The 144,179-nt window shown below is 42.9% G+C and overlaps 3 protein-coding genes and 1 pseudogene across 15 annotated transcripts; 3 read left to right on the top strand and 1 right to left on the bottom strand.

Moving 5' to 3' along the window:
* The first annotated feature begins 17,288 nt into the window (after positions 1-17,288).
* Positions 17,289-23,944, top strand: SRD5A3 (steroid 5 alpha-reductase 3). Its single transcript, XM_084856746.1, has 5 exons — positions 17,289-17,517; positions 20,261-20,433; positions 21,444-21,638; positions 22,263-22,385; positions 23,091-23,944. The coding sequence occupies exons 1-5, from the start codon at positions 17,324-17,326 to the stop codon at positions 23,348-23,350; spliced, it is 945 nt and encodes a 314-aa protein (XP_084712872.1). The 5' UTR covers positions 17,289-17,323; the 3' UTR covers positions 23,351-23,944.
* An 8,935-nt stretch (positions 23,945-32,879) lies between these two features.
* TMEM165 (transmembrane protein 165) lies at positions 32,880-50,149 on the top strand. Of its 2 annotated transcripts, none has more exons than XM_084856744.1 (6): positions 32,880-33,200; positions 40,530-40,755; positions 43,774-43,949; positions 44,559-44,741; positions 48,211-48,316; positions 49,654-50,149. In XM_084856744.1, exons 1-6 carry the CDS (start codon positions 33,018-33,020, stop codon positions 49,728-49,730), a joined length of 951 nt encoding a protein of 316 aa, XP_084712870.1. In that variant the 5' UTR covers positions 32,880-33,017; the 3' UTR covers positions 49,731-50,149. The 2 variants fall into 2 exon arrangements, with proteins under 2 accessions (XP_084712870.1, XP_084712871.1); XM_084856745.1 differs by lacking the exon at positions 32,880-33,200 and adding an exon at positions 33,207-34,248.
* On the bottom strand, positions 49,738-126,466 carry CLOCK (clock circadian regulator). Of its 12 annotated transcripts, none has more exons than XM_084856736.1 (23): positions 99,721-99,880; positions 98,051-98,142; positions 97,349-97,494; positions 96,843-96,934; positions 95,805-95,864; positions 89,621-89,769; positions 86,511-86,602; positions 85,454-85,543; positions 81,895-82,015; positions 80,851-80,964; positions 76,004-76,122; positions 75,120-75,202; positions 74,807-74,913; positions 73,098-73,245; positions 72,505-72,580; positions 69,181-69,349; positions 68,844-68,944; positions 67,891-67,980; positions 65,651-65,809; positions 64,553-64,759; positions 61,470-61,675; positions 60,252-60,516; positions 49,738-59,140 (listed from the first exon to the last, which is right to left on the bottom strand). In XM_084856736.1, the coding sequence occupies exons 4-23, from the start codon at positions 96,887-96,889 to the stop codon at positions 58,961-58,963; spliced, it is 2,583 nt and encodes an 860-aa protein (XP_084712862.1). In that variant the 5' UTR covers positions 96,890-96,934; positions 97,349-97,494; positions 98,051-98,142; positions 99,721-99,880; the 3' UTR covers positions 49,738-58,960. The 12 variants fall into 12 exon arrangements, with proteins under 12 accessions (XP_084712862.1, XP_084712864.1, XP_084712857.1 ...); XM_084856738.1 differs by having other exon boundaries at positions 98,051-98,139; XM_084856731.1 differs by lacking the exons at positions 98,051-98,142; positions 99,721-99,880 and adding an exon at positions 125,733-126,466.
* LOC146344142 (uncharacterized) lies at positions 100,752-103,435 on the top strand (annotated as a pseudogene).
* Positions 126,467-144,179: the final 17,713 nt, after the last annotated feature.

Genomic DNA, 144,179 nt, shown 5'->3' with positions numbered 1-144,179 from the left:
GTGATTTTTTTTTCTAATTGAGGCATGATCTTCAAAGATTCGAAGTTGTGAAGCTTCACAACGCACATCCAGCCCTTTGCTTGTTGCCGAGGAAATGGGGGCTGCTGAGGAAGCTATGCAATCAGTAGCTGGAAGAAGACATGGGGCCGTCGAGAGCTGTGATTGGACAGGAGGGAAATACAAACACTGCTGTATATGGACAGGCGGGGGAGGGGACTACGACCAGATATGGTAGCGAAGACAGAAAATCAGAGCACATTAAGTGAAATACCAGGATATCAGGGTATTGAAAGTGGGAGCACGGAAGTGGGAAATTCCGGTTCCAGTTCGAGGCGGCTACTGCGTAGTGTGAAAGGCGGGTGGTGAAACCTCATTGGAAGCGAAAAAAGGCGGTAAGTGTAGATCCAGCCTTGTTGTTCACTGCTCCCAAATCTTTGATGTGGAGCAGTATATAAATATTGTAAATTAAATAAATACAATACAATAAAAATTGCTATATAGGAGAGGTGGGCAATTTGTGACCCTCCAGATGTTTTGGCCTACAACTCCCATCAGCCCTAGCCATCATAGCCAATGATGAGGGATGAGGGGAGCTGTAGGCCAAAACATCTGGGGAGCCAGAACTTGCCCACCCCTGCTCTAAAGTCTGTCCTGAGTTTTCCATGATCTTAAAGTTCTTTCCATGCTGTCACTGCACTAGTGTGATATTGCTGACTAAACATAAGATACTGACAAGTTTACATTATTGAAAACAGAGATATTGGTATGTATCTTAGCTGGAGCATAAGCTTGAAGTATGAGATGGTGATTTGTCCAATACCACCTACTATATCCAAGGCAAATTGAATTCCTGACCTCCGATCTGAAACATTCACCACGGAATCACATCATTTTCACAATATATTAAACCCTAAAGTAATGTACATGGTGGATAAAATACTCCACAACGTTTGCTGCACCTTTCTTTCTTCCAGGTTAAATGGAATTGAAAATGAAAAAAAAGAAATACTAGAAGAAACAGAGATACTGTTTACATAAATACAAAAAGTTTTTTAAAAAATCCAGAATGGATATATGTGATATTGCAAAAGTCAGAATCATTTGTAGCCAAATGTTTTGTTTGAGCATTTTAGTGGTGCTCATTTTAATAAGAAAATGGTTTTCTGTCACTGTTCACAAAATCTTTCTTGAGTTTTGCTCGTTCTTCAATCTATCTACGTGCCTGTGAGCAGGTACTTTCATCAAAGACTTAAGCCAGATACGTGGAATCAGTCTAGAAAGAAAACAGAAAGAGGTTTGGCAGGATTATTCTCTATCAGCCTGAACATGCATGTCTCTGCTGTACATAAAAACTCCAGGTTTAACTGGTTAAATCACCCTTCCTTCAAAAACGTCTCTTGCATAACTGATGGGACCTTTCCAGAGAAGCAGATTATACCACAATAAATTCAGAGCTGTGATTTGTTTGCTGTGGGTGATCTTGATGTCTTTCCTCCTTGCAGGATTCTTGCATTTTCTCAACAGTCTATCTCCATGCTTGCTAGTGCTGTAGAAAATGTGGCTGCATGCGTGACATAAGCCCCTACTGAATAACGCCTGTGACATCACCAGAGATGAAGGAAACAACTTCTCCAACTTCCCATATCTATGCTATTGTATGGTATGTATTTTAAAGTTGCAGATATTTGGTATATTTCACAGACGTGGACTGGGAAAGTTCATACCATTTATTATACCAACCGCTTATTATACCTTTAAAAGCATCCCCCGTGCTTTCATATGTCATATTGTTATATATGGGATATTGTAGGGTAGAAGCAGGGAACTGGTTGCTGTCAGCCTTATTTCAAAAAAACTCTGCAAGCAATCATTTCAGATCTCTGGCAAGAGCGATCTGTCCAGCAGCCTGCTGGGTGAGTAAAAAGGAAGGGGAGCAGGGAGAGAAAGAGAGGAGAAGAGGGTGTCAGAAAGAGAGAGAGTTAAAAGAGGGGGTGGGGGAGAGAGAGAGAGAGAAAGGGGTGGGCCTGCCTGATTTGGATTTGGCCCCACCCACCGCCAGGAGGTGGCATCCAACAGATTGCTCGGAACCTTGACAGGAAAGAGGTTCCACACCTATCCTATAGGCAAAGAAAAATGAAACCAGGTCCTTAAGTTAAAGCTTAGTGATGTTTATCACTTTTCTTTGAGAATTTTGAGAGAGAGAGAGAGAGAGATGCATTTGTGTGTTTCTGGTTCTCTGTCAAAATATTGTGAAGACAGAGTGGGATGATGGATAGAGCGTCGAACTTGAAGTAGGTGGATCTGTGTTGGGGAGATCTACCAGTACAGTTGCTTTGTGGGCTTCAGCTTAACCTACCTCCCAGGATTTTTGTGAAGATAAAATAGGATACCCACCTGTCAATGGTAGCTGGTGGCCACTGTGGTGGGTGGGGCTGTGGGTGAGGACAGAGCCAAGGGGTCACAAGAGGTGGAACCAAGGAGTCATTAGAGGATTTCCCACTCCCACCCACAGGCAGAGATGCAATATGTTAAATTCATTCCTATATATATATTTTCAGTGGTGCCCCCCTGACCCCGAGGCAGAGATGCAATATAATGTTAAACTTACCAAGAGGCTATGCTGCTTAAATAAAACAGGATGGGCCAGAGAGAGGCTTTTTCCCATGTGTCCATGTAGTCTGCTGCTGCCTTTGCCTCCCCTCCCAACTTTGGCTGAGAGAGTAGAAATTGTGACAAGGTGATGGGAGGAGGGGAGAACTGAGTTGTGGCAGCTGGGAACCCTTCTGGGCAGGATCAGGGTAAGTTGCTTGTTGCCTGGCCCACAAAAGCTGTGTCTTTGAAGATTTTTTTTTAAATAATCCACAGTTTGGGAGGGGCAAGCCCTCCAGGAAGGAAGCTATTATACTGGTGAGGTGTGTGCTCAAGCACATTTAGCAGAATGATGCTAATGCTACCAGAACAGGAGTTCCCTCCTGGATAGAAGAAGTTGATGTGGCATGGACTCACATCTTCTATTTTAAGATGTTTTCAGTGGGGGGGATGACAGGGGCAGGGTGCTAACTGCCCTCTGATTCCCACCGACACTGCCACCTTATGCTTCCTTGACCTCCCTGAAAAAAGGGTGGAATAGAAGGTGATCAATAAATTAGGAAACACACAGAGGAATTTTGCCACAGGAGGTTGTGTCTGCAGAGTTCAAATTGCACCGAAAGGGGGCAAACATGTGTGAAAACTGATGTTTGAATGAATCCATCACTGTGTATGCCAAATTGATCTGATTTAGCATTTTCCCTTTCCATCTGCTTCTGCTTTATATTCTGCCTGGCACAAGAGATAGACATGCCTCTTTTTAACCTGCTCACCAGGTTTGTTTTTGACTGTAGCACTACAGTTGCCATCTTGCAATGTGGACATGGCACTTTGAATGTCTGAAGGCAGCTACTCCCATCTGTTTCCTCCCCAGTCCTGTTGTCCATCCCCGCTTCCTCACCAGAATAGGTGACAGAAGGGTACAGGTGAGACAAGCCACGGCTACACTTTTTCTTCTGCTGCCCTGGGAGATTTACAGCACAATCCTATACATGTCTATTTAGCAGTAAGCACTATTGAGTTCCGTGGGGCTTACTCTCAGGTAAAGGGGTACAGGCTTGTAGCCTAAATGGTCCACATCTAAGTTGCAAGGTGTCAACTATAGATGGCCCACTTCTATGTAAGTTTTGCATACTATGCAAGTTTTGCACATCAAGAGTTCTGACCTCTCTTGAAACAATTTTTATAAACAATAACTAATTTAGTAGCTTGCTAAGAGAAAACAAAACTACCTCCAATATGAAACTAAAAACCATATCGACAAAGCCAGCATGGGAGTTTTTTGTTTGTTTGTTTTGCAAAGGTATCTATTCAAGTGTACACAGAAGAGTTGTGTATAATTTGGCAGGAATTATAAAAGTTGGAGTCAGGTGCAGAAATCATACAAGCCCTTAAAACTAACTCAAACAGTGGAGATCAGTTCTCCCTCTGTTTATACCAGCTGAACGTTTGCCTCATAATCCCTATTTATTTATTGTTTATCTATTCCCTTGTCCCACTAATTGTTTTCTTTATGGTACCACCAAAGCAGACAACCACTATGCTGGGAGAAGCATGGGGAAGTATATTTATTGATGAGATGGTATCCTGGAAAACCTCCAGTGCAACCTATGTTGCTGCGGCATTATGTCAAAAATCATTACAAGACTCCCAGAAAATAACCCATTCTATACTGTTCTAGGCATATCTAGACATATGAAATTCCCTGCAGCACTTCACAGACACTGTTAGAACAATACATAATACTTGTCTTGGCTCGGAGTTGCAGCCACGAGTAGTTGCTGAGGGGAAGTAACAAAGGCTGTGATCCGATGTACACTACTTAGGAGCAAGTTCCATTGAATGCTGTGGGGCGTCCTTCAGACTAAAGGTGCATAGGATTGTGTTGTAAATTCTTTGGTAGGTGTACCAAAAGCACAAATTCCTTTGCTTAATAAAAACATGGAGACTGGAGATAGACTGCCCCCTTCATTTTTCCTGTATGATGCCCCTTGTCCCTGCTTGCAGTGGAACAAGCTACTCATTATTCTGTCCTCACATCAAACAATATGCATGTTTGCAAGTACTCTGACCAAGCCAGTGAGTATATGCTTAATTCAGCAAAGCGTTTATCGAATGGATCTGTCTCTTCAGAGGAAGAAACATGACTACTGAGTGAGATCAAAAGGCGTCTCAGCATGCACAATTGACCCCGATGGTAGCGGAGGATAAATCAAGACCGCTATTAAGTCTTCAGGCTCACCTCACTTCATATAGCTGTCAACTCTAATTGTACATACTGCCGAACAAATTGACATGTTATGGGGCAGTATGGTTTCATCTGCACACTGCGAGTGAACCTCACGAAGCAATTACATGGCCGGGAAATCAAATGTTATGCCACGTCTTGTTATAGACTCATATTTCCCTCTCAACACAAGAAGGAGAAAGAGAGGGCAGGAAAGCCAAGGGTGGTTCTAACCAGCTGGCTATCACTCTGGTCCATCGTGTCATATTTTGTTTTACCATGTATTGATGGAATCTGTTCCACTGTGGCAGTAAGTTGGCCAAAAGGGTGGGCATAAAAGTTGGAGAGGGGGCTAGGAGCAGGGAAGAAGCCGTTGTGGCTTTGAGTTTATTGTATAAAGAAAACTGGGCTCTGCATGTTGAAATATATAAAGATGTTGTACTGCAACTCTCTGGCTCTCTACAAAACCTGCAGCACTCCTACTATATGCAATTAAGAGGATGGGGGGGGTAGTTATGAAAGAAGCGAGGCAGGAGGTACTAAGGAGAGGGCCATTTAAGTTGCGGCACATTGATTGTGGTCTGCCCTCCCCAGAAAGGCTCACTGACACGTACCTTGTGGTCTTTTCAGCACCAGGTAAAGACCTTTTTATTCTCCTGGGCATTTTAGGCCTTCAGTTTTTTATTGTTTTGAACCTGTTATTGAATTTTTAGATCTTTACGCCATTGCTGGTTTTTACTTTGGTTTTATACTGTAGTTTTAAACTTTTAAAATTTTATATTGTGTTTTGTCATGTTGCTGTATTCTATGGTTTTAACTGTTGTGAACTGCCCAGAAACCTTCAGCTATTGGGTGGTAGAAATGTAATACATACATACATACATACATAAAATTACCAGCCCAACAAGTGGTTCCGTATTGGAGCCTATCCATGATTCTGCCCCCACCCTGCGCCAAAAATATCATTTTGAATGTAGATATCAGATTATCACACCTTTGCTTACTCCAAATAACACACTAATTAAATACAGTATTGTCTGGATTTGTGTGCAATGCCACCAACCGTAAATAAATATAACCTTTGTTTTGAATTTGAGCAGAATCCAGACTGATGAAATAATACTGTCCTAGAGGACACTTTAATATCCCAGCTGCGCACAGCAGAATTGGCTGTGATACTAGTTGGAGTTGTTTGCAGCATCTAACAAAATGGCCTAGAGGTAATTTATTGCCAGGGATTCTGTCCAGCCACAAGCCAACCCTGCCTTTCAGAATGTTTTCTTTTTCTAATTTTGAAATTCGTAAAGCTAAACCGTGGTTTACATTAAGCACCGTCCTCGAGGGAAGTTCCCACCAATATTAAAATTGGCCAGAACTTGGATCTGCATAATTGCTAAATCAACTTTTTGCTGTGAATATACAACATGGACAACATTCCACTCTGAGCATATCTATCACTACAAAGTATGAAACAGATCATTCCCAAATGTCTCTTGCACACAGTGATTTTTGTTTTCCAGAAGCATTTTGACTTTTTCTTTGTAAGAATGTGCTCAAAAGGACACACTGGAAATTGTAGCAACCCATTTCCTTAGCTCACATGACTGTAATGGTTATTAATAGCATAAAAGCATAAAACTTTGCCTTTCTTGATCAGACCAAGTTACTCCTGGTCCAGGATTCTGTTTCAATCTATGCCAGACACACATCTCCAAAACCTCATAAGCATGACACTCATGTCATAGTTATCCTTCATTGTTTTCCCCTCTGCTTCTTTGAGGGTCCGTACTAAACAGTCACTTTCCCATCATTTTGCTGCATGACTTTGGGAGTGGGGGGAGAGAAATGTGTTTCCCAAAGTGTACTGATCAAGAACATCACCTTGATATTTCAGCTCTGCACACCAAAACACTCTAAGCTAGTGACCGCCCTATGGATGGTTTATTTCCTGTTGCCTGGAATTAATACAATCAGGGTTAGCGAAGGAGGGCAAATGTTAGCAAATATTTATTGGTCATAGTATTGCCCCCAAACACATTTGTAATAAATATTTACGAAGCAATTACATGGAGAGGAAACACATGGACATTTTTTTAAAAACGCAGAAAACCAAAGAAGAAGAAAAATCCACCCTGCTACTACAAAAATAAACTCCTAAGCAAGCACTTGGCAGAGAAAGGTTGAAAATATTAAGCACATGCCAGGAAGGGAAGTACTACTTGGAATACAAGCCTCCTATCTCCCGATCAGCAACAGAGAAAGCAGTGGAAGAACAAAAGTTCATGGGATCATGAGGCTGGAGGTGGCTGAATAGCATTTACTCCACCCATACATCCAAAGGCCTAAGAACATGAGAGAGGCCATGCTGAGTCAGTCCACCGGACCACTGAGCAGAGTGGTCAGTCCATCAAGATTGCTCAGATAGCTATCAGAGCTGATAGTGAGACATGATTCTGCTGTTTATATCCCCAGGATCTGAAGCACGCTGTCACTGCACAATGAAGGTTTCAGCCAGAACCAGCCAGAACTCTAAAGTAGCTATCCAACCTTGGATAGCTCCTTTAGTTTTCTGACTGAAATCCAGAAGAGATTCACTACCCCACTGACATCGCAGCCATCAGCCTCAACCGGCACTCATGTTCTTAAAAACCAAACACAAATTTAAAAATAAATTACCAACTTGGCATTGAATCATGTGGAAGCATCTACATGCATACAGCTATATGCACGTATCCGCTCCTTTCACACCTCCCACTGGAAGCACTGAGGTAGTGTGTGTGAGACTGACTGAGTGAACGAAGGAGGGAGAGAGAGTGATGTTGGTGAGTTTGATCACCCTCCCCAAACCTAGCGTCTAGTCAAGGGATGAGGTAAGGTGTGAACAGATTTTAAGTTAGTGTGCAAGGGGATTAAATCCTTCCCCCTGCACTCTCCCCCTGACCTGAATCACCTCTCCTTCAAAGCTGCTATACGCTGTGGAGGAGGAGAAAAAAGACAGGTATTTGTCTCCCTCGCCTCCCCGTGGCTAATATAGGGTAGCCACTTGTGAATTGCGAAAAAAGGGCCAAAAGAGAGCACCGACTTGCATATGCTGATTTATACGTCTAGCTGCAAATTTAGAAATAATGGATACAATGTAAATAGAAATACAGTCCATTTCACCATGGTGTGGAAGACTGTGGCCAGGTGACCTGTGTGCCTTGCTCAGTCTGCTGTCCAGGTGCTGTTGATCGGCTACTTCAAGGCCCAGCGCTGCCTTCTGATGGTTCTTTACCTTTATCCTAGACTTATATACTAGAATTATATACTGCACTATTTATGGACTAGACTTTATACTAGTCTACTGGACTAGACTTCAAATAGAGGACTGCTTCAAAATACAGGACACTCGTCTGGCAGCCCTTCAAATAGAGGATTGGCCTCTGTAAAAGAAGACACATTGCCACGTTAGGCTAATTGCAGCTTTGTGAGGGGGGATTTAAGTGAAGGAAATAGCATGGGGGTAACTGATAAACCTCCCACAGCCAGGATTGGCCCAAGACAGTTTGCTGCCTAAGGCAGAACAGCAAATGTCACCTCCCCTCCCCTTTCCACAAATCAAGGTGCACAGAACCAAAACTGACCAAGTTATTTTGGCGGAAAATCCAAAAACGTCCTCTCCCTGGGAGTAAACATAGAGTTAAAAATAAACCATTTGTAGCCCTTTCGTGGCACCCCAAACCAGATGCCTGAGGCAGCCACCTCACGCTGTCTAATGGTAGGGCCAGCCCTGCCTTGTGCACCGCAGCTCTAATCCAAATTGATCCTGCCCCTCACAGATGCTTTTAACCAAGGTAAAAGATGGCAGAGCAGTCAATCCTAGGTCTTCCACACTTCACATCTAACCTGGCCTTTAGTTTTAGATAACAAAAAAGTTAATTATTTCCAGAGGGGTAGACATATTAGGGTTTTTCTACACAAGGCTGTTAATCTACCATATCTACTCTTGGTTTTGCCAAAGAATTGCAAAGAACTACACAAAGAGTTTTCCTTGCCTGCTTTTCTGCTACATAACCTATTGGTGACACTGTGCTATAGCAGAATAGTGCAAATATACAGGTGGGAAAAGCATTTTCTTTCGCATTCACAAAGACTAGATTTTCCCTGCTCTAAAAAACTCACCAAAAGTGCTCTTTAAAAACAGAAGTCAAACTGGAGGGTCACAATGGCATCTAAAGAACCCGTAACAACTGTGAGTAGGGAAGGACGAGCACACAGTAATTGTCTCATGTAGAAAAACTCTCAGTCTATTGCAGCAAAACCAACAAGGAATCTTGTGACACCTTAAAAACTAACAAATTTACACTGACCGCTTCATCAGATGCAGTGAAATGAAATGAAATAGAAAATGCTGTTCATTCACACCTCTGGAAAATGCTGTTTAAGGACAGGAAAAGAAAGTATGCTTGCTTGCTTGCTTTCTTTCTTTCTTTCTTTCTTTCTTTCTTTCTTTCTTTCTTTCTTTCTTTCTTTCTTTCTGGCACAGTTATCAGACTGAAGCAGGCTGCCTCCTTAGCAATAAGTTACCTTCTCCTTCCCCTTTATATCCTGTGTAGACCAGATATTATAATTATTGGAGGACCCGTGCAGAGAAAGAAACAAAGAAAAAGGGATCCTGTTGATAAGCCCCCAGCAACAAAATGTTGCTGTTTGGTGATGAGAATATAAGATATTCCTGCAGTGGAAGATTTCCTATATGGAATCTGTCTAGATTCTATGCAACAAGTACATAATGACACAGTGTTTGTTCCAATAATAATTTTTTTTTAAGATTTGGAAAGGCCCATAATCCAAGTTTCTGTTGCTAAAATTAAGTAGAGTGAGATGCAAAAAAGAGGCTACCAGAGAAATCCTATCCATGCCTACTCAGAAGTAAGTTCCTATGAGTTCAATGGGGCTTACTCTCAGGTAAGTGGGTGTAGGATTGCAGCCTAAATGGGTTATGCAGTTAGACTAGCAACTGCAACATCTTGAGAATTAAGTGACATTTTTGGTGCCTCCTGGCATTTAACAGAAAGATTAGCAGAATCCTATTAATGCCTATGATAACTTCCAAAAGCTTTGCTCTTCTGTGTAAGAGCTGCTGCCTTTATCAGAGATTTCTCCTTTGTAGAGAGGATTTTAAAATAGGAGGGATCAAAGCATCCAATGCCTACAATGTCGCCAAATACCCTGTCAATATTGCCACATACAGGATTTTGACATCAAAATAACAGCCAAATGGAGCACCAACCTTCCAGTACGAAATTGCATGTGCTCTGCACTGGCTCTGCTAAATGCGAGTTGCACTGCTGAATCTCTCCTTCTTACGGCAGCTCCCTCCTTGACATGCAAGGTAAAAAGGTATTTTGGATAGCAAATACCTAAACTGTGGACACATAAGTGTGCACACACTCACCTTTAAACACTTGCAAATGTACCAGGGTCTTCAGAGATGTGTACATGGGTGTAGACTGGGAGATGCAGCTGGTGCAGAATGCAGCTGCAAGGCTGCTAACAGGCCTCTGTCTCGACAGCATGTTGCTGAAAGAACTGCACTGGCTGCCAGTAAGCTACTGGGCCAACTTTAAAGTTCTGTTGTTAACATTTAAAGTCCTAATAACTTGGGACCAGGTTACCTCAGGGATCACCTCATCCCTTATGTCCTTGCCCAACGTTTCCAATCCTCGGAAGGAGCCCTTTTGATGGTGCTGCATGGTCCTGAGGTTCACCTAAGGAGCGCTAGTAATAGAGCGTTTAGGATTGCAGCACCCACCTTCTAGAACGTCCCCCCCCCATTTACATCAGATAGGTGACTGCAGTTTTGACTTTTAGATGTCTCCTTAACAACCATCTCTTTACGCAGGCTTTCCCTGAGGGGCGATTCAGCCACTTACAGTTATTGCTTTATTGCTGATCAGTGATTATTTTATTGTTTTGTTTTATTGTTATATTTTAGGGTTGATGTTGACACTACATTCACTGCTTTGAAAGTTCTGTTGGGAAGCGGTAAATACATTTGTGAAATAAAATAAAACAAAAGAAAAGAAAGATATGCACACTTGCACGTATGTGGAAAGGGAGGTGTAGCACCTAGACTTTCCAGAAGGCCACTGTGAGGACTGGGATGAATTTGGCCCACTGTTCCTCATCACTCATTAAGGGCAAAATCCTATGCATGTTTAGACAGAAAAAAGTCCTATAACTCCCAGCTTTCTGCAGCCAGCATGGCTGGCTTAGGAATGCTGGTAATTACACCCTAAGACTGGGATGCATAGGATCGTGCTTGGCAGCCTGAAGTAAAAAGTAGTTGCTAACCTAGACTCTATTAAAAGAAAGAAAATCCAAGTCATGCAGATCTCACCAGCTAGGCTTTGATTTCCTCTTCCACCAAAGCAGGGGTGCGGAACAGTTTTTTTTCTGTCAGGGCCCACATGCCAGCAATGGGTAGAGCCAGGGGCGGCCGAACCATTACATAAAGTGAGTGTCATGACAGGGCAGTAAGTTGTTAGTTAATTTGTTATTATTGTATTTTTACTGTCAGATATGGGGAGAGGTGCTTGCGGGATTTTCAGCCTCGCGTGCCAAAATAACCTGGCTGGCTTTGGGTACTTGTCCCTTGAGCTAGGGCAGGGGCGCGGTCACCGGTTGCTCTGCCTCAGGAAGCAAAATGGCTTGGGAAGCTTCTGGAATCAAGTGTATGGAGCCAGCAGATACAGGCTGGGAACGATTTCTGTGTGCCCAAGAGGGCTTTGGGCTTGTATTTCTTGAACTGCAGCAGTCCCTCTCCTCCACGTGGTAAACCATATTTGACACTGAGATTTTCAAAAGCAATTTGTCAAATGTCACCAGTGCTGTCTCCTGTTTACAGGGGGGGGGAAGTAAAAAATAAACCCTACTGGCTTTGGATCCCAGCCAGGGTATTTTAGAGGATAAAATGTGCTGCTAGAAAGTTTCTAGTAAAGATTCTAAAACAATATTTCGTAAACATGGTGCTTAATACTGAACACATTGTTAAAGGACTGCATGTACAGATCATCTGATTAAATCTACAGAACATGAAACCGTGCTACTGAACAACTTCAGAATATAGATATGAGGACATTCTTTTTCTCAAATGCTGCAGAAGATTACCTGCTTTTATAAACTCAAAGGCAGGGATTTGGTGCCACCTAGTGGTCAGGTTTAAATTCTTAAAGTGATGGGAGTACCAGACCACCTTACCTGTCTCCTGAGAAACCTGTACGAGGGTCAAGAAGCAACAGTAAGAACCGGACATGGAATAACCAAGTGGTTCAAAATTGGGAAAGGAGTACGACAAGGCTGCATACTGTCACCCTGCTTATTTAACTTATATGCAGAGTACATCATGAGAAACGCCGGGTTGGATGAATCACAGGTTGGAATTAAGATTGCTGGGAGAATTATCAACAACCTCCGATATGCAGACGATACCACCCTAATGGCAGAAAGCAAAGAGGATCTCAAGAGCCTCTTGTTGAGGGTGAAAGAGGAGAGTGCAAAAGCTGGTTTGAAACTCCACATTAAAAAAACTAAGATCATGGCACCCGGCCCCATCACTTCCTGGCATATAAAAGGGGAAGAAATGGAAGCAGTGACAGATTTTACTTTCTTGGGCTCCAAGATCACCGCAGACGGTGACTGTAGCCATGAAATTAAAAGACGCTTGCTCCTTGGGAGGAAAGCTATGGCAAACCTAGACAGCATAGTAAGAAGCAGAGACATCACCTTGCCAACAAAGGTCCGTCTAATCAAAGCTATGGTTTTCCCAGTAGTAATGTATGGCTGTGAGAGCTGGACTGTAAGGAAGGCTGAGCGCTGAAGAATTGATGCTTTCGAACTGTGGTGCTGGAGAAGACTCTTACGAGTGCCCTGGACTGCAAGGAGGTCCAATCAGTCCATCCTAAAGGAAATCAACCCTGACTGCTCATTGGAAGGACAGATACTGAAGCTGAAGCTCAAATATTTTGGCCACCTAATGCGAAGAGAAAACTCGCTGGAAAAGACCCTGATGCTGGGAAAGACTGAAAGCAAAAGGAGAAGGGGACGGCAGAGGATGAGATGGCTAGATAGCATCACTGATGCAATGAATATGGACTTGAGCACACTCCGGGAGAGAGCGCAGGACAGGAAGGCCTGGCATGCTATGGTCCATGGGGTCACGAAGAGTCGGACACGACTGAACAACAACAACAACAAAGTGGTCAGGTGACATTTATATTGTCTTTAGTTATGAAACATTGGACAAAGGTATATGAAAAGCTGCAGCCTTCCTTCCCAACACGGTGCCCAATAGATGTATGGACTACAACTCCCATCTTCCCCAGCCAGCATTGTAGGCCAACACATCTGAAGCGCACCAGGTTGGGGAAAGGTTTATGTTAGCACCCCCTTCACCCAAGAACAATTCAGAACTGCAGAAGTTTGAGCACCATATGAGATAGTAACTCATTACTAGTACTTCACTGTTGGGGATAGAGGAAAACAGGCTAATTTAAAATATTGTGGGAACCATTGGATCCGCTCATTGAACATTGATGGACCAGAATATTGAATCCCGTCCCTCCTTCTTCCCAGAAGGTGGGTTAGAAAACAAAAACCTCAAGTGCAGGTTGCTAACTGGCAAAATTTGAAGTAGTCCAGATTTTGAAGATACAATTTCCCTTTCCACTCACTCTCAGCCTAATTAAGAGGTGGTTCTAAAAACTGCATATATATCAGTGAATGTTTATAAATCCAAATTAAGAGTAAGCTTTCTGCCATCCCTTCGTCTTGGAGTCTGAGGCATGTTAAAACTAAAGGCACCTAATCAATGGTGCTTCCAGACAGGGTTTTTATTGTGCTATCACCCTGCCTCATTCATGGAATTTTGAAGGAGCTCCAGATGACAGTGTCTTCAACTTGTAGCCCTCTCGTGTTTTCCCACTGCTTTTTCCACCTTTTCTCTTACTGCAGAAAATCCATTAAAGAGGGGGGGGAATGAATAGCTCCACAATGCATTTTCATTGGTAGTGCTAGGAGCCCTCCATCTGGAAACAGCACACATTTTTTTCTATTTCTCCTGTAAAAATCACACATGTGTATTGGAAAGAATAAATGGTACAAGACTTGTAATTTTACCAAAATTAAAGATGGAGTTTAAGGGGTCGTAATATTATCTTCCCTCCAATCCAGATACCAATCTTTTGCTCATATACAATTCCTGTCTACACTTCTTCTTACATAACTTAAGAACAGTGAGGAAGGCAGAGCCTGTCTTCCACACTATTTTATACGAGCTCAAGTTCCACAGCAAAAAATTGGCTTGACGATCAGAGAACATATATATGATATGGGGTAGTTCAAAGCGTATTTTGGGGTGCACTGAAATCTAAAGGACTTGACGAACCTATAGATTTCAATGGATCTCCTCTAAGTATGGCCAAGTCCGAATCCAACCTGATGTGATTAGCAAAAATAAAGAAATTAATAAATAAATAACCCCAAAGAAGCCCTAGAACATGACCACTACAGTAAACAGTACCTCTTTACTCTTCAGAGGCAATCCCCAGTCAGATGAACTGGAACAATGCGGGATATCATTCACAGATTACAAAACCAGGCAGTCTTATTTTGACTCTAAGAGCAATGGAGACATTTTTAAATGAACCAGATGGAAAGGAAGACAGAGCAATAGGGCCTTTCATAATTCTATAGAAAATGGAATTTAGGCATGTGCAGCTTGCCTAGCAGAGCTCAGAAATTCCCTCTTTCCCTCTGATTTTCTCATGGATGAACTACAGATGTTAATTAATGTACCAGTCCCCGGACGTTTGTGTTATCATCAACAAAACGGTCACTGCTATCACTGTATACATTTAAGCCTTAACATAAAGCTGCCTATACTTTTTGCACTTCATTTTCTTCTAACCTCACTGCTTACAATCCCCACCCCTGCCCCCCAATCTCCAACTCCGTATAACTCTTCATTCATCTGATGAAGTGGATCCCAGTCTATGAAAGCTTATGCCATAATAAATTTGTTACTCTTAAAGGTGCCACAAGACTCTTGTTGTTTCCCATGGATTAACATTACTTTACCCTATATACCTAACAGTCCGCAAAGTCCGAATAGGCTAGAAGGATGGATGTGAATAAGACAGCAACCTGTGTTCAAAAATTCAGGAACACCAAACCTCTATGCTAAATTGATGTCTCTCCCTAAGAGGTATATTGTTTCCTTTATACGGAGCAGCATGTTTCATATAAGCAGCTCTGCAGGAAGTAACCAGACTGGATGAGTAGGGGCATTTCTACACCAGCCTAAAATCCTGCTTTTAAAAAGGGGGCTTTCTGCTTCCGTTTTAAATGCAGGATCACCACGGACTCCCTTTACATGCGCTTCCTCCCTCCCCCCCCCCCGCCATATCTGAGTCTTCCATTATCTTTTATTGATCTCGCTCTTCTTCTTACCGCTTTTCCTCTGTTCACAGAGGAAACTGAAGCAGAACACAACGGGGTAATTTGATATTTCATTATCTGCAATCCATTTAAAAACGGAACAAAGGGCATTTAGTACAGGAGGGCCACAGCGTCATGTAAAGAGCCCGCAAACTTCTGTGAAGGAGCAATCTCAATCGCAGAATAAAAGCTCCATGTGATGAAGCCGTAGGTCCTGGTATTCCCACGCTAGCACTTCTTTCAAAAATAAATGAGACATGGCTGTAGTCCTCCTGATTTCTCCACTCCAGGACATCAACAAAAAATCTCCCCTAAACTGGAAGAAATTCTGGAGCGCTTTCAAATGATTAGATACCTCTACTACTACCAGTTGTTGTTATTGTTATTTCAACACACATCCAAACCTTCCTTTCTAAAGCTCACTGATCATCACAGTCTCGCACTTCCTGCCCTTGCCTAAGTCCAGTAGTCTAGGAGATATCCAACAAACCAGGCAGCTCAGCTGGAAGAAACTGCTCAAGAAGCAGAAGAGAACAGCCCAGTCAATTAAGAGAGAGGGAGCAGGAAGAGAGCTGGGGCAGACTTATAACTGTCAGACTCTGAGTTCTCTTTAGAAGCTTTATTATTGTCGTTGTTGTCTTCCTCGGAGTGGGAGGGCTGCCCATAGAAAACAATGGAAAAATAGAGAATGTCAGTGTGATTTTGATTAGGTAGCAGTGCGTCCCGCCCCAAGCAAACGGTAGCAGCAAAGACAAGAGTTCATCTACCTCAGATTTTGTTACACGTGACAAATGTGATTTGTTTTTAAACATCTGAGGTGCAATCCTATGCATGTTTAATGTTTAATTAAAGCCTCTATTATTCTGGCAGGCCTTCTCTTTTTAGAACTCTTGTTCCTTTTTGTTGACTCTCGTATACTGTTTTAATGCTGTGTTGTTTTTATTGATGGATTTTTTGTTAAATTGTTTTAAACTTTGTACGCCAGCTAGAGTATTTGTATATAGGTGGGTTATAAACTGATAATAATAATAGTAATAATAAACGTTTAAACTAGAAAAAAGCGCTACAGCTCCCTGGGAGTTGTAGGACTTTTTTTCTGTCTAAACATGCATAGGATTGCACCCTTAAAAGTGCAAATTAATGGAGCACAGGGCTTCTGCAGGTAATGGAGTGCTTAAGGATGCACAGAAAAAAAGTCCTACAATTCCCAGCATGCCTCAACCAACGTGGCTGGCTGGAAAGATACTGGGCATTGTAGGGCTTTTTTTCCTGACTAAACCCGCATAGGATTGCGCCCTAGTTACGTTAGTAGCGGGAATTTTTAGTCGGAAATTCAGACCGGTCGTAGCCCCATCTCTGACCTGCAATACATTAACAGCGCGGACTACACTGCAGGACCGTTGTAAGACACTTTCTCTTAGTCACAGCCTTTCTCCTAGCAATATAGGGATGATGCTCTAACGGCATCGGAGGGCAATTTTTTAAACGTGCTAAAACTTAAAAAAAAAACCCAACACTTTTCCTACACGAAAGAAGATCTAAGTCAGAGTGCGAACTCCCGTTTTGCTAATACCTCTCATTTTGGGGAGGAGGGGAAACACAGCTTGGTTCAAATATCTGAATGCCTCCGTCGCTTCCTACAGGGAGCTCTCGCTTCCGCCCAGGGGACGAAGAAGAAAAGGATCTGCAGAGAAGTCGGCTAGGGAACTCTTCGGAAGACAGTTATTGAGCCTCTACCTGACTTATCTCTATGGGCGAGGCAGCGCGCTCGCCTTTCTTCGGCGAGCATATCGAAGCCTCCCGGACCACGCAAATAGGTAACGCTTAGAGGCGGGCCCAAACGTCTTACTTTAAGGTGATTGGCCAATGGCGCCGAGACGACGCCCAGCCCGCGGCTGCTATTGTTCATTTCCATTGGCTGGCGGAGGGGCAATCGCTGATTGGTGCCCGTCCTTTCCCCTTCTTTTTAACCCGCGAGGGGAGAGGGCTTCTCGGGCGCGCCGCGTCGGCGCCCGCGGGGTCGCCGCTATGCTGGCGCTGGCGTGGCTGGCGCTGGCCGGCGGCTTCTTCGGCGCCCTGCTGGCCCTGCAGCTCAAGCCTCCCCCTGAGACGGCCTCGCTCAGCCTCGCGGGGATCTTTCAGGACCTGCTTCGCTACGGGAAGACCAAGAGCGGCCGCGGGCAGCGCCCTGCCTGGCTGCGGGTGTTCGACGTGCCCAAGAGGTGAATGGCGGCGCCCCGAGAGCCTCTCCGCGCGGATGGCTGAGTCGCGCTGCCCGCCAGGGCTCAGCCGCGGACGCTCTTTGCGGCGCTAGGGGTTCGCATCTGTCACTGCATTGCCTCTGGCCATGTGCAGAGTGCCCTCCTCTTACCATCGAGGGGCCGCATCCAGCCCTCGAACAGCTGCTTAGGGCGGGATGTAGAGCGCCGTTCCGTCCCGTATTTGCGCCCGGTGTGCGATTAAAACGGTTCTTATTGCTTGGCCGGGTAATTTATTTATTTCGTGTCCAGATCAAACTTTGCTCTGCCAAAATGTAGCCACCGCCACAGCTTTGTCATTAGCTTGCTGCAGATCGTCAACAGTGCAAGACTTGGCCGGGTGAGGATGGTAGACGTTCAAGACACAGCAGAGTGAGAGCGCGCCTTGAGCGCTCCATCGCTCTGAGGTGGTTTAACCGGCTGTATGGCCTCTTGAAAGACCGGCTTTCAAATTGGAAACTGTGTTGTCATGTTTTCCAGAAGGATTGCTGTGTCCCTTTGTTCTAGCAGAAACAGCGATGAGCCTTGCAGCATCTTAATGACTGACACATTTATTTTTGAGGACTAGAGTCCACTTCATCAGATGCATGTCGCCACAATTTCCAGCGGGACTAACTTCTTGGTAAATGTAGGATCAGGCAATTACTTTCTCTGTAGAGGAGGGGTAGGTGACTTGGGGCCAGATGGTTTTGGCCTACAACTCTCATCAGCCCAAGCCAGCATAACCAATGGTGAGGCCAAACCATCTGGAGGAGCACAAGTTGCCCACCCCTCCTCTAGATACATATAGATATGTGGCAAACTCATTATCTGAGTGCTAGTCCTTATATTGCCAAAGTGGCACCATCCATACCCAACAGGGAGGCATCAACAGGCCTGGGGAAACTATTTGCAGAAGTATGAGGACTGAGTATGTTTGGTGGCCATGGAATGCTGGCAGTGTGGGGGTGGAATGGAGTATCCTGGAACAGGGTGTGGCTGGCTAGCCAGCACCTTGAGAAGAAGCACTCCATGCTGCAACAATTTGTTGTAGGTCTTGTTTGTGTATGTGTATAAGCTGTGAAAGGTCAGGAAAGAGGCCTGCAGTATCCTCAAAGTTCTCTACAGAGCAACACACCCCTACCTATGGGGCAAATCTCTTGTTTTATGTGTCCTGCCTTTAAACTGCTCCTCCTACACCATGGTTGTACTAGGCAAACAGTAGTTTTTAAGCATAGCTATATTGGCGTAGGAATGCAATGCCAGTTTTGCTCATGGCTTCGTAATAATTGAAAGTAATGGAACTTATTTCTGGCAGCCTGATCCTATAGGAGTGTTTACTAGGAAGCAAGTTTCTTTAGTTTCAGAAGGACTTGCTCTTGAGCAAGTGTGCGTAGGATTGCAGCCTAATTATATGTTTAGGAGAGAATGAACAAATTGGATGATTATTTCATGTCTAGTCCTGCACAGAATTGCAGGCGAACTGGATAAACATCTAAACATGTTTAAGGTTACTAAACTTCTAGAAGCAGTTGCTCCATTCACTGTATGGACTTGAAACAATCTCATTCACTTTGAAATTAAGGCATGAGTTCTGTGCTAGGCATAAGAAGAATCATACTGGATCAGACCTAAGACTGATCTAGTCCTGCATTCTCTTCCCACAATGGCAAATCAGATGCCTATGAGAAGACCAGAAGCGGGATTTGAGCGCAATAGCACCATCCCTCTTATGATCACCTATATGTATCTATCATGTATCTGATAGATACATATAGCCATCAGGACTAATATCCATTGATAGCCTTGTCCTCCATGAGTTTGTCTAAGCCCCTTTTAAAGCTCTCCAAACTGGTGGCCATTACTACATCTTGTAGTAGCAAATTCCATGGTTTAGGTGCTGTGTAGAAAAGTACTTCCTTTTGTCTGTCCTGAGTCTCCCACCATATGTGCATGTGGGGCCTTCCTATTGTAGACTTCCATATTAGATGAGCAAGGCAGTGCAATAACAATGGCAAAGAAACATTTGACAGCTGCCACGTGAGATAGTAACCAGACTCTTGGCTTTTCAGTGCCTTTGAATGGTGCCAGATAGCATTGTAAAATTTCTTATTGTGTAGAGGCCATGCCAAATGAAGGAATCATAGAATAGTAGGGTTGGAAGGGGCCTATAAGACCATCGAGTCCAACCCCCTGCTCAATGCAGGAATCCAAGTCACAGCTGGCTGTCCAGCCTCATCTGACTCTTGAATGCCTCCAGCATGGGAGAGCCCACCGCCTCCCCAGGTAATGGGTTCCATTGTCATATTGCTCTAACAGTCAGGAAGTTTTTCCTGGTGTGTGTGTGTATGTTTTCTTAATCAAATCCTTAGATAATAATCAGCCAGGGCATCATATATATAGTTGCAGAGAGATTGCAGCCTCCATCTGATACCTCAACACATTAACTAGAGAGTAAATATGCCTCAGATCACACTGTACAGCACAGAACACATAGATCTGCAGGCAAGTTAGGCTTTGCCTATTTGCGTTCATCAAAAGTAACAAACCCCAAGTTAAAAACACAGGCAGGGTATTCTTAAGGCACGTCTACTCCTGCATCTATCTGCTCGGACCCTTAGGTCATCTTCAAAGCCCCTCTGGGAAAGCTAGTAGACTCTTGGGATATGGAGAATTTGGTGGTCCTTTGGCAGATAAAATAGTAAGTTGATGATGCTTCCTTCTACAGGTGGTTCTGTCACTTCTATGTTGTGTCTGTGGCCTGGAATGGCTTCCTGCTACTGCTGCTTATCCGAAGCCTGCTTGTATCGTGGGCCTTTCCCATTTGGCTTCAGGACTTGCTCGCCATTCTTGATGGAACACTGCACAACCAGGACAGACGCATGGACAGTTCTGTGAATGGTATGAGCTCCTCTTTCTAACGGGGAGGGTGCAACCTCTATATTCCCACTAGATTCTAGTGCAGCCTTCCCCAGTCTGGTACCCCCCAAATGTGTTGGATTGCAGTCCACATCATTCCCGGCTAACATGGCTATGGGAGTTGCAGTCCAACACATTTGGAGGGCACCAGGTTGGGGAAGCCTACACTAGTGGAATGGCATTCAGGTGAGGCTCTATCTGCTTCATTGATAGCATTTTTCCCACTAATAAAGCTTAAATTATTTCCCCTGAACATGAAATCAGTGGACAAGCACATTTAATTTTTGAGCAGCAGATATTCACAGTTGCATAGTAGTACCTGTCTGCATGTACTTTTTGAGATGTGTGTTCAGGGGGTGGAAATGCATGGTACAGGTAGTCCAGGGACTGTACCACTTGAGTATGCAGATTGGGGGGCGCAGGTTGCATTTGAATGTTCTTCATGTAAAGGGAAAACTCTTTGCATGTCAGGGAGATGGCTAGGGTAGAACCCTTCCCACAGCTTCTCACAAGCATCAAACTCTTGTTGTCGTAGAGCATTCAGACGTGCAATCTTGCACTTGAATCATCAATTGGTACCGTACCACAGGGGCTGTAAGACTTTCTGAATGTGTAAATTTTGTCCTAGAATAATCTCGCAGCAGGTTGATGTCTTGCAATTGGGGTGGAAGGAATTGTTTTCATACAGACTATTTACTGCCCTGATCAGATGACCCAGATCTTTCATGAAACCTAAACGTGCAGTAAAGGAACAACTTCTAAAGTGCCTAATGGCCTAATTCAAGACTTGTTCCACCAATATTCTAAGGACTTAGATTTCTGTATGCTAACATGTTGTTCAGTGCAATGCCTGTAAGTGTTCCTTGAAAGCATGAGCTTTGTCTGAATCCTGCTGTTTTATCTGCCTTCTAAAGATAATGTCTCTGTGACTGAATTTGGCATGTCTGGTTGAAGTGAGCAGTTGTTTACACAGCAATCTGTTGGATTTCTAGGTGGTGAGTCTCTTTCTGCTCTCCTGGTGTGCCTTTTTGTCTGGTTAAACAGCTGTAGACGGTTAAGAGAGTGTCTTCACATCAGCATATTCTCCGACACTGTAATCCATATTGTACAGTATTGCTTTGGACTCTGCTACTATGTTCTGGTGGGCTTAACGGTGTTATGTCAAGTGCCAGCCAATGTCAGGGAAGGTAAGCATCTACTTGAGCAGTTTTACAATACATAGGATTGTGTTCATTGCTGTGTGACGTTGCTGTAAGTGCTGACTTGCCAGCCCTCCTAGCTCAGATGCCACCTAATTCTTTGCCTCTACTCATCTTGCATCTGTTAGATTAGAGATGTTGAACCTCTGGATAACATAACAGCTGTATAGTAGACTGGGCCTCTGTTTGGTACTTTCTGTATCTTGAACCTGACATAAGATGAGATAGATGATTGGATGAAATGCTTGAGATAACTGCTTGAAGAAATGTAGGTATTAGATTCTGGTCCTTCTAGGAATGTATATATTCAGATCCTTATCAGAGGCGTGCTACGTAACTACAAAGGAGAAGGCTTTTTCAGTGGTGGTGCCCAAGATTTGGAACCCCCTCCCTAAGGAGGTGCAGCTGGCGCCTCTTTTGTAAGCCCTTAGATGCCAGGTTAAAACACCCTTAATTTTAAATGTATATAATATTTCTCTTGCTGCTTTATTGCCTCTTATTACATTATGATGTTCATGTTTTATTGTATACAACCCTAATGTTGGAAATTTATGAAGGGTGGTAGAACAGTGTTCTAAATAAATAAATATACCCTATTTCTACATAATTCAGGAGAAGATTACCAGCTCACAGTCTGCTGGTACCATGTCCTAGGACTCCTAATGTTTGTTTGGGCCTCTGTTCATCAACACAGATGCCATGAGATTCTAGCTAACCTTAGAAAAAATAAATCAGGTAAGGTATCTTTCTGCTTGTATAATCCACTCTCTCTCTATATATGTGTGTGTGTGTGTGTGCGCGCGCGCTGTGTGTGTTCGTTCATTCCCAGGTCAAAAATTACTACAGCACTTGCCACATCCAGGGTCTATCCCTCAAACGTTTAGGCCCATAGTACACACGACAACAGCAGATGTATCTGATTCATGTGTAAAGTGGGGAAGGAGGTCCTAGTTAAAAGCGTTCTTCCTTTGTGGTTGAAGAAAGCAAGGAACAGAACTGGCCATGCTGAATCAGGTGGCGATCCCTGTTGACTAGCTGTAAAACAATGAAATTGGGTCACTTTGACTTCTTGGATTGCTCCCCTTCCTTTTGGCCAAGCTGCCCCTGAGCCAGGTGCAGTTGAAAGGGAACCTACTGCTCAATCCGGGTTGTTGTGACAGGTTATAGTTAGTAGCAAGCAGTGGAGGCTGGTGCTCCGATGTCATTGGGCCAGTGCATGTGCTCTGAGTTTCAGTCAGAGTTCTGACTGAAACCCGGAGTGGATGCATTGCCCCACTGACATCAGAGCCACCAGCCTCCACTGGTAGGAAGACAGTGATCTGAACTTTTCCTAAGCTCTAACATCTGCAAATCACACAGGTGCTGGTTTAAGCTAGTGGCATTTCAGCCTTGCTGCTCAGCTAGACAAGGCTAACCACTGTGTTTCCTTCTTGTTTTCAGGAAAAGTGGTGAACTTAGACCACAGCATTCCCTTTGGCGACTGGTTTGAAATGGTGTCCTGCCCGCATTACTTGGCTGAATTCCTAATATACATCTCAATGGCCATCACGTTTGGATTGAACAATTTCACCTGGTGGCTGGTTGTGACTTATGTCTTCTTTAGCCAGGCTGTATCTGCTGTCTTGTGCCATGACTATTACCTGAGCAACTTTAAGCACTACCCAAAGTGTCGGAAAGCGTACATCCCCTTTCTTCTTTAGGTTGTTCATTTTAAATGGCTTGGGAATCTCATCAAGAAGGGAATGGAAATCGGAGGCCTGCAGGGGTCATAGTTGTTATCGGTGGTGGATTTGACTTACATTTACCTTGAACTGCCCAGAGAGCTTAAGCTATTGGGCAGTATAGAAATGTAATAAATAAAATTGAATTGGTGCAGATCATGGTTTGGGGTTTGGTGTCCAAGTCAAAGCAGACAGCCTCAAAAGCAGCAGACAGCGGCCACGTACCCCTGACATCACCCCTTTTTTTCTTTGTCCTGGAAGGAGCACTGAACTGTGCCTCCTCTCAGCATGGAGAAAGAGACCCAGGCCACCCCACATCCCTGCCGCTGTCTCCAACCTGAGATCGGAGCTAGCAGTGGGACTGCCCACCGAGGGAATTCCTCCAGGGGTTGGGGCTTGGAGCCTAAGCCTCGCCCCCTGGAAGGACCCCAAGGGGCAGCGGTGTGTGCCCTGCAGGCCAGAGGTTCTGCACCCCTGCTGTACACACTTACCTGAGAAAAAAGCCTCACTAAACCCAATGGGGCTTCCAGTAAATATGCATAGGACTGTGCTGTTAAAGTGCCATATGCTGGGTTTTCTTTCCATTATTTTTAAATATATATATATATACAGAGAGTGAGCAAGAGCAAGCAAAAGGACACAATAGCTGCACCATAACTTTGATTGGTTGTGCTAAGAGCTCTCTGTCTGGAAGTGCACTTAGGGCGCAATCCTATGCATGTTTAGACAGAAAAAGTCCTACAACTCCCAGCATTCCCCAGCCAGCATGGCAGGCCAGGAGTTGTAGGGCTTTTTCTGTCTAAACATGCATAGGATTTCACCCTTAGTCTCTAATAAGGATCTAATAATTAGGATTGCATCCTAAGGTGTTAACTCCTATTGAATTCAATAGGACATCTGAATAAATACGCTTAGGATTTTGCTGTTAGCAGCCTTGTTGAACACCTGATGGTGTTATTGGGCTTGCAAAAGAGCCTAGAGGCCTCTTGAAAGGCCCAGGTCCTTTCCAGACCCACTTCAAGGTTCTGGTGATTTCCAGTGGATATGTGAAATGGGACAAAAACCCAAAGTCTACCAAATCCAGCCCAACCATCTACCTGTATGACCAAAAGTCTTGTGTTCTACCTCCCTTGCCATCTCATTCAGAAAGGTGGTAGTGGTAATTGCCAAGACCCAAGTGTTCCTGTAGACTTTTCACCTGAGGCATGATGCTGAAATACTACAAAATATTTTGGTGATTGGCAGACTATAACTTATACCCTAGCAGGAGCAGGCAACTCATGGCCCTGCAGATGTTGTTTGACTGCAACTCCCAGCATTCCTATTAATCATGCTGGCTAGAGCTGATGGGACTTGGAGCCCAACAACATCTGGAGGGCCACAAGTTCCCCTCCCCTTCCCTGTAGGGCTCCACTGGTACACCTCATTTTCATTGTGTCTGCTCTGTACTCTTGTCTGCTCCTAACCTGGCCCTCTGGGGTTCTCCAGATAGCTCCACCCCCGTTACCCCAACCACCGATGGTTTGGGGCACAATCCTATGCATAGGGCACAATCCTATGCATAGCTGGCTGGGAAATGCTGGGAGTTGTAGGTCTTTTGTCTGTCTAAACATAGAATCATAGAATAGTAGGGTTGGAAGGGTCCTATAAGACCATCGAGTCCAACCCCCTGCTCAATGCAGGAATCTAAGGCAAAGCATCTCTGACAGATAGCTGTCCAGCCTCGTCTTGAATGCCTCCAGTGTGGGAGAGCCCACTACTTCCCTAGGCAATTGGTCCCATTGTCATATTGCTTTAACAGTCAGGAAGTTTCTCCTGATGTTCAGCCGGAATCTGGCTTCCTGTGACTTGAGCCCATTATTCCGTGTCCTGCACTCTGGGATGATCGAGGAGAGATCCTGGCCTTCCTCTCTGGGACAACCTTTCAAGGACTTAAAGAGTGCTATCATATCTCCCCTCCGTCTTCTCTTCTCAAGGCTAAACGTGCATAGGATTGTGCCCTTAAGCTACAATGTGCTGGTATTCTGGTCCCACCCCTTTTGTATTTGGCCCCACCCACCACTGGAATGCAGCCCCCAAAAGCTGTTCTGGAATGGAATTTGTCCCTCAGGCTGAAAGAGATTCCCCACCCCTGCTTTAAGGTCATTTGATGGAAGGTGCTACTTACTTTCCAGAGTGTAACTGCTTACTATAATAATAACTGAAAATTATCTAGATTGGTAACAGAAGCCAGCCATAGTGGGAGGCTTCACTTCTCTTCTACATTTGGTGCTTTTCATGACAGGAGATGGGCTTGGTTTCCAAGCAGCCACCTGGCTTTGCTTCAAGGCTTTTTAACACTGGCAGCATTCCTGGTACAATCAACAGACTTGTAAGCAGAAAAAAATGACTGATTCTGTCAAGTTGTTTGGCAAAGGTCAGCAGGCTGAGATGTATGAAAAGACCTCAGCAAATATGCTCGCTCTTATGGCTCTTCGATCCGCCCATTAGCCAGCAATACAGAATGTCATCCTGGCCCTAGATCTCCCAAATGCACTGTCAGCAGAAATTGCTGAAGTGAACAGGGGTTGTGTCAACATAGCACTTTGCGCTCTGCAGTCAGAATGTCAAGTCCTCTAAACTGCTTACTTCCTCATCATGGTAATGAACAGACAATTGTTAGTGGGGCTACTTCAGAGTAAGTAGGGTAAGATTTGCAGTTTGAATAACTGCTCAGTCCCAAAATAGTAACTGAGAAGTTTTGCACAGCTAAACTTTTGGCCCAACCCTATGTATGTTTACTTGGGAGTAAGTCCCACTGGCCACAATCCAGCTTTAGTCCTGAGTAAACAAGTTGTTAACATGTAACTAATTTTGTGAGCATATGGATGAGGATGAACATTTGAATACAAATCAGAACAGGCATCCCATACAAAGCAATGCAGTGCAGAAAAACCGCATCTTTCTGCATCCAGATGTGCATCTGAAAGCACAGCTGTTTTATGCTCATAGTTTGCAAGCCCAGTAAGTGATATATGTGCATGCTAGATGCAGATCTCCTTCGTGAGATCAGGGCAACTAAGTTAAATGGGACTTATTACTAAGAAAGCATGCATGGGATTGCAACTATATTCTACTGACACAATTGATCTAAGAACAGTTATCATCTGAGCCCTAATATTACTTTTAGGGGAAATCAACACAGCAAGTTTTCATGCCGTTTTGGAACACCCTCTGATGGGTAGATTCACACATTCATGTTCATTACTCGATGTCTCGTCACTTGATTTGATAATACACTTGGCCTTACACTTGGATTGTTTCCATGGAAAACTATTGTGTTCGGGTTGACATCAGGTGATATGAATGTTCTACTTGCGAGAACTCATCCATGATGGCTGATGCCCATGTAGAAGTCATGATATTGTGTGACAAACCAGAGAGATTCAAAACCTTTCCAGGCCATGAAACTTACCTGGGTTGAAATACCAAAAGTTCCTCTTAAATCAGAACCCACATAGTAGGTAAAGTGGAGTTGTTCCCTGAATTAAGGTCAGTGACAGAAACTGGCTTGGCTGCATGTATGTACCGAGAGTGATGAAAATAATCAGTGCATCATCTCCCATGACATCTATTTTCTTTAAAGCCTCAACTGTTCACATTGTGTTGGTTATTGCTATGAAGCCCATTTTTTTAATTGTTAAAAGCTTGAAAAAGCAGTCTGTTAAGTAGAAGGAAAACATTTATAGGACCCATTATATTTGTTTTCAATCAGATTATTTAAAAGTGACTATGATCTGGAAGTCCTAGAGTCAGGCAGAATTACTGGTCCTCAGTTGCTAATTTCTTACGGCAAAAAAAGAGGCAGGGCGGAGGCTATGACAGGAACAAAAAACAAAATCCTTTTCCATTGAAGTAGTAGATTTCCACTTCTTTTACTGCTAGAAAAAGTAATCAACAGCGCACTCCTATGCATGTCTATTCAGAAGTAAGTCCCATTGAGTTCAATAGGGCATACAAGTGCCAGCTCCTGTTTTTGAAAGCCCTTGGGGAACACCCTTTTATTCATAAGAAGAGCCATGCTGGATCAGACCAAGGGTCCATCTAGTCCAGCATTCTGTTCACACCAGGTGTCAACTGGGAACTCACAAGCAGGGCATGAGTGCAACAGCACCCTCCCTCCCATGTTCCTCAGCAACTGATGTACACAGGCATACTGCCTCTGATACTGGAGGTAGCACAGAGCCATCAGGACTAGTAGCCATTGGTAGCCTTCTCCAGGAATTTGTCTAACCCCCTTTTAAGCTATCCAAATTGGTGGCCATCATTACATCTTGTGGCAGCGAATTCCATAGTTTAACTATGCGCTGTGTGAAGTACTTCCTTTTATCTGTCCTGAATCTCCCACCAATCAGCTTCATGGGATGACCCCGGGTTCTAGTATTATGAGAGGGAGAAAAATGTCTCCAAATCCACATTCTCCGCACCATGCATAATTCTGCACACCTCTATCGTGTCTCCCCTTACTTGCCTTTTCTCCAAGCTAAACAATCCCAGCTGTTGTAACCTTCTCTCATAGCTGAGTTGCTCCAGCCCCTTGATCAATTTAGAGAGCAATCCTATGGCCACTAGTCAGCAGCTAGATGGCCATAGGATATGTTGGTTTCCGGGAACCGACCGTCCTTCCCTCCCACACTGCCTCACAGGCACCTCGGAATGGCCCTGTGCTCCACACTCGGAGAGGACTGCCGAGCGCTGAAAACGGGAAGGAGGAAATGCTGGTACAACACATCCAACATTTTGTCCGGCGGCTGCTTCCCCCACTCTGCCTTCCCACGGCTGGACAGACGAAATTGGCTGTCTAGCCACAAATGCAGGGCAGCTGACGCACAGCGGGGATGATCCCCTCCGCACTTCTCTTGCCCTGCATTGGACAGGCAGTCGCCTCCAAGTTTGGGTGCTGGCTGATGAATGCTGGAAACAGTAGGCCTTTTTTCTGTCTAAACATGCATAGGATTGCACCCTTAGTTGCCCTTTTCTGCAGTTATCATTGATACCGCTTACTGTTGACAGGAAGGGAGCCATTGAGTAAGTAGGCAGTGGCATCTACTGCTGCTTCTCAACATCATCACTGCCTGGCCAGGCAAGAGGCAGGTGAACAAGCAGGTTGCAATGACGAAGAAGAAGAGCAAGTCCAGAAGACTCTTGTCAATGGGCCCCTGCTGAGGTGCGGGTCCTTAGCAGGTGCCCAGCCATGCTTAACCTTGACCCTGGCCCTGGGGCTTACTCACAGGAAAATGAGTAAAGGATTGCACCCCAAGACGATTTTTTGTAAGAAATTTGTTAAAATTGAGACGAAGTGAATGGGGAATGCAATCGATTAGCACATCCCTCTGTAAACTTTCCCCTTCATGGATCACTGCCTTGTTGTGGCGAAGGGGCTTGCGTAACTCAGTGAAGCCATAAGCTATGCCGTGCAGGGCCACCCAAGACTGACAGGTCATGGCGGAGAGTTCTGACAAAATGTGGTCCACTGGAGAAGGAAATGGCAACCCACTCCAGTATTCTTGCCAAGAAAACCCCATGGAACGTATCACAAGGCTAATAGAGATGACGCCGGAAGATGAGCCCCTCAGGCCGGAAGGTGTCCAATATACTACTGGGGAAGAGCAGAGGGTATTTCCAAGTAGCGCCAGAAAGAGTGAAGCGGCTGGGCCAAAGCCGAAAGGACACTCAGCTGTGGATGTGTCTGGTGGTGAAAAGAAAATCCGATGCTGTAAAGAACAATATTGTTTAGGAACCTGGAATGTCAGATCAATGAATCAAGGTAAGCTGGAGGTGGTCAAACATGAGATGGCAAGACTGAACATCGACATCTTGGGAATCAGTGAACTAAAATGGACAGGCATGGGCGAATTTAATTCAGGTGACCATCATATCTACTACTGTGGGCAAGAATCCCTTAGAAGAAATGGAGTAGCACTCATAGTCAACAAAAGGGTGGGAAAAGCAGTACTGGGGTACAATCTCAAAAACGATAGAATGATCTCAGTACGAATCCAAGGCAAACCATTCAACATCACAGTCATTCAAGTCTATGCCCCAACCACTGATGCCGAAGAAGCTGAGGTTGATCGGTTCTATGAAGACCTACAACACCTTCTAGAACTATCACCAAAAAAAGACATCCTCTTCATCATAGGGGATTGGAATGCTAAAGTAGGAAGTCAAGAAATCACCGGGATAACAGGCAAGCATGGCCTTGGTGTACAAAATGAAGCAGGACAAAAGCTAATAGAGTTTTGCCAAGAGAACACGCTGATCATAGCAAACACTCTTTTCCAACAGCACAAGAGGCGACTCTACACATGGACATCACCAGATGGTCAATATCGAAATCAGATTGATTATGTCCTTTGCAGCCAAAGATGGAGAAGCTCTATATAGTCAGTCAAAACAAGACCTGGAGCTGACTGTGGCTCAGATCATGAGCTGCTTTCTTGCAAAATTTCAGCTTAAATTGAAGAACGTAGGGAAAACCACTAAACCATTCAGGTATGACCTAAATCATATCCCTTATGAATATACAGTAGAGGTGAGGAATAGATTTCAGGGATTAGACCTGATAGACAGAGTGCCTGAGGAACTATGGACGGAGGTCCGTAACATTGTTCAGGGGGCAGCAACTCAATCCATCCCAAAGAAAAAGAAATGCAAGAAAGCAAAGTGGCTGTCTGAGGAGGCTTTACAAGTAGCTGAGGAAAGAAGGGAAGTGAAAAGCAAGGGAGAAAGGGGAAGATATATCCAACTGGATGCAGAGTTCCAGAGAATAGCAAGGAGAGACAAGAAGGCCTTCTTAAATGAACAATGCAAAGAAATCGAGGAAAACAACAGAATGGGAACAACTAGAGATCTCTTCAAGAAAATCGGAGATCTCAAGGGAACGTTTTGTGAAAAGACGGGCATGATAAAAGACAAAGAAGGCAGGGACATAACAGAAGCGGATGAGATTGAGAAGAGGTGGAAAGAATACACAGAAGAACTATACAGGAAAGATCTGAATGTCCCTGATAGCCATGATAGTGCGGTCACTGAACTTGAGCCGGACATCCTCGAGAGTGAAGTGAAGTGGGCCTTAGGAAGCATTAGTAACAACAAAGCTAGCGGAGATGACAGTATTCCAGCTGAGCTATTTAAAATCCTAAAAGATGATGCTGTTAAAGTGCTGCACTCAATATGCCAACAAATTTGGAACACTCAACAGTGGCCGCAAGACTGGAAAAGGTAAGTTTACATTCCAATTCCAAAGAAGGGCAACGCCAAAGAGTGTTCAAACTACCGCACAATTGCGCTCATTTCACATGCCAGCAAGGTGATGCTCAAAATCCTACAAGCTAGGCTTCAGCAGTATGCAAACCAAGAACTACCGGAAGTACAAGCTGGGTTTCGAAGAGGCAGAGGAAGTAGAGATCAAATCGCCAACGTTAGCTGGATCATGGAAAAAAAAAAGCAAGAGAATTCCAGAAAAACGTCTATTTCTGCTTCATTGACTATTTATTTATTTATTTATTGCATTTATACCCCGCCTTTCTCCATCTCGCAAGGAACTCAAGGCGGCTTACATTATCCTCCTCCTCACCGTTGTATCCTCACAACAACAACCCTGTGAGGTAGGTTGGGCTGAGAGTGTGTGACTGGCCCAAAGTCACCCAGTGAGCTTCCATGGCCGAGTGGGGACTAGAACCCGGATCTCCCGGCTCCCAGTCCGTCACTCTCACCACTACACTACACAGCTCCAGGACTACGCTAAAGCCTTTGATTGTGTCGATCACAACAAACTGTGGCAAATTCTTAAAGTGATGGGAATACCAGACCACCTTACCTGTCTCCTGAGAAACCTGTACGAGGGTCAAGAAGCAACAGTAAGAACCAGACATGGAACAACCGAGTGGTTCAAAATTGGGAAAGGAGTACGAAAAGGCTGTATATTGTAACCCTGCTTATTTAACGTATATGCAGAGTACATCATGAGAAACGCCGGGTTGGATGAATCACAGGTTGGAATTAAGATTGCCGGGAGAATTATCAACAATCTCCGATATGCAGATGATACCACCCTAATGGCAGAAAGCGAAGAGGATCTAAAGAGCCTCTTGTTGAGGGTGAAAGAGGAGTGCAAAAGCTGGTTTGAAACTCAACATTAAAAAAACTAAGATCATGGCATCTGGCCCCATCACTTCCTGGCGTACAGAAGGGGAAGAAATGGAAGCTGTGACAGATTTTATTTTCTTGGGCTCCAAGATCACCGCAGACGGTGACTGTAGCCATGAAATTAAAAGACGCTTGCTCCTTGGGAGGAAAGCTATGGCAAACCTAGACAGCATAGTAAGAAGCAGAGACATCACCTTGCCAACAAATGTTCATATAATCAAAGCTATGGTTTTCCCAGTAGCAACGTATGGCTGTGAGACCTGGGCTATAAGGAAGGCTGAGCGCCGAAGAATTGATGCTTTCGAACTGTGGTGCTGGAGAAGACTCTTACAAGTGCCCTGGACTGCAAGGAGGTCCAATCAGTCCATCCTAAAGGAAATCAACCCGGAGTGCTCATTGGAAGGACAGATACTGAAGCTGAAGCTCAAATATTTTGGCCACCTAATGCGAAGAGAAAACTCTCTGGAAAAGACCCTGATGCTGGGAAAGACTGAAGGCAAAAGGAGAAGGGGACGGCAGAGGATGAGATGGCTAGATAGCATCACTGATGCAATGAATATGAACTTGAGCATGCTCCAGGAGAGAGCGCAGGACAGGAAGGCCTGGCGTGCTATGGTCCATGGGGTCACGAAGAGTCGGACACGACTGAACAACAACTGTAAACTTTAGTGGAAACGGTTTGAGGAGTTTTGCAGCACAAAGTGTGAGGCAAGCAAAAAGTGAACAGATTCACGGAGGATAGGTCTGTCAGTAGCTAACATATCTAAAATAATAAACCAGCCCTTGGAGCACTTCTTCAGTGCTTAGATTTTATTTATTTACTGCATGATTTTATTTATCTGCAAGGCTCGGTTATCGTGAGCTTATTTTGCCTATACATTTTCTCCCATGACGAGATGATGTGGGTGTGAGATGTTAGGCATTATAAATTGTCGGACGCGGAAGCATCAAAGCCCGCCTCTCTGATCTTGCTCCCCAAATTTCCCCTGAATTACTGCAAACAGCCCAGCTACTTCGTCCCCCGGAAAGCCACGTGGAGCTCAGCCGGATGAAGACGGTGGGGGGGGGGGAGAGAAAAAGGGAGAGGGCGTCACGTGACCCAGGCGGGTAGCTGGCTGGCGGTCCGTCCCGCTCTCCCCCGCCCCGGCCGCACGAGCCCAGCTTCCTTCTCCTTGACGAAGGGATCTTCCAAACTTGCTGGCTTCGACGCACTAGCCGAGCGAGCGACGAAGTGCCCAATCAGAGAGGCGGGCGTGGAGCAGGGGCGCGGCGTCTCCAGGGCTTCGGTGGCGTGGCGGAAAGAAGAACGCCGGACGGAAGAGCAGGGTTGGTTGAGCGGTCAGGAAGAAGGAAGCGGCTATGGCGGTGGGGAAGCGCCGCCTCCGATCGCGCCGCCGCTGCCGCCGCCTCCGTTCTTCCTGCTAGCGAGAGAGGCTGGTTCGGTTCGGGGCCGGGGATGGCGGCTCACACGCGGCTGCGGCCGCTTCCCTTGCTGCTCCTGGTCTTCTTGGCCGCGCCCTTCGCTGCTCCTGAGCAGGAGACCGGCCAGGACCGCGAGCCGCCGCCGCAACAGGAGCAGCAGAAGCCGCCGCCGCCACAGCAGCCTGCAGTGCAGGGGCCGGAGCTCGCCCGGGCTGAGGTGAGGGACACGGAGGCCGTGCGTTGTCCTTGAAACCGCCAGAATGGGCTGGGGGGGGGGGCACACTCCACTCTGGAGGCATCAGCCCCTCGCAGCCTGGCGCTTGTCCGATGTGTTGGACTGCAACTCCCATCGCGATCGGAGCCAGTGGTCAGGGACCAACAGACCTGGAGGGCACCCGGTTGGGGGAGGCATACGCAGCCTTTCCCGATCTGGTGCGCTCCTGGTCCTTTGGACTGCAGCCCCCCTCATCCCTGACCATTCGCCATGCTGTCTGGGGCTGATGGGACTTGTAGTTGAGAACATCCCGAGGGTACCAGGCTGGGAAAGGTTGCTATACTATCTTCCACAAGCTTCCCCAGTCCACATGCACCAGACATTCCCCACTCCTTCTGCAAAACAACTTCTCCAGGTATTCTAAAGTGATTGGAATAGTGCTGAAGATGCAGGAAAGGCATCTATCCAAATGTCCTCAATAATTAAAGACCCCTCTGTTCGTCGTCTGCCTTAGCAAATTCCTCTCTCAGTCTCTCTCAGCTCTAGCATAGCTTGTGTGTGCTAGACAGAATGGAAGCGTAGAAATGTGTAGCATGACTAGACAGCAACTTTCACTTACATTGTATTTTGGTGTTATTGTTAGGGCAGACACAGTAAATTGTGGGTAAGCCACTTTGGACTAGAGTCCCCTTCATGGGACGTGTGAAGTTTTATCAGGGTTATGAGCTTATGGCAGGAACCTGGTGTCACCAGTCAATTCCAGGGCTGTCAAAGTGATATCCAGTTACATAAAATCCAATAATATCAAACAGAATAAAAACAAAAGTTCTTTAAAATGGGCCAAAACACTGTGTTCATCACTTAAGGCCCTCTTCCAGGTGGCTCCTCAAAGGGAGGCTCAGAAGTTGGCAACAAGGGAGAGGGCCCTCTTGATGGTGGCCCCCCAATTATGGAATAATCTCTCAAATGAGGCCTGCCTGGTGCCAACATTATTATCTTTTCTGCACCAGGTTAAGACCTTCCTCTTCTCTCAGGCATTTGGCAGCATATGGTGAGGTTTTAATCAGATCCTGGATTTTTCTTAGTGTTGATTGTTTGCAATTGTTTAGATATATGTGTGTCTGTGTGTGTGCTGTCTGTTTATATGTTTGCATGTAAATCGTTTTTATACAACATATTTTAAGTTTTTTAATCTTTGTAAACTGCCCAGAGAGCTTCGGCCTTTAGGCAGTATAGAAATGTAATAAATTAATGAAAACTATTTTAAAAGCCAGAGGCCTGGTAAAACAGTAGTTTTCACTGTCTATCTAAGGTTCAGTATTGATGGAGCCAACTTGTCCTCCCTCAAGAATGAGTTCCATAGTCAGGATGTTGCTAAAGGGTCTCTCTCTCTCTCTCTCTCTCTCTCTCTCTGTGTCGCACATGCGCACACAGCCCCCCCCCCCAATGTATTTATGTATCTGTCAACTGTGGACTATTCATGCATTTGATAAACTGGTCTCTCTCCATGAAAATGTATGCCATAATAAATCTGTTAGTCTTTTGAGGTGCTACAGGATTCGTACTGGGGCAGGACATGGATCTGTCTCAAAACTGGCAAAATCAGGTTTCTTTCTGTTTGTTTCTTCAGAGATATGTCTTTGAGGGGAACTTCGTTTCATCTACTCTGTGTAAAGTAGCCTGAAACCATTATTGCCATCCCTGGGGTCCCTGTTAAGGGACTGCCCATAAAGTATATAATGCATGGGGGGTGGAGACCAAAGTGGTTAAAATAAGTGGTAATTAAAGCAAGTGGATATAGCTAGGTATAGAGCGCCAGCATAAAACTGAATGGTGGTATGTGGTTATTGCCATAAGTTTAAAGAAGAAATGTCCGACTGTTCTCAGAGTGTTGTTAAGGGTGATGGTAGCAATATTCAGCCTTGAAGAGAGAGGTGCCAATTTTCAGGCCTGTGTAGGGAGCCCTACATTTGCCCTGAAAAGAAAGCCTGGTTCATAATCATTAATGTGTAGAGTCAGTCTGCTGTTGCTCAGTAATACTCTGTATATATCTCTAGGGAGTTTTCTTTGTTACATAAGCTGTATGTATCTCTCTGTACACAAAAGGAGCATGGCCACAGATGGGATTGAGTGGTGTTAAACAGTCATGGTTTAAAGTTGAAAGACCAAGAGTAACTGCAAGAGCTGTTTGCTTCTGATTACATCACTGAAAACAGGGCAACCCTCTTGTTTGTCTTTCCTTTCCCCTTATCATTTGCGAATGTTTCATCTTCTAGCAATTGCTGCTCTTCTGCTTGTGGCTCTGCAATATTTTTGCTTGGTCTGGTGAAAATATGGCAGTCAAATGCTCCCAACAGCAAAATTCCGTAGGAGAATATAAACATTCCATTTTTGAACATGTTCAGTCCAGCAGAATACTAAGAGTATGGGAAACAGAGTTTCATTTATTGGAGGGGGTGTGTGTTGTAGTTTGACAGTTGCAGCAATGCTCCCTGAGATATGATAGCCAGTCCAGGAAATAAAGTCCTAGTCATCTCCAGTCTGTGCTCTTCTGACTACTGTAGCTCTGAGAATCTGAAATGGCAGAACTTATTTCATAAGCCAAGCTTATACGTGCAGAACAGCATTGTGTGATTGTTGCCTTACACAAAGGAGGATGCACAGATTGCATGTGTGAACATGCCCTATGTCTGCCATGGCCCAGCTGTACTGGTAACGTATGCCCTTAAGCTATTAATAAATTGTATCTCTCCTAGCAAGCCCCACCTAAATCAGGGATAAAGGTTGTAGCTCTCTACTTGATGGAGGTCCTGCTGAGAGAACATATGCGGCATCTTGTTCTCCAGGCAGAGGAGGGAGCCTTAGAGCAGGAGATCTGTCTGGGAAAATGGGAAGAACTGCCATCTCTTATTATTAGTAAAACTGGCTTTCAGACTGCCTTATTGGAAGAATATAACCTTTCCTATGTTAATGTTCATTTAAAATGTATAACACGTACAAAGGATTCCTAGGGCTGCTTTGAACTTTATACTTGAGTCGGGCATTCTGCAGGAAACACCAAAGTGTTGATAACAAATATACTTCTTAATTGTCCATGGTTCCCCACCCAGCATGGGAATTTAAGGGTGCATGGTTATTTAAACTTGTTCACTCTTTGTGTGCACACCAGTGTAGCCACAGCAAACAATTGCTGCCTAAAATGTGAAGCGGCCTTTAGAAATATAATTGGTAGAGGTCTGTTTGTAGGATTGAACTAGATGCATAGCATGTGTGTAGCACAAGTTGGCATTCTGTAAACCAAAGTTTTTAAATGATGGTGATGATTAGCCAGTTGAAATGCCCCAGGTCACTGTGACCTCTCAGCAGCCTTGAGGGATGGATAGATTTTTGTGATCTTGTTGACACAAAGTAAATGGCAGCAGCTCAAATTCTGTTAACATAAAACATTCCTTTGTTCTCCATGTTTCTGTTGACAACTGAATCATCAATGTTTTCCTGAACATGCATGATGCTTTCCGTTTCCAGGGCCTATAGTAACAATAAATTGCCTTGTGAAAATATCAGCTCATTGGTCAGTTGATGGATAGTCTGATAAGAAACACCTATAAAGGTTTTCCTAAATGCAGCTACAATAAAGTTATATTAATCTTAAATTCCTGACATTTAGTCTTAGTGAACTGACAACCTTGCCACAATTCCAGTAAAGTGCTATAGAGCTCTTGTTCAAGAGCTTGTTCAAGAGCTCTTGTGCAATTCAGAGTTACTTATTGTAACATCGAAAATACCATCGATTGTATTCATACATTCCATTAATCAAAGGTTTCATTAATGCTTCTAATGAAAAAGGGATAACTTCCCTCAAACAAAAAATAAACCTGTTTTATTTATGAGGTGAAGATAGTGAGATTAAGATAAATCAATAATGTAAAAGTTAAAATTGCTAAAGCAATGTAAGAATGACCAACATTAATTTCAATACTGATGATCAAATAATAGAAGATGTCATAAAAAGAAACTGAGATCCAGTGGCCTCAACCTTATTTCCACTAAAAAAAAAATGATTTAAAGCTTTTTAAACAGCTTAGACATGAAATAACTCACCTGTTTGGAAAATATAGACAATTAGTCTAATCGGCCTTGGAGAAGTTGCTGTAAGAACTATCTTTATCTACAAAAACTATATTTTAATTTGCTCTTGATTCTCCACCTTTACTGATGGTTGAGTAATTAGTGTCAAAGGGCTGACAAGGTGAAACATGTTCTACATACTATCTGAATGCAAACGTGAAGTTTTAAAATGGAAAGGTATGGCAACTTAAAATGGGAACTTATGACTTAATTATAAGTGTTAAAACGTATTACTGCATATGTCTGGAGTAAAACTCTTAACAACTGTCTTAATTTATCTATGGTCTCAGGATCTTTTCCCCTACTGTGTTAGAATATACTTTCAGAAGGTGTATTTAAGGTTAATATAATCCTTAATTAGGCAGAATCCAACAGGGTGCTTCCAGACACACACACACACACACACACACCCTTCCACCGCACTGCCTGCACAACAGCCCTTCAGTGTTTCCAGGACAAAACCAAAACAAGTGGAAATGCAGGTTTCTGGAAGGGGGTACATAGGCAGAGCTCGCATAAGGGAGTTCCGCTGGTCTGCCTCCTTCTAGAAAGAAGCATTTCCTCTTGGTTTGGGGCTTCCTCTAGGAAGCGCTAAATCTCCCTTGCCGAAGCGGTGGGTCCTGCTTGCGCAACAGAATCGGCAGGGTGGAAAAGAATTGGCGGGGACATTAGTGCCCCATTGGATACTGCCCTATGTTTGTGCAGTATGATAAGGCTCAGTCATGTGACCGTTGGATTCAAAGGGTCAGAGGAGATGATGGATGGACTTGCTCCGCTCTTAGTTTCAGTGGAATTGGACATTTCTATTTGTAGCATCTTACAAAGGATGCTGGGCTAGAATCCCAGAACTGTAAATAAATGCCTGGCTTGAGACCTAGGTATCTTACACATCAACCTGCCCATACATAGAGGTCATCTGCCATTGCTTTCCTCTGAGTGCCCCCTCTGCCAGAGGTGAAGTGGATGATGATCAGAGAGGGGAAACTTTTGGTTGTAGCACCCATTTGTGAAACTCCCTCTGTAAGGAGGCTTGCCTGGCACCTACACTGCTACCTTTTCAGCAAAGAGTTTCTTATTCTCCAGGCTTTTAAAATGTATTTAATTTAAAACTTTAATCTATTGATCCAGTTCTTTTGCCACTTTTTAAGTACTGCTATTTTCAGTATTGTTTTTATTGAATGTCACTCTTTTTGCTGTATACTGCTCTAGAATCTTATAACGAAGGGTGCTTTAGAAATTCCTAATAGAGATATAGAGTGACAAATCTGGGACTGACAAGGTGATCTAAAGGTTACATGTGAAAGGAGTATGACCTAGAGCTATGGAGAAATCTATCCAGGGTAATTGCAAACTGGCTATAAAGGGGACAGGTGGCAGCTAATGGTAAGGGATAGCCTCTCCTAGAGGAGAAGGGTATCAATGGCTGTTAGTCCTGATGGTTAGTCCTGATATCACTATCAGAGGCAGTATGCCCTGTGTACACCAGTTGCTGGGAAACATGGGTGGGAGGGTGCTCCTGCGGTCATGTTCTGCTTGCGAGTTTCCCGTGGGCAGCTGGTTGGCCGCTGTGTGAACAGAATGCTGGACTAGATGGACCCTTGGTCTGATCCAGCATGGCCTTTCTTATGTTCTTATGTAAAATGCTACCAAAATGTAATGTGAAAATCAGTAGAGTGCAGGTGACTCAGAGTCTGAAGGGCAAAATACCTTCATACTTCATATTTGCTGGGTTGTCTTCAGAGATAAATCATGATTGTGTAATTAAAACATTAAATATTAACAAGTCTGCTAGGACAGGGGGAAAGTATGCTGAAGTGGTTAGAAGTCCTGAGGCTAGACTTGAAGTAACATTGTGTATTTACTCAGGTATGTGTAGCAGAATGCAAGAGGTAGTGCTTAGCTAAACTAAACAATACATTGATAGGTGAACAGAGTTGTTCTGTAGCCCAACACAATATCCACTGAACCACCCTGTTCTTTTATTCTTATCTGTTGGTGCTTACCTGGGATTTAGATATGTTATTTCCCTTTTCCCATTTACAAGTTGGTAAATCTGGAAATTGGTCCCATTTCAATCTTTTAAATGCTATCTTTTAAAACTCTTGTTTAGCCTCCAAACAACTGGGTTGGGTCTGGGTTCAGATGTCACGTTACATAGCCTAAGAAGGAGCTGAACATGGGTTGTGGAGTAAAAGTGGAAGAGGCGGGCTTTCTGCAGACAGCACGACAACCCATTGGTTTTTTAACCCTGTTCTTGGGTTGTTTGATGCGATGTCTGAACCCAACACCCAACAAACAAATGAGAGTTTGAACCCATGGTTTGTTGTTGGTTAAAACTCTGGATTGTTTCTTCCTTAACAACGCAGACATTGCATCAAACAACCCAGGAATGAGGCGTTCCTGGTTGTTTGCGAAACAGGATGCAAAGTGGAAGAGGTGAGTGTGTAGGAGGCAGCTCACTTGTTCCAATGCAGCCCTGGCAATTCATGTTTTAAACAACCCATTAATTGCTGTTACGTGCAGACCTGGTCTCTGTTGCTGCTGCAAAAAACATGGCTGTTTTTCTGGTACATAATTGTAGTTCTGCAATACATCTCTCAGGTAGGGGCATTGACATCAGCCTCTTAACATGAAGCATTTTCTTCAAGCATTCAAGTTTCTCTTTGCTGTGTTGTCGAGGGACCTTATCCTAGGGAAGGGACAAACAATTGGCTTTTTAAAAAACTTCCTCTTCTAAAGAAGCTGGCATTTTAAATGAAGCTTCATTCTGAATCAGCAGAATGAAGGGCTAGAATGATTGAATACTGCATATGCTGTGCAACGTCTTATACCTGTATCCATATATCTCAAGCAAGCAGGCTAATGTACCTATATTTGAGTAGCAAAATTGAAAAGTTTTTCATTTGTCAGAATTCTGGGAAACATGGACAGCTGAGATCTGATATTTTTTTCTCTCTTAGTCTGTGAATCTGAAAATCATTCTTTAATATAATATGTGCAGGAAAGTTCCACAATCAAGCAGCTGGATATAAGAAGTTAATGTTTGTTCTTTGCATTCGTAGTTTGCAGTCACTACCAAGATGTAAAAAGAGATTGAAGTAAAATATGGTCTTCCATGGAAAATTGAAAAGGAAATGTATAGACTTATGGATATATTGAGTTGAAGGCGGGGGGGAAGTTAAATCTTTTTGTTCTGTTTTTCAGAAAGGGCCTACTCCAGTTGCCCCAGTCCATTCTGTCAGTGAAGACTCTCCAGATAAAGCTAACCTGGGATTTATCCATGCATTTGTAGCTGCCATATCAGTCATCATTGTCTCTGAACTTGGCGATAAGACTTTCTTTATTGCAGCCATCATGGCAATGCGTTACAACCGGTTAACAGTGCTAGCTGGCGCTATGCTTGCCTTGGGGCTGATGACTTGTTTATCAGGTTAGTGCTGTGGCTTTCCTGTCCTGAAACGTTATGTACCAAAGCTGCAATCCAAAAAGCGATACTCATGGGCAGGGAGAGCTGTACACAGCCGGAGCTTGCTTTGAGGGTTTTACCATTGCAACAGTTTGTGTTACTGAAGAGAGAAGTCACAGTAGTTCAGAGAATGACTTGTGCATCCATAGAAGGAACTGCTGCTGTAAAAACATCAGAGCTGTGTAATTGCATAGGCTGCAATCCAAAGAAGCGATAATTACTAACATAGAGCAGTATCCAGTGCTGCACCAGTGAGACCCACTGTTAGCACAGTGGGAAGTTAGTGCTACCTAAAGCAAGCAGAAACAAACTGAAATGGAACAGGTTGGTTGAGCTATCAGAAGGAAGTTCCACTGACCTGTCCCGTTCTGGAAATTAAAATTTTGGCTCATTTCTGGGGCTGCTCTAGAAAGGCTCGTTTCCTTTTGGACTAGCAGTGGTTCCCGCTGGTGCAACACAAACAGCCGAGGCTCAGCTAATGCATTTAGTTTAACTAAAACTTGACAAGCATTCCTTAGTTGCATGTATAAGGTTGGTTCTTTAAGGGCTAGTTTCAGCAGTAATGTTCAATAACCTGTTTAATAAATGGTTTGGGGCTTCTTCAGAATAAGATAAATTGTGTATACATTAATAATTGAGATAACCAACCTTTGTAATCTGACATATAAAATTGAGCTTCTTTTGGTGTTCCTATAATAAGCGTGATATACTTCTGCATTGAGCAGGGGGTTGGACTCGATGGTCTTATAGGCCCTTCCAACCCTACTATTCCATGATTCTATGAAAGATTGTGTCAGGAGGGTTTGGCTGTGTAACGTAGTGCAAGAATACAGAATATTTCATGAGGCCTTGCCTCTACTATATCTGTTGGCCAACTTAATTCTTCCCAAATATCCAGGGTAAAAATAATCAGTTGAACAACAAGAATTTGCAAAGTGCTGGTTGTGTAACAAACTCAAAGTTGCGTGGAGGGCGAATCTGAAAATGTAAAGTAGAACAAAGTAGTTTTTTGAAAACAATTGTATTAAATTTGTTACCAAGGGGGAAACTCCTCACCTGTAAAAAGCTGTGAGCCTGAGGCTCATTGCAGCTCAGGTAATGGTAAACCATGGTTTAGTTTGTGTCTGAATGAATCCACTATGTAAATTCATATCTGAACCGACTATCTTAGCCAACCACAATTTGAAGGTTTAATTTAACTATGTTGTTTCTTTGAAATAGGAAAGATAATTATTTTAAGGGTTCTACCCTTACAGGTGGCCTCAAAATAATTTTAAATAAATAAAATACATTACCTTAAACTGAAATTAAAAGTATTAGTTGGCTAAGAAACTAAGCTACAGTATGAATCGCCAAGTCCCCAGTTCAAATCTTGCCTCTGCCATTAACTTATTAGGTGGCTTTAGACCAGCAATTGTCCTAGCCTCTAATTTGCAATATGGGGATAATACTGACCTACTTTACAAGGTTGTTGTAGAATTACTACCAGATAATGTATGTGAAATGCTCTGGGCATTCTGAAGAGCCATATAAATGCCACATATTGTTGCTATGAACAAGACTCTTTCCTGGATCAGTGAACTTTAGTTTGTAAAAAATCTCTTGCATATGTGCACTAAATACCATGCTAACACAATACCCAGAGCGTGGAATGTTGTTTACATGTTCATGTATGGGTTTTTTGGGAGTGCTATACAGTCTAAGAGACGCTGTGGGTTAGCAGCTTGTATATATAAATTCTGGGTTAAGAATGTCCTAAATAAAGTTCCTGGTATAGGGCAAGGGGTCCCCCCCCCATGAACCATAATCTCCAGATTCCTCACTTTCATTTTCTTAAAAAGCAAGACTCTATCTAGCCTTTGAAGAACCTGAGATATGAGGCAAAAAGTACAGCCAATATTCTGCCCAATCTGTTTGTGAGAAACTAGCCTGCTCCCACCTTTCAGAGTTTTTAGCCAATGAATGAAGTCATAGCAATGTTTAACACACCACTGTCTGGGTGTGTTAACCCTTCTGGTTATGTTAAGCCTGATGATATTCTTTTTTTTTAATCTATTTTTATTTTATTTTTATAAATGAAATAAACACTACCAACAATATAATCAAAATCTTCAGCTTCCATCATTACAGTATTCTAAGAAAAAAGGGAGGATAGCAAAAGAAGGAAGAGAAAAAAGCAAAAAAAGCCTGATGATATTCTTAAGACAGCTATACTGTGTTTGTGCATTTGGTTTTTTTCTCTTGTTCCTAGGTGGGTATTTTTAATCCCTCACTTTAAATAAAGTTTTGTTACAGTTCATTATGCTTCTTGAATGTAATACTCTTCTGCATTAGTGCTGTTCAATTCCTAGGGTTTTTACTATTCTGTGCAGGCTTCTAAATGTCATAGAATGTGATGCTAATCAACAAAGTGCACACAGAAGGAAAGTGTACAGGTGTGTTATAGCGCTGCACGCTATGTGTGCAAATTACAACCTCAAACTGCTGTGCACTGCAGTTTTATGCCACTCCCCACCCCCAAGAACAATTCCTGCAGATGCCTATGATTCCAGGTTCATTCCCTGCCCTTTCCAGTTAAAGGGTTTGGGTGGAAAGTCTGGGAAATATCTCTGCCTGAGGCATTGAGGGTTACTGCTGCTCAGATATGATAATTAGTCTGATTCAACATGGCAACACCTTAAGTACATGGCTTGCAAAGTAAATTGTGAGCATGAAGAAAGAAAAATCAAGTTGTTGTCTTGCTACGTGGTGGGTCTGATACAAACCTGACGTATTGAATCAAATCCAGCAGAGAGAGGGCAAGCTGGAGATCTAAGAGAAGGTATGGAAGTTGCCCGCACTGGGACAAGTTGAAAGAGTTCCTGAATTAACAGCAAATCTAATTCTCTGTTATCCACCCTGCAAACTTAATTCTTTTAGGCAGAGGGAATAAGCAAAGTCTACTTCACAGGTAATCTGACGTGTTTGCATTTCCATCCTTAGTTTTATTTGGCTATGCTACCACAGTGATCCCCAGGGTCTACACCTACTATGTGTCAACGGCACTGTTCGCAATTTTTGGCATCCGGATGCTACGGGAAGGCTTGAAGATGAGTGCAGATGAGGGTCAGGAAGAGCTTGAGGAGGTTCAAGCGGAACTCAAGAAGAAAGATGAAGAAGTAAGTTAAAGTCTGTCGAGAAAGTGAATATGCTGCAGAAAACCTTAATGAAATTGGGAAGATAACGGAAAGCACCTGGGTGCTTCACTGCATTTGTTCCTAGTTAAGAATTGATCCAACAGGTACACAGTAGATAAGAACATGCTTCCACAGCTCTTGTATGGTGATTGCATTGCAAAATATATCCTCTAATGTCCCATATAGTTTTAACAACTCTCAGAATTACTTCTGTGCTTCATTAACCTGGTTCCAAATCACTAATACAAATTAGAATCGGCATTCCACTTTAGCTCCCATGTTAAAGTCAGGTTACTCATACCATATATGCTTTAGATACGTTCTGCTTCCATGTCAGGATGTGAAAAGGAGGAATCCTTGATTTAAGAACCCACAATTGCTAATATAGATAAGTCACTATGCCATTCGAAGTGATTTTGGAAGAGTGGAAAAGCTGAACTAAATTGTCAATATTTGTGATAAATGCTGCCTACTGAATTAGTGGTGTGTAAAAACTCGATTGTAAATCTGGCAATAGCTGTATATGTGGTATTTACTCCCGGGAGGTGATGTCAGAGAACAATGAAAACTAATATCTGCCTTTTTTTCTAGCTCCAGAGAACAAAACTGCTCAATGGGCCCGGAGACGTGGAAACAGGAACAGGCCCCACTGTACCTCAAAGAAAATGGCTGCATTTTATTTCTCCAATTTTTGTGCAAGCATTCACTTTAACATTCTTAGCAGAATGGGGCGACCGCTCTCAGTTAACCACAATAGTTTTGGCAGCAAGAGAGGTGAGTGAAATGCACGTTATCAAAGAACAGAGACAACAAAATTCTTAAGATCTAATTAGATACTGAGGGCAGTATCCAGTGCGACGCTACCGCTAATGTAAACTACATTGTGCTAGCGCAAGCAGCCTCAAATGCACCAGGAATGGCGTTTGTTGTGACAGGTTTGTCATGTCAGTTAGCATACGCTGTTGGTGTTCTGCTAGAGGTTGCTTGCACTAGCTCAACCTAATGTAAGTTAGCAATAGCATTGGATGCTGCTGAGACACTTCAGTGTCTTGACCTCATTGGGGCATGATTCTTAAACAGCACAGTGGTTCTCTACTCTTGAGTTCCTGCTTGCGGTGCTCATGGTTTTAGTCCATTTTTAAAGGCACAGTCACAGTACATATGGACCTGGTTTGCTCATAATGCTAACCCATGGTTTATTTAATCCATGGTTTGTTGCCCTATCCTGGGTTTGTCTGGCTGATGATCAAACAAGCCATGGTTTGTTTTCTTAATCCATGGGTTGTTTGCTTTCCCTCCTTTTTGGCTGCACCTTCCCTGTATCTCAAATGCCTTTGTGGTGCTATAGTACTGGCATGTAGAGGGGCTGGGTTTTTTTACCACCTTTGCCCATTGACTCTGTAGCCTGGTGAAACAACCCAGTAACAACCCATGATTCTGGATTCCCATGTAACAACCACCCATGGTTTAAACAACCCAGAGTTCGCAACCCAAGAACAACAAACCATTTGTTCGTTTTCTGGGTTGTTCATGATTAACAAACCATAGTTGGTTAGTGCACCTAGGTTCACACATCGTGACAGCCCGGAATTCAACAACCCATGGGTTAAATAAACCATGGACTAGCATTATGTGCAACCCAGGTCACTCTGTGGTATGTAATGTAATTCCTCTGGCAAATTCCTTTCCTTGCTCTTTTCACCTCAGTTGAGGAATATTAGGAACTACAATCAATACATTGCTTTGAGAACTCCAGGCTAAATAGGTTTCATATTGATGGATTTCATATTTTCATTATACTGTTTTGCATGTTATACTGTTGGATGCAATTCTACTGCTGCTTAAATATCTAATCTATATTATTATTATTATTATTTATTGCATTTATACCCCGCCTTTTTTCCTCTTGCAAAGAACCCAAGGCAGCCTACATTACCCTCCTCCTCTCCATTTTATCCTCACAACAACAACCCTGTGAGGTGGGTTGGGCTGAGAGGCTGTGACTGGCCCAAAGTCACCCAGTGAGCTTCCATGGCCGAGTGGGGACTAGAACCCGGATCTCCTGGCTCCCAGTCCAGCACTCTCGCCACTACACCATCTCATCCATTTATTCCGCAGCTGGTAATCCAGGTGCTGCTGCTGCTTATTTACAGTTCTAGTCTTCCAATTTGGCTTGCTTACAGAACCCTTTGTATCTTCAGATTCTTGTGCCAATGTGCTCGGCAGCAGAGCAGAAAGAAGTTATGCGATGGCAGAAGTGGCCTGGTCCTCGGAGCAGGCAGCCAGGGAATGCCGTGGTTGTTGGCCATTGTTACACATATGAGTAAAGAACAAATAAATAGCTGGGGGAACAAGAGAGAAGGGGTCTGTGTTAAGTACAGCCATTTGGAAAGTATACAGTGGCTGGGTTTGCACGATAATGGAAAGAAAATAAGTCACAGTGGCTTGTTCTAGGGTTTCAGATTGGTTTGTAAACCACTCCAGCTGCCCACCCTCGCCAGGTTCAGAAGTCACAACAACCTAAACCCAGGGTGGGTAATTATGCTAATTAGGCAACTCGCAGCTGGCATGTGTGGGGAGGGAACATACGCCACAGTGGCTTGTTTTCCCTCTGTGATCTTGTGAACCCGTCCAGTGATTTTAGTTTGTGGGTTTTTATAGCTTCTTACTTCGTTGCAAATTTATTTGAGAATTAATTTTTGTGAAAAAGCTCCTAAGCTTACTAAACAAAATAAAATTAGTAGGGCGATGAGTAGCTGAATCTGATTATGACTGAAGGCAAGAATGTCTCACTGGAGTTCTTCACATGGAGTGATGCTGCTGTGTGGATTTGTTCAAGAGGAGGCACAATAATGCATCCTTTTGAATCCTTTTAAGAAGTGCACTGACACACCTACTGCAGAGTAAATTCATTGAGGCATTGCAGCAGTCACACCCAGTTTGAATATTAGAAATTGGCTTCCCAGGGTGCAGGAGTACCTTAGTGAAGGTATTCCCCTGGGATGTGTACCGTATGCTGCCATCTCTTTATTAAACCAGAGGAATCAGTGAAATAGCAACTGTGTGGCTTCCAGACAGGTCCAGATGAAACACTGATGGGTCCAGGTCTAGTAGGCTGCTGTGAGCTCCCTCCTTCACCCCCAGCACTGAACTCTCGCCCAAATCTCATGCATTCGCACGTGCACAAAGAAAACTATGTCTAGAGATTTTCCTAAGGAAGAATTACAACTGTGTAGCGGGATGTGATCTTTCTGCTACAACGCAGCTGTGCATTTTCCTTGTGTGCGTTGCTTAGAGTTACACTGCATGACATGTGGAAACCTACGCAGAGTAGGAGTAATGGAGAAAAGAAAATATCTTCAGCCTTCGGAGAATTTTGCTCATTGCTGATCTGACTTGTCTTTTCCTGCTTCTGGTAGGTCCAGGGATGAATCCAAAGGGTAGAAAGGTTTAGCAGGCACTCCTCCAGAATATTTCCCACTACCCAAGCTTTTGGTCACAGGTCATATATAGCATGGATTACTTTTTAGAAAGTGTACAGGTACTTAAAGAAGCCTCTTTCACTTGGTCCCAGGAGCAAGAGCTGGGATGAACCTGTGTAGGAAGTGCAGTGCAAACAATATCTCCTGCAGTATTTTAAAGTGCTGCTTAACAAATCTGAGGCACAGACTACTCATTTGCCCTGTGATAACACCCATATTCATAACAGTAGAGTGCAACAGGGAATTTGCAATGATTTTCATGTTCCTCACTGCTTTCTTAGAAAAAGCCAGATGTGGGCAATGTATGGCAGTGGTGAGGAAAGTGTGGCCCTCCGGATGTTGGACTGCAACTCCCATCTGCCCTAGGCAATGGTGAGGGATGATGGGAATTGTAGCCCAACATTCCGGAAGGCCACAAGTTGTCTGCCCCTGGTTTAAACTTTATGATGCTTCTGTTCCTATGGCAGCAGTGGGTATTTAAAATGAGTTGGAAAAGCACTCATTGTTTCCAGTTATATCTCTGTCATATCATTCACCTCCCCTTAAATGATAGCGTTGTTTTGCTTCATCTCAGGAAGCAGCTGTTCCATGAGATCACCCTCGTCATTAACCCTAACTTTTGATGTGGCTGACAATATTCTGTGCATGTGTTTTGTCTGTTCATGCCCTCTAAAAGCATTAATTGCCCGTCCTTAAGAAACTGTTGCCAAGACCTGTGGGCTTCAAGCTGTACTGGATGTTGACCTTGTGTATTTGCCCAGGATCCCTATGGTGTGGCAGTGGGTGGAACAGTTGGACATAGTTTGTGTACTGGCCTAGCAGTGGTTGGAGGAAGAATGATAGCACAAAAAATCTCTGTTCGAACTGGTGAGTAAGCTTTTTTGTAAGGATAGCGGCTTGTTTAATCCTTACAAACTGAGGTGGAAGGTGGGTTCAGTCTTAGAGGCTAGGTTGCAGCTAAAAGCAATCTGTGTGTGTGTGCGCGCGCGCAGTGAGTATGTGAGGCACTATGGTTAATTTCATGTGAGCGAAGTCAAAAACTACTGTTCACCTGCATGAACACTCAAAAATGCATCAGCCATGTGCATGCTTGTACTCGGTCACCAGAAAGGAATGACATACAGCCTGCGTGCTACTAATAGTATAATTTTAATGTCTTTTCTTCTTCTCCACCCAGCCACCTCCTGCCACCATAGAATTTTATTGTGAACTGAATTATTGGAACCTGAGGAATAGTAATTTTACACTAGCAGTGTTATAGTTGCTTCAACCCTGATTCATGTGGCCACTGTCATGTTAAACACCTTTTCATCAATTTCGGTTATGAAAGTTCAAATTGACGACCACATGAAATAGAACCACATAAGTATTCTGGTGCTCATGTTGATGTCGTAAGTGGGCATTAGTTTAGTGCTAGGCTGTAAAACCAAAATGCGGCAGAGGGCCAAATTCCCCATCCACCAGATGCTGGCAGGCTGTATCTATAACTTGAGGGCTGTACCTCAGTAATGGAACACGTGCTTTTCACGCTAAAAGTCCTAGGCTTAATCCTTGACATCTCTATGTAGGACTAGGAAAGATTCCTGTTTGAAATGGCAGACAGCTGCTGCCAGTCAGAGTATGAGGCAGCTTACTATGTTTCTGAACGTTTCACCAAAAATGTCAGTTCCACTGTGATTACTGAACATTGGCTCTCTAAATGAATCATTGGTTCATAGTGTTGACTGACCACTGCAAACGGTCTACTTTCTAGAGTATATTTCAGGAGTGGGGAAAATGTGGCATGGAAAAAAGCTGCACTGTTAAATGTCTGTTTTTTCCCATCTGCCTGCCGGCCTCACCTCCACAGCAGGAGCCATGTTATCTTGTCGTAAGCATGTGAAGTCACTTCATGCAGTACTTGAAGAGAGAGCAAGCATGCCAGCCTGTCATTTGTGGCATCTTGGCTCTGTTGAGTTGTGTGTAGTGCAGTTCAAGGGTTGTGTTGGAGTTCCTTGGTTGAAGACAATTTAATGGAGAAGATCTTGTCATGACGCTACAAGAGTTGGAAGTGGCTTAATGTGCCGTTTAATGTGCCAGTCAGTGCTTGAAGAAGGCATAAGGGCATGGAAGTTGTTTACAGGGTAAAATAGAGCTCTAAGATGCATTGTGAAATTTGTCCTTTACCTAGGATCTAAGCACCCTTTCTTTTTTTTCTCTTGCAGTGACAATCATAGGAGGCATTGTTTTCTTAGCATTTGCATTCTCTGCACTATTTATAAGCCCAGATGCTGGTTTTTAATGAGATGTCTTCCCCTTTCCTTGAAGATGTTAGAAGCAACAGACCTACTCCTGTATTTCTGTATATAATGTACAGCTACTTGGTAAAACAAGCACTGAAGATGGAATGCTGTAACTTTTATAGTAACATTTGGTTTGGTATATTTTGTGGACGCAACCTGTGCTGGAGACTTATATACTCTATATATTTGGGTCATGAATAATATATGTTTTCTTACTGTTGCTAGTTCAGGTAAACTGAGATCCACCTCCTGAAACTTCACAAGGTTTGTGACTTTGATTACCATTAGCCATCGCTTAAAAATCCCCTTTCTGGATGAATTACTGCTACCTGTGGCTAGCAGTTATGCCTTATTAAGTGTCTAGTACAAAGTATTAAGGAGAAACATTTGCCTCTGATCTTGCAGCCCAAGCACACTGTTCCACAATCAAAAATGACAACTGGGGAAATGGAGAGCTGGTCTTGTGATGAACGTGCCTACTCAAGAATTTGTGAATACTTCATTTGCAACTGACTTGTGGGGAAAAATCAGGATATTTTAGAATGAAATGTGCTTATTTGGAATTTAAATTCCTTCAGATACACAATCCATCTAGAATCTACTAGATCAAATCCTTTTTTTAATTTATACCAAACATTTGCTGCATTTCCAGATTAAAGTACTTACTAAGGTGTTCATTGTTTTCCTTTTAGTAACTACAATGTAATATGGAAGAACATGAATAAACTAGGTGTGCCCTGTTATAGAAATGTAATTGCTTTGGCTGGTAGCTTAATTCAGAGGAAAATACTGTGTAGTAAACTATTACTGCTCAGTATTTTTTAGTGGATGCAAGTGTTACTTTTGACTACTGTCAGTGTGTCTCTTGGGTAAATATTCCTGTGATTTCTTAAGGTTGCTACAACACTTAAGTCATGCATTCAATACTATAGTGAGTTAAAGTTGATGGTTCAAGAATTTGAATAGTCTGTGCTTGAGACACACCTCCAAGCAATGAGTAACTGTAGTGGTTTAAATGTTATAGCTGGTGCTTATATACAGCATATGGAAACTACAGTACCATTAGAAATCAAAGCACCTTTCCAAAAGTAGTCTTCGCAGCCCTTACCTTCAGTGGAGGGTTCAGCACACACTTCACTGCTAGTTACGTAACCAGACTAAGTAGCCAAAGAGGAAGAATTACTGTAAGTACTAATTCATCAGGATGGATGGAAAGTTTACTTGAAAAATAAACTCCTTTGTAAAGGTGACTTGATTATTCTTGTTTCTACTGCTGTGGTTTTCGGAACAAGTACAGAAATTCTAGGCTGGCAGCTGAAAGTTTCTAAGTTTCAAGGAGTAAATGTTTTTGCTACCTTTATTACAATCCCTCCTGCAAGTGATACTGGTGTCCTATAGCCTATATGCCTAATGTTATGCACTGCGGTTGCTTGGGGTGAGTCTCGAGGCTGGGTGTGAATTATGAGGTGAATCATCTCTGCACTCTAGAAGTACAGGTGCTGTTCCTGAATAAAGCTCTATTTTGAGATGATTCATTTCCTACGTCATCTTTTTACTTGGAACAGGAAGATCAGGGAATAGGCAGTGAGGTCAGCCCTCTTCCTCCATAAAACAGTTCTGGCAGTTAGATGTAGTGGCTGATGAAAATGGGTAGGATCATGTATTTTGAGCGCTATAGTATATAGAATGCTATAAAACTATGTATGATGTGTTACAGTGAGGTGGGGGACATTTTATTGATTTTTTAAAATCTTAAATTTGTAATTGGCATGTTCTCAGGATCTAAACCCTGGTTCTGCCTCTACTATAGCTGTTACAAAGTTTTGCTACAACTGTTGCTGCCGATCTTCCTTCCCTACTACATAATCCATCCACCACTCTCCTGTACTGCAGAAAGAGAAAAAATGTATTTACTTAACTACATTTTTTATCCTACTTTTCAGACAATTGTTTCCCAAAGCAGCTCATATCAATAAAAAAAGGGACAGGCCCTGTCATCAAGGTTATAAATTAAAAAGACAAGATACACAAGGGAAGAGAAGTGGAGGGAAATCAGTTTTTCAAGGCCAGTACCAGGGCATTTAAATACACTTTGGGCCAGGCTCATCTTCCAATTCAAGCAAATTCGCTATTTGGCTGCTGGATGGGGCCTGAGTTTTCTTTCTCCTGCAGTCCTGAGGCAAATGTCAGTGGGAGCCCAGTGTTCTTTCTGGCAGGGAGGGGGAAGTGAGCGACCTGCAACTTTTCCTTCTCTGGCTGATGGATGGACCAGGTTGGTCACCCCTTTGGTTCTTATTTCTGGGAAGCAGGGGGTGCAACCTCTGAGTGGACCAAGGCCCCCTGGCTGATGGCAGAAGCCAGAGTGTGCTTCCAGTCTGCTCTCCAGTCCCAACAGATCCCTGGCCCCTTTGTTAAGCCTGTTCTCCAGCAGAGCAGACTGGTTCTTTTGAAAGTGACATTAACAAGAAGTCCCATGAGAAAACTAAAAGTAAAAATGAACCAAATTTTCCTTCTGTTGTATGAGTGCAGTTTGAACTATATTTAGTACCTTTTTAGATTACTGAAAGATGGATGTTGGCAAAAGTATTGCAGTGTGGAATGCTCATGTTGACTGCAGTGAGCCCTGCCCTTCACTACAATACTCGATTCCATTCCCCACTGTTGCCATTTTTTCCCCAATAGTCAAAATTCCATGATCAGTAAGCATACTCAGTCCTCATTGGTCTGTTTTTGGAGGGGTTTGCAAGCCTGCTGATGCCTCCTTATGCATGCATGGTGCCTCTGGCTGCATAAGTACCTGCACTCTCCTTTGAACACCAGACATAGACGGGGTTATTGCTATCAAGAAAGGAAAGGTTCCTCTTGTGCAAGCACCAAGTCATTACTGACCCATAGAGGGACACTGTTTTTCCTCGGCATTTTCCTGGCAGACTGTATAGTGGGGTGGTTTGCCATTGCCTTCCCCAGTCCTAACTACCTTTCCCCCAGCAAGCTGGGTACTCATTTTACCAACCTCGGAAGGATGGAGGGCTGAGTCGACCTGAGCCAGCTACCTGAAAACCAGCTTCCACTGGGATCGAACTCAGGTCATGGGGAGAGTTTCAGTTGCATTACTGCCACCTACCACTCTGCGCCACACGAGGCTCTTGTCTATTGCTATCAGGCAATAGGATTAATTTTGGTAACTTCACAGATTTTGGAAACTTATACAAATAGTTGCCATTATAATTTTTCCCAGTTTGCAGATGAGCAACTGAATGGGGAAATGTTAACCTAGGACAAAGGCTCAGCTGTGATTTGGAGTGTCAGCTGCTACATATTACACTAACTTTCATTAGAGGCTACTTCTACTTTGTTTAGTTCAGTGGGGCTTTTAATGAGAAGATAAGGAACCATAGACAATTGGCTTTCAATGGTTTTCTGGAAGACCACTTCCCTTTCTGTGATTTTCACCTGCAGTGTGGAGCCACAGGCCTGTTGGGCATATCCTAAGGTACATCCTTAATTTTCATGGAGAGACAGTGAGATGCAATAGAGCTGTGAATGGTGCTCTTGTGTGAACTAAATGTATGCCCTAAAATATGCACTTGAATTATCTAGCATTGGGCATCCTTGAAATATATGCAAAGGTTACCTTGCATGATTCAGTGTAGAAAATATTTCGAAGAGGGGGAAAGTTTGCAAGCCACTTATTTGACTATTATCCAGACATATTCCAGTTGCACGTGATAAAAAAAACCCTTAACATTGGTTCCTTCTCTGTGGCTCTTTAAAAAAAGACAGCACAGGTGAATCATCTGCCTCCTTTTTAAGAACTATTTTTGAGAAGCAAATAAATGAAAATGAAGGGAAGTGTGAAATACAATTTTAAAATGTCTCAAACACCTCCTAAGCACATTTGGACATAGGAAAATATTTATGTAAGGGCATTTCTAGTCAGGGTTTCATGAATCTCCAATTCAGTGTATCTGAGACTGTTCTGATGTGCTACTCCAGACCCACTAGCAGTCAGTGTAGACTGCTAAAAGAGCTAGGGTAGCACCTACCACATTAATTGGTAGCACTTGCATTAGGTACTTCTCCCCCCAACCCCCGCCCAATTCCTGTCTGCTACTGTCGCTGAGGGAAAGTAGCACCACACAGACCAATAAAGGTCAAGACATAAAAAGGTATTCAAGCCAGAAACATTACTAAGACCTTAATGCTACAAGAAGCAGAAATTTCAAATGTTATATTTATTCAGTTGAAAACTGACACTTGGTAATGGTCACATGAACACTAGGGAACCATATCTACAGTTTCCTGATGTCAGATCATGAAAATCGCACAGGCTTTCTACATATACAAATCTAATGCCAAATTTTAAAAATGCAAAACCAAGACAATGAAATCAACACTGAAAAGTATCCCATTAGACAATTTTAAAAATAAATACTTTTACCTTTTAAGAATAAAAAACACTTTCAAAGCAGCTGTATCTTTAAGAACATTCCCCTCCCCCAAAAAGTCTTCCATAAATTTTGATTGTCTACTAGTGCAGCACCTCTCGGTCAGAGCTGGGATCTGTATATCAGGCAACACAGTATTTTGTTCATACACAGTGTTTCATTTTGTGTCTGTGTTACTGGTAGGTACAATATCTTGGAGTAATATAGCCTCTCATGCTGCTAGCAACACCCATGCGGATGAAAAAGCATGAAGCATAGCAACACAGACTGTAAAGTACTTGTTTATTAAAAGACAGGAATGTAGTGTTAAAAAAATATATATTGACAAACTACCCAGTTTCATAAACAACCAAATTAAATTTTTAAAAAGTTTCTCTCAAAGCTTGTCTTATTTACTGTGAGCCATTCAACATTCAACTTCAGACAATTGTATACACCTCGGTTCATTCAAAAATGTCTCCCACTTTTTTTCCCTAGGGGACAGAGAGGAAAAAATAACCCTTTCCCTCCGTTTTATATAAAAACTTACTTCCAGACATCCCTTCCCACCACATACCATGTTTCATCAATAAATTTCTAGTGGAGACAATTTGAGTTTGACACACATGCTGACATCAAATGACACCATAACATTAAAAAAAAAACATGCACATCAAAATGGGTGTTTGCTTAAAAAAAATACAAACTATAATTGTGACTGAAGCAGTCTACTAAAGGCCACATCTGTAAACCCTCTACACATTTTAATCCTAAGGACCACTTAGAATCATTTAAAAGGCTCTTAACAAGCCTCCTGTTGATATCTTTCTGACAATTGTGCAACATGTTTAAAAATCAGCTCTAAAGCATAGGTGTGTAGATTTACCCATTTCCTACAATTTCCAACCAATATTAGATGCCTGCATAACCTCGTATTTAGAGTCACAAAGGATCACCATATTGAGAAACATTTTCCAGCAATGCCTCTTTTCGACAATAGTCTACATTCCGAATCCTTTGCCCCTCCCTTTGTGAACAGTTCCATTGCCTAAAAATAGTAAACTATTCGTAATGAGTTTTGCCCCAATAAAGTGCTTACATTTGCACACATCTTCCAACCTAATTCAGTACGATACTCGAATAAGATAGGAGGGTGACCACCTTGGAGGGACACAAGCATGGCACTTCAGAGACACATCTTTGACTTGCCAGTCTTTCAAGGTCCAATGTCATATATTCTTTGGGGATTCTCTCTTGGCCAGACAAGTGCAAAAGGCCAGTGGGATAAATCGGATTCCTCTTTCCTGGCATTTGTAAAGTGGTATTTCCTATCCTGCCCCAAAATATGGTTACCCTGCCTATTCCTAATCCCAGTAACTAGCCACAGTGACTAGTGGGGTTACTGATCACACATGTCCTTAAGTAACTAGCTGAATTAGGACCAACTGCTTTGTACTTGGTGTATGGATGTTACGTAATTTTGGTTGTCGGTTGGCAGCAAGCAGGCAGCCTACAGAAGGTGGTGACACACTGGAGCACCAGCACCAGCAAGTAAACTTCTAGATTAAAAATAATGGAAGGCATATGGAGAGCTCTGACTATAATCTTTTAATACGTGTACAAATATAGTATATATATATATATATAATATATTAAATATAATATAAAAATATTTATACAATTCCCGCTTACATTCCCAGAGGCTCATCTTCTGTCTTCTTCCCTTCCCCCATCCCCCAGATTTAAGCAAATCCAAGCCATATTCCTCAGCAGCACTTTCTCATACCTCCTGCTGGTTTTGTTGTTGTTGCTTTAGAACTAGTGCATTACCACAACATTCACTCATAAATCACCATGCCCACCCTTCTTCCCCAAGTACAGACATTTGGCCACATTACATTCCCGATGGCAGAGAATTCACTCCTATAGCATCTACTGGGATACAACAGCCTTGCAGAAACAGCTGAATTATCATGAGAGAGCACCAGAATTCTGTTATCCAACAGAAGCAGTAGGTCCTCTTAAGTGCAGCATTTCCTAGTAACTGGCAACGCCAGAGAGAGGGAGAAAGAGAAAATGCCAACATAACTTCTACCATGAAAGGTTCTGTTTCTGGCCTCTTTCAGATACAGTTGCCTGAGAAATGTTTTTAAAACATTGGCAATTTTTCACTTTCTCACTCCCTTCTCTATTATCTACCTTTCATAGCAACCTCCTTGAAGTCTCATCATAAAAACATTATAGCAACTATTGGTTGTATTTTTGCTCAATGAACAAAAAGAGGTTGATACTAAATAAAAGTCAGCTGACCAGTGGTTCTGCTCTGCATTCCCAGTTACAAATACCTTACCATTTAATGAGCACTATTAAAGCTCCCAATTCTCTTTTTTAGTGCTATATTGTTAGCTTAAAGCCCAAGAGGATGTCTAAACACTAAAATAATGTAACTACAGTAGTGACCTTTGTTCAACACAGCGTAATTTAGAACTACAAGCAGAATGGTATGGCAGGACAAAGCTATCTGCAATTAAGTTAATACAGCAGTTTCCTCACAATATGTGCTTCCTCCACATTTAGACTAATTTAGGGGATGCCACCAACTCCCTTTAAAGAATACAGCATGCGGTTTCCTAGAAATGTCAACGACAGGTTTCCAGTCCTTGCCAGGAGGGCAACTAGTCCAACTCTTTGGTTCTTTATTTCTTAAAACTGTGTCTCCTTTCATTATGGTTCTGCTATTAAACTATTGGCTATAATGTGTGTGTCGGAGGGATGGGGGAGAGAAGTCATGCAAGAGTATGGCAATAAAGGGGACTAAGAGTTTGCCTCAAAAATAACTGCTGCTATCACTTGTTACCATGGTGTTGTCATTGTTAAAGGCTTTGTTCGCCCAGCACTTCATTCTTAGTATCTCACCACACTTTGGTTACATTAATAAAGCTCCTCTATCATGCTCCATCTTTCTTGACTCAGATATTCCCTTCCTCACAATCAGATTCTTTTTCTTTTAACTACCCAATCTATCTTTCTATTAAAACTTGTTTTCTCTGATGTGGTTTTAAAACTAGTACCATAAAATCTATTCAATGTTTATTTTCTAAAACTGTACAGAATTTCTGTGGGATCTTTTTATTACCTTTATGACGTGAACTGGCCATCTGAAGTCTTAGTGCGATAGTATCCCTTTTAGAAGTTGCAGACCTGATTATCTCTTATATTTTCCGTTAAAATTTCTGTAAATTTGAATCTGAAAGGCTTTAGTAAGTAAGTGCTCATAGTAATTACTCAGTTCTGTTTTGGTATCATGTAGAAGAACTGAATTTGTTAGTAGATGAATACTTAGGTCATTACATTATGTGTATCCACACAGTTAATGGTCAAGAAGAACAGTGCCAAACTTTCAAAACACTTACAATTCTTAATTTGTACCATTCCCAAAATATGTATATACAAATACAACAGAGATATAGCTATGAAGCATGTTTTGTTAACAATGTACTAAGACTTCAAAAGTGGTCATAAATTCAATATAATGTAATTAGAGATGTTTAACGCTATCACCTGAATAAAAATCAAGGCACTACGGGTTTTTGTTTGTTTGTTTCAAATGACCCTGAATAATTTCTGATTAAATGAAGGTCGAAATTTTCAAAGGAGAATAAAAAGATTCCAACAAATTCCGAGGTTACATTTCTCACCACAGAGAAGGTTAAAAAGTGCCTACAATTAATAAATTCAAATATATTATTGTGCAAATTACTCCTATATTTGAGACATTCTTGAAAATTACTTTTATATTTTTAAACCTTATTTTTTACATAAATATTTCCAACTATGTATTATATAAAAAGATAGCTTTGGGGAAGTAAAATTCCAAACCATCCTCAATAGAGCAGTGCAAATTCCTATTTTTTTCCAAAGAAAAAAATTTGAATACTTATGAAATGACAAATGATATTTATGAAATCGAATGTCTTGAACTCCCACAGTTCAAAAAGTTTCATCAATAATTTAACTGCAACAATTGCACAAACCAGCACACCATTTTACCTCATTGAACAAACCATGACATCACACATAAACCACAAACAGGAGACTTGTGCCCACATTATAAGTGATGAAGCATGTTGAAGAAGACAAACGGGTATAAACAGACGAAAACAGCAATCTGAGCATTGTGTGAAAATTTAGGGGGAACGTATTCAAACCAACGGTTTCATGCATCATATAAAATATTCTGCTCTCTCGCCTTTTATCCAGACATATACACAGTATTTTACAGTATCTGTACAATGAAGATTGATTCCACACAATATTCTGAAAATATTTACTGTCCCATAATATGAAAAAATTAACTTTCATTTGGAGCATAATTGCAGGCATACTTTAAAAAAAACAACCTGCTGTAGCAACAGCATGTCCATTGTAACACTTAATCTGAGGGAACTGCTAAAAACATCAAGATATTTAAGTGCCCTGTTTAGTCCACTGAACATTTTGAGACTTGATCTGGACAAGTTAACACATGGCAGTACATGCCTTTGAAGGAAAAATGAAATACAGAACCAGAGCAACTAGATCCCTGGCAAAGGTAGCCATCTCCCTGTCCCCATCAGACTTTTGTGCATTTATACTTATTGTACCTCCAACAGCATTTTGCATTCTATTCCTCAGCAGACACATTCCAAGCGGTTAGAAGGATATTCAGTACTGCACTTTGCAAAGTCTGTAGGCTTCTCTCTCTTTGTTGCCAGTGCAACTATTAATGAAGCAGCCCCTCCTACTGGTTTGCTGCCTCAATGCTACTGTGGCTGAACTTTGGAGGCCTCTGTCATGCTGTCAGTTCTGTGTCGCGAAATCTGCTGCTGCTGCTGGGACTGATGCTGCTGGTGGTGTGACTGGGTAAAAGTGCTTTGTTGTAGTGGGAAAGCAGCAGAAAGAATAAGCTGAGTTGACTGATTTCCATGGAGCAACCTGGATGTCTAGAAATATACAAATAAGGGAGAGAGAGAGTTAGGGCATCTCTGCCCTGAGAATACACTGGCATATGATGTTTATCTGACAGCTTAACAGGGATCTTCAGTGTTTTTAAAATTAAAATCTTCTGTCCTCAGAGAAAGGAATGCACTACATCTAACCAGTTTGGTCCAGTTTACTGGCTTTCAGGTTGTTGAGATTTTTCCTTAGTGTAAACTTGCCTTTGACTGAATGGGTGCAGCCCTTTTCTCTCATGTGCCCACTTCAAGACACATCCCAGAGTATTTACCATAGAAGATTCTCTTCTCATTTTATCTAGCTGTTTCCCACTCCAATCTTGCCTTCCTTGATTTCCATCATTCAGTGATGTATGCAGATTACCTTAAAAACATGCGCACGCACAGAAAACTTTGGCCAGAAACCAAAGAATGATTTAAGCTCACAGAAGGGGTTTGTACTAGTCCAGTCGAACCCCTTGAACAGCTGACTTCCATGCCATGTGATAAACTGCTTTTAAAATCCCCTCAGTCTCAAAAAACAAGGCTACAACTTTCTTTGTGCTTGTTCCTAGTAGCTCCTACAGCTTACACACACACACACACACACACACACACTTGCCTCTTACTAACAAAGGCCACCTGCTATGGAGAAATATGCAGAAAGTTATATGAAGCACAAGCTAAGAAGCAGTGATAGCTTCTGAAGCAACCGCTCTTACCATAAATGATGCACAGAAACAAGGAGAACACACATGAGGCTTTTCAAAGGAGGTGTTTCCATGTTTTCAGTTTTGGAAGCACAAATAAAGCAAGCTATGGAGAAGAATTATTTGAGTGCAATGCACCTCTTCTCTATTTCCCTTGCCTGAACTCCTTGAAGTGTGGGCTTAAAAATCCACCCTTTCAAGGACAGAACCCGGTATTTTTTTGGAAATTAATATCTGCTCTGCATCACTGCATAAGGTGTGCATTACATACGTACTAAAAGCCAAACTTGTATAACATCATCGGTCTATGAAAGAACATCTTTCAGCCCAGGTCCTTTGAAGTTATGTAACATTTAATTAAATTGCACAATTCAAAAAGCTGGTCATATGGGACACACACATGGCATTACCTGCAAGAACTGTTGTGGGTGCTGGGTCAGCTGAGCCTGAGTTGGTTGCTGAACTGTAGCAAGCTGCTGCTGCTGTTGCTGGTGTTCCTGCTGGCTCTGCTGCTGCTGCGTTATTGATAATGTCTGTGGCTGCTGCTGTTGTGCAGCAAAAGTGGGGTAAGCAGTCACCACCTGTCCCATGAACATAGTACTCGGTACCATTACTGCTCCACAAGCCACAGGGGCAGTGACTAATTTTGTTACAAGTTGCTGACCCTGGGAAAATCTGTGAAAGGATAGAAATATTTGTTGCCTCTCTTGGGTATGCTAAAACAAACTACACACAAATTAGTTTGATCAGTGCTTGCTATGCTGTCAGTCTCATCCAAGGCATAATTGCAGCCCTGCTAGACTGGACCAAGGGCTCATCTTAAATTATCTGTCTGCAACAGTGTGCAACCCTTCAATACAAGTATTTCCAGGGTAATGAACAAAAGTAGGTGCCAGTCAAAGCTCCTTGGGGAAAGTATTCCAAAGGCAGGGCATTGCCACCAAAAAGGCCCTCTCCCCACTCGGGTGTGTAATTTCAGGAAATTCACAAGTGGGCCATGAAGGCGATAGCCCACCACCACTGGTTGGCACCCAGCAACTGGTAACCAGAGGCATATCATCTTCCTCTAAACCTGGGAGGTTCCATTTAGCTATCATGACTAACAGTTCTAGACGAAAAATCAAAAGATTCTCATTATGCTGGGCCTTCTTCCTCTTCTTTTCCCATTTTGTTACACCAAGTGCACTCTCCAGCTGAAATGAACTCATAATGAACCATCTTTTGCTATCTAAGTCTTCTTTAGGACAACAACTGATGCTAAAGACGAAAGACCTCCAAGCAAAGTTCCTCTAAAAGCTATCATCATATATACTAATAGTGAACTCAGTTATGATGGCTATGTAGCCAAAATGGAGCTTCTGAGAAACAAGAGGAATCTGCATGCTCAGGGTAACCCCAAGGTTTGTAGAAGTAGAACAAAACATTATGGTGGAAAAACCTATAGCAGTAAAAAAAAAACCAACAACAACACCCAAATTCAAGCAGCTCAAGAGGACCAAGCATGCTCAGTGGCCACAGAATGCTGACTGTCTGCTGGAGGAAAGTGGGATGGAATGCAGTATCCTGAAAAAAGGTAGGATACTTGCAATATTTTGTTGCAAGTTCCACTTGTCTCTCTTAACACTTACCTGATTTGTCTATCCTGGGAAAATGTGGTAATGGCAGCATTCTGGTTATTACTTTGTTGTAAAGTAGAAGGAATCTGGACCACATTTCCTGTAGCCGGCTGGGAAATTACCATAGTGTTATACAATGGGGCTGACAACGTGTTCTGAGAATGAGTAGCAAGAGTAGTCTGTTGACTGTGCCCACCGAGAATGCTTTGTTGACTATGCTGCAGAAAAAATATATCTTGTCAACAAGATTATTCAGCATGACTCCACAGATTTAAACCACTGCCTTCCCAAATTGTAAGAAACCACAGACTGCTAAGCATTCTGGATTAAATAAAAATGATTATTACAGAGGGAGCAATCCTATGTCCCTAGACAGCGTCTGGGGGACATAGGACTCTTCAGTTTCCTGGCTCAGAGCCAGGGAACCGTGCTCCTGGCCCCATCCACCTTGTAGTGGCATGGAGAGAACTGTGCTGACTACCTTTCCACACTTGCAAAATGGAGCATGGAGATGGGGAAAAGGAGGTGTTCCCAGGGGCAGGGAGGGGAGGAGACCAGGGCGGCGGCCATATGACAGATGCTATGGCCGTCCCAGCTTCCTTTCCACCCCCTCCACTAGATGGGTGAAATTGCCTGTCTACCTAAAATGCAGACTGCATTGGATATTCATCAGCCTCTGAGTTTGGAGGCTTACGAGTAGCCAGGGCAGATCCAAATAGGATTGTGCTCTTAATTACACTAATTGCGTAATATCAATTTTTTAGCTTTGCTATAATTATACACATGGCATTAGAGCTCCAGAAACTTGTGTTCTGTGATGGAATCACTAACCCTAAATGACCTCTGGCATGTGAATAGTAGGAACTAGAAAAAGGCATTAGGGGTCACCGTAAGGAATTCCTTTTGTGAAGGATGGTTGGGGTTTGTTCAAACAATGGGAAGAGAGAAAAGGAAATGACCTGTATTATGGAAGATTTATTTATATGTACATAATGTATTTTATTTATTTTATTTTCTATGCATGCATATTTCCTTTTTTTTACAAATCAGAAAAATGTTTTAAAATCCATTTATTTAAAGAACCTCAGTAATTTGATATTTCACAACAAATACTGCTTAACATGTTCTTTAATTCTCCTGCTTTTTAACATAGCAATTGCAGTGCATGGGATATTTTGAGATCATTCCATTTTTTCAAGAAGAAGAGCTGGCAAAATCATTTCTTCTTTTTAAAGGGATCTTAAATGTATTATATGAAGCAAGAAAGGCAACGCAGATCCACAATGTTCACATCGGGAAATGAGGCTTTTAAAAGTAGAGGCTTACAGTAGATAGACAAGGAGAACCTCAAGAGTATGTCCAAATTCTTCCAGTCCAGTTTCTGACAGGTTAAGAATGCAGACAGCCTACCCATCTGCCACCTACCCAGTCCATCTGATGGAGATAAACTCTGTCTTCCCTGTACCCCACCACTGACTGATCCTACTGAGTAAGGGAGCCATGTGGTAACCCCTATTTCATTGCCTTTGGGGTTTTCTGGAGTTCTTCAAGTATACAATACACTCTCTTAAACTGGCCTGTTCAGGCTACTAGTGCCAGTTACATAGTTTCCTTTGTTTTGGCCTAATTACTACATTTTCCCCCTGACTTTTGGAAGCTCACCTTGCCAAAGTATGGGACTCATTCACAACAGAACACACTTTATGCAAGAAACAGTTCAAATTAGAATTGTATTTAAAAGCTATTATTAATAAAATGGATTAATTCTTTCAGTTAAGCAATTAATGCTTCATTCATTGGTAGCTACCAATTTACTATTGGGTCAGGTTCAAGGTTTTGGTATTGACCTAAAAAAAGGTAAAGGTGTCCCCAACCAGTCGTGTCCGACTCTGGGGTGCGGTGCTCATCCCCGTTTCTAAGCTGAAGAGCCAGCGCTGTCCGAAGATGCTTCCATGGTCATGTGGCTGGCATGACTGAACACCAAGGTGCACGGAACGCTGTTACCTTTCCCTCCGAGGCGGTACCTATTTATCTACTTGCAATTTCTTGCTTTCGAACCTATAAACCCCTAAACCACTTGGGACCAGGATACCTGAGAGAATGCTTCCTCCCATATAGATTTACCCAACAACTGCAATCCTCATCAGAGGTCCTCTTGGTTGTGCCACACCCTGCAGATGTCCATCAATACCATCCCCACAGAAATTAAAAATGTGAGGGCTCTGTTGCCATTTAGGCACACACAGAAAACAGTTTTGATTTGCCCTTGCATTTATTGATTCATGACACCTGTCTTTTGATTTTTAAGTTATGGCTGCTGCTGTTATACATGACAGTCAGTATAGAAATATTTTAAAATAAAATAAACAAACACAATTTCTGAAAAATCAGAGCTATGTAGTCCTGAGGACAATATTTGTCACTGAAGCATCCTACATATTGTTTCTTGTCCTGCTCACTACAGGACAAGAAACAATATCCCCCCCAAAAGGAGTGGGCAGAAGTGAAGTCTTCCACCTACTGGTGCAACTTATTTTTCAATAGCTCAACAAAAATTAGAAAACCCACTAGATGGCATCATGTGCCAAAAACAAATTCCAGTAAATGATGCCTACCCCATCCATTAACTCCTGTACCGCAGTAATAGCAGCTACACCGTTACGAATTCAGTTTACCCTGAATGTGCCCTCTCCTTCTGATAATGGAAAGTTGCTCATTTTTCAGGTACCTATACTTTGGCTTCTCTAGCCTCCTGACTTGTATTTGCCCAATCACATCTTGCTTCTTTTGTACACCACAGATGGGCTACAACAGGCTTTGCACAACAGCCCTGCTTGCTACCCATTTAATTCTCCAAGAAACTTCTTAAAGTTGGATTTAGCAATATGAGTCATACTTTCCTGCACTCCAAGCCCTTCCCTGGTAGAAGTTAAGTACCTGGTAGAAGTTAAGTGCTTGAAGAATAAATAACATCTGCTAAAGGACAACCCTCTGGTGTCAACATGCAGACTCAATGGCTACATTTGAGAAACAACTGCATATGAGCACACAGCTGAATTCTATCTTGAAGATTTTCACCTGAGAGTGTTAGTTACCTGTGCTGTATTACTTTGTAGAGGCTGTTGCTGTATCATGTGCTGAGTACCAACATGCCCAGTGTTCATGCCACCTTGGATCTGATTAGCTTGAACGACTTGACCTTGCATGTTAATTGGTGTAATCTGTTGAATATTTGATGGGTTTCCAGAAGTCAGCTGCACAGAACCAAAGTTTAATCCAGGTGTTGATTGCTGCAAGAACATCTTTCAGAAGAAAACAGAACACATGTCAATGCTTAAAATACTACTGAGCATCCAGAACACACAAATCATTTTTTTTAAAGGTCATTGAATCTTTGGTGCTAGAAGTAAAAAGTAGATGCACAATTATTTTGTCTAATAATATAGCTTGTCAGGAACAGCTCTATTTAAGCCAATGGACATATGAGGCTTAAAGTGCACCCCTATAGACACTTACCTGGGAATAAGTCGCATTGAACTCAATGGGGCTTACTTCTGAATAGACACGTATAGGATTGCACTGTTAATCTGATAAAGGGAAAAAGTCCCAAATTCTATATATTCTAAATTGTGTACCTTAAAACTTATTTTGTTAATAGCAGAATTTCTAATGAGAGAGAGAGAGAGATTGGATTAAATGCTATCACATAAAAGGCATGTTTTTCTCCAGGAAATATTACAAATTGTGTCTAGAAAAAAACATGTATTCCGGCACAAAGAAATGTTCAGTCAGTACTTAATTTGCTGAAACCAAAGGTCATCCTGCTCTCTCTGGTCACATTCGGATGTCATGGTAAGGCAGAATTATTATTTTTTACAGTTTGTTCTTTGCTTATGACACTTGCTTATTAAGAGAGCAGCAAGTGAGAGTTCCTGGTTCAGGCATCATGCTAAAAAAAAACATGGATGGAAAGTGCCTGACTTATTTTGCCACTTCTGCTGGCAGGAAGAGCTAAGCAAGAGCAATTGAGCAGTATGCACCAGCATGCTTGCTTGGTCACAATATGCCAGAATTTTGAAAATTCTGGCTTACCATATGTCTGAATGTAGCTGCCCCCCACCCCCATACACATATACAGAGAAATTAAGTGTAGAAACACTAGCCATGTTAGTGTCTGCTCAACTTTAACCCACCTGGAGCCCTTGACCATGGACCATTTGGAGTTGTTCCTGAATCTTGCGCAGCTCTTCTTGTTGGCGATGAATGTTTGCTTCTATCATTCGCGTTCTTTGCTCCAATTGGTCCTTTAAGTGCTGCATAGCTCCAAGTTGAGCAGAAAACTGTAGCATAGGCTGCAAAGCAACATTTAAATAAAACACAAGAAATATCTGAATCAGTAACCAATATGCCGTAGGAAAAGTATTCCGCTACTACATAAACATCCTGCAATCAATCTTCTGCACACAGAAATAATTATATTTATATTAAAGCCATAAGTTGAGGCATCTGACAATAAGCCCTGGATATTGTCCATTTTAGAGAAACCTTAACAGGTATAACTAAGAGAAAACAGGACCTGCTGAACCAAGAGAAAAGAGGTCGGGTAATGGGAGCCATTAACAGAAGGGACTTTCTTTCTAGCTCCCAGTTGTACAAATCCAAGTGGCGTCCAAGAGAAGGGATAAAACTTTTTCAGCTGCACTGGCTGCCAGTCCATTTCCAGGCCTGATTCAAACTGCTGGTATTAACATGTAAAGCCCTTAACGGCTTGGGGCCAGGTTATCTGAAGGATCGCCTTCACCCATATGTGTCTACCCGGACCTCAAGATCATCGTCAGCGGCCCTTCTCCATGAGCCCCTGCCAAAGGAAGTGAGGCGGGTGCCTACTGGGAGGAGGGCTTTTTCTGCTGTGGCACTCCTGCTCTGGAATGAGCTCCCTAGTGAGGTTCGCCTGGCACCTACATTGTATTCCTTTCGGCGCCAGGTGAAGACCTTTTTATTTTCCCAGGCATTTTAGCATTTTAGCTTTCTAAACTTTTAGCTTTGCTGTTTTAAATCTGTATTTTAAACTCCTGCACTGCTGCTAGGTTTTATTGTGGTTGTATTGTTATATTGTGGTTTTAATGTTCTATATGTTTTAAATTGTTTTATTGTGTGCTGTTTGGTTTTAATTTTTGTGAACCTCCCAGAGAGCTTCAGCTATTGGGCGGTATAGAAATGAAATAAATAAATAAAATAAAATAAAATTCCAATGTAAATCTTGCTTAAGCAACCAAACCAATCAAATCTATAGTGAGAAATACATCCATCTGTTATTTATGAAACGTGGATCCAGCTAAGAGGATATCCTCATGGATTTTGCAGATGTTTACAGTACAGAAAACTATTACTGATTCACCACTAAGATGCCCCAAGGGTAATGGACTGAATCCTCAGTAATTAGCAATGCCCAGATGATGTTTTAAGTGTGATCTCACTGAGATTTTTTTAAATTTTTGCTCTTTGCACAATATGGGCTCTTAAATTGGGTCTTAGGGCACAATTCAATGGCAAAACTGAACAGCAGAAATACCATTTTGTCCCATTTGACTGATTTTACATTTTATTGGCTCACAAAATTTGTGTAGATGTCTACGCACACACACGAACTGCTGAATTAGGACAATTCAATGTCTCAGTTTAAACCAATGGGTCTTATTGAGCCATGTTCCAGATCCAGCCCCCAAAGCAACTCATGGGTCACTGGTGACTTACCAAACTTTAAGAAGGGTGTGCATAAAAAAACAGAAAATAGTTCCCAGAGTCACTTGTAAGGGGAAATAAGTACTAAGACACTATGTGTAATTTCATATAAATAGTATTGCCTTACTATTTCATGTACATTCTGGAAAAGCAAAGAACCGTTACCAACCTGCACTTGAGATTTTTCAGGAAACATTTATTCCTCCGGACAACTTTTTCCCCCAACCCCCAAATCAATGCCTTCACTTCATCCATGCAAATGTGTTCCATATCTGTGATACAATTAGTGCTAACTAATGCTAACTTTATTACAGAGCCTGATTGACCATGAGGGTCAGATTTTCTAGACCCCAGGCTAGTGTATGAACAATAGAGTAGCATCTGAAAATACAGAAACTGACCATTCCTGCTGTAAGCAATAAAATCAGAGTGTAAATGACAGATTACATCCAACTATCTGTACTCACAGACAATCATTTTTTTAAAGCTTCCATTCTAAGGACATGATTTTGTCCTTAATCCATAAGGACATGATTTTAATATTTAAAATATCAATTTTTATTATACTTTGTCTCAATAAAGTTTAATCTTGTCCAAATTCATAGCTTAAATTCTACATCTAATTATGTTTTTGGTTCCCAGTATCAAAATGTGATGTTTGCTTTAATATGCATTCAGATTTAACTGGTACCTGAGACATGCCTTGCTGAATCTGTAAAGTTGCAGGCTGGGTCATCATTGGTTGTGCTAATGGTTGTCCAATAGATTGGGAATTTAAAGACTAGGATTTAAAAATATACATCCATATTATAATTATCACACCAAACTTCTTTCATGGCCAATTATTTCTTTCTTTACAGAAAACTAATTTCCAAACTGTATTTCGAGGCAGTGAGGTTTCAGAAGCACACGCACAAATAAAATGTTCCTTTCTTTCTGTAACTCTGTAAGTAGAAATGAATCCTCCTGTCATGGGATGGTTAGAAGGAGTTCGGACCACTTTAAAGCATTTGGTGCTTTCAGTTTTCTCTTTGATTTACCCACATATACATACATATACATAAAAAGCCAAATGCAAGAGTTGTACATCCCAAGGACGTAGACAGAGAGCAGGAGTCCAAAGCAGAAGCCTTAGAGAGGTCTGTGCTCCAGTGTGCCCTCCTCTCTTGTTCTTGTGGGATAAACTAGCTTTTCATAGCATCTTCAAACCTACACACTCAACTAATGGTTACATTATATAGAAAAGACATAAAACTCAGCACTACATACAACGGATATGAATGCCACAAAACACATAACAATTAAACTAATACAACACCTTCACCATCACCAAATTAAAATTTATTTTAAATCTAATTTCCATTCAAATCTATGGCATTACGCTCAAAGATTTTTAAAAGGCAAGCAATATTGGGTGACATTAAGAAAATGACAGTAAAACTGTATATATAGAAGACATATTCAGGCAGGCAAATCTCCAAGCAGACAAATGAAAGTTTTGAAAAGGATCTCTCCAAACTGGGTGAATTAGGCAAACAGGCGGGGGGGGGGGGGGGGTGTTGCTTTCATTCTTTTAAACATGTGAAATCTAAAGTTCACATCCCGTAACATACGAAAAAGAGATATTGCTTTCCCAAGAATTACCTGATTACCAAGTGAAGCCCTCCTTTGTGCAGACTTTTCATGAGTGGATAAATTTTGCCTTGGAGGAGTGCTAGTATCCATTGTCATCTTTGTTGGTGTTGCTGAAATCACAGCCAATGTAAAATTGAAGAGGGAAATTTTTATTCATCCTCACTCTTGAGCATACACATATATACTTGGACAAATGATTAGTTCACTGCAGTGAAACTGTATATCTTTGCAAAACTGATACCATTGAGCTACTATGAATTATGTTTTGCTTTTATAGCCACATGGTTTACTAATTAAAATATCATTAACAGATCAGAGGGAGACATAATTTAAGTCAATCACTCACATGAAGGGTCTGAAACTGCAGTATGAGAAGATTTCCTTGAACTCCTGGAGGAGGCAGAAGGTGTGGGGCTGTCTTCAAATCTCTCCAATGCTTCTTTGAGGCTTACTGTGTTTATATGGTTGTCAGAACTAGAGTCCTGACTCTGAAACAATAAAAATGGTTTGGCTGGCTTATCACCAAAAAAACCCAAATTAGCAAAAACCAATTATGTTTTTACGAATATTCAAATATGGGGCTAAACAATGAAAGTAAATTTCTAGTGACACTCATATCCATACGATTCACCTTCTCTAACGTATTCCAGCCCCACTTACCATCTCACAGGGCCAGCACTTCCATGAGGCAGAGTGAATCCCTTGCCTCAGGCAGTGGATCTGGAAGGGTGGTGGATTGTGCACGCCCCTCCAATGCTGGGAAGATCACGAGCCCCACCATCACCGCCCTCTATGCCTCACTCTGAGGACCTCTAAGAGTGAGGATATATGGCTCCTGTGGCTCCTGAACCACTGGAGCATTCTAAGGCCTCCTGTGAGGCCTTGGCAAGGCACTTTGCAGATAAAATTGATCAGATTAGGTGTGTTACTCTGCACACTGTGGATACAGTTAGTGAGCAAGAGGCGGCCTGTGGCAAACCGGTTTTGTGGGATCGGTTCCAGCTTCTTCCTCCTGATGAAGTGGACAAGGTGCTTTCATCTGTAAGGCCGACCACCTGCTTACTTGATCCTTGCCCATCTTGGCTCATTATGGGCTGCAGAGAGAGACTGGGTGAGGGGATCAGGGCGGTGGTGAACGCCCCCCTTGAGGAGGGAGTGATGCCATCAGCCCTCAAGGAGGCAGTGATAAGACCGCTCTTAAAGAAGCCCTCCTTGAATCCCCAAGTTCTGAAGAACTTTTGCCCAGCCTCAAATCTGCCATTTTTGGGCAAGGTGATTGAGCGGGTGGTGGCGATGCAGCTGAAGGCACACTTGGAAGAAACTGATTATCTAGACCCATTTCAGTCGGGCTTCAGGCTTAGGCATGGGACAGAAACGGCCTTGGTCGCCTTGGTAGATGATATGAGGAGGGCTTTGGATAGGGGTGAATGCTCCTTCCTTGTTCTCCTCGACCTCTCAGCGGCTTTTGATACCGTTGACCATGGTATCCTCCTGGACCTCCTAGAGGGGTTGGGCATTGGAGACATCGTATTGCGGTGGTTCCGGTCTTTCCTATCTGGCGGGTACCAGAGGGTAGCACTGGGAGAGGAGGTTTCGGGCCCGTGGCCACTCACTTGTGGGGTGCCACAGGGTTCCATCCTCTCCCCGATGCTATTTAACATCTATGTGAAGCCGCTGGGGGCTATCATCAGGAGGTCTGGGGTGCAGCGTCATCAATATGCGGATGACACACAGCTCTACCTCTTGTTCAAATCTTCACCAAGGTTGGCCGTAGAATCCCTGTCCAAATGTCTGGAGACAGTGAGTGGCTGGATGGGGAGGAATAGGCTGAAGCTGAACCCTGACAAGACCGAGGTACTTTTGGTGGGAGACAAGAGGAGGCTGGGGGATGTTGACCTGGTGTTGAATGGGTTACGGCTACTCTTGAAAGACCAGGTCCGCAGCCTAGGGGTCATTTTGGACTCCCAGCTGTCCATGGAGGCTCAGGTGTCAGCTGTGAGCCGGACAGCGCTGTATCAACTCCATCTGATACGGTGGCTGCGCCCCTTCCTTCCCAACCATCTGCTCCCATCGGTAGTACATGCCCTGGTCTCCTCTCATTTAGACTACTGTAATGCGCTCTACGTAGGGTTACCCTTGAAGACAGTTCGGAAGCTGCAGCTGGTACAGAACGCAGCGGCTCGCCTGATTAAAGGCAGCCGCTGGTGAGATCACATCACTCCAGTGCTGAAGGAGTTGCACTGGCTACCAGCTGTTTTCCGGGCCAAATTCAAGGTGTTGGTTTTGACCTTTAAAACCCTATATGGTTCCAGCCCAGCCTATCTTAAGGAGCGCCTCCAGCAACACCAGACAGGCCGCTTAACAAGATCAGCCTCGGATGGCCTTCTCTCTATCCCATCAGCCAGGAAAAGCTAGACTGGTGGGGACGAGGGAGAGGGCCTTTTCTGTGGTGGCCCCCACTCTGTGGAACTCCCTCCCTAGGGAACTCCGCCATGCCCCCTCTTTAATGAGCTTCCGTCATGCATTAAAAACGTGGTTGTTCAGGCAGGCATTTGGGGTGGGTTAGGGTATTTTAGAAAATGTTTTTACTGTAGAATTTTATTGGTTTAAACTGTTTTATTGTATGCTGTACATCGCCCAGAGTGGCTGGGTGACCAGCCAGATGGGCGATTAATAAATTTAATAATAAATAAAATAAAATGAGGATAGGGTGGGTGGCAGCTCTGGAGAGACCCACTGGCCACTCTTCTGCTGTGGAAAATGCTGTAGCAGGAAAGCAGCCAGCACAGGTCTTTGGAGCTTTGCCACTTGTCCTATGTTTCACTCTGAAGACCCCTCAGAGTAAGGCAAAGGGCAGGCGGGTACTCCACAGAGCCATACTGGCCACTCTCTTGCTGCAGCAAATGCTGCAGCGGAAGAGAAGCTGGTCCAATTCTCTGGAATAGCAAGCCAATGTCTTGCTCTGAGGGAACAGCTCTATTTAAGCCACAGACATGCGAAGTTTAAGGTGCAACCCCATACACACTTACTTGGGAGTGAGTCATAATGAACTCAGTGGGACTTCTAAACAGACATGTTAATCTGGTAACCAAAGAAAAAGAGTAGGAAGAAGGGGGTAGGGTAGCTATTTTTTGTGAATGCCAAAGCCCCATGGTAGCCATGTTATCGTAATGCCCACATTGTTTTCCCAAAATTCCACAAGGGCCCATGGTCCCAAAAAACTTAACGACCCATGCAAGCATTATGTAATAAAAATGAAACTAAATCAAAAGGTGCTTTTTCTCTTGTTCGAGAGCTTGTGCAAGTTCTGATGCAAATGGAAGCATGAGAACTGTTGCATAATTTGCGTAAAATAGCATCACACAAACTCTTCCACTAGCATTTGTGTGGAACAGTTCCACCTACCATTCTTTGTATCCAACCCATTATTTTTGTGTGTTCATCTCATACACAATGGGACCCTGAATAAAAATATTTTGGTCTCTGTTTGCCAGTAAAAACTATTAAAAAGAATGATCGAGAAACCTGAATCATGTTTTTGTATATAGCTACACAAATACACAAACACTTTTTGGAGATCCAAGGTTGTTTTAAAAATGCAAAGTAATTTTAAAGGTATTAAGATATCTCAGAGAAAAAAAACAATATAAGAGGATGGTGGCAAACTTACTTTATCTGCTGCTATCTCTGGCAGAGACTCTTCAATACCAAGTTCACGCCGCCTTTCTGCTCGAACTTCTGCATAACTACAAATAAATAAATCAAAATTTCAGGTTATTGCGTCACGTTGGCTTACCAAAATAGTAGCAAATACTGTATATATATCATACTTTTAAAGGTATTTCAGAAAAAAGTATAGGGGCCTAAATCAATGCATAAATATGCTAATAGTTATGACTAGCTTAGAAGACATTGGGCAGTATCCTATTGTGCCCATGTGCCAGCAGGATCAACTGCTTATGCAACAGGGAGTTAGCAGTTCTAAGCAGGTTCTGGAATGGGACAAGTCAGGAAAACTGACCCAATCCAGAAATGAGCATTTCTGCTCATTTCCAGGGTTACTTTTAGAACTGCTAACTCTCCATTGTGCAAGAAGTCAGTCCTGCCGGTGCAATAGAGTCAGTGGGAGTACAGCAGCCCCCATTGGATACTACTCTTTGATGGGTTTTTAGCCACTTTCCTAATGCTTGATAAAATTTGCAAAATTATAGTTGTACATTTTTGCAAATATTTGAAATAAAAAATTATGCAAAATTCTGTTACCTTACTACTGTGTGCGTACATACGATGAACTCTGGTCTAGAATTCCACTGATGGTAAGTGATATAGTAATGAGTCTGCAACCAAATCCACTGTTGCCCCTTTGTGAGGAATCTGTAATAGCAGGACTTCCCTTTTCCATACTGCATTACTAAAGAATGAAACAATATGGTTTTACTTCAAAAGATGCCAACTCTTGGATGTGGATTGAAACAGTGGAACCAACTAGTTGAAGGGCAGTATACAAACATATAAAATAAAGAAAACAATAAATAGTGTGGAAGCACCATTTATATATTTGCATTTACATCCCACCTTTCAGTCAAATGATCCTCAATGTGGCATAGGACAGGTTACAATACAAGAAACAAACCACACATAACAATGCACAGAACCAAGGGCTCAGACATGCCGAGTGCAATGTTTTACTTTTTCTTCATGAGCAACAGACCATTATGTCATTTCACAAACTGCTTTTGAAATTTCCCTCAGTTTCAAAAGTGGTTTGCCATGTGAAAAAGGGCTGTCCTTAGAAAATCACAAACCAGATATTCAGGTTATTATAAAGGAATGAAACAAGGAATAGGAGCACCCCATATACAAAGAGTAGTGGAGTGTTGGTCTTGCCTCCGTGTCTTGTCTCATCTGAGAAATTAAGGTTAAATTATTATTTCAAGCATACTGGACAAGTTAAAAAAAACCCAAGTCCACTTCTGCTAGGAGTTGGTGCTATAGTATTGATCTTACAGTACTACTGCATATGATGCAAGCATGACTTCCTTGAAGTTCTTTGATGTCCACATACTCCAGAACTATATTTCTGTGCTTTCAAAATTGCCAGAAGGCCAACAAAAATGGGTCTTGGGAGTACTCAGGATTGTGAAAAGCTTAAAACTCCAACACTGGAAGGACAAATCCTTGCCATCAACCCTTCAACTGACAGAGGACCTTACTGACCTTTCCATATTTGAATGTGCAGCTTACTGTCCCAAAACACATTTGGACATCTAGGCTGCATAAACTGACATATTTGTCTAGCTGCCCTCTTTAACATAGTGGTTTACTTGACTGTACTTACATTCTTCTTCTCCTCACATCAATCCCTTTTTCCTTGTGACCTGTAACCTGTTCCCTTTATACCTTAACTCCTCACCTGCCCTTGTTATGTTTGCATTGTTTAAAACAAAACATTCTATGAAAGTATAGAAAGAAAGAAATGTAGAAGTCCAAAGCCCTTTGGGCTATGCAAAACTAGTTGTGCAGTTCTTTGGATCACAGTTTAAGGACTTAAGGACATTTCTACACACTGACATATTTTTCACAAAAATATAGTGCCCCAGCTTGTAACTTGATTGCAGTAGCCACATAATCAGAAAATATGTATGACAGAAAACATTTTAAAATGCTAAAAGCATTTTATGGAAGCAGCTTTCCATAAAATGTATAAAAATTACCATTATGGCAACCATAAAATGCAGTAAGATTTTGTTTACAATGAGAAGAGTTTTTGATGGATCAAAATATTTCTCCCTATTAATACAGCCAGATTGAATACAGGCTAATACATCTGACAGGTGCCACTCAAAAGTTATTATACTGGTAAATAAATACCACTATCCTCTTACAATACTTCATATTATCACAAAGGTTCCACATCTACTATACAAGATAATTGGTGTGGTTTATAAACAATAACGATGACATTTACTTACAGTGTTCATGACATTTTGCCAGATTTTCTAGGTCATCCACGTGATAATAATCATAGCCTGATGTCCCCAACACTTCAAATGGTAAATAACCTATTATTGGTGGTGCCCTGAATAATGATACAGGAGTTGTTACTTTATTTCTCAGAACAGAAGAAGTGAGTCATACTATTTATTATACTTGTACTTCAATCAAGTAAAATGTATTCAATAAAAAAGTAAAATGCATTTCTTGCTATAAATAGCCAATGCCAATTAGTGGCCACTAACGGTAACAGAATGCTACCGTTTAGTACTACATTGTAAGAAATGGCACCTGTGATCCAAGAAAAGGAACTTCCATTCTAAGCTATGTCTAGAGGTGAACTCTTCATTGGGTTCTTCAACAGTGCTCATTTCCTAAAAAATAAAAAAGTAAGTCTCTCAGAACTGCTCTACTCTAATTTAAAAACTCTTCTGAAATCCAGGCTTCCAAACAATTAAATTAACATGAATGTAACATGCAAAATATTTCTTATTTTGCTGTTTCATTGCTGCTTGGAAGAGGAATAATTCAAGCAACTACCCACTATAGACCCAACATGTGCTATGCCTATTTTATCAGGATGAGAAAGGCAAGCTCATCACCGTAAGAATCATGTGTATGGGACCAACAAAGGAACAGGCACCTTCAGCACTCCACCTACCTCTTCACATCTAGGAATGTGCCAGTTGACAAGGAAGGGCGTTGTATTGTTTCAGTAACAACTGACATGTTAGATTCTTCTTAAAAGAGGAAATTCTTAATCATAAATCCTCCAGCCAATTTAACTTTGCACCATGAAAGGCTACTTCTCATGCTTCAAAATGCCTATATGGAAGGCACTGAACATCAGCTTTGAGAAGAAGCCACCCCTGGATTGAGCCTCTCTGCTCCTACAAACAGGTGGTTAGCACTGTCAAAAACCAACTGCACCAACCATCTGCTGGGGATGTGTGCTTGGGCCTGATCCAGCAAAGATCACCAAACATGTAGGCTGGATGCGGATGTGAGACTGCACAGCACCCAATCCAGTAGGCAATTCATACAAGCAAGCCCTTATACTGGATTGGAGTGTGGTTATTTAAATTATTATTCATTCAATAAGAAAAGCTTAGATTAAATTAAATACAAAAAGATAAGCAAATATAGACATTGAAGATATGATAATTCTAACATACCTTGATAAATTGAGGTGTAGCTAACCTAACTGTAGCTACAAAGCAAACTCTGTCTTCATAGGAAGGCCTATGAGACCGCTGGATGGTTTCTTCATAACCATTATGTGCAGAGTTAGGCACTAAGGAGAAGAGAAAGAGATGATCAGTTTCTAAGCATGACCTCTAGGCGAGGACATATAATTAATAATCCAACATAAAAAGGAACATCACCTGGGAGGAAATATAAAACAAGCCTACATTTAAAAAATGTGAATTTAATAATGCGGTTTGTGGCATGATCGTTGAAAGCATTTGTTTAGCAGTGAAACTACAGTTTATTAAATACAATTAAATGCCTGATTCCATCAGGTTGCACAATGTAATCTCACATACAGTTAAAATTAAAATGTAAACATTCTACACTAATTGAACAGAAATGGTTTTGCATGGGCTGAAATAGCCCTTTGTTCAATACAATGAAGCTCTGAAGCAAGCATACGCAACTGTCAGAGTTGGACACATTGTGCCTGCCACTAGCATCCCTTGCCATGGCCCCTTCCACAGTGTACCCATATCACCCTGAGGGAGGATTATATCCATTCTATTCCCTGGAGGGGAGTCTGCCTCATAGTAGCAGGGAGGAGGGCAGCCATATAACTCTGGGGCCTGGTTCACACACAACAAGAAGCCATCGTGGATGACTTCCTCTGCAGGGATTTTCGTCACGGCGCAGCCACCATTTTGAATATTCAAGCCACACTCAGGGTGTGCCATAGCTTGTTGCTACAAACCAACCCAGCGAGGGTGGGTTGTTTAGGAGGTTAACAAGCCACTGCAACCCTAACACAGCCCATGGGTTTGGGGTGGCTTGTCAGTAGTGGCGATGCAGTTGAAGGCACACTTGGAAGAAGCCAATTATCTAGATCCATTTCAATCGGGCCCAAGGCCTGGGCATGGGACAGAAACAGCCTTGGTCGCCTTGGTGGATAATATGAGGAGGGCTTTGGATAGGGGTGAACGCTCCTTCCTTGTTTTCCTCAACCTCTCAGCTTTTGATACCACTGCCCACGGTATCCTCCTGGACCGCCTGGAGGGGTTGGGCATTGGAGACATCGTATTACGGTGGTTCCGGTCCTTCCTCTCCAGCAGGTACCTGAGGGTAGCCCTGGGAGAGGTGGTTTCGGACCCATGGCCGCTCACTTGTGGGGTGCCACAGGGTTCCATCCTCTCCCCGATGCTATTTAACATCTATGTGAAGCCACTGGGGGCTATTATCAAGAGGTTTGGGGTGTGGTGTCATCAATATGCGGATGACATGCAGTTCTACCTCTCGTTCAAATCTTCACCAAGGTTGGCTGTAGAATCCCTGTCCAAATGTCTGGAGACGGTGAGTGACTGGATGGGGAGGAATAAGCTGAAACTGAACCCTGACAAGACCAAGATACTTTTGGTGGGAGACAAGAGGAGGTTGGGGAAGCTGACCTGGTGCTGAATGGGGTCCAGCTAACTCTTGAAAGACCAGGTCCACAGCCTGGAGGTCATTTTAGACTCCCAGCTGTCCATGGAGGCTCAGGTGTCTGCTGTGAACTGGACAGTGCTGTACCAACTCCATCTGATACGGCGGCTGCACCCCTACCTTCCCGACCATCTGCTCCCATCGGTAGTACATGCCATGGTCTCCTCTTGCCTAGACTACTGTAATGCGCTATGTGGGGTTATCCTTGAAGACAGTTTGGAAGCTGCAGCTGGTGCAGAACGCAGCGGCTCGCCTGATTAAAGGCAACCGCCAGCATGATCATATTACTCTGGTGCTGAAGGAGTTGCACTGGCTACCAGCTGTTTTCCGGGCTAAATTCAAGGTGTTGGTTTTGACCTTTAAAAATACGGTTCCGGCCCAGCCTATCTCAAGGAGCGCCTCCAGCAACACCAGACAGGCTGCTCAACAAGATCAGCCTCAGATGGCCTTCTCTCTGTCCCATCAGCCAGGACAGCTAGGCTGGTCAGGACAAGGGAGAGGGCCTTCTCTGTGGTGGCCCCCACGCTGTGGAACTCCCTCCTTCCCTAGGGAACTCCGCCATGTCCCCTCTTTAATGAGCTTCCACCATGCATCGAAAACTTGGTTGTTCAGGCAGGCATTTGGGGTGGGTTAGGGTATTTTTAGAAAATGATGTTTTAATGTTTAATTTTACTGTTTTAGATTGTACTGCTGTACATTGCCCAGAGTGGCGAGGTGACTGGCCAAATGGGCGATTAAGAAATTTAATAAATAGCGACTTCCAGTCAGAGCCATGTCGTCCTGGCAGTGACTTGCGGAGCTCCGCAGGTTGCTTATCTAAAACAGCTTTGAAAAGGTTGAGAAACCTTTTAAGGTTGAGACTGTTATTGTTCAATTTTCATGAGTCTCTACAAAAAATTATCTTATGCGTCTGGCAAGAGAACGAGGTGAGCTTCGGTGGGGACCAGCAAATGACAAGATTATGCTCTTTCCCGATTATACTAAAGAAATGGCTGATAGAAGAAGGCAATTTACCAAGGCGAGAAGTTTGGCAAAGCAAATTAACTTGCAATATCATATTAAATATCCAGCTACATTTTGCATTCTTTCTGAAGGCCAGATGAAAAGGTTTTTAAAACCTGATGCTGCAGAGTCATTCCTCACTGGTATTAAAATTAAAACAAGGGAATCAACTCTCTCAGCCTCCTGAGTTGCAATTTAGCCATTTTTACTGTTTTTCTGAAGTACTGTTTGTGTTATAGCTGATAAGATGTCTAGGCAGTATGCCAGAGTAAATGTTTGCATATTTCTGTTTTCTTTCTCCTTTATGTTATGCTGTAATAAAATTCCTGTTTGTCTGTGTATGTGTGTATACACATATATTTTTAGATATGAAATTACTTAAAATATACAAATGGTTTGCTTTTGTTTTTTATTTTTTATCTTTTTCTTAAATTTCTCATCATCATCATCACCATCATCATGGGATTATGATTATTACTATTCCTTGCTGGTTAAACTTTCAATGTTTATTAAGACGCGTTAACTGAATGGTAATATATGGCCAATGGAAATGGATTGTTTGCTCCTGTTCCTTTGCTATAAGACTGAGGTTATGACACTGAAAGATAAGGCTCATCGTTTATGGTGCAGCGGATTGAAGATGTAATAATACCTGCAATGTTTGGAAGAGTGCTGTATAGGAATAATCTGCAATTGGATTTATATTTGGATATTTGGTTTGCTTTTATTGAAGTTTAGATATAATCCTTCTCCCTCCCCCCGCCGCTTTTTTGCTCTCCTCCCTTTTTCTTCCTCAGAATACTGTAATGTTGGAAAGTGAAGATTTTGATTATGTTGTTGGTATTGTTTATTTCATCTATAAAAATAAAATAATAAAAAAGAAATTTAATAAATAAATAAAAATAAATAAAACCACTCCAACAACCACCCTCGCCATATTCACATGTAATTATAAGATGCAGCAAGACCCCGCTACAGCTCAAATATTCAAAATGGCAGCTGCCACCATGACAACAAGCCCTGTACAGCAATTCCCCCATGGTGGCTTCTTGTTACATGCGAACCCACTCTGTCCTTTGGAATGCTCCCTCCCAACTTCAAACTGTATTGACTACAAAGCTATACACTGGATAGGTAAGTCTGCCACCTGGTGACTGAAGATGTTACTACAGGCTTCAAATGCATGGGCACATTTAAGGGTGTTCATGCAGGCTGGGGAATGCTGGGAGTTGTAGGACTTTTTTCTGTCTAAACATGCATAGGATATGCCCTAAATTAATTAAAATTAATTAATGCATTTTAAAAATAAAATAAGCCTGACGTATACATCCCTAGGGTCCTCTTAGTATGCAAGCCAAGTTTCAGGTTTCAGTCTTGCTGCTATGGTGCTGACAGAAACCTCTTTATTACCTGTGGCAGACTGAGACAAAGCTGTCAGGGGACAGATTGGGAGAGGCATCAGAAGGGCTCCCTCCCTCCCTCCTTCCTACCTGCTGCTTAGCCTGACTCAGTGGTCCTGATGGACCACTGTTCAGTGCCCACCACAGCCGCCCACTGCAGCAGTTTGCTTTGAAAGCACTGCTACAACAGCATAGTGCCCTTTCCAGTTGGGTCAGCCCCTGGCTGCTGCCCTCCTGCCTGCCACATTTGCTTGGCTTGCCTCAGAGATGGCACTGCTGCTGTCTTTTTCTCATGGGTCGGGCTGCTGCCTGCTTGCTGCCCCTACCACCATCCACCAGGCTGCTGCTGCAATTTGTCCATCACCGCTGCTAGCACTAATCTGTCCATCCACCCCCACTGGCCACCCACAGGTGCCTCACCCTCAGAGAAGAGAACAAGCCTCGGCTGGCATGGCAACTGACTTCCCCCCCACCCGCATGGATTGAAGCTGCACAGCAGTCACTTCAATACAAAAGGAAAAAAAATCAGTTGCTTGGCTGGCCCAGCCAGGTTTCTGCCACAGCCGTTTGCTTCACAAGTTGCCTCAGAATGAGGCAGAAAAGGAAGGGGGGGGGAGAGGAAGATGTGGAGCAAGCAACATCCCCTCACACCTCTCCCCTTTTTTCAGACAGAAAGTGAGTGCATGCACTTGGCTCAAAAAAAACCCATCCTTGCCCAGGGACTAGCACCAAGCAGTGGAAACAGTGGAGAGCAAGTATGTTAAAGATCAGCACAAAAATGGTGGGAAGAAATGCAATCAAAGTGAGTTGTATGTGAGACACCTGCCGCAGATGATCCCCCATAGAGACCGACAGCAGTAAAAAAGAAAAAAGGGAAATGTTTTCCCTCTCTTCAGATGCATACAGTTAGTAACATTTATTAAATATTGTATGTGCTGTAATTAACTTACTGTTACTCAGTGACTTGAAGTTTCCTATACATTTTACATATTCATATGTAGGTGGCTCTTTGGGGTCTATTGTCCCTCGGAGCATATGGCAACAGAACTCTAGTTGATTTTTTGCTGCAACAACAAAACAATAAGATTTCATACATAATGAAATATCAAGATGAACATCAACACATTACAAGCTGATATACTTGAATAAAATATGCAATGACATGAGAACCATAGAAGGAGTCCTTACCAATGTGACATCTCACCCACGACTATCTACCTTAACTGGCAGTAGCTCTTTGGGGTCTCAGATCTTTTCCAGCCCTGCTAGCACAATATCCTTCAAGTGTAGATGCCAGGGATTGAACCAGAGATGTTATGCATTTAGAGTGCAATCCTACACATGCCTACTCAGAAGAAAGCCCCACTGAGTTCAAGGGGGCTTACTCCCAGGTAAGTGCATGTAGGATTGCAAACTTAAAAGTATATGCTCTATCCTAAGCATGCCCCCTTCACCAGCAGTATTATGAGCACTATAAAATAAAATTGTGGATAGTGGCCATTCCCTCATGGATTAAGAAATGGTGAATGGCAAGCTTTCTGGAAAGTCAAGTAGGTCTCTGTCAATATCCCAATATCAATCCAAGAAAGATTCATGGATTGACACAGTCCTATTCACAGTGCAAGAAACTAGAAGATGCAATGTATAAATACACATTCCTATCATTCTTATGATACCCTCCGCCCCCCAAAACAGCTCAATAAAGACCCAGCATGCTCAGTGGCCACAGAATGCTGTCCGTTGGGGGAAAACCCCGAAAACCAGGTGGGAGAGGTTATGGAATGGAGTATCGTGAAGGAGGGCATGGCTGACTAGAACAGTAAGCAGGAGCAATCTGTTTAGTTGCTGGTGTGTGAAAATTACTTCAGAGAATTTTTAGCCCAACAGAATAAAACAATGATTATATTTTCACTAAAACACTTAAAAAAATAAATTGCAGTTTTTAGTAAGGACTTCTCCCTGTATCTGAAAGATAATTTAATAATGCAACTTACATTTTAAATATTCTGGTGTCAATGAATCACTTTCCAACAGATGAGTGGACAGTATTTTATAAACCTCTGAATGTTCCCCCTCTGGGACAAAATTAAATATACTCTGATCCACAAGGTCAGACTAAAAGAGAGAAGAAATTAAATGAAAACTAAAATGTAATGTTGTGAAATTTCACTTTGAATTCAAAGTAACTAACAAACTTGTCAAAGAGATAACTTAAAAATTATAGGGCCTGTAACATGACATCCTGAACGCTACAGCATTCCGAAATATCTTTACATTTAAAATACTGATGGCACCAAGTTCAGATGTAGTGAACAAAAGTTACTATATATCTAAAACATTAAAAAAAAACAAAAAACTCCCCTCTCTTTTGACAGTTGTAGTATTTTTCATTAATGGAGTATTTGATTGAAGTGCCCACTTTTATTTAAATTATCAGTATATCTGTGCTGCTTGAAGGTTTAAAAACTACATCTTAAAAATACAGTGACAAATTACTGCTCGTCTAATTAGTGTGGTTGGAATCCAAATCGCAGCTTTAGGTATTCCCAAGCACTTGTGCAGGTTCAGTAGGATTTTTACTTGTTTCCTTTGAGTGGCAGATCCCCATGCCACAGTATAAATTAGTTTCAGTTTCAAAAGCAATTTGTAACATGGAACGGAGCACTACTACTCAAGAATCACATATCCTTTGGGCAGATGGAACTAGTTATACAGTGGGTGGAATCCAAGGGGGCGCTTATGCCCCCGCCAATTGCTTTCTGCCCAGCCAATTCCATTCCACAAGCAGTGGGTCTGCCAATTCCATTGTACATGTGGGACCCACCACTTACACAAGGGAGATTTTGTGCTTCCCAAGGGAAGCCCCAAAATGAGTGGAAATGCCAATTTCTGGAAGGAGGCGGGTCATGTAAGGCGGCTCCCTTATGTTAGCTCTACCAACCTGCCTCTTTCCAGAAATGACCATTTCTGCTCATTTCAGGTTGCCTTGGAAGTGCTAAATCACCACTACGCAAGTGGTGGGGGCCGCTTGCGCAACACAATTAGAGGGGCAGAAGAGGGCTGGCAGGGGCAGAAGTGTGCCACTGGATTCTGTCCAATACTTTGGATCCTGATCAAGAAATGTGCATTATTACACACTGCATATTTCAACTCACACATGCTGAGTATTTCTAGTAATCAAAGTAATATACTACTCCAACATAATTTCCCCTAATCGCAAACTCAGATGGTGAGTGCCAATACAAATGGAACTAAAACAGGGCCACTGAGAAACAAGACAGAAATATCAGCATGCTTTGAGAAACCCTGTTAGCAACAGAAGCAAAATATATTTTTAAAAAACCCGTATGGAACCCCAAAAACCAAAGAACAGCCAAATGCACAGAATGTTGTGAATAAATTGGAAAAGGCAGAGGGTGGTGTTGGGAATGGGGGAGCAGAATACCCCACTAGAGGACCTTATAGCTAAGCCTTATAGTATCGTGGAAGAGGGCAAGGTTAGCAGATAGGAACTCTGAACAGAAGCAGTCCTGCTAACAGATGAGGATACACTGCAACATTTTGTTGCAAGTCTCACTTGTCATTTAAAAAATAAATAAATAAATTCATTGGTGCATCTACAGTACAATATATAAAAAATGCTGAAATAGCGTTGTCTAAATTGAAAAACTGAAGGCAGATGCAGAACAGAAATGAATTTTTGGACTTTGACATTTGTACTCAGTTTATTTATGGTTTTGCTTTTTTTCCTCTGAGGAGTCAATATGAAATAATGACTTCTTTATTTTAGATCGTATCTAAACCCACATGAGAATCCACTTCACAACTGGTCTTTCCCACCCCCTCCTCCCTACTGCAATCTCCTGTGTCTCCTAGAAAAGATTTGAGAACCCTCAAGAAAAGTGTGGGATGTGGCATGGAGGGACTGCAGTGGGAAAGGGGATTGGCTAAAGTTAGGTTGGAGGCTGTGTGTATTAGCAGAGCTCTGCTTCTGCAACCTTCTGCCACGCATTTTTTGCCGATTCTTCCATCCCACTGCAGCACCCTCATGCTACAATTCAGGACATTCCTGAGGATCCCCTAACACTAAGGAAAAGCTTTTTGGGGAGGCTGCATTGGGGAAAGCTGGGGCAAGAAAGCCTCACTGCTCAAGAGGACATTTGTTCATGTAACTTTGGATACAACCCATTGTTTTTCCCTAGAGATGTATTATTTAAAGAAACACAGTATAAAGCTTTTGTTGTTAGGCCAAATTTCCTTTGTCTTGAGAATGTTTACAGAACCAAAAGACACCAAGTCAGATGCCCATCGGTGTTTACAGTCATGTGACATATGGTTCTATCTAATAACCTAACCTAACATCACTGACTCCCATCTTCAACATCTATCCGAGGGGCCTCAAACCTTTTTGGGCCTGTGGGGACATCTGAAATTTTGGAAAAGTGTCATGGATCCTCACAAAATGCCTGCATGGGGGGGGGGGGGGGCATTCACAAAATGGCTGCTGTAGTGGGTGCAGCCAGTCACAAAACACCAGTTTCACTGAAAAGCAAACTAGCGAGGCTAAAAAGACAAGTAACTTGCCAACGAATCTGAATACATGGCAGAGGCAGGGGATGAGCTCCAAAACACAAATCTACACCTTTTAACCCAGTTCTCTCTCTCATTCAGGATCACTCCCCACACACACTTCCAGCTTGCAAGATCCACTCACCTCAGTCACTCATTTCTCTCTTTCAGCATCATTCCCCCAAATACACACACTCCTCCCCACTTTCTGCCCCCTCGGGTAACCCCACAGACCTCCCTAACCCCTCCTGTTGTTCTCCACAGACCACCATAGCCCTGTCTCCTCACTTTCTCTTCCCCCTCATTCATACATCAGGTCATTCCCCCAGCCCTCCTCTCCCCACTTAGCCCTGGTTTCCTTGCTTCCTCCTCCCACCCCATTGGGTTGCTCCCAGCCAAGCCCAAGTCTCCCGGCTTCTTCCCCCTACTCTGATAGTCCTTCCCAGTCCTCCCCTGGTTGCCCCACTGTCATCTCCAAGCCTCCCCACTTACCAGGCAGTGGCAATGGGGTTTGTTCTTTCATTTTTCTTTTCATTTTTGGCTGCTGGGATAACTTCAAAATGAAGCACTGGCCTCCGGCCACCTGCCATCTTTACTTTCTAGGATTGTCTCTGGGTCAATATGCCTCCCATCCCTCCTTCCCCCGAAATTTAATTAAACTTTTAAAAAACATCACAGGAAGCAGCAGGGCATTTTGCCTACTCCCAAGCTATCCTTACCACCAGCCTGTGGTGGCTGTGTATACATGAGCAGAGATGAATTTCTAAAGCTCCTGATTCAAGGCCTCTTGTAGTGGCACGAGCATCAAATGAGATACAGCATAAGACAGACAGTAAGACACCAGAAACTCCAGTAGGGGAAAATGCAAAGTTTAAAAAAAAAAAACCCTATGTGAACTGTTTAAGCTCCAAAATCTTAAATAGCTGAATGTGCACATAACAATCAAGTAAGTCTGGTATTTTCATAACAGCAGCTCATACTTACTGGCAAATGTTCAAGTAATGGGGTTACACTTTCTGATACATATATTATACTTCCATCTGTCATGATTGCTAGAAAGAAACCATCAAGAGCCTAAAATTAAACAAAAGGGACAGTTAAAAAGAGACCAATAGGTCACTGTACAATTTGGTTAATATACCCCCTGCCCAAAGAGGCAAAATTTACTTCTTTCTTAATTGATTACAAAAGTAAGCCTACCCTCCTACCCAAAGAGATGGTTGGTGGTATTGAATACTATCTGACTATCAGTTCCTGGACTGGGCTCTCAGCCTGGGGAAATACACATTATATTACGGTGAGGTTTATTTTTATGTCAGTTTTCAGCCAAAAAAGATCATCAAAGTGTCATGCAAAAGTTAAAATCTCACCCCCAATAAACTATCCTAGGATAAATATTATTAAGGATGGTATATAAATACCTTAAATAAATATACTACCAATAACAAATGTGATACCAGTGTTAATCAAAACAATGATATATTGATAATTTTTTTAAAAAACCCAGCAGAAACATAAAGTCAAAGGGCTGGAGCAATACATTTAGTTGTCATAAAATGCCTGACAGAAAAAGATGGCCTTCACCATCCTTTCGAAGAAGCAAGAGGCTAAACACATCTCCTAAGGAAATGCCAAAGCCTAGCCAACGTTATGGAAAACATCCGGTTCAATGTAGCACTTCAGGCAATGGCAAGATGAAAGTCCCCTTCTGAAGATCTCAACAGGGAGGCAGTATCAACATGGAATCACGCGGTCCTTCATATACCTTGGATCAAAACTGTTTACAGCTTTAAAGGTCAAATGGCAGTTTAGATTGTGTTCAGAAACAGACAGGGAGCCAATACAATTTAAAAAATAAAGGAGTACTATGCACCAATAACTGGCCCCAGTAAACTCCTGTCAGCAGCATTCTGCACATGCAACATCCCCTTTGCATATGTTTTAGCATACTATCAGGGTAACTGCATTTTAAAAACCTTACAACATTAGAAAGTAGTACTTATAATAACAACACATTTTAGAATGAAAATAAATAAGTTACCTCTAACATTAACTGAGTGAATTCTTCATTACTAAGGAATGTGGGTTTCCAGTCCTGTCGGATTTCACTGGCATCTGACTGGGCAGTGATTTCTGTAAAGAAAAACAAATTATCTGCGTATGCATTTACTCTAATACATAAATCCAACTTTGCATGCTAACTTGTAACAGAATGAGAGAAAGCTCTCCTAGAGCAAAATAGTGACACAGGTTATTTCCCCCCCATCACACTGGAAAATGTAGTTCATTTTCTGCACCAGTCCAGTAGTTAAAGATGGCAGTTTAAAAAAGAAACTGAGAGAAAGAGCACTCTACTCATGACAACATTTTACCTTCATGTACTGAGAGGAGACATGGACAAAGACAGAGGCTGTATAAAAAACAGTGAGAAAAGAAGAATTTACTTCTCATTGCTGAAAGTCTTGATCACTTTGGTATTTGTTTCACTATCTATGGGCCAGGATCCTACAAGGCTAACAGACCTTTGTTCTTCTCAACCAGCAGCTACCCATTCTGCATGAGGGGAATTTCAGAAGCAATTTGTATATGTTAGTTGTTAACATTTTTTTAAAAGTTGAAAATTCCTCTAGGTTTCTATGGGTAGTATCCAATAGGGGCTGTGTGTGCATGGCCCAGCCCTGTCAGCCCAGGTCCACATGCGGCCACAATATAGCACTTCTAGGGGCAAACTCTCATGGCTGCAAATGAAAATGCTGGTTTCTGGAAGGGGCCTGACCTGCCCCTTCCAGTAACCAGTGATTTTGTTTGCATCAGGGCTTGCCCGCGTTATATCGTGACTATGTGTCGACCTGGGCTGGAGGGGCTGGCAGCACATGGACCAGGACCTGGCAAGGTTGACTGCATACACACAACCCCTATTGGATACTACCCTATGAGCTTAAGGAGCATGGTTGGCTAGGGAATGCTGGGAATTGTAGGATTTTTTCCCTGTCTAAACATGCATGGGATTGCACTCTTAAGTTGCTGTTTGGATCCTGGCCACTGTTACCAGCAGCCAAATGGTTACTGAGAGTGATGATGTCCAAGTTCTGGCTTCAGGCAACAGCTGCTATTTTTAACAATGCTAAACTATAACACAGTAAAGGACACAGACACAAGTCATAAACTTAAAACCTCTACTGCATAAAACTGGATAAAAGAAAAAGTGGCTTGTTTATATAAAATGAAGCAATTACATTACAAGAAGATAGAAGACTGATTAAACTGAATGAAAAACTCTACAACACAATATTCTATGAATAAATCCCTCACATATACATATTTAAAGCAGGGGGCAGGACGGAGAAACACGGAGAGAAATAGACAGTTGTATCTATCCATATTATAAGACTGAAAAAGGAACTGAAAGGACTATAACACAGAAAACCATGACCAGCACTTAAAAGTGGAGTGCAGAAAGAGGTGGGCGGAGGGGGGGAGGTTGTGGGGCAGGAGGTTGCATAGATAGATAGGATACTAGAATGAGTTGCTAAGCATTTGGAAACAATTACTTCATTAAATTCTAAGTAATTACGTCAACTTTTCTTAAAATAAATATATCCGAGGGAAATGTAATAGAAGGGCTCATAGATCAATGCCTCAGAAACCCCCAAACCATTCTTACTGCGACGGCCTTGGCTTCCCTTATCTATTTCAGTGGCAATGCTGGACACCAGCCCAGAGCAACTAATGCATCTGGGTCACTTTGACCTAAGACTGAAAATCGCACAGTTGAAAGCTATGTGCTTTGGGCTGAAAGCTGAAAATAGTTGTGAAAAACAGATAGAGAGAAATATTACCTCAGGGAGCAATTGTATGCATGTTTAGACAGAAAAAGTCCTACAACTCCCAGCATTCCCCAACCAGCATGGCTTAGGGTGCAGTCCCAGCTATTGCGCACTCAGTGATTGGAAGCCCCGGAACTTGGAGGCTTACAATCATCCAATGCAGGGCAGGAGGAGCAGCGGAGGCAACCTTCTCTTCCCTGTCCTCCCACCCTGCATATTTCTCTAGACAGGCTATTTAGCTCATCTAGCAATGGCGCTTCAGAGGGGGAAGAAAGGAGGCTGGCAGGGGCTCAGGATAACTCGTATCCTGGCATCTCCAGTCTCCTCCTCTCCCCACCCACTGGAACACCCCCTTTCTCCCCTCTCCAAGGTCAATTTTCCAAACTTGGAGGCCAGCCGACATTGTTCTTTCTGTGCCTGTTACAAGGGGGAGGATAGGGGGGTTGGAACTCTGACTCCCCCTTATGAGGTCGGAGCACTATCTCTGACCTCGGAGGGGGAAATCCCCAGTATCCTATGGCTCCTCAGATAATGTCTAGGGACCATAGGATAGCTCCCGTAGTACATTTTCTACTCATGCATTCACACTCATGCATTCACACAACAGAGGTGAACATTACTGCAACATTCAGACCACAGATAATACTGTGGAATGCAATGGTTCAAAATGGTTGCTCTAAATGATTCGGTTAATTCTCCGAATTTCTAGACACTGCTCAGTTTTCTTTAGAAATAACTCCTTGTGAAGCGGATTTGTCCACTGTCCAAACAGTTTCACCTGTTTGCTGAAAGGAGACCTAGCTATCTTCATAGGCATGATGAATTTGAGGGAGGGGGTGTGTTTATTTCCCATTTTTGAAATACTGTTCTTTCACTCTATTATTTTATGTATGTCCTTATTTAAAAAGTAATAATTTCTACTAGCTCCTAAAGATCTCACTGACTAAAATGTTTTATGAATTATGGACAAAATCCTGCACATATTCTTATATGCTTAGGCACCATCAACTTCAGTGGAATTTACTCCCCTAATTACAAACCAGGAACATAGGAACCTGCCTTTTACTGGGTCAGGCCATTTGTCCACCTAGCCTAGTATTGTTGACACTGACTGGCAGTGGCTTTCCAGGATTTCAGGTAGGATTCTTTCCTAGCCCTACCTAGAGATGCCAGGAATTGAACCTGAGACCTTTTGCATGCAATGCAGGTACTCTACCACTATACTACAGTCCCTCTCCTAGATCAAGGCAGAAATGATAATAGCGTAAAAAATGAAAAATAGCGTAAATAATTTCTCAGCTTTCATTTAACATCCCAAAATTACCTTTGTGCTTCCGTAAAAAGTCAATGCTCTTCTGCAGTACAGTGGATTTGTCCATCTTTCGAGCATTGCCCGGAAGCATGGATCCCAGTTCTTTGATGAGCACATTAAACTGATCTCTGCGCTTCTTTTCAGACTTGTTTCTTGATACTCTTAATAAAATAAAATAAAAAATCAAGTTGTGTCAATTCATAGGTAAAAAGGCTTTAAGCAGATTCTTTAGGGTTAATGGGTTGGATCCACACTTTAGTTAGTCACCCTTTAGTCCCATTGAAATCAATAGGATTTACGTTATTTATGACTAAAAGAACAATCCAAAACCCTGCCAAAGACCAGCAGAGCCGGTCAGTGGATATAGTAGAAGTGCTATTGCTCCAGTGGAGAAGAGCCCCACTGGCACTATGGCATTTCGGCCCTGAAGGTCCCCCAATATGCCTACAGAAAGGTGTACAGGTGCAAAAGTACCACCATAGATGATCCAGCTGACATTAGGGCCTCTTGGGGCGTGTCAAGGGTGGCCCTGGATACGCAGGATCCAAAGTCCCCAAGTTCTCCCAGTATCCCCACAGACTAGGCCCCTGAACTATGCCAGCCCCAAGCTGGCAGTGTTTCTCTCCCACTGGTGTTGCGGGGGGGAGAGAACTAAAACTATCAGGAAAAAAGAAAAAAGTATCCCCATCTCCTGCCTTGGCCACAGTGAACCACAGAAATTCTCCCTCCCAAATTTAGGATTGCTCTGTAACTTGTCCCACTGATTCTATTGGGACCAAAGCATGACTGATTTAGGCTGGACCCACTCAAGTGTTTTAAGTGTTAACTGTCAAATAAAATATACTCGTTTAAAATAATACTTTGGAAAAAATATCATTTACCTATTAGAAGGAAATGTTTAACAAAACTAGCCATGTAGATACTTAATACTTCATTTTGGAGCCATGTAAGTGGAACCTTCAGCAGTGGGTATACATCTTTAAACTTTTTGCTGGAATACAAATAGCTTCCTGAAGCACATCCAGGTGTTTGGGTATGTTGAATGGAATTTTAGACTTATGTCCTTTCAGTGGTTCAAAGTAGAGTTTTTAAAAACCCCAAGCCCCTTGAGAGCTTACAAAACAAGTTATGTTGTTGTTTGAATCTTAAAATCTTTATCATTAAACATATACAGTAGCTTTTCAAGAGACCAATTGCCAATTAACATCCATGCTTAAACATAAATTAAGTACCTAATGCTCAAAGTACTTTTAACCAATATACAGTGCCTTGCATAAGTATTCACCCCCTTTTGACTTTTCCACGTTTTGTTGTTTTACAATCTGGAATTAAAATGGATTTAATTAAGATTTCTTGTCACCAATCTACACGAAACAGTCCATGATGTCAAAGTGGGGAAAAATCTATATATTTTACAAAATGATTTACAAATAAAAAACTGAAAAGTCTTGATTGCATAAGTATTCACCCTCTTTTCTGTGACACCACCTAAATAAGCTCCGGTACAACCAACTGTCTTCAGAAGTTACATAGTTAGTTGAATGGAGTCCGCCTGTGTGCAATTCAAGTGTCACATGATCTCAGATTAAATACACCTGTTTCTGGCAAACAGCATCATGAAGACGAAGGAGCTATCAAAACAAGTCAAGGATAAAGTTCTGAAGAAGCAACAATCAGGGTTGGGTTATTAAAAAAATCCCAAACTATGAACATCCCCCGGAGCATTGTTAAATCCATTAGTACAAAATGGAAAGAATACAGCACAACCGTGACTGCCTAGAGAATGGTCCACCAAACCTCTGTGACCAGGTAAGGAGGGCATTAGTCAGAAAAGCAACCAAGAGGCCAATGGTAACTCTGAAGGAGCTGAAGAGCTGAGATGGGAGAAACCATCCATGGGACAACTATAACCTGAATGCTCCACAGAGCTGAGCTTTATGGAAGCGTGGCGAGAAGAAAGCCAATGCTGAAAAAAACCCATATCAATTCCCGTTTGGATTCTGCCAAAAGGCATGTGGGAGACACAGCAAACATGTAGAAAAAGGTTCTCTGATGAGACTAAAACCGAACTTTTTGGTCTTACTACAAAACGCTATGTGTGGCACAAAGCCAACAGTGCTCATCACCCTGAAAACACCATCCCCACGGTGAAGCATGGTAGTGGCAGCATCATGTTGTGGGGATGCTTTTCATCATCAGGAGCTGGGAAACTGATCAGGATTGAGGGCAAGATGGATAGAGCCACATAAGGGCAATTCTAGAGGAAAATCTGTTTCAGTCTGCATGGGGCAGAGGTTCACCTTTTAGAAAAACAATGACCCTAAACACACAGCCAAAGTTACACTGGAGTGGTTTGAAAACAAGAACCTGAATGTCTTAGAATGGTCCAGTCAAATCCCAGACTTCAATGCGATCGAGAATGTGTGGTAATACTTGAAAATTGCTGTTTCCCAGTGGTCCCCATTCAACCTGACAGAGCTTGAGCAATTTTGCCAAGAAGAATGGACAAAAAATTGCAGGATCCAGATGTGCAAAGCTGGTAAAGACTTACCCCAAAAGACTCACAGCTGTAATTGCTGCCAAAGGTGCTTCTACCAAGTATTGACTCGGGGTGGGGTGGGGTGGAGTGAATATTTATGTAACTAAACTGTTAAGTATGTTGTATAAATCAAATGGTAAAAATGCCAATTAAATCAATTTTAATTCCTAGTTGTAACACAACCAATTGTGGAAAAGTCAAAGAGGGGTGAATACTTATGCAAGGCACTGTATACTCTATTCCCTCCTTAATACAGGAGGGAAATTAGGACTTTATAGGTGTAACTGAGACTTGGTGGGATGACTCTCATGACTGGAATACAGCAATTGAAGGGTATAACTTGTTCAAAAAGAACAGGAGGAACAGAAAGGGAGGTGGGGTTGCACTTTATGTGAAAAATACATATCTCTGCACAGAAATACAGGAGGATGAGCTTGGTAGCCCCATCGAGGGCATCTGGGTTAAAATAAATGGAGCAAAGAATAAAAGGAACCTGGTGATTGGAGTCTACTACTAACCACCCAATCAAGGAAAAGACGAGGATGAAACTTTTGAAAAGCAAATAGCCAATGTTTCAAGGAAGCATGATGCAGTAGTAATGGGGGACTTCAATTTCCCCGATATTAGTTGGGAGACAAATTCTGCAAAATATGGCCCCTCCAAGCAACTCCTGACTTGTGTGGCGGAAAACTTCCTCCTACAGAAAGTAGAGGAAGGAACTAGAGGATCGGCTATCCTTGACTTGACCCTAACCAACAGAGATGACTTAGTGGATAAAGTAGCAGTTACAGGAATTCTGGGAGAAAGCAACCATGTTATACTTGAGTTCTTGGTTCTAAAGGAAGCAAAAGCAGACTGTAGCCAAACGCATGCCCTGGATTTTAGGAAAGCCAATTTTAATAATCTCAGGACAATGATAAGTAAGGTCCCATGGCAAGTGACTCTAATGGGAAAAGGAGTCCAAGATGGGTGGGAGCTTTTGAAAAAGGGAATTCTCAAGGCACAATTACAAACAATTCCAACCAAAAAAAAGGTGCAAGACAACAGGAGAAGCCAATGTGGCTTCACAAAAAGCTTAGAGATGACCTGAAAACAAAAAAGGACACATATAGGAAGTGGAAGAAAGGACAAGCAACAAAGAAAGAGTACAGGCAGGCAGCACAGAATTGCAGGGATGGTGTCAGGAAGGCTAAAGCTGAGAACGAGCTGAGGTTAGCAAGGGATGCTAAAAGCAACAAAAAGCCTTTCTTTAGATACGTTCATAGTAAAATACAGGTAAGAAATGGTGGTCCAACTATTAAATAAGGATGGCAAAATGGTAAGAGATGACAAAGAAAGGCAGAGGTGCTCAATTCCTACTTTGGCTCAGTCTTCTCCCCAAAGAGGATATATGAGCCCCCTGGCAAAGGCGAAATACAGGCTGAAGGGGCAGGATTGCAGCTCGAGATTGATAGACATATGGTCAAGGAACACCTAATTACTTTGAATGAGTTCAAATCTCCAGGGCCAGATGAACTGCATCCTAGAGTAATAAAGGAACTGGCAGAAGAAATCTGAGAACCACTGTGTATTCTCTTTGAGAAATCATGGAGGCCAGGTGAAGTGCCAGATGACTAGAGGAGGGCTAATGTTGTCCCTATCTTCAAAAAGAGTAAAAAGGAGGAACCTGGGAACTACAGACCAGTCAGTCGGACTCAATTCCTGGGAAAATTCTGGAGAAGATTATAAAGCAATCCATCTGTAAGCACCTTGATAACAATGCAGTGATTACTCGAAGCCAACATGGCTTTGTCAAGAACAAATCCTGCCAGACGAATCTGATCTCATTTTTTTATCAGGTTTTTTATCATTTTTTTTATCACAGTCCCTTGTGGACTGTGGAATGCTGTGGATATAATATACCTTGACTTCAGCAGAGCTTTCGACAAAGTGCCCCATGATAGATATCCTGATGAGCAAACTAGCTCAAAGTGGGCTAGATGAAACAATGATCCGGTGGATCCACAGTTGGCTACAGAATCGGACTCAAAGAGTGCTTATCAATTGGATCTTCTCAAATGGGGAGAGGTAAGGAGCGGGATACCACAGGACTCAGTCCTGGGCCCAGTGCTCTTCGATGTTTTTATGAATGACTTGGAGGAGGAGGTGCAGGGAATGCTGATCAAATTTGCAGATGACACAAAATTGGGCGGGATAGCTAATACCTTGGAAGACAAAAACAAAATTCAAAGTGATCTTGATAGACTGGAGCACTGGACAGAAAACAACAGAATGACATTTAATAGGGATACATGCCAAGTTCTGCACCTAGGAAAAGGAACCAAGTTACAAGACGGGGGATACGTGGCTCAGCAATACTACAAGCGAGAAGGATCTTGGAATTGTTGTAGATCACAAGCTGAATATGAGCCAACAATGTGATGAGGCTGCAAAAAAGGCAAATGCTATTTTGGGCTGCATTAATAGAAGCATAGCTTCCAAATCCTGGGAAGTACTAGTTCCCCTCTACTCAGCACTGGTTAGGCCTCATCTGGAGTACTGTGTCCAGTTCTGGGCACCGCACTTTAAGAAGGATGCAGACAAGCTGGAGAGGGTTCAGAGGAGGGCAACAAGGATGATTAGGGGACTGGAAACAAAGCCCTATGAGGAGAGGCTGAAAGAACTGGGCATGTTTAGCCTTGAGAAGACTAGCCTTGAGGGGAGATATGATAGCACTCTTCAAGTACTTGAAAGGTTGCCACAGAGAGGAAGGCCAGGATCTCTTCTTGATCATCTCAGAACGCAAGACGTGGAATAATGGGCTCAAATTACAGGAAACCAGATTATGGCTGAACATCAGGAAAAACTTCCTGACTGTTAGAGCAATACGACAACGGAACCAATTACCTAGGGAGGTAGTGGGCTCTCCCACACTGGAGGCATTCAAGATGAGGCTGGACAGCCATCTGTCAGGGATGCTCTGACTAGGATTCCTGCATTGAGCAGGGGGTTGGACTCGATGGTCTTATAGGCCCCTTCCAACCCTACTATTCTGTGATTCTATTTTCTGTCTTTCATGGGTGCATCAGAAAAAGAACAGCAGACAAAAAAGAAAGTCTAGTTTGGATGCTTGTTAAATTTAAAACAAAATCTGATAATCTAAAATTAAATTGTGTTATGGTTTTACAGTGTATACTTATGCTAATCTTGTATTCCAATCTTTTAATACTGTCTGGAAGCTAAATAAAAACCCAAGGTCCCCACCCACAGATCTTTGCACACAGCAGCAAAACAAATGCAAGTATCCCTTCCTCTGATCAGATGGTCAATTGTCAGGTCAGTCAGCCATTGAGAGGGGAAGATGAAGAGAGATGACTTGAATCAGTCCTCCCTTCTCTTCTCCCCATCCTCAAAATAGGTTAACAGCACTATCAGAGCAGACAGCTGACCACGTGGCAATGTATGCAAGGTGCACAAACACTGTACGTACACCTCAAACTGCTGGATATGGGGCTTCCCCCACATTACAAGGGATTGTATCAAGGGTGCACAATCCCATTTCTTCCGGACCACAAACTAAAATGTTTCATGCTAGCTATCTCACAAAGCAGTGAGCAGGGGGTTGGACTCAATGGTCTTATAGGCCCCTTCCAACCCTACTATTCTATGAAAGCATACCTCTTTGCTTTATCCTTGTCATCTTCTTCCACGAGACCATCAAAAATGCTACCATCATCTCTACAAGAGAAAAACAGGTTTCAGAGGACAGCAATATAGTACAGAATTACCCTAATACCAAAAAAAAAATTGTTACTATAATAGCCAAAAACCCTTGATCCATAAATTACTAATTCCCTAGATCTAGAAAGAAATGGTTTTTCTGAGAATTGTCTTGAAATCAATTTTGTAAAGTTTACATTTGCTACTGTACATACAGATATAATTTAGGAGGAAACATTGACACATCCTCAATGAATCTTTGCAATCTGGCATTGCCATTAAGTGAAGTTTGTCATGGCAAACAATTATACTGGTTGTGTTTGAAAATCAGGCGTAACCATAGTTTAGCATGCTGACAATTAGCCACAGTGAGCCATGGGCTCACACACTCCTCCACTCCCCTCTCCTGTTCTGGCATGGCCACGAGGAGGAGTTCAAACCAACGAACTATAGTTAATATTAATCATAGCCTGGTTCACACTTGATGACAACCCACTGGTTTAAAAACCAGTGGGTTATCATGCATGAGCAGGAGAGAGCAGTTTAACCCAACAACAAACCATGGGTTAACCACGAAGTTGTTTAGCCCCTAAACAGGCCAGCAGTCTAGGTTCACTTGTCATGCCCTGCAGGAGCCAGTTGTGGGTGGCTGAGTAACAGCAGAAGAGGTGGGCATGCTGCTCAGCATGCCCTCTTTCTCCCACTTGTCCAACTTTTTAAACCAATGGGTTGTCATTACGTGTGAACACCCCCATAGTTGGTTTGAAATAAATGAGCAGGAACCAAGCTGCAGTTAGGTAAAAACAGAAGCAGGAACAGTGGAGGAGAAGGGGAGGCAGGGGAAGGCAGAGGCTTGCTGTAGCTCATTCTCATCACACCAAACCATGATTAGCATAACCTTTGAACACACAGCCTAACTTTAAAATTATGTTTTAAGTCATAAGTAACCATTAACATTACTTAAATAAAAATAAATAAAATTGGGAAATGAGTTACCTGTCTGCAATGGAGCTCATTTTATGGGTGCTTATGGTAAAGAACATAACATATCACACTTTAGTCTTGTGGTAGACATTTGTACTTCTGCTCTGTGAGAGAATGAAAACAGAAGGAAATATAACGTTCAAACGTTTCTCTTATTTTCCCCAAATAAAATTCTCTATTGCCACTACAACAAACAATGGGCAGAATCCAAAGAACAATGCAACTAGTTCTACATGCCCAAGAGACTTTGGCATTGTGTCTCTTCAATAATTCCCCAACCCCTCTCCCCACAATTCTGGATGGCAGAGTTTACTCTGGAAACTGCATGGACATTCAAAAGCAATTTGTGATATGGTATGGGATTCTGCTGCTTAAAAAAAAAAAATCCTGCTAGGAATGCCCAAGCCCATAGTGCGCCTAACAAGTGTTCTTTCAATGTCTGCGAACATGTTTCCAGCAGTTTCCCTTTTTACTGGTACTATATCCAAATTGTCTGAGCATAATTTTGAGGGGTTTACCGTTTAGACTTTTCTGGATGATAAATTGTGAGATTCTAGAATGATTGATTCCAGAAGGAGCAACTTGTAAGATAAGAGTGCCTTCAAAATGTATTCTCCAGAGAAGATCATTAAGCTCTGTTTCAGTAAAAAAAAAAAAGTTTCTTCTGTTAAAAAGAAAAGAAAAAAGGTGAAGTTATTAGAATTCTACACCTAACAAATGTCTTCACATAAAATAAAGGGTGACTACTAATGTTAATTATACATGACAGGAACAAAGCAATATATTTAATGAAATAAGAACTTCAGAAGAGCTGTGCTGGATCACACAAAAGACCCATCTAGTCCAGCATTCTGTTCCCACTGTGGCCAAGCAGATGCCCATGGGGAGCCCACAAGCAGGGCTGAGGTGCAACAACACCCTCCAGCTAGGATTGAGAGGCAATACCAACAACTGGTATTGAGAGGCATTATCCATCATAACTGGTGATCACTGATAACCTTTTCTTCCTTGACTTTGTCTAATCCTCTTTTAAAGCTGTCCAAGTTGGTGGCCATAACCACGTCTTCTGGAAATGAATCCCACTGTTTGAGGAAGAAGTACTTCCTTTTATGTGTCCTGAATCTCCCACCATTCCGCTTCAATGTGTGACCTCACATTCTAGCATTTCTCCACACCACGCATGACTTTATACATCTCTATCATGCCCCTCCCTTACTCACCTTCTATTTAAGCTAAGAAGTCCCCAATGTTCTAACCTTTCCTCATAGGGGACTGGTTTCAGCCCTTTGTTCATTTTGGCTTCCCCTTTCTGCTGAATGTAATAAAACAGAAATGCATGTCTGACGAAGGAAAAGTTCTTGAGCATCTTTCACTTTGATCTTGACAGACTAGAACTTCAACTCCCATCGGGCCCTGCCACCATTGCCAATGGTCCAGATTGCTGGGAGTTATGGTCTAAAACATCTGAAGGGCACCAGTTTGGAAAAGGCTGCCTTAAACTGTGTCTACAGCAGCACAAATTCTGCATTTAGTTTACTACTAGATGCATGCTGGTCTACTCATGCCCAATGCCTAACCAACATATGTGTACTTCACACTATCAATGAGTGCACCTGTGGTGCTGGTGTTTGCATTATGTCAGCTGGCACAGGATCATCCCATCACACCATTCCCTCTTTAAGATATGTAGCATGGCCCCATCCCATGTTGGGCCCAGAGAACACAGGCATGCCTTATGCCTTCAGTTCTAGAGTCCACCATTACACTAACACTTTCATTTATTATTACTGTCACTGTCCCACAAATATACACAAAAGCAAAAAGGCATTACTCTTGGAATTGGAATATTTTGTTGCTGTCAAAATGCAAAGCAGTCCAAACTATTTCAGGCAGGGGAACTGCTGCTATGTTCCATTCCCCTGTTCTTACTCGCTGCCTACACCAAGCAGGACAGCACAGCAACACTACCCCTGTTCTGTGTCATTCCATTCTCCCACCCCTACTAGCTGTGATGATTAGTAAAATAAAGGTGCTTGTCCAGAATACCAAACTGGTATTTTGAGTTCCCTCCCAAGAAAAAAATAGTACAAGAACATTTAATTTTCATTTAATATATCATTTTGCCAGTAAAACTACCCAAACAATAACAATTACTTGTTTAAAAAAGGATCTTAAAAGGTATAAATGAAATACAGAGAAAAGCAATCTGTCAGGAGAAGGAGGGGGGGAAAACACCAATCAGAGCATGACTCAGAAAACCTGCTTGTGTCTTTCTGGCCTGATAGCCTAGTGTCCTATTGACCTACTTTCCTTGTTATGGGAGTTAAGCCCTTATCTCCTAGCTGAACAGAATTCTTTCCTTTGGCAAACAAATGTATCCATCAATATGCACAAAGAGTCCTTATGAAATCTAGAATGCAGACACTGTAACATGAAGCTCGTGTTTTTAAACTTTTAGAATATGAGTTTTGCCAAACATTATACAAGTTTCGAAAAAAAATATGAATGAAGCAAGTATTATATCCATCACCACCAGCCTTTAGAACTGGGTCTAAGGGTGCTTCCAGAAAAGACTTTTATTGTGTAACCACCCTGCCTCATTCATGGTAGGGGTGTCCAGACGATGCAGTCTTCCATTAATAACTCTCCCAAGTTTCCCTACTTCTTCTCTCGCATTTTTTTCTTACAACAGAAAATCTGTCAGGGAGGAAAAGACTGAATAGCTTCACAATGTCTTTTGATTGGTAGTGCTAGAATAGGGATGGCGGAGAATTTCTCCCCGAAACTTCGGGGGGCCGAGCGCCAACGTGTTCGGCCCCCTGAACAAGTTTCAGGGAGAAATTCTCCGCCCCTCCGCCCCCCACACCCCCCCCCCCAGGACGGGACTTACCTTTGGCGAATGTGTCTCCCGGCGGTGGGTCTGGCCGGCGGTTCGTCGGGTCTTCGTCCGGGGCAGGAGCGGCAGCCGGTCTTTTGACCGGCTGCCGCCGCCGCCATTCCAATAAAAGAAAGGAAAAAAAACGCCCCCGTGATAGGCTACGTGACGATTAACGTAGCCTATCACGGCTAGATTTGCAAAGTCAGCCATGATAGGCTATGTAAATTGTCACGTAGCCTATCACAGGTGACTTAAAAAAAAAAAAAAGCGTGTATGGATAATGGCGGCCCCCATAGGGAGCCGCCATTCCCATTCCTTATTTGGTTGCTGTAGTCTACGTAAAGATTATGTAGACTACGGCGAAAATAAGGGCAACGCTATTTGCATTGCCCTTATTTTCGCCGTAGTCTACGTAAAGATTTACGTAGACTACAGTGACCAAATAAGGAACGCGAATGGCGGCTCCCTATGGGGGCCGCCATTTGCGTACGCACTTTTTTTTTTTAAGTCACCCGTGATAGGCTACGTGACAATTTACATAGCCTATCATGGCTGACTTTGCAAATCTAGCCGTGATGGGCTACGTTAATCGTCACGTAGCCTATCACGGGGGCGTGTTTTGTTTTATTTTTAACTTTTAATTTCGCGGCCGGGCGAGGCGAGGCGCCTCCTCCCCGGCCTGAATTTCAGCCGGGCGAGGCTGAAAGCCTCCCCCCCCCCGGCCTGAACTTCGCGGGGGGAGCAGCGAAGCGCCTCCCCCCCACCGCGAAAAGCTGCGAGACCAGGTAAGTGACTTTCGTGCACCCCTATGCTAGAAGCCCTCCATCTTTAAACACCCCAATTCTCACTCCATTGCATACACTACTTATACAGGGTGTTTCAAAAAGATGGACCCAATTTGAAATTGCTATATCTCTGCCACCACGAACTGCCCATGAATTAAACTCTTACCACTTGAAATGGTGGGGCATAGAGTTTCAAATGATTACCACCAGACGCCTCTCTCAGTGCACAAACAGTCCCTAGTCTCAGTTATTCACAAGATGGCGACCCCGCAACACAAGGCGTTTTGCGTTCTGCAGGCCAGCAAGACTGAATCTGCAATTGCGGTGCAGCGTGTATTTCAATGGCGTTTTGGCATTGATCCACCAATGCCGAAGAGCATTCGTCATTGGTACCGACAACTTGAGGAAACGGGCTGTTTATGTAAGGAATATTATGCTGCCTCTATCACGTCTGCAGAGTGCTGTCCCAGGAGGCTGTTCCAAATGGTCCGGAGCCTGGTCGGTCCTGTGGCTCCGGAACCACTGGAGCATTCTAAGGCCTCCTATGAGGCCTTGGCAAGGCACTTCGCAGATAAAATTGAACGGATTAGGAGTGTTACTCCGCATGCTGTGGATACAGTTAGTGAGCAAGAGGCGGCCTGTGGCAAACCGGTTTTGTGGGATCGGTTCCAGCTTCTTCCTCCTGATGAAGTGGACAAGGTGCTTTCATCTGTACAGCCGACCACCTGCTTACTTGATCCTTGCCCATCTTGGCTCATTATGGGCTGCAAAGAGAGACTGGGTGAGGGGATCAGGGCGGTGGTGAACGCCTCCCTTGAGGAGGGAGTGATGCCATCAGCCCTCAAGGGGGCAGTGGTAACCCTGCTCTTAAAGAAGCCCTCCTTGGATCCCCAAGTTCTGAACAACTTTCGCCCAGTCTCAAATCTGCCATTTTGGGGCAAGGTGATTGAGTGGGTGGTGGCGATGCAGTTGAAGGCACACTTGGAAGAAACCGATTATCTAGACCCATTTCAGTCGGGCTTCAGGCTTGGGCATGGGACATAAATGGCCTTGGTCGCCTTGGTGGATGATATGAGGAGGGCTTTGGATAGGGGTGAATGCTCCTTCCTTGTTCTCCTCAACCTCTCAGCGGCTTTGGATACCGTTGACCATGGTATCCTCCTGGACTGCCTGGAGGAGTTGGGCATTGGAGACACCATACTGCAGTGGTTCCGGTCCTTCCTCTCTGGCAGGTACCAGAGAGTAGCACTGGGTGAGGAGGTTTTGGACCCGTGGCCACTCACTTGTGAGGTGCCACAGGGTTCCATCCTCTCCCCGATGCTATTTAACATCTATGTGAAGCCACTGGGGGCTATCATCAGGAGGTCTGGGGTGCAGCGTCATCAATATGCGGATGACACGCAGCTCTGCCTCTCGTTCAAATCTTCACCAAGGTTGGCCGTAGAATCCCTGTCCAAATATCTGGAGACGGTGAGTGGCTGGATAGGTAGGAATAAGCTGAAGCTGATCCCTGACAAGACCGAGGTACTTTGGGTGGGAGACAAGAGGAGGCTGGGGGATGTTGACCTGGTGTTGAATGGGGTACGGCTACCCTTGAAAGACCAGGTCCGCAGCCTGGAGGTCATTTTAGACTCCCAGCTGTCCATGGAGGCTCAGGTATCTGTATCAACTCCATCTGTATCAACTGCGCTGTATCAACTCCATCTGATATGGCGGATGCACCCCTTCCTTCCCGACCATCTGCTCCCATCAGTAGTACATGCCCTGGTCTCCTCTCGTTTAGACTACTGTAATGCGTTCTACGTGGGGTTACACGCTGTGGAACTCCCGCCCTCCCTAGGGAACTCCGCCATGCTCCCTCTTTAATGAACTTCCGCCATGCACTGAAAACTTGGTTGTTTGGGCAGGCATTTGGGGTGGGTTAGGGTATTTTAGAAAATGTTTTTATTGTAGAATTTTATTGTTTTAAACTGTTTTATTATATGCTGTACATCGCCCAGAGTGGCTGCGTGACCAGCCAGATGGGCAATTAATAAATTTAATTAATAAATAAATAATAAGAGGAAGAGCACAGGGCGACCAAGGCTTCAGAGAATGTGAGAAGAATTCAAGAGAGTTTTCAGTGTAGCCCACACAAGTCCACTCGTCGTGCCAGCCGAGAACTTGCGATCTCTCATACGACTGTCTGGCGTGTGTTAAGGCGACATTTAATCATGAGGCCATACCGGCTCCAATTGGTACAGGCTCTTTGTGCAGGTGACAAAGGAAAGCGTGTAGAATTTAGTGATGCAATGTTACAGAACATGGAGGACGACAGCTTCTTACCGCATTTGATTTTTAGTTATGAAGCAACATTTCATCTAAGCGGTAAAGTTAACCGTCACAATGTGCGCATATGGGGATTACGAAATCCACACAAAACGATAGAGAATGAGCATAATTACCTGAAAGTGAACGTGTTTTGTGCCATTTCTCAAAAAAAGGTTTATGGCCCTTTCTTTTTTGAGGGAAACACAGTTATGGGGCAAGCGTATCTCGAAATGCTGCAGAATTGGCTCTTTCCACAACTTAATGAAGATTCCGACGACTTCATTTTTCAGCAAGACAGAGCACCCCCACATTGGCACCTGCAGGTTCAACATTTTCTATATGACACACTGCCTCAACGTTGGATAGGCCGCACGAGACCCCAAGACTTGACGCTACACTCTTGGCCACCAAGATCTCCAGACATTACACCCTGCGACTTTTTCTTGTGGGGATACGTCAAAGAACATGTTTTTGTACCACCATTAGTGACTAATCTGGATGACTTCAAAAGCAGAATCACGGCAGCGGTGACTTCAGTGGAAGAAGACACTTTGAGAGGCATTTAGGACGAATTCAACTATCGTCTCAATATTGTCCGTACAGCAGGGGGAGGGCACATAGAGCATTTATAAAATGGTTAGTAAAACTTGATAACTCATTAAACAATTTGTAACTTTTGTGTAATTGTAACATGTTTCCATTGCGAAATATACTGCTTTGAAATTGGGTCCATCATTTTGAAACACCCTGTATTATGCTTAGAATTTTGGATTACTATGGCTGGTATCGAAACTTCTTCTCTAGGCATGCCCAAGGACTTGTGCTAGGCCAGTGAGATTTCGATTTCGCTTTCTCTCTCTCTCTCTCTCTCTCTCTCACTCACACACACACACACACCTTGAACAGCAGACTCCCTTTTGACTCTCCATAGTTTCAAAAGTGGTTTGCCATGAGGCTTTCAGGTGGAGGGGACGTTGCTGTCTGAGAAACACAAATCCAAAGCCACACTGGATGCAATGAACTACTTGTACAATTACATGCTTACAGTCAGGAAAGAAGAATATTTTAGAAGAAAGATTAGGAAGATTGAAGAGAAAAGGTTATTCATTCATTTCATTCATTACATTTCTATACTGCCCATTAGCCAAAGCTCTCTGGGTGGTTTAAAAAGATTAAAAACTTTAAAAAATACAGTATTATACATAATATAGAAACCATTTACACAGAAACATATAAACAGGCAACACACAAACACACGCACACCTAAACAATTTTAATGATCAACCAAAAAAAATCCCGTGACCAGATTAAAAACCTTATCATAAACTGTCAAATGCCTGAGAACAGAGGAAGCTCTTAACCTGGTGCTGAAAAGATCATTTTGATGCCAGGTGGGCCTCTCTGGGGAGATCATTCCATAATTGGGGAGCCACCACTGACAAGGCTTCCCCCTCGTTGCCACCTTCCAAGTCAGAGGAGACACCTGGAGCGGGCCTTGGATGATGAGTGTAGTTATGGGTAGGTTCATGCTGAGAGAGTCGCTCTGCCAGGTATTGCAGTCCTGAGCCATGTAGGGTTTTATAGGTCAAAACCAGCACCTTCAATCAGGCTTGGAAACATACCGGCAGCCAGTGCAAGTGGGTAAGAATCCGTGTTATATGCCTGGACCTTCTGGTCCCTGTTATCAATCTCACCGCTGCATTTTGCATGAGCTGGCACTTCTGAACCATCTTCAAAGGCAACTCCATGTAGAGTGCATTGCACTAATCTGACTTTGAGGTTACTGGAGCACAGACTGAAATCAGGTTATCCCTGTCCAGATAAGGATGTAGCTGGGCCACCAAGCAAAGTTGGTAGAAGGCGCTCCATGCCACTCAGGTCACCTGAGCCTGAAGTGACAAAGATGGCTCCAGGAGAACTACCAAACTACAAACCTGCTCTTTAAGGGGAGTACAACCCTATCCAGAACAGGTTGAGCACCCTCCATCTGGTCAGAAGAACCGCCCACTAACAACATCTCAGTCTTGTCTGGACTGAGCTTCAGTTTATTAGCCCAGATGCAGTTACAGCCAAGCCCTGATCTGGCACATCCATAGCCTCACCTGAGGAAGATTAAAAGAAGAAATAGAGCTGTGCATCATCAGCATACTGATGACAACTACTCCAAAATTCTGGATTGAACACACTCAATGGTTTCATGTAGATTTTAAATAGTATGAGGAACAAAACTGACCCCTTTGGGACCTCATACTGGAGAATCTACAGTGCTGAACAATATCCCCCAAGGACCACCTTCTGGAGCTGACTATCCAACTAGGGCTGGAACCACTGCAATGCAGTACCTCCCACTCACAACTCAGACAATTGTCCCAGAAGGATATCATGGTAGCTGGTATCAAAAGCCACCAAGGTGAATCAACAAGGTCACACTCCCCGGTCTTTGGGTGACCAAGGTTCTTTCTGTGCCAAAACCAGGCTTGAACCCCACTGAAATGGATCCAGATAATCAGTTTCTTCCAAGAGCTTCTGAAGCTGGTTGCAAACCACCTGCCCAAGGACCTTGCCCAGGAAAGGAACATTTGCCACCAGCCTATAGTGACATTTTCTGGGACCAGGGAAAGTATTGGACTCACCACCACCTTTCAGGTGGTCTGGGAGCACTCCCTCTCGCAAGGAGGCATTGATCACCGCACTGGCCAGGCCAGCTGTTCCCTCCCAGCCAGGTTTTATAAGTGACATGTCAGGAAAAAAGAGAGGGAGATTTCAGGACTTAAAACCCACACAACAAACACTACAGAGCAGTTCCCTATACACCTTAAATCACCACTTGAAACAGCCTGAGAAAGCAGAGAAGTTTTTACCTGCCACATATACATATTAGTTGATATTCTAAATAGTACATTGGACAAAATAAATGCAGCAAAATTTCTTAAGTAGTACAAAAATAGGGGGGGGGGTTTCCTACTGGTTGGTGACATTTTTAAATTCCTCCTCCAGCTTTCAATACCATATGCTTAACAAAGCTATTTCCAATGTTTCTCTCTTACCATGTGGTTCAATAATCCCTTCATTCTCCTAGATTTCAGGGTGGTTTACAACAAGAATAAAAACCTAACTATAATAAAAGCAGCAAATAAAATAGTAAAACCTGCTAAAAGCAGCAGCAACATTTAAAATGCCTGGGTAAATGAAAATGAGTTTGCCCTGTGTCTAAAAGACAGCAGTATAGGCACCAGGTTGGTGCCTTACACACAGATGAATAGTTATTTAACCGCCTAGGAAGAGCAGACTTTCCCCCTGAACCCTCAGTTTTCTCTATCATCAAATTGCTTAGTTTTGAATAGGAAAGTGAATCAGAACTTTTTGTAGACCTACAATATTCTGCTTTAGTCCTTTAAAGGCAGTCTTCTACTCTCTGCTTTAATTGTATAGAGCTTATTGTAGCAATTCAGTCTTTCTGTCCCAATAATCTACCTGATGCCTTCCAGCTCCTGCTGCTATATAACCAAAAAGTTTTCTTGCAAGCAATTTTGTCACCACAAAGCCCAAGCAAATATACTTGGACTGCCCTTGAAAACCAAATAGTCATCCAGCAGAGGACGAAAGTGAGACAGAAAAATAAAGAAACCTTGTACACAATAATAAATTAGAAGCATCCCCAAAGAGAAAAAAAAATATTTGTGCACATTAGATAAACAGAGAATTTTTGAGTTCTAAATTGTATTACATGTACTGGCTCTCAGGCTGCAATTCTAGCACACTTACCTGAGAGTAAGCAAGTGATGGGAGTTTTCCGGAGGGGGGGGATTCCAATGCAAATTAGGGTCATTTGAATAGGAAAATGTTCAGTTTGCATTGGAAAATGTTCTGATGCCCTAGGGCAGGGGTGGGCAACTTGTGGCCTTCAGAGGTTTTGGCCTACAGCTCCTCTCACTCCTCGAGGTTGGCTATGCTGGCTAGAGTTGATAGGAGCGATAGGCCAAAACATCTGGAGGGCCACAAGTTGTCTACCCATTACCTAGAGAGATCTAACTGAGCATCTTTATTTTATTTGTATTTAGTAAGCAAAACTTTAAAAAGTACCCCATTCACAGACGGTGACTACTATTGACATGTGAACTGGGCCAGTGGAATTTACTGCTGTGTAGGTTTGTGCTGCCAGTCTCTCAATTCAAAACAACCACTAGCAAGGATCCGTAGAGCAACTTTAGGCCCAGTCAGATTCAGTTTTACTTGGGTTTTTGCGTAGTGCTTTTTAAGGACAGCCAATTATGTATATAAAATACTCTTCAAGCAAGCTGTGGTGCAGGGAGAAGGGGGGTCATTGAAAATCAGGCAGAGGCACCTTCCATGAATGGAGTTCTGTTCACAGAAGGTGCCTCTGCCCGATTTTGGGGGATCCCCATGCCCCTAGACCACAGCCCACCCCATTCAGCAGGGTCCCCCAACCCTCTGTGTAGTATTTGGGGGGGCTGAAGGGGCTGCTGTGGAGAAGCAGTGAAGAAACCTGCTTCAGTCAGCCAAGTATATTTTTTATTAATAATCTTTTGTACCACTTGATATAACAAAATCACTATGCAGTTTACATGCCAAAGCATTTAAAACCCCTATTAAAATACCCTATTAATAAACAATTACAGCTACAACAAAAAAGAAATAAGTTAAAGAAACAATAAAAAAACAGAAGACCATCAAATGGAGCAGCATCATAATATCAATTACAAGCCAGGGAAAGCTTATGTGAAGAGGTATGTTTTCAGGAAACGTTTAAAACACACCACATTTTCAACCTCCTGAACCACACAGGGGAGGTGTTCCAGAGAGACTCAGTAGTGGGTGCCACTACTGAGAAGGCCCACTTTCTAGATATTACATGATGACATTCTGTAGGTTGCAGAATGACCAGCAAGGCCTCCTCTGAAGATTTTAAAAGTTGTCTGGCTGGAAATAGAGGAAGGCAGTCTGCTAAATACAGTGCTCCCGAGTTGATTAGGGCTTTGAATGTTAAGAACAGAACCTTGACCATGGCTCAGTAGCTAATAGGCAGCCAGTGAAATTATTTTAACACAGGTGTAATGTGTATACAGCTAGGTGTCCTATTGAGCACCCTAGCTGCTGCATACTGCAAAAGATTCAGCTTCTGAACCAGGTGCAAGCAAGGGCATCCCCACACAGAGTGTATTAAAGCAGTCTAATCATTAGGTTACCAGTGCATGAACTACAGTGGCTTGGCTATCCCTATCCAAGTATGCATGTGCATAGTTATTATACCAGACAAAGTTGGTGGTGGATACTCCAAGCAACTGAAGTTACGTGGGCCTCCAGTGACAAAAATGGATCCAGGAGCACCCCCAAACTACAGACCTGTTCCTTCAGGGGAAGTGCAACTCCACCCAGAACAGGCAAATAACCCAATTTCTGGACCTGGGAAACACCCATCCATAGGATCACTGTCTAACCAGGATTCAGCCCCAGTCATTCAGCCCATGAAGGCACCCAGACACCAGTTCAGAACATGCACAGCCTCTCCTGACTGAGATGTTACAGAGAAACAAACCTGGGTGTCATCAACATACTGATGACGCCTTGCCTCAAATCTCCCAATGACCACTCCTAACAGCTTCACATAGATGTTAAACACCACTGGGGACCAAACAGTGCTCTGTGACATCCCAGAGTTCAACTGCCAGGGGGCCAAGGCACAGTCATCCAATGCTATTCTCTGGAACCAACCCTGTAAGAAAGAGCTGGACCACCATAAAAGAGTGCCTCCAACTCCCAAATCACAGATACTGTCCCGGAGGATACCATGGTCAACTGTATCAAAAGCTGCTGAGAGACAAAGAAGTAACAGAGTCAAAACATCCCATCCCTCTCCTGAAGGTCATCCATAAGGATGACCAAGGCCAATTCTGTCTGGAAACTGGGCCTGAACTCAGACTGGAATGGATCAACATCATCAGTTTAACCCAGGAGCACCTGCAGCTAAGACACCACCACCCTTTCAAGCACCTTATCCGGAAAGGGGGTACTTATGACTGGAGTATAGTTAGTATAAATCTCTAGATCCAGGGAGGGATTTTTCAGGAGCAGTCACACCACCTCCTCCCTCAAGGCCACAGGGGCCACTCCATCACACAATTAGTGTTTGGTGAACAGGGATTAACATAAAGGGGCTTGGTATTTCCACCTGCCTGACCCCACCCACCACCTTGGAACCTGATAAAGTCTGCTACCTGAAGACCAGTGCTGGAAGAAGTGTTTGGTGGAGAGCAGCTGAGTAATGTCAAAACAGTGTGGGTATATGGGGCTTGAAGAAGGACTGGCAATCTTTATCTTCCCAGGTGAGAGATAGAGAAGGAACTAAGGGAGGAGATGAGAGCTGGCAGGCATTAGGCAGGCATCCTGCCTGCCTGCTGCAAGTGAGAAGTATACCTGCCAACCTGTGCTTGTAGGCTATTTGTGGAGAACTTTCATGTGGAATGGAGATTTATTTATATATTTTTTATATTTCCGCATTGTGTTTTATTCTCTCCCCTGTTTGGTGATCAGCTGTTAGATTAGTTTAGTTTATCTGTACTGTTTTATTGGATATTGTATGTATTGATATTTCTACTGTGTACTTATCTGCCAACATTATGATTATATGTAATTTTTTCTATGTATTTTTGAATATTGTTATATTTATTGCTGTTTGAGAGCTTGCAAATTATATTTATTGTTGTTCATCTGTTGTGAGCCGCTTTGGGCACAATTTTGTGGAAAAGCGGCATACAAATAGGTGATGATGCCTTGAACCATCCAGCTGCACACACCTAAATCAGGATCCAATCATTGTTAATAAAATAGGCATGGGAATCCTGCAAGCCTTGCAACTATGCCCTCTTAACATCGTTGTTAAATCAGTTCTGAGACATAGGGGAAGCCATCACACTCCTCTGGTCCATGAACTAGCCAGATGTGAACCAGGGACCATGAGCTGCCATGTCACCCATGAACCTTATCAAAGGACCACAATCAAGCCACAAAAAGCTCTACCAATCTTTAAATAAACTCTATTTTAAATCCTACCCACACATTTTCCCCAATATATTTTTGAAAAACTGAATCAGCAGTGACAATATATCAATAATAATATATTATATATTAATACTAATAATAAAACCTAATAACTTGATAATAAGCAAAAAGGTTATATTGTTTACAGCAACCAAAAACCACAAAATACCACAAGTTATTATGTTATTTTATTGACCCACAAGTAAGCTTACAGTAACCAAATGGCAATATATAGCAAACGATGACAAAAATCTGGGTTTGCCTAACCTTTATCTTATGCTCCAACATCCAAGTATTTACCCTTGTTTCTCCATAGCCTTTCAGTCTGGCTCCAATCCAGTTACAGTGAGTTGTGACTGAGTCCAACTGAAAGCAATGGAACCTAATGTTAGTCATGATTAGCTTTTCCATTGTTTCCAATGGGACTGAGCCATAATTAATGCTAAATGGACTGCAGGACCTACTTTCCATACTTACAGTGCAATCTTATGCAAGTTTAATCAAGAGCAAGACCTCACTGGGACTTACTTCCAGGTAAGTGTGCATAAGATTGCAGCCTCAATGGGCCAAATATACCTGCCTGTCACTTCCATATCCCAGTTATCCCTCCTCAGCATCTCTCAACCCCTATGTCCATTTGCCCTTTCCTATCAGAAGGTTTTCAAAAATCATAAAATAGGCAAGAATCATTTTTTAGAACTGGGTCTACTTATTAGAGGAGTTCATCCCCATGAAACTCAATGACTAACTACATCTTGCAACAAACAAACCCCTGCTTGCCAGGATGGCTAATCAGAATTCCAAACACAGAACCATTCGCTTTTGAAAATGTAAGTGTAGTTTTTTACACAACTCATAGTTCTAAAGCCATTGACTCCAAAAAGTGCTACCAAAGTCAACAGGAGCATTCTAGAGAAAGCAGTGTGAAAACTGGTCCAGTTTTGTCTACCTATCAAGAAAGAATCAGAGACACACCAGAATGGAACATCTGAACTGAATATGTGAACCATTTCCCGAACAGAAATTATAATTATGTGTGATCTGCAAAATTAAAAATGTCTGAGGTATAATTAAAAATAAAATATAACTTTTAAAATTAAACATATATTTCTTAAATATATTAAAATATATAAAATTAATATATTTTATATTATTACATTACATTATATTATATAACAGATACCTATATGATGTAACTGACCCTGCGCAAAAAACACAAATAAAGTAGTATTCTAATTCTCTGGACTGGGAATTATGGGAACTTTTTACATGTTAATATTGTATTTCTGTATTGCCCCTGCAGTAGGCTTCAAACTCTTAATTTAGAGGTGCCAAGATAGTGATAAATCAGATCCAGGTTTACTTACAAGGAGATACTTTATTGAGTACAATCAGCACACAGGCGTACCTAATGGTTGGATCGGATAGCTTCTCTGAACCCAGAGCCATGGGGTAAAATGGGTTTTATACCAGACATGTTAGCAGTGAGGCAGCATGACAACAGCAAGCGTTAATTAGCATTCATCTGCAGCTTTCCCAGCACAGACACCTGCAGCTCAGCCTAAACATAGCTTCACTTCTCAGGCACATCTTGATAAGACACTCCACTCATTAGTATGGAATGTGTTTGAAGCTGCCCTACTGCTCTTTGACTCATCTTGGTAAATCAAGAGGCCTGTTAGGGAAAACAGCAGCCTTCTGAACCAAAGTCAGAGAGCATTATGAATCATCTAAGCCCCTCTAAAACTACTAATAGCTTGGTTCAGGCCTGGGGCCTTATGTTTTCAAATTAAACTTCTAACGGAATCCATGAGCACTTTAGATTTACCATATTATTAATCAATTGTCTAGCTAAACAAACACAGAATGGTCAAACTGATAAGTAGAATGCTGTAAGAAAACCACAGCAATCTTCAAAATGTTCCTACTCACCCCTATTTTAAAGTAATTAAGGGTACAATCCTGTGCAAGTTTAGGCAGAAAAAAGTACACCTCCGAGCAAGTCCCAGCATGTTGTTATGTGAGAACCAGACCAATATTTCTCAATGACAATAAAGCTAGTAGACTTAAACCACTTTATTTTCCTCTTGCTTAAAACACAGCCACTAACAATAGCTTGTTTGCACCACATAACAACAACTAGTGTCAAAACTTAATTCCCACAACTCTACAGGGTATGATCCAAGCCTGAATGTATAGGATGAAGTATTGCCGGTTCCTTCACTGGTTGTCTTTTGCATATGAATTGCAATATAGCACCAATCTATGAAGACAGGAAGGCCTGGCGTGCTATGGTCCATGGGGTCACGAAGAGTTGGACATGACTGAACGACTGAACAACAACAACAACAACCAATCTATGAAACCTCAGTAGTTTAATTGGGTCATTTCTCAATTTCCATGACTTTAACTGCTTTTAAGTACAAAGAATTCTAGCTTTTCCAACTATAGCAACCCTTCAGAAGCTGAAGGTCTCCTTTCTATATAGTTATTAATGGCACAGCAATCCTACTTAGATACAAGGCCACTACGGTGGTAAAAGCAGAAGCTGGCAGTGTATCAGATAACTCCCAGTGCTGCATGCTACTGAACTGAATTAACTAAATACCACTGTTTATTTTCAATCCCTAATGTTTGAAATCAGGGTTCCTCAAATCACAAAACTGGTTTAACCATCACAAATGTGTGTGTAAAACCTTGCTCTTGGCCTTGGTAAATATTGCAGTAAATTTTCCCAAGAATATTCCATAGTCAATAAGTTTCAGAAGCTTTTCATAAACCCAATATTCTGTTAATCACCTGTCTAAGAAAACATGCCTCTCAAGCTTCAACATAACACAGCCCAGCTCTCAAGCAATTAGATCTACCACTGTGCTGAGTGAAAAGCTGTTCTCTGGTAACCAGCGTTCAAGCATGGAAGCCCACAGAGTTCAGCAACATTCCTGTCTCACCCACAGGTAATGATGCAAAACTCTTTCATCAAGAGATAAGAGATGTCTATGTCACCTCAGCAGGAAATATGTGAAGGCTAACAAATCATCTAAGCAGGGTGTCTAAGTAGGGGAACTGTTCAATGGTGGGTACAAGGACCAGCAAGTTTCTAGTGGATTCTTTGGATCAAAAGGGATGTCATGCTGGAACAGATACAATAGTTCTTCTAATGCAGCACCCTGCCTTCCAACACTAAACAGCTATATGCCACAGCGAAGTTCACTAGCAGAACTAAATGACAATAGCCATTCTATCTGCCCCTTATCTGACATGTATTGATCTATAGCATTGACTAATGTAACCCTATAGCATTGACTAATGTAATTTAATTATGCATTGTGTGAAGCAATACTTCCTTTTGTTTTGTTTGTTTAATATTTGTGGTCAAGCCTGCAACACACTGGGGAACTGGGGAACATTTACTCATGGACAGGATTGTCAGTTTATTTTCCTGCAGTGGTGAGAGTTCCTTTAGGTCAAGGTTCAGGTACCAAGTGTAGGGAAACCAGTTATAAGAAAACAAAAGGTAGGGTAAGTGATCACAGGCAAGTATGGATCAGCTTCCTTGAGATCAGAGAAACTGATACTGATACTGCTTCGAAGGATTTGACAGGCTCCACTATAGTTAAGTGGTACAGCATATTGGGCAAAGAGGCTGTTCAGCCTTTTCAAGAGATAAAAAAATCTAGCCATATAGCCCAGTCTATCCCTGGTCTTTGGGTAGGATCTTCCAGCCTGAACCCTGACATCTTAAATAATTAAGAATATAGAATAATCAAAGAAGTTTGGTTATTCCTAGTTCTCATAGAAGACCAGTAAATAGCAGGTGGAGATAAAAGATGTACTTCCTGTGATGGAGAAAGTTTATTTTTCCTACTGTTTGTCTTTTCCCTCACACTACACAGATTTTAGCCAATTCAGTCCTTTCGAATAGTCACAGTCACCAACACCAAGAGTGTGGCTAGCTTCAGGCTCTTCATCTAGGCTCTTCTTCTGGGATCAAGATAACACCCAAGCCTTGATGAGAAAACAGGTAGGTTTGTCTATGTGATAGGGAAATCCCCAAGAGCTACTTTGCAAGTGGATAATGTATCTCTGTACATTCTTACCCAACTTATAATTTTATAACCTTCTATCATATTGAACTTCAGTCATTTTGGTAAATTTAAGGGCTGTCTGTCTTAGTATTTGTTTAACTGATAAATTGTTTTATTATTTAATCTGTTTGCTGCTTTGAGGATCAAATGATCAAAAAGTAGAATATAAATAAGAATAATAAATACACTTTAAAATCCAAGCAAATTAACACTTTCTTCAAAAGGTAGGTATCTATTCACCTGATCATTTCAGTTTACTTTATAATGGATGAATCACAGACTTCTATAGTATGATGACATTACTACAATCCTTGCAGTTTTATTTTCAATGTTTTTCCAATAATTCTTAAAAGACTTAATTTTTTTTCAATCCCACTGAAACATCACATGACACAGAAGATCTGTGATCAGGTCTCCTGACATTTTTTTTAAACTTTAAAGCAGTTACAGGGCCCTGAAACTGGCTCAGGGCAGCCACACTGCGAAAGGAGATGTTAATAACAGTGAAGGGGAAATGGTTAAACACATCCTCCCCTACTGCCACTACCAGTGCCCCAAGCCAATTTACGCCCCCCCCCTTCCCCCTCACACACACTCCATTTAAGCTGTGAAATCTGATCACAGATCTCCTGTGTCATGTACAGTTTGGTCCAGAGTTGGCATTTTTAGTGACGTTTCTGCCATTACCACAAGACCTCTTATTCTTTACTCGTGGCTTCAGATCACTCACTCACTCATAAAGTACTTTTTGTGCTCATATCTGAGCTCATATTTCAATTTTTGAAATGGAATTATAAGTGAATAAGATTTTGGCTGGATGAGGGCCAATGGACTGAAGCTGAATCCTGGCAGATGGAAGCCCTGTGGGTGAGTGGTTCCCAGGTCCAGGAGATAGGCTCATTGCGCCTGTTCTGGATGGGGTTGCACTCCCTCTGAAAGATCAGGTCCATAGTCTGGGGGTACTCCTAGATCCATCATTATTGCTGGAGGCCAAAGTGGCCATAGCAGCTTGGAGTGCCTTTTACCATCTTTGGCTGGTTCACCAGCTACATCCTCTCCTGGACAGGGATAGCTTGGCCACAGTGGTACAGGCATTGGTAACCTCAAGACTGTATTACTGCAATGTGCTCCATGTGGGGCTGCCCTTGAAGCTCATCCAGAAGCGGGAACTAGTACAGAAGCTGCACCTTTTCAGCATGTAACTCCTTTGCTGAGGGAACTGCACTGGCTGCCTATTCACTACCAGGCCAGGTTTAAGGTATTAGTACTAGTGTACAAAGCCCTAAACAACTGGGTCCAAGATAGCTGACAGAGTGCCTCCTTCTTTACCAACCTGCCTGGTCATTGAGGTCATCAGAGGGCATGTTCCTGGTGGTTCCACATGGACCCATGGCCTGGTTGGAGTCCACCAGGAAAACAGCCTTCAGTGTGGTGGCCCCTTCCTGTGGAATTCCCGCCTTTAGAGGTCAGGCAGGTACCAACACTGTGTTCCTCCCAGCACCTCCTGAAGACGTTATTTCGAGAGGCCTTCCTTGCATGACCAGCCACGGTTTATTAAATTCCACCTTATTGGGATTTGTCTTTTTTTTTAATGTTTTAACTCTTTTAACTTGGTGTTTTATTCTTTTACCTTGTTGTTCACCACTCCAAATAAGATTTTGAGGACAATTTCCTATGCATTACAAAACAAGAATGCATGTTATAGATGTTTGTTGCTGTCGTTCATTTTATATGAATTTTCTTAAAACAAATCCTATCATTTCGTAATTTATCATGGAATTTTACAATCCACTTCTTCCGAAATAACTTCACTAAGTCTACATGATCAATCTGGAATATATAATTTATGAATACTGCACCTCATGTTTTTATCTGCGTACCAAGTTTAATCTCTAAACTTGATTTTGAGTTTGTGACGATCTCTTCCATCATTCTTGAGGTCTCACCTTGTTGTTTCCTAAGTCAGAATTTCTCTGTCCCACTAAGCATCTTTTATTATTTTCCTTCCCATCTGTCCTCCAACCTGAGAAGACTTTCTGCTCAGCTATTGTTTCCCCTCTTTGCTTTGCACCCAATTCTCTTCTATACTTAAGATTTTGTTGTTGCCCCCAATATTTTTCAGTTGTCTTTATAGTCTGCTTTTGAAGAACATGTAGAAAAAATAAAAAATGCAAAGGCCATACTTATCTGCCAGTGCAGACACAACACTGATCTCTTAACCATGATTAAGGAGCAGGCCATAGGCTCAGGCACTCTTTCCCTCCCTATTTCTTTTATGTATTTATTCCAGTTATTTGTTAATCACTTTTCAGGGCCAAACCCTCACAAAGCAATGCACATAAAAAAATAAAAACAATGGAACATTAGGCAGAATACGTAAGCATAAAGTAGACACAACTAAAAAGACACATGAGAAAAACTGTTTAAGATCACACTATTCACTCGTTAATTAGTAAGGTATTTTCAGTAGTAAAAAGCTAGGTTTTAAAGCTTTATTGAGTGCCAGAACTAAAGAGACCAAGCAACTGTTAATTGGAAGAGATTCCACAACTGCAGGGCCACAACCAAGAAGTCCCTGTCTCATGTGCTCACCAATCTAACTGATTTTACCAGCAGACACGTGAGCAGGACCTCTGACACACACTTGTGGGCAGGGTTATATTTAAAGCATTTCTATACTGGGCTCCATAGTATATATCCTAGGCTGTCATGACATCCAAGAACAGTTGTCATTTAGTATTACATCTGCACCAGAACTAGCCATGATTAATGCTAACTAAAGTTCCATCTTGATCAGAATTAAACAGAGTTCCTAGTTAACAAGAAAACATAGTTAACCCTTGCATACATATAAATACTAAAGCAAGGCTAAGGCTTGGAAGAGAGAAGGTATTTTGCATAGCAGAGGAAGTGTCTAAGCCCAGTGTCTACTTCTACCCACTCTTAAAAGATCAGCAACATTATGTCTGCACGGGGCCTCTAAAGTTAACAGTATAAGATGTATTGATAATTTTTCGATTCTAGATGAAATGTTAGATCATTATACTGAAAAGCCTGGCTCTTGGTACATTTTTATTGAACTTTAAAAAGTTTAAAACCTGTTTCAAGTCCTATTAAGCACGACTATTTAAAAATATTCAGCTAAAGGATAGTGTCTGAAAAATAACTAATAGACATAATTGCAATGTTAACCACTTTGTCACCAACATGTCAACTATTTGCATATATAATAATATTTGTTTTGGATAACCCAAGACCAGGACTAATCCTAACTATTCAAGTTGTTATACTGAGATAGTTGAAACCAGAGGGAGTAATTTTTAAATCTGTATTCATAATTCAAACATCTTTAATAGGCTCTCCTATGATTCATGTAATGACTTGCTCTCTATTGTGCATGTTAAACTTTCACAAAGGACTTAATCTTAGATTGTTAGGCAATCTTATTGCTCATGCTGGTTGCCACTTTGCGTGGGTAGTGATCAATGCTGGCCGTAGCAACCAAGCCATGGCTGTATGGCAATCCAAAGTACCATCCTCAATCTTTTTAATAATAGCTTTACATCCAGAATAACATCCAACCAACACCAGAACCACCTTCCCAGATTACATAAACTTACCTATCTCTTCCATCCCTCCTGTTTTCCAGTCAGATTAAGAGGACTGCGACAGTGCTAGCCCCCACTTCCCTTAAACTTACTGAAGCTGTAACAACATATTGTGTACGTCCTTATTGGTCTGTGACCGTAATAAATAATTCATTCATATTGTGTATGTTCTCAACTGATTTTTTTTTAAAGGATGGCAATGCCTCAATGCCTAGTTGATAAAGATTTTAGGAACTTGCACAGGATTGCAATTAACTAACCTCTTCTTAGTTAACTGCAATCCTGTTTGTCATACATACTCCACATTTCCACATGACAAGAGAAAACTTGAGATTGAGACTGTAATCCTATACACATTTACATGAGAGTAAGTACCACAGAACCCAATGGGGGTTATTTTTGAGTAGACATGTATAGGATTGCACTGCTAAGAGTCAATCCCTATGCACAGTCAGGGCCAGAAATATTGGAACAAGGATAACTGTTTTGGCAGTTGGCCTCTGTACACCACCACAGTGAAGTTGAAAGGAAACACACCCAGATGGGAGCGAAGTCAGGACTTTCAGCTGTAATTCAAGGGGTTTGACAAAAGTGGGGCGCTAACCATTCAGGAAGGACAGCCAGTGGCATACACACACACCCATCATTGGTGGCTCATAAGTAATGGAACGAATGGCTGACAGGCAGCTGCATGGCCAGGTGTGGCCCGTTTCCTGGGTACCCCATGACCAATCAAGCAGATAAAAGGCCTGGAGATGGTTCTGAGTATTATATTTGCATTTGGTAGCTATTCACTGGAACTCCCAACATGAGGTCCAAAGAGGTATCCATGCGAGTGAAGGAGGCCATTATTAGACTTAGGAAACAAAATACACCCATCAGAGAGATAGCAAAAACAGTGGGAGTGGCCAACACAACAGTTTGGAACTTCCTGAAAAAGAAGGAATTAACTGGCAAGCTCAGCAACAGCAAAAGGCCTGGAAGACCATGGAAGACAACAAAAGTGGATGACCGCAGAATTCTGCTCATGGTGAAGAGGAACTCTTTCACAACCTCTAGCTAGGTCAAGAACGGTCTTGAGGTGGGAGGCATGTCATTGTCAACATCTACAGTCAAGAGGTGGCTGTATGAATGTAAATACAGAGGCTTCACAACAAGGTGCAAACCACCGGTAATGCTCAAGAACAGACAGGCCAGATTAGCCTTTGCCAGCAAACACCTAAAAAAGCCTGCCTAGGTCTGGAATAAGATTCTTTGGACCGATGAAACCAAGATTAACTTGTACCAGAATGATGGGAAGAGAAAAGTATGGAGAAGGAAAGGAACAGATCATGATCCAAAGCATACCACATCATCTGTCAAACATGGTGGAGGCAGTGTTATGGCATGGGCATGTATGGCTGCCAATGGAACCAGGTCACTGGTGTTTAGTGATGACCTGACTGCTGATAAAAGCGGCAGGATGAATTCTGAAGTGTATAGGGCTATACTTTCTGCTCAGATTCAGCTGAATGCTGCCAAACTGATAGGACGCCGCTTCATATTGCAGATGGATAATGACCCAAAACATACAGCAAAAGCTACCCAAGAGTTTCTCAAGGCAAAGAAGTGAGATGTTCTGCAATGACCAAGTCAGTCACCTGATCTCCACCCAATAGAGCATGCTTTTCACTTACTGAAGACAAGACTGAAGGCAGAAAGACCAAAAACAAGTAGCAGCTGAAGGCAGCTGCAGTAAAGGCCTGGCAAAGCATCTCGAGGGAGGGAAGTCAGCATTTGGTCATGTCCATGGGTTCCAGACTTCAGGCAGTCATTGACTGCAAAGGATTTTCATCCAGGTATTAAAGGTGATCCTTAAGTTTGAAATAATGTTGTTTGTTCCATTACTTATGAGCCACCAACGATGGGTGTGTGTGTATGCCACTGGCTATTCTTCCTGAATGGTTAGTGCCCCACTTTTGTCAAACCCCTTGAATTACAGCTGAAAGTCCTGACTTTGCTCCCATCTGAGTGTGTTTCCTTTCAACTTCAATGTGGTGGTGTACAGAGGCCAACTGCCAAAACAGTTATCCTTGTTCCAATATTTCTGGCCCTGACTGTATTCACTCAAAAGTAGTCCCACTGTGTTTGATTGGGCTTATCCCCAAATAAGTATCCACATCATTACAAATTCAGAGAGGTTAATATATATCTGTGTGTTTTTTGCATACATATACAAACACACCTGCCACTTAGGACTGGGGAATGTAAACTGTTAAGTTTTGTTGCTGCTTTCAACAACAGAACAGAAGAGACAGGTTGTGGTAAATTTCCTATATTTAGGTATATTTCAATCAGGCTTAAAAAAACTATATGTAACAGAGGAATGGGAATGACACACATAGACAGAAGGGATAAAAAATGAAGAACTGAAACTCCTGCTCCCATAGAAACAAGATTCTGATGATGCATAAATTCTTATTTTCTCCCTTGTATTTCAAAACATGAAAAGAAAGGCTACAGCACCAGTCGTCATCTACCAGCATGCAATCTATACAACCACCATCTTTTCTACTTGTGTTTACTAGTAGGTTTAGTTCTCAAAATGCTACTACTGGTTAGGAATGAGAAGAATTCAGAAGTGGGTGGGTCAGAAACTACGTCCAGAAATCCCAAAGCCATTACATGCCCAGTCCTACTTCCATCCTACCCACATTTCACTTTTGCTCATAATGGCTCTGCACCAGTTCTGTCAGTTTTCTCTCACTCTCATACACTTCTATAAACTTATCAAGTTGCAAAAAAGAGATGAAAACATCACAACCAAGGGTAAAGCTGAAAGGCTTCTTGTAAGCTGTTCATACATTCTAAGCTGTTCCTACTGATGTGAATTCTTGGAAGTGTGGGTGTTGTTTTTTATTCCTCCTGACTCACTGACCAGGATTTTTAAAAAAAAAAAAACACCTACAGTTCCTAGAGTTAAGCAAGGAGTCTATTTTTAAGCAGCCTCACTCTTCAATGATGACTTTGGATCTTGCTTTGCTGATTCTGGGAGGTATCGTTTTGTTTTAATTTTTTTAAACATTCCTCACTCATTAACTAGGAGGAATAAAAAACTACAGTTCCCAAAGACAATAGAGGATTGAGCATGCTCGAAAGGTTCCAATACAGAGAGCTGAAATTTTGGTGAGTCTTCAACTTTTGCAAGCCCTCACAGCTGCTGTTTTCCCTCCACTTCCCCCCTCCCTACAACTTCTGTTAGGGAAAGAGGTAAGAGGAAGGAAACTGGCAGACTTGAAGGCTACCAACAGAGGAGGAGCTTCCCTTGGGCAGATCTTTCTAAGTCTTTTCAAAGAATGCTCAGGGAAAGCTTGAGTTTTTTCTAAGATTTCTACAAAAAGCCTTCAAAAGACCCAGCAAATTCCAAATTGTGATGGGTGGTCTTCACCATCATTACAATTAGATTGTTTTCTCTATCAAGTTATCTTATTTCAGCAAAGAAATCATTTCATTAAAATGTTTATTTTCATTATTGTATATATTTTCATATTTTACTTAAGTCACATAAATTGCTTTTTGGACAACTAATGAAAAAACAGAAACCAGAAAGAAGTCTCTGGATCCAGCAGTCATGAGTGAAATACACACATCTCTGAGTAAACCTTATTTACATACAACCTATTACAGGCAAGTGATACTGCATCAATGAAGAAACCAATGCAAGCTTTGTTTTTGTTTTTATCAGGATAAAAGTCTGAATGTAAGCACTGGGAGAACTCAGAAACTTAAACAGAAGTTTCAGCAGGCTCTTAACACTGCAATTCTATACCCACTTACTTGGGAGTAACTTCCACTGAACTCAGTGGGATGTCCTTTTGAGTATATAGGTATAAGTTTGCACTGTAAGTGTACTTAATCCTACTGCAGTGGGAACTTTAGCATTTATCCCATAAGAACATAAACAAAGTTCTCTCTTTACTTAGTCCAAGTTTGAATTTTTTAAAATACAAACGGGCTGGATCCAGGTTTAGGTATGTACAATTGGGCTTATGGAAGCAAATTTCCCCACCCCCTCCTCCCCATGGCACCCCTCCATCCTCGCAAAAATGTTACACAGAGGAGCAGAGCTCCGCTTACAGAAGATGCCTCTACCTGATTTCGGGAGATCCCCCCGCCCTGTCCAGCCCATGCCACGCCCCTCCCCATTCAGCGGGGTCTCTGACCCTCTGAGTAGCATTTTCAAGGAGATGGAGGAGCTGCAGTGCGGAGGAGAGGGAGGGCAAGTTTACTTCCTCCCTATTGCACACACCTAAATCTGGACCCAACCCAAATTCTTTAATTATACAGGAGAATGAGAATGTCATTATGGTAATCAATCTTTTCTGGAGACTTAGAAGAAAATTCATCGCTTATACTTGCTAATGAGGATTGCCAAGTATGTTCTGTACATTGAAAGCTCTCTAATGCATGTAATAATTGCTGCAATCTGGCATGAGCCTGTGTGAATTCTGAGGGGGCCAACTGAAGCAAATCTAGTGAGTTCCAGTGTGTGTGCGGGAGAATATGGGTAGAAACTGAGCTGACAGCTGAGAAAATATGCATAGCGTATTGAAGGTAGCTGCCACTCTGGCTATAGTTTTAAAAACACCTGAAAGAACCCTGTGTGTGTGAAAAAGCAGGCTCAACATCACTGTGACAAGAAAAAGCACTCTACATAATCTATTGCCATGTGCTGAACCCCTTGCTACAGGTGCAGATAGGAGTAGAAGAGGGGATACAGGCAGTAAACAAGCCTGATTTAGAAACAGTAACAGGCAACAGCAATGAGTGACACTAGACTAATTGAGGTGACGAAGGAAACAAGGGACCCTGAAAAGAAGCGAACACTCCAGGCTCCAGCACACAAAAGGGATTAGTACATCTTACTAAGCATCTGATTGTGGCAACCTGCCTGCCCCTGTAAGGATGCAAACCTATGCATGTTTAGACAGAAAAAAGTCCTACAACTCCCAGCATGCCCAGCCAGCCACTTTTTTCTGTCTAAGCATGCATGGGATTGTGCCTTAAATTTCTAAAATGCGGTTAGCCCCGCAGAGATGTAGAGGAGAAGCCCTACTATGAATCCACCCGGTACTGCAAGGCAACTTTACATGGTAAAGGCCAACAATAAGCTTGAAACCAAGGAAACTTTATGGATTTATGTGGAAGGCTGTCATGGGCATGCTCAAACTTTTAACCACAGCCATCTGCTAATTAGTTTTTCCACTCTCCTCCAATCCTCTCTCTGTGTTTTTTCTGCATTTCAACTTGTTTAGGATACACTGGCAAAGATACATGATGACTCAAATCCAGCTTTGAACTTTCCACAAGCACAGATACTTCCCCCTCCCCCCATTTGAAATGATCAACCTCAAGAAAGCATCTGAGAGTTGAAAAGCAGGAAAACATGCCTTTCACTTCTGTTTTTCAGAGTGATACAAAATGATATCTTATTGATATACATATGGAAGCTGCTTTACATATTGTGTCTTCTGCAGATCAGGATATTTCATCTTGCATATATGGAGTGCTATATTAGATATACCTTCAAAATTACCCTAGGAGTAAATAGAAGGGCTCATTGAGGCTATGGCAAGCCTGCTATTCTCCTGCCTATTTTGTCAACCTGCACTGTACTGTAATCTCATACAGCACTGATGTGGAAATACACCAACCAGGAAGAGAGAGCAGGCTGTGGTTCTTATCATAGTTCAGCCTGGGCACCAGCCCACCTGGCTTCCTCTGCTGAGAGTGATGCTGAGGGGAGAGGAGGTATTCCTAAAGATGTGGAACCTTAAATAAAGGGCAGGAAAAAAATTTCCCCCTCAAATTTTCCAAAAATCCCTTGAAAAAATGGAAAGCAGTTAAAAAAAAAAATCACCCTCTCATTTTTTCTGGATTTTTCCCCAAGCCTTCACATCTCTGGGTATCCCTTCCACAGCTTTGGATTCTAATCTGGAGCTTTGGATTCTAATCTGGAAGAGAAGGAAATATAATACCACAGTATTTAAGGCTACAAAAAGACAGCCAGGTGTGCAGTCTTCATATACTGCAGACTGCATGTAGTAGAAATAAAAAATAACAGTACAGTGTTTGCAGTTCTCAGTGCAACTGTTATTTAGTTTGAGGCTTGAGAAAGTATTGTATAACCATCAAATATCTGAACTAGTAAACACTTGGCATACTAGCTCAGAATAAGGTAGCATGCCACGTGTACCTCAGAATAAGCAAGCCAGTATTCTGGTATTTCAAGGATGTTCTACAACAACATTCTAGGGAAATATGTAAATTGACACTGCAACTTTTTATTTGTGTGAATCCTTTCTCAATGCTGTATTTATTACATTTACAGAGTAAATATTGCAGTACTATGAAAGTGTTATACAATCTCATAACAGCAACCGAGCATGCAATCCTATGCATGTTTAAACAGAAAAAAGTCCTATAATTCCCAAGCTGGCTGGGGCATGCTGGGAGTTGTAGGAGTTTTTTTCTGTTTAAACATGCATAGGATTACGCCCTTATACATAACATACCATATTATATTCTAGCCAAGTTTGTAGATAAGATCAAAATATTCTGGGTAGCAAAAGTAAAGGCAAATTAATGAACACAGTATGAGGAAGAGGAGTGATGACATCAGACCCACTGAACAGCTATCCTAGCTGGAAAGAGTGGTGTATCTGTGCTCTTATTCTGACTTGCACCCCTTTGTAGGCTGCCTTGCAATCATGCAAAATTTTGTGTCCTAAAACTCAAAGGGCTAGACACTGGAAAGCAAAGGTTTTCCTTGTCTTTGATGAAACAAAAGATGTTCTGTTTTGAATGCTAAGATACGGAAACAGCCTTTGGAGTCCAGTGGTTGGTCATGAAGCATTTGATGCTTTATCATTGTTGAAACTAAGCTGCTGTGGACCTGATCAGTGCCCGGCTGGGAGACTACTGGGAAGTACATGTAAGCTGATCTGAGCTTTCTGGCAGAAAAGTAGGATGTGGATATAATAAATATAAGCAATATATTACACCAAATAGCAATATTGGTACATTAAAAAATACACAAAAAGTGTTGCTAACCCATATGACTTCATATCAAAGTGAGGCAGTTTCACCTGAGAGTTTGACAAGTAAGTATTAAATTGTCAATTGACTGAATTGTCAACTTCAAGGTTTATTTAAGCTCTATCCTATTCTCTGTAAGCAGACACTTGTAATTATACTGAAAGCTATAACTGAAGATCCAACACTACAAAAAAAAATTATGTACACACTTAAAGCAAGTAGAATCACTTAAAAGACACTGTATATGAAGTTATATGATGATTTGTCCTCTCAATTATGGAGGCCTTCATTCAAAGGGTGTTTACACATGTTACCAGTTGGAGCAAAAGATAGCCTGCCCTCCGCCCCCCTCTTTCTTTACAGTATACTGGTTTGAACCTAAATATAAGAAGTCTTACTGAATTCAACAAGATTTACTTAAAATGAAGTTTGCTTAGGGTTGGCAGACTTTCTTGCATCTAATCTATGAAAAGGAGAAGCATGCTGAAATAGTAAGAAGTTATTCTATACTGATTTTCTACTTTATACAAAATTGGAAACCCTAAAGCCTAAAGCAGAGATTAGGCCAGATAGGGAACTATCCAGTCACAACAAAAGCTCAGATTATATTACTGACTTCCGTACCATGTAAAACTGGCAGCCTTGCAGGTGGCTTGACAGATTAATGTTTTTCCTCCCTCGTGCTAAAAAGAGGGCAGGCAAGAGGGCAGGCATTTATTTATAGGTAAATAAATGAAGGGATGTGTGCACTTCAAGTTGATCTAATGCCCTAGATGCACTCATAAACAAGCGGCTCCAGAAAGGCGAGGAAACCCCTCCCCGCCTGCATCGTCAGTATTCAAATAAGGTTGAAGGCCGCTGAAGAGCTACCATAAAGAAGAAAAGCGATTTGATTTGGAGGACGGGGAAGGGAAACCCCAGCACACCACACGCTTTACTTCTGGCAGGGACAAAACAGCACCGGTTGCTGTTTTTAAAAAAGCGGAGCATCCGGGATACACCACACAACACCACGCACTCCCGGCGTGCTCATGTAAACGGGGACGCCACAACTGGGAAAGCGGAATGGGCGCAGCAGCCGCCACCCAGCCACCTACCGCGCCGGGAACGGGAAGGCCACCGCCGCCTTTGGTCTCTGTTACGAAACCCCGGCTGTCCTCTCTCCGCCTTGCAATGGTGTCTGAGCGGCGAGAGCGGGAGTGGCCCGGCAGTGGAGGGAAGGGCTCCCCGCAGAGGGCCCGATTGGCGCCCAGCAGCGGGTCACACGAGGCCTTCTACCGGGAGGGGGGGTGCTGAGATCATAGATCTGCGCCAACCCGCCGTCGCGCCGCTGTCAAAGTTTACCTCAGCAACCCACTCCGGGAGGACCCCCCGCCCGGGACTCCGTCAGCCCCTCGCGGCGGCGGCAACCACCCGCGAGCGCGCCCAGGGGCCCTTACTGTGCTTCGCCTGTCCCGCGCTCTTCCTCAGCCTTTAGCCGCCGCCCACCACCACACAGAGGATTCGCCCCCGCGCCAGAGGCAGCAGTCGTAGCGACGGCAGCCGCCTCCAGGCCTAGGGACCCTTTACTTTCGCGCATGCGCCGCCCTCGCGCTTACCGGCAAAACAGCCGCCGCCGCCAAGCCCGGAGAAGCCTCACCGTGCTGCGCGTGCGCCTATGCTAAAGGACAAGCTGCAGTGATAGCAACTGCTGAGCCTCAGCCGGCAAGGCCCCTGTGTTTCCCTGGTCGCTACTAAGCATGCGCACTGGTCTCATACTACAACACACACACACACACAGATGGAGCTGATGGTGATTCCCCTTCTCCGTCAAGAGCCACCAGGGAGAGGGTCTGTTCTGCGCGTGCGCCGTAGTCCCCTTTGGCGGGGTGCGTTGCGCATGCGTAGAAAGGAATGGCTCTCGCTCTGGTTTCATGACCTCAGATTACCTCGCGTGAGAAAGGCGGCGAGGGAGGGGCTTCGATAGATGGGCGGGAAGGGAGGGCTGGGGGCGCCAAAAGGCGGAGATTCCTCCGGGGCTGGCGTGAGCCCTGCTGGGCGCTTCTCCCCTCGTTGCTGCGGGAGGGGGGTTGACTTAGCCGGCGAGAGCGTGCTGAGTCGCTGTGAGGGGGTTCAAACTTGGGGTGTCGCGTCCCCAGCACCAGAGTGGGGGTATCACCGTGTCCGGGGACTAGTTTAGCCCTTGGGTCTTTGTCAGGACCGCTGCAAAGCAAGCACGGCTTCCTGGGCGACTCAGTGGGGCTTCCAACTGCGTAAACGGACTTAGGGGGCGCGTTGTGAACCTTTTAAGGTGCTGCAAGGGCTCCTGGTGCAGCAGACTGACGCGGGTACTCTTTTGGAAGCTTGATGTTTAGCAGGAGCCCTCGGTTACCGAATAATACGCTCTGTGTCTTGCCCGGTGTTAAAAACACACACACGCACCCAGAGCTTCGTGGCACCTTTAAAGATTAAGCAAGGTTATTGTAGCGTAAGCTTTTGCGGCTCACAGTCCGTTTTCTCAGATGCACTGAACGGTCACTTCAGCAGGGAAAGACATATCTATCGCCTGACGATTTTTAAATTTTTATTTTCACAAGGTGAGGTAAAAAAACACAAACACCAAGAAATGCAAGAAAGCAGATGTGCCCTAGTACACTGCAGAGCTCAAATAAATGCAAAGCCTGGTTCTGAAAGGCTTTTTCTTACGTAGCCTAATACCGTTGAATACTAGGGCTGTGCCCACCGCTGCCTGGACCAGATGGAGGCAGCCGTACTGATTCAAGCACACCAGAAGTAGGAATGCCATCTTCTGTTCCTCTTCCCCACCCCTTAATGTCCCTGTACCATTACTGTAAGTGTAAGGCAAGCGTAAATTTGATAGGTGAACCATTTCCTGGCAGAGTTGCAATGACTGCAAGCTTCAGTAGTTGAACTTCTGCCAGTTACAAACAGGTGCAGGAGTCCTAAGGAATATGGTAGCAACAATACATACCTATATAATACATAACGTATTGTAGGTATTATGTATTGTTGTATGTAACAAGTACGTCTTACTTTGTGTAATTATGAAAACCATGGGATTTACTTCATGTAGGTTCAACAAAAAAGTTCTGGTTGAGCTGGTGAATAAGACTGAGAGCTGTGGGCCACATCTCTAGTTCAAATCTCATGTAACTTTGAACTTAAGTTCAACTTCATGTGAATGCTGATGGGATCTGAGCTAGCGGTGACCAACCAAGAAAGAGATCTTGGGGTTGTGGTGGAAAGCTCAATGAAAATGTTGACCCAGTGTGCAGCCGCTTTGAAAAGGGCATAACTGGGAAAGGAAAGGAAAATAAAACTGCCGGTATCATAATGCCCTTATACAAATCTATGGTACAACCACACTTGGAATACTGTGTATGGTTCCGGTCACCACACCTAAAAATTTTTATTGTAGAGTAAGGAAAAGTGCAAAAAAGGGAAACGAGAATGATCAAGGGGGTGGAACAACTTCCCTATGAGGAAAGATTACAACATCTGACATTGTTTAGCTTAGAAAAAAGGTGAGTAAGAGGTAGGGCTGTGCACAGACCACCACCCCAACCTGCTTTGGAGGCTGATTCCGAGCTTCTGAATTGGCCCCAACCTGCCTCGGCCCAATATTCACCCAATCCAACCTGTTTCAGGCTGGATCCGAAGCAAGATTCAGACATCTGAATTGGACCGCCCAGCCCACAAGCCCCCTGCTCCTTACCTGGACCCATCACAAATACCTGCAGCCGTCACCCTCCTCAATGGAGTTGCCATTTTCTTTTAAAATGGTGACTCATCTTTTCCGGAAATCAAATCTTATGCAAATGGCAGCCATAAGGTCATCATGTATGCAATATTACAGGCGTAGTGGGCCATTTACGGCCTCCATTTGCATAAGATTGGATTTTCAGAAAAGATGAGCCACCATTTTAAAAGAAAATGGCAACTCTGATGATGGCTGCGGGCACTCGTGACAGGTCTGGTAAGGAGCAGGGGGTTTGCATGGCTCAGTGGGCATGTCCGGGGGGGGGGGTACGAGTGGGGATTCAGAGTGTCCAGATTGGTCTGAAGTGACCTGCTTCAGACTACTTTGGACCACTTTGGGACCCATTTCAGATCTGGACCGATTCAGATTGACCCACTTCGGCTCAGAATTCAGATCCGAAGAGGTGCACAGCCCTAGTAAGGGGGGCCCATGATAGAGATACATAAAATTATGCATGAGGGTGAGGAGAAGTTGATAGGGAGACATTTTTCTAGGGAGACTAGAACCTGTGATCCCATGAAGGTGGATGGTGGGAGATTCAGGACAGGTAAAAGAAAGTACTTCTTTATATAGGATGTAGTGATGGCCATCTATCTGGATGGCTTTAAAAGGGGATTTGACAAATTAATGGAGGATAAGGCTATCAATGGCTACTAGTCCTGATGGCTATATGCTACACCCAGTATCAGAGGCAGCATGCCTATGTGCACCAGTTGCTGGGGAACATGGCTGTGAGGGTGCTATTGCACTCATGTCCTACTTGGTTTTCTACACACAGCTGGTTGACCATTGTGTGAAGAGAATGCTGGACCAGATGAACCTTTGGTCTGATTTAGCATGGCCCTTATGTTCTTAAGTGATCTTAAGCAGCCTGTTTCCCATCTATCATGCAAGAATAATACTGGCCTACTTGGTGGGGGTGTTGTAAGACTTGCTGACATACTCTATGTGAAGCATCTGAAATACACTAGGAGTGGGGAACCTGTTTTCTCTCTTGAGGGCTGCCTTTCTTCTGGAGTAATCTGTCGGAGGCTGCATGTTGGTGATGGTCAGAGCCCACCCGCTTTTTTCTTTCTCTTTCCTTCTGCCTCCTCACCCACTGGGCTACCAAGGGAGGGACAGATCACTCTTGCTAGAGATCTGAACTGATTACTTTTGTACCGCCCCCCCTTCCATCACTCTGTCTGTTTCAGCTTTTCTTCCGATTTTTCCCCCTTCCTCCTCTCCCTCCAGACTCTCCCTACTAACATAAAAATAGTCCAAGGATCACATGTGGTCCCTGGGCGGCAAGTTTTCCACCGCTGTATAAATGTTAAGGGAGAGCTTGGAGCACTGGTGGTCAATTTGTGGCATGGGCACTACAAGTTGCACAAGCAGGTGATGTGTAGGGCAAATTGGGAGAGGAACAGCAAGGCTCCATGGGCCTGGTTATGGCATACAGAACTGCATTCTGGCCTGTGTTACAAAGTATGCTTTAATTTGCATGGACGTGCATATCACATACATGTAAGCCAAACATACCTGAGGGATCTTTTGGCATTGAACTCTGTGTGCTTAGAAAAACTTGATACTCCCAAAAGTTGAGAGTCAGAGACCACAACAAAGTCTTTGAAAGCAATTCTTTGATTTATTAAAGAAGAATTTAAAATGAATTAAAATCACTCATCGGAGGAATTAGAACCAGACATACATTTGAGGAATTGGAATCATACATTAACACTCAGAAGGTTAAAGATAAGCATATAAAGTCAATAGTGAAGTACACTGGGATGCATAGAAAATCGTGTGTGTCTCTGTGTATTTGTATGTGTAGCCTGATCATGGAGGAAGAGAAAGTGGCGGGGGAGGAACTTTCAGCATGATATTTTGAATGTGGGAGAAACCGACTCTTTGGGGGAGTTGTGAGAAAGTTTGGAGGAGGGGTGAGAGCAAAAGCAGGGTTTTTGAGAGATAGTGGATGGAGAAAGAGCTAAAGCCTAGGAGTTTTGGAGTTTGGTATTGGGTGGAATATTAGGGAAAGGGAGGAAAAGAGAGAATGAGAATAGAAGATGATGCAAAGATTTACCTCTCCTTATCTGCTGACTTGTGAAGTGATGAGAAGCTCTGTTGAGTTCCTTCTCTGGGAAAGTAGGGGAGAAAGAAGGGAGGAAAAGGGGGGGTGCTCTTCTGAGCAGAAAAGATGGAAGGAATCCTCTTTCCTCCCTCCCTCTCTGTTTTATGAATTTGGGTTGATGTTTTTATCCTTTTTCTCTCAAGATGTAGTAACCAGAATAAAACAAAACAAGTCTTTCTTCCAAAATTACTCATGGATGTTGGAAAATGGATTTTTAGGTGTCAGACATTAAAGGAAGAAAGAAGACAATAGGATTCTCTTTCTTTCCTGATGTGTGGAAAAGATGGGAGTTGGGTGCATATTTCTGGCTTTCACAGGTTCAGGTGAGTAAGATAGCCAGGGGGATTTTGGTGTTGGTCTTAAGCAAAGGTGACAAAAGGGTCATGTAGGCATGCTTGCTTACACAATATTGGGTTTTCAGGGTCTTACAGCTTGAAAAGACATTAAGTACTTTATTTTTACTTCTATTTGGCTTAAACAGGAAGGTTAGAAATCAGCATAAAATATTTTCAAGGCGAGATCTGAAATTTGCAAGTGCTAATACGGAGAAATTAAGGCAATCAGAACACAGCGGCTGGCCAGAAAGTTTATGCAAGAAGTTTACAGCTCCTCTTAGGTTGGGCAAGGCCTCAGTATCCTGTTGTTGTTCAGTCGTTCAGTCGTATCCGACTCTTTGTGACCTCATGGACCATAGCACGCCAGGCCTTCCTGTCCTCCGCTCTCTCCCGGAGCATGCTCAAGTCCATATTCATTGCATCAGTGATGCTATCTAGCCATCTCATCCACTGCCGTCCCATTCTGCTTTTGCCCTCAGTCTTTCCCAGCATCAGGGTCTTTTCCAGAGAGTTTTCTCTTTGCATTAGGTGGCCAAAATATTTGAGCTTCAGCTTCAGTATCTGTCCTTCCAATGAGCACTCAGGGTTGATTTCCTTTAGGATTGACTGATTTGACCTCCTTGCAGTCCAGGGGACTCGTAAGAGTCTTCTCCAGCACCACAGTTCAAAAGCATCAATTCTTCGGTGCTCAGCCTTCCTTATAGTCCAGCTCTCAAGCCATACATTACTACTGGAAAAACCATAGCTTTGATTAGACGGACCTTTGTCTACAAGGTGATGTCTCTGCTTCTTACTATGCTGTCTAGGTTTGCCATAGCTTTCCTCCCAAGGAGCAAGTGTCTTTTAATTTCATGGCTACAGTCACCGTCTGTGGTGATCTTGGAGCCCAAGAAAATTAAATCTGTCACTGCTTCCATTTCTTCCCCTTCCATATGCAAGGAAGTGATGGGGCCAGATGCCATGATCTTCATTTTTTTAATGTTGAGTTTCAAACCAGCTTTTGCACTCTCCTCTTTCACCCTCAACAAGAGGCTCTTTAGATCCTCTTCACTTTCTGCCATTAGGGTGGTATCATCTGCGTATCTGAGGTTGTTGATAATTCTCCCAGGGCGACAATATGCAGCCTTGTTGTACTCCTTTCCCAATTTTGAACCAATCGGTTGTTCCATGTCTGGTTCTTACTGTTGCTTCTTGACCCTCGTACAGGTTTCTCAGGAGACAGGTAAGGTGGTCTGGTACCCCCATCTCTTTCAGAATTTGCCAGAGTTTGTTGTGATCCACACAATCAAAGGCTTTAGCGTAGTCAATGAAGCAGAAATAGACATTTCTCTGGAATTCTCTCGCTTTCTCCATGATAAGGATGTCAGAGAATTCCGCCACGGATCTCGGTGAGGCCGAATGCCAGTGCATTCGGCCCCCTGAACTCCGTGGCGGAACGGCCTGCCACCCCCCCACCCCCCCATGGATCCCCCCCCCCGCGGATCCCCCCGGGACGAGACTTACCTGGGGCGGATGTTCCGGACAGCGGCGGCTTCAGCGGCGGTGGCGGCTGGTCTTCCGACCAGCTGCCACCGCCACCGCCATTTGCAGTCTGTTCCCCCCCGCATTTGTGATAGGCTACGTAAAGACCTACGTAGCCTATCATGTCTGGGTTAAAAAAAAAAGCGTACGCAAATGGCGGTGGCTACGGCCGCCTCCATTTGCGTTCCTTATTTTTGGCGGCCTTAGTCTACGTAAATATTTATGTAGACTAAGACGGTGAAAATAAGGGGGAATGCAAATAGCGTAGCGGACGCTATTTGTGTTCCCCCTTATTTTCACCGTCTTAGTCTACGTAAATATTTACATAGAGTAAGACGGTGAAAATAAAGGGGAACGCAAATAGCATCCGCTACGCTATTTGCATTCCCCTTTCTTGTCTTTGTCTTAGTCTACATAAATATTTACGTAGACTAAGACAGCCAAAACTAAGGAACGCAAATGGCGGCTGTAGCCGCCACCATTTGCGTACGAGTTTTTTTTTTTAACCCAGACATGATAGGCTACGTAAGTCTTTACGTAGCCTATCACAGCTGAATTCAGGGACACAAACAGCGGCGGCTACAGCTGCCACCATTTACGTCCCTGCTAGCCAGCAGCTGGATGTCCAGCTGCTGGTGGAGCCGGCGGCGGCTCCGCGGAATCCCGGTGGAGCGGAGCCAGCTGGCCAGGATTCCGGGGGGGAGGCGCAGAGCGCCTCCCCCCCCGGCGAGGATTCTGGGGGGAGGGACGGAGCACCTCCCCCCCCAGCGGAGCCAGGTAAGTGGGGTTTCGTACATCCCTACTCCATGATCCAGTGATAGTTGGTGATTTGATCTCTAGTTCCTCTGCCTCTTCGAAACCCAGCTTGTACTTCCGGTAGTTCTCGGTTCGCATACTGCTGAAGCCTAGCTTGCAGGATTTTGAGCATAACCTTGCTGGCATGTGAAATGAGTGCAATTGTACGGTAGTTTGAACACTCTTTGGCATTGCCCTTCTTTGGAATTGGAATGTAAACTGACCTTTTCCAGTCTTGTGGCCATTGTTGAGTGTTCCAAATTTGTTGGCATATTGAGTGCAGCACTTTAACAGCATCGTCTTTTAGGATTTTAAATAGCTCAGCTGGAATACTGTCATCTCCGCTAGCTTTGTTGTTAGTAATGCTTCCTAAGGCCCACTTGCCTTCACTCTGTAGGATGTCTGGCTCAAGTTCAGTGACTGCACTATCATGGCTATCAGGGACATTAAGATCTTTCCTGTATAGTTCTTCTGTGTATCTTTCCACCTCTTCTTAATCTCATCTGCTTCTGTTAGGTCCCTGCCTTCTTTGTCCTTTATCATGCCCGTCTTTGCACAAAACGTTCCCTTGATATCTCCGATTTTCAGTATCCTGTGGGACCTGCTTTTCTGCCCTTCTCCAAGATCAAAAAACCCTAGGCCCCATCCAGATACAGGCCACATTTTCCCAGATCAGCAGAATTTTGGGGTACTTTGTATCACCTGTCCCTCAGCTATTCAGCAGCACAGGAAAAATAATTTCATAACTCAGGAGACTGGATATGTACTATATTGTTTAAGGTTTTCCTGTCAGTGCAATCTTACCAACAGGGTGCTTGGCTTTAAGCCACTAGACAGTACAGGTCAAGAGTTATTCCACTTACCTGGGTACTTGAGATCAAAGGCCAGCAGTTAATTTCTGTTGGGTTTGCTTAGTTGTTTTTGTGCTTATACTCCAGCTTTCAGCTTACGAAAGCTCTCCTAGTTACTTAACAAATCCCATCTCAGATAAAATACCTATATTCTATTCAGTTAGTTAATTAAAACAAAACAATAAAAACACTAAACACTTTAGAACTGCAGCATTACAAATCTGCAGCTTGAATTGTTAATTGGGTTTTCAGTGTTAAATGGGGTGTTTACTAGAGTGTCCTGTAGATCATTTTAAAAATGTATTGTTTTATAAACTAAAAATACAAACATATTCACTTATCAAGTGTAAATATTTAAACTGAATTATAAATATGAACTCCCAAAGGACAGACCTAATTCTGTTATATGTAATAAGAAGCAGAAGAAACATCAGTGCTCTCAATGGAGTTTCAACAGGGCCAGTCAACAGGGCTACCATTAGGCAGAGTGAGTTGGTTGCCTCAGGTGGCAGACGATGAGTGGTGTGAAGTGGGCAGTGGTGGCAGCCCCCTGGCAATTCCCCTCTGTTATAGGACAGAGCTGTATGTTATGCATGGCCTTTCCTGTGTCCCCCAAGCTAGCCAGCTGCTCCCAGGTGAAGTGGGGGATGCTGACCCATCACTAGCATTGAATAAGATTGCCAGTCCAGTCAGCTTCTGTGGGTAGTATAGAGGTGGCATCAAATTCTCCTTCACCTCAGGCAGTCAAGCATCTTGGGACAACCCTTAGTTTCAATATATAATAAAGATCTTACACCCACCTAAGTCTGCTCTGATGAATCATCATAAAAATCTTATACAACCACCTCAATTATTAGAAACTCATATTCCCCCCCCACTTCCTTGCTTGCAATCACATTTTCATGGCAATCAGTAAGTTGTCTATTAGCTTCCCTATTTCTTTATAAATTGAGTCCTTCAATTAGCTCAGTAAAACTGTAAGAGGATTTCATAATACGTTAATTCTGCTCTGATTATTAATAAAAGTCCAGTACCTCACTCTGGAATTCAGCTATAACATTACTCACAAATCCTCTTTCTCTTGTGTTCTGAAGATAATGATGGAACTGCCAAGTAAAGCTATAATCCTATACACTCTTAACTTTGGTACATGTCTCTATGAAGTCATTGGGACTTATTTCTAAATAAAAGTGTGCATAAGATATCAGTATCCTACAATCCAGATTATAGTAGCATGCCACTCTTCCTAAATGACCAACCTCCACCTGCTGGAGAAGATATTTGTATAGAAATTTGTGCATATAGGCCTGAATCATGTACACTTCAAAATTAGGATGTATAGATTGCACAAGGTAGGCCAAAATGCATGCATTCAGCCATGGGTGTACAGAAGGTAGAGCTGGATTTTCTGGTAGATCTCTGGCTGATGTACAGTAGATTACCAAGGTTTTCTGAAGCTAGATCTATACTACTGCTTTATGGTGGTATTGAAGTGCATTAAGAACCGTTGGGGCACATTACATATTCTATATACTGCTATTGTGGTGTTACGTCCTGCTTTTTATTCCACATTATCTAATGTGCTACAACAAATGTTACTGTGTGTTTTATGAGGTATAACTGCACAAGAGGGATATAGCGTTACTATGATAGGATCTTAATGATATGACACAAGGTGTAGATCTGGCCTAGGTCCCAATTGTTTAATAACAGTAGCAAGAAAATGACTTATTCCCTGCCCTAAATTACACTGCTGAAATGAAGAAAGCTTGTGGTAATCAGGAGTGGATTTTTTGTGTGGAAAGACTGTGAGCTCTGCTCAGTTCTAGTATTCAAAACAAATTCCTAGGATCAGAATTCTTTTAATTCTAAGTGTATGTCTTTTGCACCAGGCAGGCTCTGGTTGGTGGATTTCAGGGTTCTAGTAAACAACAACCCTTAAGTCTGCTCACCCTTCATTAGGCCCAGTGTCTTCTATATGTCTTTGTGTATATACTTTGTTGCTCTATGTTTTTGTATATATATTTTGTATACCTTGCTTTTTTAATCTGGTTATATACTGCAATAAACAGATTTGGATGGTTTGAGCCCCTACGTGTTGGACATCAACACACTGGTGCACCAAAGAAACAGGGATGTTACTATTACAATCTTTCCACCCCGATGCATAGAAGAATAGAACATTTACACCTGCACAGAGCTTACGATTAGGCTACAAGCGTGTTTAATATTGAAACCTAACATAGGATATGCATAGTACTGTGACAGATGTGGTTTACTGCTAAATTCAAACCCCACGACTTTATAGTAAGTTTAGTTTGTTTGTTTGTTTAAAAACAGGGTTTTTTTCGTACGCGTTGTTTTTAAAAATTGCTGTTCCTGTGAATCTCCACAGAGCAGATGGCACTGCTCTAGAATACTGTTTTTGGGTTGTTGTTGTTTTAAAAAAACATTCTTCATGATTTATGTGGAGGATCAACAAAGACTGAGAAATGAAGCACTGGTAACATAACTTGTTCAAATAGTAGGTCTTGTTTATAGTTTGGAAATGTATGGTTGGTGACCATTTACCCTTTGTAGAACTTGCAAGTACTACCTCACATATGGTCTGGGGTCATTAAAGCCCAGTGCATGCCTCTTATTTGTATACAGCTGCTACTGTCACTAACTTTGCTAATGAACTTATTAATCAAATTAACCTTAAACATTTTTGGCTTCATACAAAATTAACTGAATACACAAGATGTATAAACAAATGTCCAGAACGGACATGCCGTTTTGTAGGAAAGCTTTATTCTTAAATGTTTTCAAAAATCAGTGTAAAGACTGACCTGTAACTACAAATGCTGTAACTTTTTATTGAAAACAGATGGTTATAACTTTCGAAATGGGCCAGGGGGGTTACCAATTATGCTCCTTCTACATATGTGTACATCTGTAACAAACATATTTTTAACTTGGGAATAGTGTTTCTATGGTAAAGAGGGGAACCCAAATCAATCTACACACGCACAAGCTTCTTCAAACAATGGGAATATTTATTAAGCTCAAACAAGAATGGCAATGTACAATTATTACTGTGCAGAAATTTAGTTCGGTAGAGCAATATTAATACAGATCAATACACCATTTAAAACTGTAACAAGAACTTGGATTGTGGGGAGATCAGCTGAGTTCTCAGAAAGGCTGGCTCTGGAGCTTAAACTAGGCTGTGGAGATGAGCTAACTGTTCAGTGTGCAGTAGTATGGGTTTGGCAGCGGGAGAGGTTGCGGAGGTGGGGATTAGGTAAATCGAAGTCCCTGCCACTCTTGGGAAGGAAAAAGAAAGCGTTGGGGCTGAGAGGAGGATATATTCTAAGACAAGGTGGTGTGATTGGGCTGGTTCCCAATGCACAGTCACCCTAACAACAATGGAGAGGAGAAGGGGTCTATCCAAAGTAAATACACTCATTTGTTTTTCTAGTGCTTCCCACTTTGGGAATGCATTATTAACCGGTTTATCCTGTAGTTGCAATGAAGATGTCTGCCTATTGTTCTGGGAGCTGAGTGAGAAAACATATGATGTTCATTTCAAAAGGGAAGCAAAGTATTTCAAAAGGGAAGCAAAGTATTAAATAATAGTGCCATTAGTTCTTCTCTACTGAGACAAAACCTAAACATATATAACAGAAATTTTACAAGGGCAAAGGGCTGGTGACTCTATCAAACATCCCTGGTGGTTATATTTCATTGAAGGCATGGGTAACAGAAGTGTGGCTCTCTACAAATAATAGCCTCCATCTTTATACCCTCTTTTCTATCAAGTGGTTATATAAGTTTGTAGCAATTCAGTGTAGTTTTGAACCAGTTTTTGTTGTTGTTCTTTTTGGTTTTTGGTTTTGTTTTTGTTTTTTTGCAGTGGGGAGCCCAGCCACTTTAGTACAGCTTTGCCCTCAGCCAGTGGGAAGGATTGCTCCTTTTTCAAACCAGTTCTGCGTGCTTCCTCTTTATGCCCATGTGTCTGAGCCTCACTTCCTTAAAAGGAAGCTGGGGGAAGTGCACAAAGCGCTAGAAATTAGTGTGAATGTATTTTAGTTTAGCTCCCCAACCTGTCTTACTCGTCTCTCTTGTCATGGTGACTGTGTGCAAGGATTAGTCTCCATTAATTAGTTCATTTCCTTCCGATACCTCCCAATAGCCAAAGCTGGTGTTTCCACCAGCGAATTACTCTAAACTGGCTGTGTGTTGTGGTTGTTAGGGATACATGACATTGTGACCATCCCACAGCCATCCCGGAGCTTATCAGGGAAAAAACAGATTTTCTGCGACTGCTTAAAGTCCAGTTCTTTTCCTTAAGTCAAGTTCTCCTCAGTATAGTTACTTTGTGCCCCAACCCCTGCATTTACCTCGGGTATGCTAGCCCTGCCCAGGGGTGTGCCTTTCACCCTGACCACAGTCAAGGGGTGTTTCCTGTGTGTTTCCCGTCCCTGCACAAATCTCAGAAGTAACTCCCATCATACTGCATGAGGCTTGCCCTCTGAATGCCCACATCAGAACTTACAGAGATCCCCCACAGTTAACTCGGCACAGTTTAAAGCCCAATTCCCTAAGTGCAGAAAAGTGTGATCTTGAGGCTCCAATTCTCCTTTGCTTGGTTTATTGCCTTAGGAAGTAACTACTTCACACCTTCCATATAGAGATCCTGTGGGTTAAAATGGGGTCTGGTTTCCCATCTTTGTGTTCTTCCCCCCTCCCCGCCTTTCCCAGCACAAGCATATGTGTGTCTACTCAGAAGTAACTCCCATTGTGGTCAATGAGGCTCCTGAAATGCAGGCGCATCTAGATTTTCAGGGGAAAGGAGAAAGTGGGGGAGAGGGAAGAAGCCTCTCTTATTGGTTGAGCAACCCCTGCCAGTCAGGTGATGTTTGCTCCCACCTCCTCCAGGAAGTATGTTCTGTGAAGCAATTTTTACTGGTGCAAAGAACCTGCTCATGGACCCCTGCAAAGCGCAGCAAAGCTGAATCCTTTAAAAAAATCTGGTACTCCTCCATTCACTTCTCCTTCCGTTGCATGGAAACATGGCCTGGGTGGTTTACCAAGATTAAAACCCCAAAATACAATATAATAATGTAGTATAAAAGTATATGCATACAAAATGTAAAACAGTTTTGCACACTCCGCAGTAAAAATCCCAGGACCTGTAGTCTTGGTGCACCCCCACCCCACTCCCGACAATTCCCCTTCCCGGGTGTCTTCTTTCTGCTTATCCCAGTTAACTTTAGGGCTCCCCATTTGCCCAGCTCCAACCTTCACCACTTGTTCATAAGCACAGTCCAGCCCCTTTCAATCTAGACACACCACATATGTCTGCAGTCTAGTTTCCTATGCATAACAGTCCTCAGTTCAGATACTGGGTAGATTTTTTGAGCTATTTTCCCCAGCTCTATGCATGGATGGGCATCTTATCCATTTTGCTCTATGCTTTACTTGTTTAATATGCCTAGGACTTTTTGTCTTATACAAACTGATTGAATCCATATCAGAACTTGTACAAGTGTTTTACCAGGATTATTGCAACAATCTAATTCCCCATGACCAATCATGTGTACACTTTGATTGCTGTTCAATAAAACCAACTCCCTACTTTTGGAATAGACCTCTGTGTGTGTGCTCATTGGGATAAACCTGCCTAGGTTCAGTATGACCAACATTAAAAGATCCCTTAGATGTCACGTATGTATCTGAATGTGGATATGAGCATACACATGGCCAGCGAAGACACTCGTTAACAGCATGTTAATTTAAACCCCAAAGAAGCGGGAGACAACCATTGTTTCTGGAATCGGCATGAAAAAAAAGTGTTTATAGCTCTTGTGGAAATTAGCATTTTCCACAGACAAGATTGCTTTGGCAGGGAAAGTGTGGGGAGGGAGATTTTTGAGCAAATGGAATGGGATAGGACCACTTTTGGTGGTGGCTGTAGTGGCAGAGTTTCTCTAGTATAGGGTAGAGAGCTGGGGCCAAACCATTGAAATGTTTGGCTCAACTGGACTGCTAGCTAGTTAAACTGGACTCATCGTTACCTGGATAAAGAATTTATTTCAGTGAATGAACCACCCAACAATCTAATCATGTGTCATTTTAATTTGGGTTTGTTGCCACTACACCTTGCCGTAACACGTAGAGATGTATGGGAACATGACACATTCCAAACAACAACAACACAGTAGTACAGTCATGAATTCCCATTTCCTCTTTAAATTTTTTTTTTTAATTATGTTCATGACCTTTCCCATGATCTCCCATCCAAGGGACCAAGCACAACCATACCTGCTTATCATAACTGAGGCTGCAATCCTATCTACACTTACCTGGGAGTAAGTTTCATTGAACTCAACAAGACTTACTTTTGAGCAGAAATGCATAGAGGCATTCTGTAAGCCACACTGCAGCATCAGTGCTCCTCAAAGTATTTGGCCTCTTTTCAAGTGTTGAAGACTTATTTTGTGAAAATTACTAATCTTTGTTACCATATTATTATGTTCATACTAATGTTTGTAATGGGTGAGGTAGGGTTGCTTTCTGGAAATGGTTTTTATGAATTCATTCATTTCATTTCTGTACCGCCCAATAGCCAAAGCTCTCTGGGCAGTTCACAAAAATTACAACCCACAAATACAAGATAATAAAAACATAACATCTTTAACATACAAAAGTTAAAAATACTTTAAAACAGTTAAAAACAGTTACAATAAGGTACCAGGACCTGATCAAACAACTGACATAAATGCCCCCATCATATGCCATCAAATGCCTGGGAGTAAGGTAAAGTCTTAGCGTGGCACCAAAAAGATGACAGTCTTCACACGGGGCTTTTATCCTGCGATTGAGATTGCTCCTTCACAGAGGTTTGCAGGCTCTTTACAAGACGCCATGATCCTCCAAGGTGTCTCCTGCACTAAATGCCCTTTGTTCCATTTTTAAATTTGTTGTTTTTCAGTCGTTGTGTCCGACTCTTCGTGACCCCATGGACCATAGCACGCCAGGCCTTCCTGTCCTCCGCTCTCTCCCGGAGTGTGCTCAAGTTCATATTAATTGCATCGGTGATGCTATCTAGCCATCTCATCCTCTGCCGTCCCCTTCTCCTTTTGCCTTCCATCTTTCCCAGCATCAGGGTCTTTTCCAGTGACTTTTCTCTTCGCATTAGGTGGCCAAAATATTTGAGCTTTAGGTTCAGTATCTGCCATTTTTAAATAGATCACAGATAATGAGTTATCAAATTACCCTGTCATGTCCTACTTCAGTTTCCTCCATGAAAAGAGGAAAAGTGGCAAGAAGAGGACTGAGATCAATGAAAGATAATGGAAGTCTCAGATATGGGGAGAAGGAGGGGGAAGGGGCTGGGGGAAAAGGATGCACATGAAAAAGGGAGTCGTGATCCTGCATTTAAAATGGAAGCAGAAAGCCTACCGTTTTAAATGCAGGATTTTAGGCTGGTGTAGAGATGCCCAATGTTGCTGCCAGGCAAACCTCAGTGGGGAAAGCATTCTCCAGTTGGAGGGGGGGCCACCACTGAGAAGGCCCTCTCCCTTCTTGCCATCCTCTGACCATTTAACATTAGTAATCAAAATATTAGGCCATCAAGAGTGGTGTTTTTTCTAAGCCTTAGATTCTAGGGGATGATTTGTCAGAGAGAGATTATTTCTTGGCACCACCTCAATACCACTACTGTGAACATTGGCCCCTGCAGCAACAGCTTCTTTAATCTGACTGTAGCTAATTTTTCCATAGCAGGTGTATAGGTGGCCACTTAGTCCAGCTTCTCCTCAGAAGTCATGGGGGAAGAGAGGGCTCTGCTCAGGGAGTGGTTTTGTTTGAAATTTCAATTCGTTTAAAAATGTATTTTCTATTTAATGAATGCTTTCGCTACTTTTTTTTTTTTTTGCGTGAGAAAGAATATCTGCCACATATTCCCAGATATGAGAACTTACTTGCATAATCTTCAGTTAAGTTGTTTTGTTAGAGCAGAGCATGCAATTCACCTTTAAACAGGCAGATTTTATAGTGTTGGTGATGATGAATGAAATCAGTATGAGGAAACACTTGTGAGCTGCCTGCTCACAAATGCAGCACATCATTAGCAGTTTGAAGTGTTTACCTAGCAGTTCATTCTAAGAATGAAGCCATTACAATGGAAAATCATGGTTTCTGTACATGTATGCACTTTAATTCATATTGAACCTATGTATGTGGACCTGCATTAGCACATATTCATCTGCAGTTACCTTGAACAGGGGGAGCAAACAGGAGTTGGCCAGGGGAGTTGCAGTGGTAGAAAGGACAAAGGAGACAAAGGGGACAGAGGCAAAGAGGGAAGTGGGCTGCAGGAAGCCTGGGGGACTGTCCTTTATCCTTCTGAGTGGCTGTGAGCTCACCAGGTGCTCATGAGAGCTCCAACTGAACTGGGGGGGTGTGGCCTGAGTACTCCCAGCAGCTGAGGGCAGGAAGCTTCAGTCTGTTTCCTGCCTCCCAGCAGAGCAGAGCAGAGCAGAGGAAGCTGCTCCAGCTGGTCCAGGGACTACAGAAGCAAGCAAGCTCCCAGAGAGCGAGCGACCAGAGCGAGCGAACAGGGGGAACAAACAGGAGTTGGCCAGGGGAGGTCAAGGGGGTGGCCCCTAACTTTTTTTTTTCTTGTAACACACACTTCCACACCAGTGGGACTTTGCTTTTAACCTCTAGTGAGTAGAGGAGCAGGCACAGGTTAGTCTAGAACAATCAGAAAGCTAGACACAAAAAGGGAAAAGAGGCTATGGAAGGACAAGACTCTCCAGTGGTGGTGACCTGCAAGGTGTGTGCAAGGTTTGTTTTCTTGCCTGAAAACAACACGGCCTACACCTGCAACAAGTGCAAGTTGATCACGCTGCTGGAAGAAAAAGTAAGTGGACTGGAGTGGCGACTGTCGACCCTCCAGGGAATAAGAGAACATGAAGAGTTCTTGGACAGAACGGTGGAACTACAGCAGCAAAGTGAAGACCAGAAGCTTGAAGAGCAACAGCAGGTTGAGGCAGAAGTGGGAAATGCTGAGGTGAGGAAAAATGCAGTGAAGGATACTCCTTGGAAAAGGGTGACAGTTAGGAGAAGAACTAGACGCCACTCTGCACCAGTGGAAGCAGTGGAGCTGTGGAACCAATTCCAGGTACTTGAGGATGAGACTGGAGGACAGCCTGCAGAGGAAGAATTACAGCGGAACCTGCATGAGAGTGAGCTGAAGGTCAGTCAAGCAGAGGCGATGAAACTAGGGATGTTGGAGAATTCCGCCACAGACTCCAGTGAGAAGAATCTGGCCCCCCGGAGTCCATGGTGGAACGGCCTCCCCCCCGCCACCCCCCCCCCAAATCCCCCCCGGAACAGACCTACCTGGCGGCGGATGTGGCGGTGGCGGCGGCTCCGGCTTGTTTTCCGGCTGCTGCCAGGCTGCTGTGGCCGTCGTAGCGGCTGCCATTTGTGTGCCTGCATTAGGCCGTGATAGGCTACGTAAATACTTACATAGCCTATCACGGCAAACAGGAGGGGCGCAAATGGCGTAGCGGCCGCCATTTGCGTCCCTGCCTTTTGCTGTGACAGGCTACATAAATACTTATGTAGCCTATCACGGCTTAATGTAAGGACACAAATGGTGGCCACTACGATGGCCGCCATTTGCGGCCGCAGCAGTCCGGCAGCGGCCAGAAGTCTGGCTGCGGCTGGCCCTGGGTGGCAGTTCCGCGGCCTTGCCACGGAGCGGAGCCAGCTGGGGAGGATTCCGGACGGAGGGACGGATCACCTCCTCCCCATCGCCGAAGCCCCAGACCGGAACCAGGTAAGGTATTCGTACATCCCTAGATGAAATCCAGGCCTACAACAAGAAGAAGAGAAGAATAGTAGTAGTGGGAGACTCCTTGCTGCGTGGGATCGAGTCCCAAGTAAGTCGCAAAGACCCGTGGACTCGCCAGGTATGTTGTCTCCCAGGAGGGCGGATTAGAGACGTGACTGAAGGGTTGCCTGCACTCATAAAGCCCACTGTCAGGTATCCCTTTCTTTTCATCCATGTGGGAACAAATGATACCGCCAAGCGGAGCACCGAAGAAGTCACGTCAGACTTTGAAGCTTTGGGAAGGAAACTCAAGAACTTTGGGGCCCAGATTGTTTTC

The sequence above is a fragment of the Heloderma suspectum genome, chromosome 5, assembly GCF_057233095.1.
Source record: "Heloderma suspectum isolate Gila_16-S chromosome 5, 16-S_ref, whole genome shotgun sequence".
In the NCBI taxonomy this organism is placed as follows: domain Eukaryota; kingdom Metazoa; phylum Chordata; class Lepidosauria; order Squamata; family Helodermatidae; genus Heloderma; species Heloderma suspectum.
The sequence above is the reverse complement of the archived record's forward strand: the minus strand, read 5'-3'. Positions and strand labels throughout refer to the sequence as shown.

Excerpts from the sequence above, each read along its gene's own strand:
- SRD5A3 (XM_084856746.1), top strand. The coding sequence starts at position 17,324 with ATGCTGGCGCTGGCGTGGCTGGCGCTGGCCGGCGGCTTCTTCGGCGCC. Across the intron at positions 20,434-21,443 it reads CATGGACAGTTCTGTGAATG|GTGGTGAGTCTCTTTCTGCT; the intron begins GTATGAGCTCCT and ends TTGGATTTCTAG. Across the intron at positions 22,386-23,090 it reads CCTTAGAAAAAATAAATCAG|GAAAAGTGGTGAACTTAGAC; the intron begins GTAAGGTATCTT and ends TCTTGTTTTCAG.
- TMEM165 (XM_084856744.1), top strand. The coding sequence starts at position 33,018 with ATGGCGGCTCACACGCGGCTGCGGCCGCTTCCCTTGCTGCTCCTGGTC. Across the intron at positions 33,201-40,529 it reads CGGAGCTCGCCCGGGCTGAG|AAAGGGCCTACTCCAGTTGC; the intron begins GTGAGGGACACG and ends TCTGTTTTTCAG. Across the intron at positions 44,742-48,210 it reads TAGTTTTGGCAGCAAGAGAG|GATCCCTATGGTGTGGCAGT; the intron begins GTGAGTGAAATG and ends GTATTTGCCCAG.
- CLOCK (XM_084856731.1), bottom strand. The coding sequence starts at position 96,889 with ATGTTCTTTACCATAAGCACCCATAAAATGAGCTCCATTGCAGACAG. Across the intron at positions 72,581-73,097 it reads TGTACGCACACAGTAGTAAG|TTATGCAGAAGTTCGAGCAG; the intron begins GTAACAGAATTT and ends ATTTATTTGTAG. Across the intron at positions 67,981-68,843 it reads GGGCTTCACTTGGTAATCAG|TCTTTAAATTCCCAATCTAT; the intron begins GTAATTCTTGGG and ends TTTAAATCCTAG.